The 104,922-nt window shown below is 38.0% G+C and overlaps 2 protein-coding genes and 2 long non-coding RNA genes across 20 annotated transcripts; 2 read left to right on the top strand and 2 right to left on the bottom strand.

Annotated features, from left to right (window-relative positions):
- Positions 1 to 7,400: 7,400 nt before the first annotated feature.
- On the bottom strand, positions 7,401 to 7,805 carry LOC110260186 (uncharacterized). The gene is made up of 2 exons (XR_002343011.2): positions 7,705 to 7,805; positions 7,401 to 7,616 (listed from the first exon to the last, which is right to left on the bottom strand). It is a non-coding gene; the product is annotated as an uncharacterized LOC110260186 (long non-coding RNA).
- Positions 7,806 to 7,856: 51 nt separating this feature from the next.
- RNF146 (ring finger protein 146) lies at positions 7,857 to 25,028 on the top strand. Of its 16 annotated transcripts, none has more exons than XM_084957208.1 (5): positions 7,857 to 7,915; positions 9,077 to 9,133; positions 14,663 to 14,770; positions 20,286 to 20,360; positions 23,270 to 25,028. In XM_084957208.1, the coding sequence occupies exon 5, from the start codon at positions 23,271 to 23,273 to the stop codon at positions 24,348 to 24,350; it is 1,080 nt and encodes a 359-aa protein (XP_084813334.1). In that variant the 5' UTR covers positions 7,857 to 7,915; positions 9,077 to 9,133; positions 14,663 to 14,770; positions 20,286 to 20,360; position 23,270; the 3' UTR covers positions 24,351 to 25,028. The 16 variants fall into 16 exon arrangements, with proteins under 16 accessions (XP_084813334.1, XP_084813328.1, XP_020944188.1 ...); XM_084957202.1 differs by having other exon boundaries at positions 9,077 to 9,156; positions 14,668 to 14,770; XM_021088529.2 differs by having other exon boundaries at positions 9,077 to 9,156.
- A 477-nt stretch (positions 25,029 to 25,505) lies between these two features.
- On the bottom strand, positions 25,506 to 71,471 carry ECHDC1 (ethylmalonyl-CoA decarboxylase 1). Of its 2 annotated transcripts, none has more exons than XR_014804027.1 (6): positions 71,420 to 71,471; positions 53,659 to 53,877; positions 50,903 to 51,045; positions 44,950 to 45,002; positions 40,753 to 43,044; positions 25,506 to 27,308 (listed from the first exon to the last, which is right to left on the bottom strand). XR_014804027.1 is itself a non-coding variant. In XM_003121214.7 (6 exons), exons 2-6 carry the CDS (start codon positions 53,873 to 53,875, stop codon positions 26,900 to 26,902), a joined length of 903 nt encoding a protein of 300 aa, XP_003121262.3. In that variant the 5' UTR covers positions 53,876 to 53,877; positions 71,420 to 71,471; the 3' UTR covers positions 25,506 to 26,899. The 2 variants fall into 2 exon arrangements, 1 of the variants encoding a protein (XP_003121262.3); XM_003121214.7 differs by having other exon boundaries at positions 40,753 to 40,833.
- LOC146406030 (uncharacterized) lies at positions 29,414 to 38,072 on the top strand. The gene is made up of 2 exons (XR_014804029.1): positions 29,414 to 30,674; positions 32,683 to 38,072. It is a non-coding gene; the product is annotated as an uncharacterized LOC146406030 (long non-coding RNA).
- Positions 71,472 to 104,922: the final 33,451 nt, after the last annotated feature.

Here is a 104,922-nt window from a genome sequence, read left to right as displayed (position 1 = left end):
ACTTCATTATATACGGCTGCTTTCCTTTCTTATTCTTGATAATAATGCTTATTTGCATTTTACAACTTTCCTTAATAAAATTTGCCCAAGATTTATCTATTATATTGTGAATTTGTTTTTAAAAAATAAAAACTTTTGAATTATAATTCTACTTTGATTTTTATATATAAGATTTTATCCCTCTAGTTTTATGTCCTTTCAAAAATTCTTGGAGTTCCCATCATGGCTCAGTGATTGGTCAGTCCGACTGGGAACCATGAGGTTGGGGGTTCAATCACTGGCCTCATTCAGTGGGTTATGGATCCCCAATTGCTGTGGCTGTGGTGTAGGCCGGTAGCTACAGCTCTGATTAGACCCCTAGCCTGGGAACCGCCACATGCTGCCAGTGTGGCACTAGAAGAGATAGAAAGACCCCCCAAAATTCTTTGTTTTGTTCTTTACATTTATTTATTTATTTATTTATTTATTTTCTTTTTAGGGCCACACCCACAGCCTATGGAGGTTCCCAGGCTAGTGGTCGAATCAGAGCTGTAGCTGCTGGGCTATGCCACAGCCACAGCAACACAGGATCAGAGCTGCATCTGTAACCTAACACCACAGCTCATGGCAATGACAGATCTTTAACTCACTAATCTAGCCTAGGGGTTGAATCTGTGTCCTCATGGATGCTAGTCAGACTTGTTTCGGCTGAACCACCACAGAAACTCCCTGTCCTTTACTTTTATTAATAAAAAATTTTAAGTACATGAAATTTTCTGAGTTTGGTTTTGCCCATGTTCAAAAAAAATGCTAAAACATTGTGTTCTTGTTTTAAGACTGTCTCAAATTATAATATTGATGTTACTCTTGTTTCAAGATTTAGCAATTTTACTTTGAACTTTGAAATGATACAAATTTTTCCCATTTAATACTATGTTATTAATACTGTTTAATTACATTATTATCAGGAAAATATGGTCAACAAATTTTTGATTTGAGAAATTTATTGAAATTATACTTTGTAGTCAAAGTATACCAATTTTTTTCTTCTTTTCTGTTTGGTAATTATTATATGGATATTTGGATATAAGGGATATCTTCTCTTGCCAATATAAATTTTATTGTATATCCATAGATTCAGCCTATCTTGTAATTTCTCTTTGTCATTATCTTTTTTTAATCTATGTACTCTTTGGAAGATTGAGAGACGTGTCAATTTTGCAAAAAACAGGTGTTTTTTTTTTCACATTTGCCTTATATTTCTATCAGTTTAGAAGGGCTGTGAAAGTGTGAGAGCCATACGAAAGTTTGTAGCTAGAGTATGGGACTGTATGTTGCCAAATCTAAGAGCCATAGCATGTATCGAGTTGTTTCTTGTTTCAAATACTGCAGGAAAAAATAACTCATACTTAAAATATAGGGCCTATATATGAGCTCACATAATTGAGAAGTTCAGAGAAAAGACAGGCTTTCAATGTGCTTCAGTGTGTTTCAGTGAGGTCTCTGCCATTCTCAGTCCTGTTGTCCTCCATCTATTATTTCACCATCAGGCTGGTTTTCCTCATGGTAGCAATATGGATGAGGCAGCTCAAGTGAGAGCTGCACTTGGTGCCACTGAAAGGAGCAGAGGGTCTGTATTTTAAACCTCTCCGTTAAAGTCCCAGAATTTCACGAGATAGCACTGACTTGGGTCAAATGCCTACATCTTCCTTCATACTAGCCTGAGGCTGCTATGTCTTCACTGATTTCATCTAGTTTACATGCTCCACTTATAAGAATGGAGTAGAATTCCCCAGAATCTCATGAAGTCTCTATGGATATCAAGGACAATGTGGAAGAACAAAAGAGGAAGTTCAATTCTTTCTTTTTTTCTAAGATTTTTAATTTTCTAGGAGTTCCCTTCGTGGCTCAGTGGTTAATGATCTGACTAGGATCCATGAGAATGAGGGTTTGATCCCTGGCCTCACTCAGTGGGTTAAGGACCCAGCATTGCCATGAGCTGAGGTGTAGACAGCAGATGCGGCTCAGATCCCGCATTTCTGTGGCTGTGGTGTAGGCCAGTAGTTGTAGCTCTGATTCAACCTCTAGCCTGGGAACTTCCATATGCTGCGGGTGTGGCCCTAAAAAGCCGAAAAAGAAAAAAAAAAAAAAAAAGAAAGAAAAGGAAAAGATTTTTATTTTTTTAAATTATAGTTGATTTACAATGTTGTGTTGATCTGCTCTACAACAAAGTGACCCAGTCATATATAAATATATATCTATATGCATATACATATACGTTGTTTTCTCGCATTATCCTCCATTATGTTCCATCACAAGTGACTCGATATAGTTCCCTGTGCTGTATAGCAGGTGGGAAGTGCATTTCTAGTCGGAGTAGCAGCTAATTCCTTGTCTGTTGATGTCCAGCCTATGGCATTTCTATATTCTGCTTTGTATCCAAGGCAGTTGGAAAAGTCATTTTCCAGAATCCATTGACCCTTGTTTCCTACCCAGTGGGAGGTACCTATATGAAAGTGGAAGGAGGGAGGGAGAATATGATTCTTTTCTTGTCCCTGGCTGTGGCAGTGGTGGGATAAGCTACTGCTGGTGGCCATGAGTTCTTGGATTCTGTAGCATCAGTGAGCATATGGGCTCCTGGCTTCCTACTGCAGCAGTTCATAGAGAAGGGCTCTAGCAGCCTCCAGGAGTATATGAATAGGCTCCTGGGAACATCAATAGCCCTCTGTTCCTCCAACATTAGGAGAGTTAGTGAGTTTCTGCAGTTACTGATTTCAGAGTCTCCTCATCTTCCTTTTTTAGGTCTTCAAAAGACATTTTGCAGCCAATTCACTGCATTAAATTCCATTTGTTTGAAATACTTAAGGAGGTTTCTGCTTTCCAAACAGGACTCTAACATGTTTTACACCACTGTAAAAAATATGTCAAGTTTCTAGGTTATAACAATATTAACTAATATCATTGATAGGCACATAATATCATAAATAAATAAAAATTCAAATATATGTGATTATAAAACCATTTAACATTGATTTCCTAATTCCTAACCCATTCGAGGAAATATGGCATTGCAAAACGTATTTGCTGCCTGTATAACTGTAAGTTATTTCCTTTATGTAAGAGGATACACTGTCAGTTTTTATTAAAATAATAATCTTGCTTTAAAGAATAAACAATTCTGTCAATAAATTAAATAGGCATTTCTTCTTATCTTTCAATACTACACTCAATGAGGTCATGTCTAATGAAACAAGCATGGTCTTTGGAGATAACATGGTAGCTAATATCATCAACAGAAGACATCTAAAAATCAATACGTCTATCATGTAGATATACAATCAGGGTTAGGAAAGTCATGTTTGCCTTTATAGTCAAACTATAAAATCTGACTCAGTGACTGTTTTATGTCAGACTATTTCTCAGGCACACAATTGTCATAATTCTGTTGTAGCTTCTGGGGCTGCAATAGAAAAATAAAAATTAGTCAAAGAGAGAACACTGATTATCACATTAGATAAAAGAAAAACATAAGAAAGTCTGTCTAACTAATATTTACAAATAAATTTTTTTTCTTTTTGTCTTTTTAGGACTGCGCTCCTGGCACATGGAGGTTCCCAGACTAGGGGTTGAATCAGAACTGTAGCTGCTGGCCTACACCACAGCCATAGCAACGTGAGATCTGAGCTGTGTCTGTGACCCACACCACAGCTCAGGGCAACACTGGATCCTTAACCCCCTGAGCAAGGCCAGGGATTGAACCTGCATCCTCATGGATCCTAGTCAGATTCGTTTCCTCTGAGCCATGACGGGAACTCCTATAAAGAAGTTCTACTGGAGATCTGTTTCATTGTTGACTGTTTTAGGTGAGTTCTCCTGTTGGTTTGACTGGGGGTGGGAAAAAAAAAAAAAAAAAAAAGAAGTTCTACTAGGAGTTCCCCTCGTGGCTCAGAGGAAGTGCACCCGACTAGTATCCATGAGGATGTGGGTTTGATCTCTGGCCTGGCTCAGTGGGTTAAGGATCCGGTGTTGCCATGAGCTGTGGTATTGTTTGCAGATGTAGCTCTGTTCCCGCCTTGCTCTGGCTGTAGCATAGGCTGGCAGCTGCAGCTCAGATTTGACCCCTAGCCTGGGGAACTTCCATATGCCACATGTGCATAAAAAGCAAAAAAAAAAAAAAGAAAAGAAAAAGAAATTCTACCAAAAAAGTATATATATAACTTGATTACTGTAAGTACAATATCAAATGGTAGGACAGAGACCAAGCTATGTAGCAGCTCTTGAAGCAAAATCTTCAGCTGAAAGACTGCTTTCCAAAATTTCCCCTTGGATTTATTTTTATCATCTGCTAGCTATAATCACTGGTGCATTCCTGAATCTGGTTTGTTCTGTTTCCAGAAACATTAGAAAGTTGTGTCCACAGTGATTAGATGATTGCTGGCATGTGGGAAGAAATCTAGCTTAGGGTTGGTGCATGAAACTGTCCCAGACTATTCTGGACTATTCTAGAACTATATCTCCAAACTTTTTGGTGTCAGGACCACTTTATACTCTTAAAAATTAGAAAAGGCTCAAAAGAATTGTTATTTATAGATGTTAACCCACTAATATTTACCAAACTAAAACTGAGAACTGTTTGAAATATTTAATTTGTTAAATTCATAAAATTAATACATCAATTAAAATTAATTCATAAAAATAATCACATTAATGTTAAGCACATAAATATTTTCTGAAAAATAACTATATTTTTCAAAACAAAGTTAACTTGGAAGTATTATTTTATGTTTTTTTTGGGGGGGTTTGCTTTTTAGGGATGCACCTGCGGCATATGGAGGTTCCCAGGCTAGGGGTCAAATCGGAGCTGTTGCTGCTGGCCTACATCACAGCCACAGCAACGCAGGATCTGAGCAGCATCTTCGACCTACACCACAGCTCGTGGCAATGCCGAATCCTTAACCCACTAAGCAAGGCCAGGGATGGAATCTGCGTCCTCATGGGATGCTAGTCAGATTCGTTAACCACTGAGCCACGACGGGAACTCCCAGTATTATTTTATGTTTTGCAAATCTATTTAATAGCTGGCCTAATTAATATGGCCAAATTCTAAAATCTGTCTCTACATTCAATCTCTTGGTATATCATGCATCATGTAGTCTCTGGAAAACTCCACTGTACTAAAAAGAAAGAGGGAAAAATGGCAGGGGGTGGGGGACAAAGAAGCTAAAGTCTTTGTAGGTATTATTATCCAAATCATTTTTACCTCTGGGATCTTCTAAATGGATCTCAAGGACCCGCAGGGAACACAATGAAACACTCCGAAAACAACTGCCCTAGACTTGCTACATCAATGGCTTTCAAAACATTTTCCACTGTAACACATGTTTTCTCATGCACGTTTTCATAGATGCTTTCAGATACTAACTAAACAGAAAGAATATTTGATTATTCAACTAAAAATTAACATCAAACATTTTTATATCTTGGGAGAATAGTATGGGAAGGAGGGGGTGCCTGGAGGAGATGTGTGGTATTCACAAACACATTTTATATGCTTTTAGGAAATAGGCAGTAAGTTATGATTTTTTTCCTCCTTTTTTTTTTTTTTTTTTCTTTTTGGGGCTGCCCATGTGGCCTATGGAAGTTCCTAGTCTAGGGGTCAAATCAGAGCTGCAGCTGCCAGCCTATGCCACAGCCACAGTAATGCAGGATCCAAGCCAAGTCTGTGACCTACACCATAGTTCACGGCAACACCCAACCCTTAACCCACTGACCGAGGTCAGGAATCAAACCTGAATCCTCATGGAGATTAGGTGAGTTCATCATCGAGCCACAATGGCAACACCCAGGCAGTAGGTTATGATCAAAGAGCAATTCCTAGCAGTCTGTTGTTAACTCCTGTATCTTTGAAAACAGAATGCCAATGACAGTAACATTATTACAAAGATGACTTGAATCTGTTAGGCTCCGATTTATTTCTTTAAGTAAACCATTTGGAAGTTTGGGTGTTTTAACAATTACTGGAAACCAATTGCTTTTCAGACAATTCTGTCAATATGGAGAGGTGCACTCCTCTCTCATAGAGAGAAGCTCATCCTATCTTCCAGGTGGCCGTTGCAGTGGGGTGCATAACATTCCATACACTTGATTTTCCTCTTTTTGTATAAATTGCTGACAAATAACATTTTTATTCATTTCTATATTATTTAGTAAACAAAGGTATGTGCACATATTCAATCATTCAGGATATTTACAGAGAGTCTCTCTGTGTCAGATACTATTATGGAAGTTGGAATACAAAATAGAACACAAAATCTTGACACTGAGAGATTTATATTCCAGTGTGGAGAAACACACAATAAAGTTAAATAACGTAAGTCATCCCCTACATTGTGCTAAGTATTAAAGAGAAAAAGGGGAGGAAAGTCAGAAATGTTGGGAATGTGGAAATGTCATGATTTAAAATAGAGTGTCAAAGAAAGGCCTGAGTGAAAAGATGGCATTTGAGCCCAGGGGGAGGAAGCCACTATCAGGAAGAGCGTTCCAAGCAGGAGAAACACTGCAGAGACTGAGGTTGAGAAGGTATGTAGAGTCTTCTTTGAACACGAAGCTAAGCAAACAGTTTGTGAAGTCAAGGAGGTAATGGAGGGGAGTCGCCATTGTTAAGGACTTTGTTTTTGGCTTTGTTCTGGGAAGCCACGGGAGACTTCGAACAGAGATGTAGTATGATCTGACTGTTTTTGTTTTTTGTTTTTTTTTTAAGTTTACTCTGCCCTCTGGGTTAGTAATAGAATCAAAGGAAAGCAAAGACAGAGGCAAGAAAACCAGTCCCTGGGCCATTGCAATAATCCAAACGAGAGATAATGTAGATTGTAGTCAGATGTTCAATGTGTTTTGAAGAGCCAACAGATTCTTTGCAAAGTGAATATGAGACGTAAGAGAAAGAGAGAAATTAAAGATAGGTTTGACTAAGGAAAGATGGAGCTATTCACTGAAATGACTAAGATTATGGGGTCTGGCTGAGAGTGAGAAGCCTGAAAGGGCATTTTAGTGGGATTCCTGTTAATTCCATTCTTGCACTCTGATGGAGAGATATGCAGATAGATAGGTAGACAGAAAGAATAAAAGAAAATGTACATATTTCCCCACATATTTCTACATATATAAGAATGCTGAACATTTCCCAACCTTGAATAACCAGCTAATGAGAGGTCAAAATGCAACAGCATTGCAACTAAGAAGATACTGGCAAGAAATGTCGAAATAGATATTCTTTTAAAGATAAAAGGCATGCTCTTCTACATTTTTCATTTTACGACTAAGAAAATACAATCAGTTCTTCCAGCTTCCTATGACCTAGTCTAAGAAAAAGAGGCCCCAAAGGAAAGATTGCTCAACCACTCAGACGAATAAACTTCCTAGAGGACTTTTTAAAAAAATTATTTATTTATTTTTGGAAAAAGAACAAGCAGTTTTGCCAAGAACTCATCACCCCCACATCCAGTTAGGCACCCAAGGGTTTCTTCTGGGTCTCGAAGTTGGGTTTCTCAGCAGCACCACCTGCTGGTCCAGCATGTTACTGCCTCGGCCCCAAATCTCTCCGGTGGTCCTTCGTCCTTTCAGAGTTCTTCAGCACCTAACTACAAGAAAAGCAAAATATAAAGCAGTCAAAAAGATCCAAGCAGCAAAACTGCAAGGCCCGGAAGGTAGCATAAGGGAGGAACGAACCCTGCGGAAAGCTTCAGGGCTCGCACTTGGGGAAATAAGCCGGGGCGGGGCTGGCGCGAGCTCCCCGGTGCGCGGCGCTGCTTCCGCCTCGCGCGGCCCCGCCCCCCGCGACGCGACCAGCGGTCACGTGACGGCCGCGCGCGTCCCCGGCCGCTGCGGGATCCGAGGCCGAAGAGAAAGGACTGCAAGGCGGCCGGCTGTGGCCAGAGAGGTGGGAGTCGGGACGGAAACCCTCGCGGGGGGTTAGGGTAAAAGTCAGCCACTCTGGGATCCTAACTCGGGGAGACTAGTGATAGCTCGCGGTGTCACTTCCAACCGCGACGCACTCCGGGTCTGCCCTGCGCCTCGGGCCTGAGAGGGGCGGCGGCGGGGTCAGGGGCCGGTACGTGGGTGGACGCCCTTGGGCCGGCGCGGCCGCGGCTGTTGCGCCGAGGCAGGATGGGACAGCTCATCGCTTCCCGCCGCCCCCACCTTGGCCGCTGTCACAGGCAGGAAGACAGTGACGAGCTCTGCGTTGCCCGCGGCTGCCGCAGCCCCTGCCCTGGGCGACCGCCGGTAGCTGGTCACAGCCGGGGTGCGAGAGGCGGAGCAGCGGCCATTACTGCGCAGCCTCTTCCTTGTCGCTGCCTCTGGTGGCAGCCAGGTCCCTCTCTCTCCTCAGCGGTGGTGTCAGACTCCTACCCGAGGACTTTATGGCTTTAAGATTTAGGGGCGGCCATGGTTTGAGGGGTATCCTACTTCCTGTTTCCCATGCAGAGGCCTCTACCCGGGCCTTGGGTCAGGGCGTATAGTTCCTGCATTTTGTCTTTTTCTGGAGCATGTTTGGCTTCTTTTTCTTCTCTCTTTCCCTCCTTCTCCTGCTGAGTTTCTGGGTCTTGCCTAATACGACAAGCAGTTCCTTGCCTTATCCTGGTTAAGCCCAGCGCTGTTACTAAAGCATCGGAACTGTTAAGACATCTCTCAGTACCCGTTGGGCCTCCAAAACCTTAGTACATTTTAAAAGCGGAGGCTGTTGCTTTGTTCTTCTGGTTGCTGGGTGCGGAATTCTCTCCCTACCCCCCATCCTGTCTGAAAGAGTACGAGTCTTCCATTGTTGTTCTATTTTATTTTCCTTGGGCATCTAGAGAAAGGCAGAAAAATTGTTTTGAGTTTACATACACAACTGGCAACTAGATCTTTTTTTCCTTGATATCTCTTTTAGTATATTTTTATTTCTTTTCCCTAAGTGCCATTTTAGTAAGCACTTCTCAAGTTTCCAAAGTACGAATATCTTGTTCAGTAATATTTTTGTAATATTCAAACTGTGGAATTGAGAAAAGCTATCCAGGAAATGATAGAAAAACGGTTTGTCTTTGTATGATTGACATTTCAGGTGCCCCGGTGGACCCCTTCCCCTGCGATGTGTGTACTTATAAAACAAGATGTGAAAGTATGACATTCGCATTGAAAGCAGTATGTACTTAAAGAAACTGGAAGACTTAAGACTTTTCGGGTTTTTTTAATAAGGAAATCTGTATTTAGACTTTTTAAAAGACATAGCATATAGGACAGAGGAAGACATTGACCTACACAAATAACAGGATTTATGATGTTGGCTTTGCTGTTTTGTGAGCAGCAAATGTTTGTATTGAGTGTCTGGTGCTTTAAAAGCACATGAAAATAGGTCAAGTAAATCTAATTTTAAAGGGAAAACAGAAAGAAAAACAACTCTAGGAATAGATTTCGGATGTTTGTTTTAAGTTGTACACCTTAAATTGGAGCATTTGGTTAAGCCCAGTCTTTGATTTAGAATTTATGCTTCAAATGGGCCAATGTAAGTAGTGGGCAAAATGAAAATAATAGTAAACATTCGTGGGATTTTGATATCTACTGATTAAAAACTTGGTAGAATTGTAATCATCAGGAAAACAAACTTTTTTTCTATTAGCTGATCATAAGACAAGAGGAAGAAAAGAAGAAATGGGTTGGGGGGAGTTTTTTTAGAGGACGTATGTCAACTGGTAAAGTATTTTGTTTCAGTTTTCATCAACTTGAATTAACAGAAGCAGGGGGCAGTTTTTTTTTTATTTATTTTTTATTTTTTTGAAGGATCTAAAAATTATTTCTTGACTTAATAGAAGAAAAGATAGTATTAAATCTTTTCACAATATTGGCTTGCTTAGAGAATATTGTTTTATGAGTTAGCAGTTTACTAGCATGAAACACCTGACACACTGTTGAGTATTTGAAATGCTTTTTCCCCCCAATGTTGGTAACAGCAGACACTGAACCCTTTCCATTCTCTTGCCTGGTTTCTGATTGAGCCTGAATTTATGCAACCAGCTGGATTAGAAACAGTCTTTGTGAATATAGATACCACCTTTATTTACATTCTGCTACCTGCACTTATTTATGGACTGTTTAGTGTTCATGGCTTATTACTTTCTGGGTTAATTAAAATAAAACCTGTTGTTAAATGGCTGTTAGTTAAAGTATTTAGGACTATGGAAGTGTGGAGTAGGGTGAAATAACTAAGACATGGAGTTTTGACTTGACCAAGGTTACACAGATAATTGGCAGCAGAGCCTTTCTTATTTACAAAATGGTTTCAGTCTGTGCAGCTTCTGTTTGATGTGATTAAAAGACAGCATTTGTTCACATTCACCTTTAATGTTTTGTTCAAATGCAAAGCCCACGTTTTGGTATGGAAATGTAAAGGTTTAATGCTTATGTATGAAGGTTGTGAAGCCCAGAGATTGCCATACAGTGATTTTTTTTTTTACAAGTGTTATGGAGCGATGGAAATAATTCTTTAAATTCCTTAAAGTATTGGACCCCTTTTAGTTGAAATGAGTTCTGTCTGAAGACTTTTGTTTCACAGTATGACGTATGCTTTCTGTAAGCTGAGTTTTAACAGAAGATGAGAAGGAAAACTGAAAATGCAGACTTTAAGGCATTTAGTTACATCGCTCAATTTGGGGCTCTTAAGAAATATAAAGATGAATTTGCTACATTATACGTGATCTCTCTCTCTCTCTGTCCCTTCTTTTACTGGTCCTTGCTTTTTTTTTTTTTTTTTTTTCAATTTTTTCTTTTTGGACTTTGTACACCAAAAGTTGTAAGGTTTGTAGAATTTTTCTATTCTATCACTGAGGTCTTTTATATAGAACAGTCTGTTTTATGTATTTTGAGTAAAGTAAGGACTTTTTATTAAACGTTAGCTGTTAATAATTGGAAAAATACTGAAAATCTTCAAATCTTTATAACTTGTTATTTTAACTGTTATATGCTTATCTTTTTCCTTGATTAGTTCTTTTAAAAGATAATAACTTATTTGAATCTATAATCTAAAAAAAATAATCTTGGTTTTCTGTAACTGACTTGAAAAATGGAATTGTAATTAATCCTAGATATTTTCAGAGAAAGTAACAGTAGGTAAAAATAATAGGAGTGTGAATTCATTGAGTGGCCACAAATTATAAATAATACAGTGTTACTTCATTTTCATGTATACTTATTTAATTAGTTGAGTGGGTAAATGATTTAAATTCACTGATAATCTCTAAAACCTTATATGTTTTAGAATTTAGTCTGCCATTTTTCTTTAGAATTATTAAGAGGCAGAATTATCTGGTTTGAAGTCTCTTCTCTTTTTATGTTAGCTTCCCAATAGGTTGTTTCTGTATAAACTGCCCCTTAAGAAGCAGCCTTAACCTATTAAACTTAATTGGTATTTGCATGTCAGAATATAATGTAAATTACAGTAAATTTTACTGTAATTTTATTGAGTTTGGTGTATAGTTTATAAATCATTGAGACAGGAGTTATGTATGTTTGAATTATTTATGTTTGCCAAGTTAATTCTGGCCTGTAGTTAGGATTACACTATTCTTTTATCTTTGGTTAAAAGTTAAAAGCCTCCCCCTCCTGCCATTTTAAAAAACAACCTTTTGTTTCAAATGTAGACGTTTTCTGGGGGCTTCTTAAAACATGACTGTTCTATTATGTGCCATCCCTTATGTTGTGCCCAATTGGCATTATAATTCTCAGAGGCTGTAATTGATGGACCTGTTCGGTAAAATATGGACCTAAACCATCATTTTTGATCACAGCAGAATGTGCAATTTTCTTTTTTATCTGTGCCAGCACAGATGTGAGTAAAGTAATGTAGAGTTCATTTTCTTTATTAATTCTTGTAGTAAATTTGTTGTCGTTGGAAAAAAAAAATTCTCCATATGCAAGACATGCTAAACCTGCATTGTGCCCTATGGTAGTCACCAGCCACGATGGAGCTATTGAGCAAGTTATGTGGCTAGTCTGAATTGAGTTGTGTTGTAAGTAAAATACACACTAGACTTCAAAGACTGTACACACACATATGGGAGTGTAAAATATCACATTAATAATTTATATTAAATACATGTAGAAAGGTAATGTTTTGAATATATTGGGTTAAGTAAAACTGTTCTTCAAATTAATTGTGCCTGTTTCTTTTTATTGTTGTTAATGTGACTAATAGAAAATTTGAAATTACGTATGTTAGCTTGCATCATGTTTCTATTAGATATGCTATTCTAGATCTTTTCTTTTAGATACAGCACATTGAGGAAAATTTTTTTAGAGATATACTTGAATTTGAATCCCATTTCCCAGTATTGATAGCTTTATGATTTGGGAGTTAAATCCTTGTGGGCTTGGTTTTCCTCATTTATAAAATAAATGAGTCATTTTGAGGATTTGGTGATATCATGGGTCTACTAGTGCTTCCTAAACTTTATTATACACATGAAGTACCTGGAGATCTGATTCTGTTGATAGGGAGTCGGACTTCATATACTTTGTAAGGAACTCTCAGGTAATGTTGATGTTGCTGGTTGGAGACCACAGTTGTCATAGGTAGGAACTAGATTACTACATAGGTTTTAGTTCATTTTCTTCCCCCCAACGTTACCCATTTAGAGTCAGCTTTAACATTTAGCTGTGGGATATAGGAATTGGAAAAGTCTCCTTAGCCTGCAAGATTTACTAAAATTGGTTTTATTCTTGGATTTTTATCTGCATTCTGGATAATTCATTGCCAATGAATAATAGCTGGGTAAATGATGTGCTTGTCAAAAGATATAGCATGAATTTTATATTTGTAAATGTAGTAACTCCTGTAAGATTTTAGGTTGTTTATAGACAGGATTTAGAACTTAGATATCTTTATATCTTTTATGGATGGGTGGTGCCTGTTCACAGTCAGAACTCAAATGTTGTGTTATGTGAGTAAATAAATTTAGTTTTTAATATTTTACTTCTCTCAGCAGTTATTTTAGGTTAGTTTTTTTTTCATTCGTCCAAGAAATATCAATTCATCAGCAATACTTGATTGGCAGTTTACTAGCCACTTAGAGATATAAGGAGTCCTTATCTTCAGGGGGCTTATGGTTGCAGTGCATGTGATAAATTCAGTAATAGAAAATTTATAAAAATATAGAGGAGGGAACAACTTTTTGGAGCTAGAGGAAGGTGGTATCATTCATAAGCCTTAAAAGAGAGGGAGACTGTACCAGGCAGGAGGAAGTACAGAACTACAAAGGGAAATTTGGAGAACTGAGTAATTTACTATGACTAGAGTATTAATCTGTGAGAGTGGCTGTGGGAAATAAATAAGACTAGAGAGCTATTTAGGTTTCAGGTCCTTAAGGCTTTTGGATATTGTCCTAATGAGCTCTACCTTTATAGGCTGGAAAGCTCATATAGGGCTTCAAATATGGAAGGTTCAGTTTTCTTTTTAAGAGTATCACACTCACAGACTTAGTTTATTTTCAAAGTGGATGATACTGAAGCAAGATAATCTGTCTGAACAGTAGTCCGAGAGGGAGATGATAAAAGTCTAAACTAGGGCACCAGCAATGGCAAGAGAGTGTAGGATTTGGGGATTAGTAGATGCAAACTCTTACATTTAGAATGGATAAACAGGAGGGTCCTACTCTATAGCACAGGGATCTATATCTAATCTCCTGGGATAGACAATGATGGAAAAGAATATTAAAGAATGAGTGTGTGTGTGTGTGTGTGTGTGTGTATAACGTATGTATATATATGCATACCTGAGTCACTTTGCTGTACAGCAGAAATTGGCACAACATTGTAAATCAACTAAATTTTAGTTATTTTCTTTTTACCACCACACCTGTGGCACATGGAAGTTCCTGGGCCAGGGGTGCAAGAAATGTGAATTCACCAACTTTCTTTTTCCAGATTGTTTTGACTGTTTGGGGCTATTCACAATTCCGTATGAATTTGAGAATTGGTTTCTTCATTTCTGGAAAAGAAAAAAGGCTATTTGGAATTTTGATAAGAGTTATGTTGAATCTGTAGATCACTTTGGATAGTTCTGTCATCTTCATAGTCTTAGTAGTCTTCAATGCATGCGCACCAGTTGTCTTTCTGGTTTTCTTTCAGCCATGTTTTAAAGTTTTCAATATACAAGTCTTTCACCTCCTTGTTTAAGTTGATATCTTATATTTTATTCTTTTAGATGCTATTATAAATGGAATTTTTTTCTTAATTTCCTGTTTGGATTGTTGACTGCTAAATATAGAAACAACTGACTTTTGTGCATTGAACTTAAAACTCGCAGCTTTGCTAAATTTATTAGCTTTAGTAGCTTTCTTGGGGGTTCTTTGGGATTTTCTATATAAAGAATAGAGAAAACTTTACTATCTCTGAAAATAGATTTGGCTTTACTTCTTCCTTACCAGTTTGTTTGCCTTTCATATCTTTTTCTGGTATAAAGTGAGCTGGCCAGAACTTCCAGTAAAGTGTTGAATAGCAGTGGTGAAAACAGGCTTCCTTGTTTTGTAATTTTTCCACTTTTAAGATAAAATCTGCCACTGAATTTTGTTAAATGAAAGAACCATACTAATTGACTGATTTTCGTGATCTTAATTAGTCTGTAGGAAAGCTGATTCTGAAATTTTTTCTTTTGCAGCACAGGATGATCCAGCAATGGAAGAGAAAATACTGCAAACTGACTGGTTGCTCGTGAACATGATGGTTTATTTTTGTGACAGGCATCTGTGGGATCTGTAATAGAAATGTAAGTATGGCATCATGATTTTTCCAAAGCTTCAGTAAATTGAGAAGACTGGCATAAATCAAGTATCTGTCTTGTTTAGTTCTAATTATTCAAAACGAGCATTTTGTATTGACTTTTAGATCTTTGCATTGTCAGTTTTATTCACATTAAAATATTATCAATGTAGATTTCCAAAATTCTCTTCATAGGGAAAGATTTTTATAAAAAATGAAGCTGAAGACAGAAATTTACTCATAGAAAGCTAACTTGAAAAGATCTCCAGGTCTTCTAGGTTCTACTTTCTCTTTACATAGTAATTTATTTAAGTAATCAAGTTAAGCAGACAGTACCAGCCTTTATAAATAGGAAGGACTTATGGGTTATAAAACATTAGTTATTAAAATTTTGTTTCACTAAATTGATTTTTTTTAATTTACTACATTTTTGCATTTTAATTCATATTAGATTCACTTTAGTACCCAGCTTTACTAGTTCTCTTTTCTTATCAGTTATTCTTTGTGAAATATGTTTTAAAATGTTAAGACTATCTTGATCTTGCCCATATTGAACTTCGTTTTGTTATTGAAGAAGCTTTTTTACGTGATGAACATCATACTTCCATCTTCCATGTTGATAGGAACAGTATCCAACTTGACATCATTCATGAAAAATGCAGTGAACGTTTACTTTTAGAGTCTTGGTGATTACACTGTTTAAAATACTTGACCAAAGAGTGACCCTTGTAGATACTATTTCACATGTTCTCCCAGTTTCACATGTAGCTATTGTTATCTGCTTTTCCAGTATGATGCTTTGATTATATGCTCCCATTAAAAGCATAATCATATCATTCTTAGTGTTGAGAATGAGACCAATAAGCACTTGTCTTTAAAATCCTGTCCATATGTGGGTTTTTTTGTTTCGTTTTGTTTTGTTTTTGCTTTTTAGGGCCACACCCAGGGCATATGGAGGTTCCTAGGCTAGGGGTCAAATCGGAGGTATAGCTGCTGGCTTACACCACAGCCACAGCAAACCAGGATCCTAGCCGAATCTGCAGCCTACACCGCAGCTCACTGCAACACCAGATGCTTAACCTACTGAGTGAGGCCAGGGGTCAAACATGCAACCTCATGGTTCCTAGTTGGATGTTTCCACTGTGCCACAATGTACCCTGTTCATATGTTATCTATTATATACATGTAGATCAATACACACACACACACACACACATATGTACACATGTTATAAAGATAGACAAACATATGTATATAAATATATATACTTTTAAATCCTGTAGGTCAGATAGTCTAGGTGCTGGCCATCAAGGAACTAGACTATAGATTAGAAAGACACATTTATAATAATTATAAAGGAGCAGAAATACTATATTTGAGGCATCAATAAAATGCTTTAGGATTTATTCCATTTGAAGGGTTTAGAGTGAACAGGAAACCTTTTGGTTTGGTCTTAAAGAATGAATAGAATTTTAACAATCTGAGAAAATTGGAACTTATTTTTCAAGCCAAAGGAATGGGGAAGGACACAGCTGCCTAAATATCAAGGTATCTTAGGGAAGTCAGGGAGTAATCCTGTGTATGGAGTAGGAAATAGAGACTTCAAAGTTGGTAAAGGGAATGGGTATTTCTTTAGTACCTACTATATTGCCAGGTACTTACTGGGTATTTTACTTGGATTATTGAATTTAATCACAATAGTAGTAATCTTATTTACTGATGAAGAAACATAACTAGAGGGATGAAGTCATTTTCCCTGGATTACTGTTTACCAAATTTCTCTGAGAATAATCTGATAGGACACTTGTTAAAAATAGATTGAACAAGTCTCTTAAAGACTTTAACCCAGATGTGTCCAGATTTCCAGGGGAGAGCACACCAGCTAATTCTTAGCTTCAGAGAATTTTTTTTCTTTTTTGCTTTTTAGGGCCGCTCCCGTGGCACATGGTAGTTCCCAGGCTAGGGCTCAAATCAGAGCTATAGTTGCCAGCCTACCCCACAGCCACAGCCATGTGGGATCTGAGCCAAGTCTGCGACCCACACCACAGCTCATGGCAACACTGGATCCTTAACCCACAGAGGAAGACCAGGGATCAAACCCATATCCTCATGGATACTAGTCAGATTCATTTCTACTGCGCCACAACAGAAATTCTCAGAGAATTTTTTTTTTTTTTCTTTTAAAAAATGGTCAAAGTTTTGAGGAAGATGATTTTTTTTATTTGTTTTGGTGACACCCATGGCATTTGAAAGTTCCCTGGACCAGGAATCGAACCTACACCATGGCAGTGACCCAAGCTGTTGCAGTGACAATGCTGGATCCTTAACCTGCTGTACCATGAGGGAACTCGGACTTTTTTTTTTTTTTTTTGGAAGATCTGTACTTACCAAAAGGTGTTGTGGCATTCATTTTTAATGTTTGTAATTTTTATTGTTGTCAAAAAGTTCTTTTGTACTATGTAAGCTGAAAATCTTTTTCATTTATAATAATTTTATCTTTCCTTTACTTAGATGTCTTTAAGATTAAACAAAATCTGAATACTTAGAAATTTCCACTAAATCTGCCCATATCCCTCTATGTTTTGTCTTGTTGAAGAGAAGGCTTAGCATTAGTGGACATTTATTTGTCTTTCAGAAATATTTTACATAGTTTAGAAGAAGAAAAGGATTTATGATTAAAAGTTATAATATCACATTGAGTTCAGTTAGTAAAAAAAAGTCTGAAAATGAGTGATATATTTATTATGTTCTTTAGCATAGCTGTACTAACTTTATTCCAGATTCTTATATAATAAATTATTCTTATTTATGAACAATAAGAATAATCATGAAATAAATTCCTTTTTTCAAAACAACTTCTGAGGCTTCCTAAGACATTTATTAGTTGGGGAATACCTCTCTCATTAGCATTCTCTTTATTAAATCTTTGCTCTATAAAAAGGAAAGAAAAAAAGCATTTCTTTACTCACATATTGGTATGATCCTCTGTATACATTTAGTCTCCAATCTATTTGAGGATCATTGAAATTATGCAAAACAAATTGTTTTGTAGAGTAGATTAAAATTTTAATAAAAATAACCTTGAAGTGTGTCTTATAGATAGGCAGGCTAGTGGTTTGGGTTGCTTTGCATTTATCTTGTTGTATATCTTGATGGTATCTTGTCCACTGTATTTATCTCAGAATTAAGTAAGAAGTATTTACTAAGTTTTTCTCCCCATTTCTTAGTTGGTAATAGACTAGGAGTATACTTGATGGGCTAAACAGAATCAGAATTTGAAATTTGCTATGGCAAATTGATAGTTAAACGTGCTTCAGGTGAAATATTGAAGCTTTAATTGTCTTGTGTCTGTTTTCTGATGAAGGTTATCCAACTTGTCTTCATTCTTTTTTTTTTTTTTTTTTTTTTTTGTCTTTTTGCTATTTCTTGGGCCGCTCCTGCGGCATATGGAGGTTCCCAGGCTAGGGGTCGAATCGGAGCTGTAGCTGCCGGCCTACGCCAGAGCCACAGCAACGCAGCATCCGAGCCGCATCTGTAACCTACACCACAGCTCACGGCAAAGCCGGATCGTTAACCCACTGAGCAAGGGCAGGGACCGAACCCGCAACCTCATGGTTCCTAGTCGGATTCGTTAACCACTGCGCCACGATGGGAACTCCTCTTCATTCTAATGAAGGAAAATAACCTGCCCAAAATGAATTGTTTTGCCTTTTTAAGTGTGTTGGTTTTTATAGTTCATGTCTTCCCTTGGGATGGCTATAATTGCTTTTTTTTTTAATTTAAAAAATTGTATGTTTAGGTTTATTTAAGCATGCAAGAGTAAGTCAGATAATACATTGATCATATTGAACAGGGTGGAGAGTAATTTTTTAGGTTGAAAACTTTGTAGATAACTGCATCTAATGGAAAAATTGACTTTTGGGGTCAATTTTATTTAAAACAATTACAACAGGGTTTGGGGTTAAAAGTGTGTTGTTCATCTAACTTGCCTGTTGGATATTTTATTTACATATCACCAGACTTTTTATTTTCCTTCTTTAAATTTGAAATGTATTGGCCTTTCCTTTGCCCAGAACATACTGAGGTAGTTTAGGATGTGGACTTACCGTAATGAGATGTTGCTTTTGTTTTTCCAAAGTAGTGATGAGCATTAGCCCATTTCAGCATTTTGCCTTATGATTAGAATCAGATATCTTTACTCAGTTGAATTATTACTTTACTCAGTTAAATTATTATTATTATTATTGGATGGAGGGCTTTCCTATTTCTCTTAATTGGGCCTTAAATAAATATGGAAATTTTTTAAAAAAGATTTTCAAGAATTTCATTGACAACTGATTTCTTTAACTTAATTTGAAAGAGATGACAGAATATATGTATTAATTGTTCTCCCTTCTACAGCTAATTTTAGTTCTTTATGTTACCAAAGTGTTTAAAGTTATCTCGAGATTTAAATGTAGCAATAGGACCTGACAAATTAAAAGTAGGTCCCTTACAACTGTTTTCAGAGTTGTTCTTTTCCTGAGAATGATCTGTATGTATGTAGCTTTTGCCATTAAACAGAAAAATGAGAAGCAAAATTCATTCAACAAGTGTTTCTTATGTACTCTGTGGCAAACATGTATTAGATCTCTTAGAAGAGGTAAGTGTGAGTCAAAACATGAATTTTTCTCATTTTACTGATGAGTCCCAAAAGCATGGTGTGAGAGTGATTTTTTTTTTTTCTTTTAAATATCTTAAAGATATAGTGAGCACTGCTTATAGTATTCGGCTGAATTTGAAAGTAGTATATATATAGGAGTTCCCATAGTGGCTCAATGGAAACAAATCTGACTAGCATCCATGAGGACACGGGTTCAATCCCTGGCCTTGCTCAGTGGGTTAAGGATCGGGCGATGCTGTGAGTTGTGTAGGTCGCAGACATGGCTCGGATCTGATATTGCTGTGGCTGTGGTGTAGGCCGGCAGCTACAGCTCTGATTCAGCCCCTAGCCTGGGAACATCCATATGCCACGAGTCCCGCCCTTAAAAAAAAGAAAGGAAGAAAGTAGTATACATAAACTTTTACCACAGTGTAAGATTACCTGGGGTAGACATAATTATGCTGTGTCTTTTGCTAAATGACAAGTGAAATATGTGGTATTCTTCCTCTTGCAGTTTTAGAAAGTACTAAGATTTTGTATTTAAATACCTATGAGTTTTGAGAGCCTAACAAAATTTGTTGTACCCAGCCAGTTCTTTCTAGAGGATATGAATTGACCAGTTGAGAAGTTTTAACCTAGATCTTTGAAGGCAAAGATTTATCTCAAAATACTTTGAAGCTCCTGTAATGCCTTATATCAAGAGGTCATATGGGTTGCCTTAGGACTCATCTTAGGTTATGAAAAAGTTGTATTTTACTAGGTTCTGTAACCTAAAGTTTCTGGTAAAGGAGATGATTGGAAATGAAATTAAAAGTCGAAAAAAAGAGCATTTAATAGAGATCAGTTCTTTCCATTGAGACTATGTTGCTTCCTTTTCTAGATAAGTGCAGTCTTTTCAGAAACTTATATCATTTTGAACCTTGTCTAATGAGGAACCAAGGACACAGAAAAAGCAGTAAGAGAATGGATTGTTGTTTGATTGGATGTGCTGTGATAAAAGCCTGAGAGATAAGCATAATCATTTTTACTGATTACACTTTTTTAACCATTGGACAAATTTTTGAGTGCCTGATCTTGGGGGGGTGGGGGTGGAGCAAAGATCCTTATGGTGATTAAATTCTAAATATTCCATATTTTATTTATTTATTTATTTTTTGTCTTTTTGCTATTTCTTTGGGCCGCTCCCACGGCATATGGAGGTTCCTAGGCTAGGGGGTGAATCGGAGCTGTAGCCACCAGCCTACACCAGAGCCACAGCAACGCGGGATCCGAGCCGCGTCTGCGACCTACACCACAGCTCACGGCAATGCCGGATCGTTAAACCACTGAGCAAGGGCAGGGACTGAACCCACAACCTCATGGTTCCTAGTCGGATTCGCTAACCACTGCGCCACGACAGGAACTCCTAAATATTCCATATTTTAAATGGTAGAATCAACTAGAGAGATTGACACCCATTTTAAGCAGCAGTTAATTAATGGTTTCCAGTCTCTGTGAGATCTTCACCTCCATTCTCAATCTTTCATTTATCACTGGTCTACTCCCTCTAGTGTTTTCTCTCCCTTTAAAATATCTGTGGTTTCCTATTACTGTGGAATAAAACCAAATCAGATGTTTCTTTACAAGGGCACGCACAATAAAGCTTTCAGTATTTGGCATCTGGTTGCCTTTTCAGCTTTATTTCCTGCTCTTTCTTTTCCTTATGTGACTCTGTTTTGCACATGTCTCTGACTTGAATCTCTACTCTCCAGCCTCCTGCACCCCACATTTTCCTTTTCAAACCTAGGTCCATCCTCTCATCTTTCTCATCATTTTTACTTGTAATAAGTATCATAACACATTTTGATTATTGCAGAAATCATGTCACATTATGATTATTTGTTTGCTTTTATGTTTCCTTATTTAACAGACTAGGTATGTATCTTACTCATCTTTAGATCCATCAATACTCAGCATTGTATATGGACCTTAGTAGTAGTTTAATCTGTGTTTATCTGAATCTGTATGGTGGAAGTTCCAAATTTTATGTCAGTGTTTAAATTTCCATACATTTCAGTTTAATAAATTTTGTCTTTTTTCCTCTCTCCTTCCTTTTCCGGGCACCTTCAATATTTGTGTCATTTTCTCCTCTGATCTTATATGATTATAACATTTGTTGAGCTTTAGTGATTATAGAGCTTTTTCTTTTTGGGGGGTGAGGGGAGTGAGTGGCTCTTCCCACCTAAGTTTTATGAAGTCATGGAAGCTTTCTCAAGAGAGATGTAGGATGGGTAGTAGTTTGTCCATGGGGAGTGTGAGAGGTAAGAAGTGAAGAAATGTTGCTTATAGAGAAAACCTATTGTTAAAGGGAGTTGCCAGTGTGGCCGGCAGCCTGCCTGATCAAGGGCAAGTTTGGTGTGAGGTAAGGCTGGCATGGGAGCTGGCATCCAGACCATGCAAGGCACTTAGATCCTTGTCTTTAACCTGAAATTAGCTTTTTAAGCAGGGGGTAAGGCTGGACCAATTAAAAGGCATATGCAGTAGTTTGATAAACTGTTTACTTGGTGACTAGGGAAGGGTAGAGGTGGACAGTTAGAAGGACTCATGGGATATTTAGGAGATGAAATGTAAGACTTGCTGTGTTTTTTTGTTTTGTTTTTTGTCTTTTTGCCTTTTCTAGGGCTGCTCCTGCGGCACATGGAGATTCCTAGGCTAGGGGTCTAATTGGAGCTGTAGCTGCCGGCCTACACCAGAACCACAGCAATGCCGGATCCGAGCTGTGTCTGCGACCTACACCACAGTTCACGGCAACGCAGGATCCTTAACCCACTGAGCAAGGCCAGGGATTGAACCCGCAACCTCATGGTTCCTAGTCGGATTTGTTAACCATTGATCCATGACAGGAACTTTTGCTGATGTTTTGGATGGAGAAGGGGATAGGAGAAGGACAGTTTCCATAATGGATTTTTGGCTTGAAAAAGCAGATAAATAGTGGTGTCTCGGGGAGGGCATTTAGGGAGTAAGAAGGAAGGAAAGAGATCATAAATGCCATTTGTGCCTTCAAGACATCCAAGAAGAGATCTGAAATAGGGAATTAGAAGGTATAGGTCTGGGCTAAAAGATGAGACCTGGGCTGGTGATTATCAACTTGTGAATCAGTAGCAATTGAAAAATAGGTAACAGTTGAAACCCTGAGTATAGATGAGATTATCTTGAAAGAGTATAGCAAGAAGGGTATATATATGGTTTAGAAAAAGGCAGCAACAACAACAGAAAAGGCCATTAGAGGTGTTTCACAGACAGGGAACAAGAAGACTAACCAGTGTTTTTAGATTACATAGCAGGGAAAGGGAACTTCGGGTATTTCAGCTTTAGTCTTGACTTCATATGGTCTACTTGTCAGGTACCAAAAGTACATTAATACATTTGCAGAACTGCACTTAGTAATACCCTAAAGAGCTACAAAATCTGTCACTTTGTGCAATTGTAATCTGAATTACTTTTAGTCATTTTCTGTTTCTCTAACTACTTTCTGACTGACTGTAAAAGTCTGTCTAGATGGACTACATAAAGTCTTTTCATTTAGTTCTTATAGATTCTGTGAGTGAATAGAAATGGTATATTTATTTCAAATCTATAGTTTGGTTGTATCTTTATTTTTGGCTTGAATTCTCATGCCTCATTGCTTGCATAAGTTAAAACTAACACAAATCAAAAAGATTTTTCTATTCAACTTAAGAGTTTTTTCTCTAATTTTCATATCCTCATTGTCTAGGACGTGACTTGCATACAACGGGTGCTTAATAGTGTTTTCTGAATTGTTGAATTAAGATATTAGAGAAGATGAAAGATTTTAATGTTCTGTGTATTTTTTCATTTTCTCAGGATGGCTGGCTGTGGTGAAATTGATCACTCAATAAACATGCTTCCTACCAACAGGAAAGCAAACGAGTCCTGTTCTAATACTGCACCTTCTCTAACGGTCCCTGAATGTGCCATTTGTCTGCAAACATGTGTTCACCCAGTCAGTCTACCCTGTAAGCATGTCTTCTGCTATCTGTGTGTGAAGGGAGCTTCATGGCTTGGAAAACGATGTGCCCTCTGCCGACAAGAAATTCCTGAGGATTTCCTTGATAAGCCAACCTTATTGTCACCAGAAGAACTCAAGGCAGCAAGTAGAGGAAATGGTGAATATGCATGGTATTATGAAGGAAGAAATGGGTGGTGGCAGTATGATGAGCGTACTAGTAGAGAGCTGGAAGATGCTTTTTCCAAAGGTAAAAAGAGCACTGAAATGTTAATTGCCGGGTTTCTGTATGTTGCTGATCTTGAAAATATGGTTCAATATAGGAGAAATGAACATGGACGTCGCAGGAAGATTAAGCGGGATATAATAGACATACCAAAGAAGGGAGTCGCTGGACTTAGGCTGGACTGTGATGCTAATACGGTAAACCTAGCAAGAGAGAGCTCTGCTGATGGAGCGGACAGTGTATCAGCACAGAGTGGAGCTTCTGTTCAGCCTCTAGTGTCATCTTCTGTCAGGCCCCTGACGTCAGTAGATGGTCAGTTAACAAGCCCTGCAACACCATCCCCTGATGCAAGCACTTCTCTAGAAGACTCTTTTGCTCATTTACAACTCACTGGAGACAGCACAGCTGAAAGGAGTCATAGGGGGGAAGGAGAAGAAGATCACGAATCACCATCTTCAGGCAGGGTACCAGCACCAGACACTTCCATTGAAGAAACCGAATCAGATGCCAGTAGTGATAATGAGGATGTATCTGCGCCTGTTGCACAACACGCCTTGACCCAACAGAGACTTTTGGTTCCTAATGCAAACCAGACAGTATCTGATCGATCTGATAGATCAGGAACTGATCGATCCATAGCAGGGGGTGGAACAGTGAGTGTCAGTGTCAGATCTAGAAGGCCTGATGGACAGTGCACAGTAACCGAAGTTTAAATTTTAAGTTTTCAGATCCACACTCAAGGTAAAAATGATTATCTGTAAATTTCTGCCCACGTAACATTATACTCATCCCTAGTAGTGCATTTTGGGAGTTGGGGTGGGAAGGGGTGTGGGAAGGATAGACCTGTAATTAAAATGTCTAACATGTCTCTGTTGAGAAATTTATTTAATATAAGGAACTTGGGTGTTAATAGTTGAGAGCTGTTTAGTAATAACCCAGTTTTCTTGAGGTCTGTTTATTTTTTAGTTTTTTAAAATATCTTCGTTCTTTTGGCCAGCGTGTGTATATTATCTGTGCATTAACAGTCCTCATCTGACTCGTGCATTGTGTCGTATTTTTCTGCATGGACTGACATAAGACCATTACTAAAATTTGGCACTATGAGATGTCTGATATCAGTATGAACAGGAAAGCTTAATTAATGTGAGAATAGATGTGAACTTGGGATTTTTAAAATAGATGAATAACAACTATGTAATAGTAAAGTTACTGAAATGGAAATGTAAAGAACACAGCTTATAATTTATGTTTCGGAATCTTGTCTGTAACACACTTCATGGCGTTCCCATAGGCTTTGCTGTCTAGTCCTTGTAGTTTGAGGTTTCTTTTGATCCACATTTTTTTTTGATTACAGACTTTATAATTTAATAAATACTAGAGTTTATCAAAAATAATCTGTCTCTTGCTTGAGTCTGGAAGTGGATGGAAACATTTTGACATTTGTAACTAAAAGGTACTGAAAAGGTTGGTGGTTTTAATTAGTGGTGTATTCAGCTTTAATACTCACCTTCTCAGAAATGTTTGATTTCTTCATAGAGAATATTTAAACAGTCTACAGGCAATGTTCATGGAATAAATATGTATGGAAATAAACCTAAAGCCTGTGAGACCTAAATGTCTTAAATAACTGAGTAGATGCCATATATATTTTAGATTTGCCTTGCCAGTCTTCATTAATGGCCTAACACTAATGTGAATTAAATGGTAGGCTTATTTCTAAACAGCATTAGTAGACACAAATTGTCAAAAAATGTTGTAGAATCTATGGCAAGGTAGGAAGCGTTGGGTTAACTTGGTAATCCAGAATTTGGTTCTGAAGAAAAGTAATGAGTTTGTCTTCCATATTAAGTCAAAGCAGCAGGCTCATGTTGATGAAGCATATGCAGGTTATTTTTAATATGATTTTCAAATTGTTATAACAACATATAAACTGTCACTACTTAAAAGTTATATTTTACCTCTTGTGATAGGTTAGCATTACAACTTACTTTTTTGACTTATGCTTTTTAAAGTCTGAATTATAGAGATCCATAAAAGTTTGAGTTGTACATTTTTATTTATTTATTTTTGTCTCTTTAGGGCTGCTACCACGGCATATGGAGATTCCCAGGCTAGGGGTCCAGTCGGAGCCATAGCTGCCCAGCCTACGCCAGAGCCACACCAACACCAGATCTGAGCCCTGTCTGCAACCTACACCACAGCTCATGGCAACGCCAGAACTTTAACCCACTGAGCGAGGCCAAGGATGGAACCCGCAACCTCATGGTTCCTAGTCAGATTTGTTTCCACTGCGCCACAACAGGAATTCCTGTGCATTTTTATTAAATTTACTTTTAAAAGACGGCTAGTTATAAAAGAAGGCTAGCTACTCTTCAGAAAAAAAAATAGAAATTTGGTGTAAAATGCAAATGTATGTTACAGGATGCTTCATGAATCTCTGAAGTCTTAGGCAGTTTTTATGTAAAGTTAAACTGAATTACTACATGAATTATAGTACATTACTAGTTTGGAAATTATGGAGCAAACAAATGGACTGGTTAATTTTGGAGACTTTCCACATGGAGGAAAGTTCATTGTTTAGTAGATAATTTTAAATAGAAATCTAGTAATTATTTAAAAGAAGGGCCATCCTCCATGAATTTTGTGTGTGTGTGTGTGTGTGTGTGTGGCCACAGCTGCAGCATGTGGAAGTTCTCTAGGCCAAGGATCAAACCACCACAGCAGCAGCCTAAGCTACTCCAGGGACAACACTGGGTCTTTCACTGCCATGCCACAAGAGAATCCCCCATGACTTTTCTACTCCAGCTGCTTAGAGCAGAAGATCAGATCTTTGCATACTTGCTTATCCCCTGAACCATCTCCACTTTTGTTTTCTAAGTGTCATGAAGTTATTTTTGTAAAGTATTTCCAGGTAAGACAAGACAAAGACTTTATTAAAAATAACACCAGGAATAAGTTTTGTGTAGTTTTTCCTTTTAAAAACTGGTCTTTGGTTATAGCTTAAGAACTATTACGGGAATTTGGGAATTGATCATTTTTAAGCCAAAAGTGTTTTATAGTTTAGCTAGATGTTTCACATTACTTGGTAAGTGCCCAAATATACTGAAAATTAGGCCAGTGAGCTCAGACATTAATACAGTTGTTAAAAACAAACCCAAATACTAATAGTAGCCTTCAAAGTAGTTGTGACATTCACATTTAATGTTAACTTCTATACGTATTAATCATTGGAGTTTTACTTAGAGTACATTTTTTTTTTAAACTATTTCTTAAACTTTCCTCTCCTAGCAACAGCCTCTAAATTGGCAGGTCCACCCCAAACTGTACCTAAAAGATCTCTTTCCATCTGCAATGCCTCCTCTAAACAAAGCTCTCTGCCTGAAGAAATGGATTTTTTCAGAGCTCTAATTACTTCTGGTGGCCCTTTGATAAACTGCTGTAGCCACTCTCGTGCCTCTCTGAGACACTCAGTTTCATCTGAAGATTGCAAGACCTCGTCAGCAATTCCTATGTGTAAAGCTTTTTCTGAATCAAGTCTGAGGGCCCCGCTTAACACTTTAAGAGCTTGTCTACTGCCGATTATTTCAACCAGTCGTGCAGCACCGCCCCAGCTTGGTATTATGCCCATCTCCCTGTGGACAAATCTGATTTCACTCTCGGTAGTCATTAATCTGCAAAAGAGGAAAGAAAAAAATTATATATGCTTTAGTCATAAAGTACCTATTCATAATCTGATCTGAAGTCTCCATAGATCTTTATGTTACATTAAAAACTGTTAAAAATCTGGCTAAGTATAGAAATCACTTTACTACGCAGTACTTAGGATGTCCTCTTGAAAACAAAATAGTCTTTCTGTGCTTGTTTATCTTTTACTAATATTTACCTTATATTTATTTCTAAAAACCCAAAATGTATCTTTTTTTTTTTTTTTTTTTTTTTTTTGCTTTTTGCCATTTCTTGGGCCACTGCTGTGGCATATGGAGGTTCCCAGGCAAGGGGTGGAATCGGAGCTGTAGCTGCTGGCCTATGCCAGAAGCACAGCCATGTGGGATCAGAGCCGGGTCTTCGACCTACACTGCAGCTGATGGCAATGCCAGACCCTTAACCCAGTGAGTGAGGCCAGGGGTGGAACAGGTTGATTAAGTGCTGAGCCATGACAGGAACTCCTCCAGAGTGTATCTTTCTAAAAGTGAATGGTGGCCTAATGAGAAAACCTGGATTAAAGTGAAAATGTGGGAGTAGGAAATGTTAGGGGATGTGTGTGGATGTGTGGCTGGGGGTGGGGGAGGGCGGCAGGGGAAACATAGTTAAGGTCAGTAGTCCTCGGGAAGGAGTTCCCGTTGTGGCTCTGTGGACATGAATCTGTTTAGTATCCATGAGGATGCAGGTTTGATCGCTGCCCTTGCTCAGTGGGTTAAGGGCTGTGGTATAGGTCACAACAGTGGCTCAGATCTGGCATTGCTGTGGCTGTGGTGCAGGCCTGCGGCACAGCTCTGATTCAACCCCTAGTCTGGGGACCTCCATGTGTCCTGGGTGCAGCCGTAAAAAGACAAAAGAGAAAAAAAGAAATAGTCCTCGGGGGAAAAATCTTTTTTAACTCAGGATTGATTATCCAATCTTCCAACAAATATTTACTAAGTGCTACCAATGCCAGGCAGTCAAGGTGCAGGACTATAATAGCAGTGACCAAATCCCTATGTTCAATTTATATTCCTATTAGGAGAGAAAGACACTAAACAAATATAATGTCAGTGGTGATAAATGTGATGAAAAAACGTCGAGTCAAGGGACTAGAGAATGAGGGAATGTGTGTTCAGGGCATGCTATTTTTGATGGAGACAAAGGCCTCAATATTTTAGTGGCTACCCAAGTGAGTGAGCAATGCAAAATTTTGGGAGGAAATTCCAGGAAGAGGGAATTGCACGCGCAAAGGTCGTGAAACAACTGCTCAGTATCTCTGAGGAACAGGCTAATATAGCTGAAATAGAGCCAGCAAACTAATGGGGGATGAAATCAAAGTCTTATAGGCACTTAGGTGGAGGGAAGATTTTATTTTTAAGCTATTTAGGAAGAGGTTGTCCAAAGGAGTAGTATTTATTTTGTAAAAGTTGCTCTAGCACTGTATTACAAAGACTATTTAGCATTTAATAGCATACCAACTGCTTAAGGAACTTTGGTGTTAACTAATCCTCAGAACAACCTTAGGAGGTACAGTAGTATGTTCATTTTACGGAGGGAAACAGAGGCAACAGAGATTGAATAGCTCACTCAAGGCCTTGCAGCTATAGCAAGGACAGAATTTTAAACTTAGCTTCATTGTGTGTGCTCTTTACACACAATCTTTAACTAGACTAGCGTGGAAGCAGGGATACCCTTAAGAAAGTTGATAATGGTTTGAGTTGGACTTAAGAGGAGTAATTTCCTAAAGCAGGGATTCATTTTCCCCCAATTTGGGACTTTTATGAATAGGGTGATTAGTAAGCAAGGTGGAACAAAAAAAGAAACACAGCCATCACATTTGCCAGTTAAATGTTTGTGTACTATTAATGGCCTGCATAAAGCTATGCTGTTTAGGGAATGCAGCCTATAAGCTTTATTTTGGCTGCAGGCTTCAATGCATTCACTGTTAAAACCTCCAATTTGAACCAAAGGGCAGGTGTGAATTTTAATTTTTTAAGAAAAATCATGGCTTTCAAACTACTCATTACAAAAATGAAGACCTAAAGTTAGTTCTGGTTTTCCAAAGTGTTCAGTGCTCAGCTGCAGGTGGTTTGGCTTTTCTTTTTTTTTTTTTTTTTTTTAATCACCAAAAACAGCAGACTCTGAGTCTTTGACCCTTTAATCAAGAGAAATATTCCAGTAGAGAATTCTCACAAAAGCCTATTTATTAACCCACTGGGAAAGAGAATTTTCTCTTCACAGCTGTGAATTCCTATAAGGAAAAATCTGCCTTAATTATGGACATTTGCTTTTAGATAACCATGAAATAGTATTTTTCAATAAATACTTTTTAAATGGGAGGGGAGAAAGAATGAGTGTCTTAAGAATCTGAATCTAGCCCCAAATTGTGAAAGGAGTTATAATAAACAAAAAACAAGGTCGAAAATAAGTAGAATAGAAATCACAGTAATGTCTTAATAGAGTTGGAAATATGAGTATTGTTGTACTGAACACAACCCTATAAAACTTCACACAGAATAGATGTCACAGTTCCTATTTATATCCTGGAATTGACACTGATCGCTCAGAGCTGTGCCTACAATATAGAAAAGGATTATGTCAGGATAAATTCATTTAAAGTCAACTGAATACGTTTGGTAAAGTCTTGATGGTGGGATAATGTAGATTAGCTTATGACAAAAGTTGAATATATAAGCCTTTTTATATTTGCAATTATTTTCTTCTAAAGAATGCTTATCATTTTTATGTGTTTTTTTCCTTTTGCCATATTTTACAAGGTGAGGTATGACTTTATGAATCATATTTTATAACCCTAACAAATCCTGAGGTAATCTTTGTAAAAATACCTGTTGTGATCAAACTGACATTCATTCTTTATATGTTATGCCTAGGGTGTACCTGTGTACTGATACACATAAACTAATATAACCAAAAAATGTATTAAGTGACCAAAAAACACAAGGCAGTTTAGTCTAACAATGGGAGAACTATGCACTGTTCACGTGGTAACCTTTCACAAGACTTTTTATTAATCTAAAAGTTAAAGTTTAAATGTAAAATTTTCAGTGGTGATAACGAGAATGTATGAAGAAAATGTTGTATCAAGATATATCCAAAAATAGAAACTGCTTCCTGATAGGCCTTTTAGATAATTTTTTTGTCCTTTGTCTTTTTATTTTTATTTATTTATTTATTTTTGCTTTTTAGGGCTGTACCCATGGCATATGAAAGTTCCCAGGTTAAGGGTCCAGTTGGAGCTACAGCTGCTGGCCTATGTCACAGCCACAGCAACACCAGATCTGAGTCATGTCTGTGACCTACCACACAGCTCAGGGCAACACAGGATCCTTAACCCAGTGAGCAAGGCCAGGGATCGAACCCACAACCTCATGGTTCCCAGTCGGATTCGTTTCCACTGTGCCACGACAGGAACTCCCATTTTAGAATTATACACTAATTACTGCTAGAATTTAGATGCCTTTACCTGGCACCACCTGAAATGTAGTTTATTGCAAGGGATAATCTATTAGTCTATGTAGAAAACTAGAAGACCCAAATCTTAAGACTCTGAAGCCTTATGGCAGACTCATTTATACAGCCATATTAAACTGTTATTTTGACAAGTAAAAGAATTATAAGGGTCTTATGACTATTAATAAGTGTCATTATTCGCAAGGTTGAAAATTTCCTGTGACACTTTAGGAGAGCAAAGAAAAGGAAATTAATCAAATGTGGATATACGCAGTGTTCCGTTATGGATGCATCAGTGTTATAGGAAAAACAATTCATAACTTAGGAGAGAGTATCACCTTTGTGAGATGTTGCAAAGTCAATGTTGATACCTGAAGGGATGGTTCACGATGCGACTACTAGCTAAGTCATCAGATTTAGCTATAAGTTGTAGGACTTTGAACAAATGTATTCAAGAAAAATAACTTTAAAATTATTACAAATTTTACTAAAATAGGCAACATTTTGGCAAAAGATTACAAAAAGATTTTAAAAATGTGTATCATAAAAGAAAGGATACTTTTAGTGAACTCTGGTGAAGTTAGAAACATAAATAATTACATTGGAAGAGAGTACAGCTTTGATGTGAAATGCATGGATATAAACTAGACTGTCTGGCTTGGTCACTAGACTGGCTTCATTTTACACCTTGTAAAACACACAAAAAAAGAGATACATGGTATAAAGAGGAAGAGGAAGAGTAGATGACTTAACATCTCTGGGCCTCAGTATGCTTGTTTATAAAGCAGATGTAATGATAGTACTTATGCCATAGAATTATGAGTATTAAATGAGTTAATATATGAAAGTTTTCTTAGAACATATATATACACACCACTGTTCCTTTAAATAGAATCCTAGAGGAATCGTGTTTATGTATGTTTTTAATAAAATAGTTTGAAATCTTCTACTTCAGCCACATCTATAGAACACAGTATGTATACCTTAATTTGGAATATATACATTGTATGTATTTGTAGTCTCACAGTACCTGACATATTAAACTCTTATGTGTACTAGATTTTATTATTATCAGGTTGGCTGCATTAATAGGTAACTCACTACAAACAACAGTAGTGCTTCTGCTAGAAAGACATTATAAAGTTATTTCCTGGACTAATAAGCTCACTCAGTCCCTAAAGTTTGAATGTATAAAGAGCTATATTTTCAGTGAAAGCCCAGCAAGTAATGGTATACCATCCTTCCTTAATATCTGTTAATGAAGACTACAAAATAATACACAATTTTTAATTTCCAAATAAAGGTAGGAATAATACTGTGTTCTGTTATAGTTCTGGCTGAAGCAGAAGATTCCAAGTTGATTAAAAAAACCCACATACTTCTCTAAGACTAACTCAAGGAATATAGTGCAATATAACTAAAAGCATAAATATTTTAAAATTTTAAAGCATTCCTGTTACAAAATTAAATAACATGATACGTAAATTTAAAGTCTAGAATCATTGATTTAAATAAACTTCAGGATCAGGCACTGCTGGTTCCTTTACATGGTATAAGAACAAAGCAAATGTAACAAGGCAAACTGTGGTGACATGAGGAAATATGGTACATAAAATTCTATAATAGCAACAGCATCTCTGACCACAAACAATACTTTAAAATCATGCCTTGGAGTTCCTGTCGTGGCGCAGTGGAAATGAATCCGACTAGGAACCATGACATTGTGGGTTCGATCCCTGGCCTCGATCAGTGGGTTAAGGATCTGGTGTTGCCCTGAGCTGTGGTGTAGGTTGAAGACGCGGCTCAGATCCCGCATTGCTGTGGCTGTGGAGTAGCTCCGATTCAACCCCTAGCCTGGGAACCTACATATGCCACAGGCGTGGCCCTAAAAAGCTAAATAAATAAATAAATAATAAAATCATGCCTTGAACACAGACATTTATTTGCACATGTACTTTCCTGGTACCTTCTTCCTCCAGATTTCTATCTGCCATCACATCACAAGACAAATTATAAAAAATTGCAAGAGCCAAAGTTTCTACCCATGGGTCACCTTTCTGATTTCCTATGGTAGTACAGTGAGGGAGAGTCAGACAGGAAAATCTTTTGAGAATATCAAGTCTGATTTTAATATTCAGTTAATAATCTTAGTATGCTCAGAGGTGGATTTTCTTGATAAAACAGGCTCTAAAGTAAGAATTTCCACATCACACAGTGATAACTACTAAACAAAAGCAACATGCATGGGCAATGTGAATGCTTCCTGAGGTGGATATCTCATATTCAGAGTACAGGCACTGCCACAGCAAAAATGGAATTTGTTTTTTAGTAACTCTGAGATATGTTGATTTGTGTGTGTGTGCACATGCATGTGTACATGTGTCTATGTGCAAGTGTGTATTACGTATATTTTGTATTTTATTTATTAAGTTGGTATTTTAAGAGAAGGGAAACCTATAGTAGCTCCCTTGGGACAAATATGTTTACAGCTCCCTTTCTTTGTAATACACTTTGAACGAATGGGTAGCATCTGGAAATGCTAATACCTTTGGCTGAGGGTTATTTATACTCATGAAAACAATGTTAGAGACTGAAAACAAATTAGGTAGGCAGGTTTTAAATTGCATAATTGAGAATTTTATTTCTCTAGGGAGACAGAGGAATAAAAATGTGTTTTTCATCCAGTGTATAAACAGCTAAATCCTTGATACTCCAAAGAAAAACAAAAAGGACAGACAGTTCACACATACACACGCATTCAATGAACATATAAAAACATATGCCTCTCCATACACTTCTAAACTTTTAAAAATACAAATTAAACAATTTTTGATTATTAAAATTCGAAAAGATCTTTTAAAAGAGTAAGAAAGGATGCTCTCAAAAAGATACTGATATACTGCTGGTGGTAATATAAATTGGCAGAATCTTTCCTGGAGGATAACTTGGTACCATATATCAAAAACCTTGAACATTTTCACCATCTTTGACTAAATCCTTTGACTACTTAATAAGTAGTAGGATTTATTCTAAGGAAAAAATCCAAAAAAAAACAAAGCCTTATGTAAAAAGCAGTTATCAGAGCATTAATCAGAGAAAAATTAGAAACAACCAAAGGAGGATATTTTAGTATATCCATACTGATGAAATATTTTAACTTATAAAATTCATGTTTTCCAAGTACATTTAATAATATGAAAACACTCATTAAATATAAACTATGTCACATGATCCTACTTTTTTAAAAATAGAAAATTATACGTCTTTTCTTTCTTTTTTTTTTTTCCTTTTTTTAGGGCCACATCTGTGGCACATGGAACTTCCCAGGCTAGGGGTTGAATCCAAGCTGTAGCTAGCTGCCAGCCTACACCACAGCCATAGCAACGCAGGATTCGAGTCAGATCTTGCAACCTACACCACAGCTCACGGCAACACTGGATCCTTAACCCACTGAGCGAGGCCAGGGATCGAACCTGTGTCCTCATGCATGCTAGTCAGATTTGTTAACGGCTAAGCCACCACCAGAACTCTTATGTGTCTATTTTTAAAAAGTGAAGAAAGCACACCATAATGCTAATGCTAATTACGTTTGGATGATAACAACTTTAATTTTTACTCTATACCTACCTGTATATTTTTTAATGATTAATAATAGTAAGGCATGCTTTATTTTTATAATACTTAAAATATTTTTTAAAATAAATATTTTCAAAATAATCTAGAACCTTGTTTTTCAATGTGTGGTCTGTGGACCAGCTATATAGCATCATCTCAGGCTTCACCCCAGACCTATAAAATAAGAACTGCAATTTAATAAAATCCCCAGGTGATTCATATTCACCCAAATGAGCACATATCCTCTTAAAATCAGAAATCACAATATATATTTTTAAAATAACATCACCTGTATTATTTACTATTGATGTTATAATACAAACTTAATAGCTTAAAAAACATTATCTCAGTTCTGAATGTAAAGAGCTCTGACAACTAAGTGCAATGATCCTGCGGTGGAGGAAAACACTACTATAATGGACATTATTGCCAAACTGACACAATTAAAATATGGGTAATATACAGATAAAAGAATGACATCAATGTTAAATTTCCTGCATTTGACAGCTGTGCTGTGGTTGTGTAGAGTACTCTGGTTATTAAAAAAGAATATATATATTTGTGAGTGTATTTAAAGGAATAAAAAGGTAATAAGATATATGCAACCTACTCTCGAATTTCTCAGAAAAAAATATTATTATATATTACACACACAAACAAACACACACATGACAAGCCAAAAACAAAAACAAAATAGCAAAATGTTGGCGTTCCTGCTGTGGTGCAGCAGGTTAAGGATCTGGGGTTGTCTCTGAGGCAGTGTGGGTTTGATCCCCAGCCTGTCACAGTGGGTTAAGGATCTGGCATTGCTGCAGCTGTGGCTCAGATTCAATCCGAGGCTCCGGAACGTTCATGTGCAAGTGTGGCCAACAAAGAAAAAAAAAAAAGGAAAATATTAAAAATTAGTAAATTTAAGTGAATGGTATAGGGAAATTCTCTGTCCATCCAGGATTGGTTCCAGGACCCTCCTGCAGATATCAGATCCTCAGATAATGGTGTAATATTCCTATGTAACCTACACACATCTTCCCATGTACTTTAAATTATCTTTAGATTACTTATAATACCCAATACAATGTAAATGCTATGTAAATAGTTGCTGGCATGTGACAAATTCAGGTTCTGCCTTTTGAAACTTTCTGGAATTTTTTCCCCAAGTATTTTCAATCTTTGGTTGAATCCTGGTGAATGTGGAACTCACAGATACAGAGGACTGATGGTACTTCCAAATGAAAAATGCAATTCTAGTTTCTCTCTTATACCAAATTTGGCAGCCAAAAACTATTAGACATTTAATTAAACTGTTTAAATGTTTTTGATTGCCAAAAGTTGATGCTGAAAAACCAAGCAGTCTGAGTTTGTCATTTTCTACTTTCTAGGGTAATTCTAAGATACTTTCTTTTCTCTCCCCTTTCCCCTACTCCTCCCCCTTTTTTTAAGTGATTTGACATAAGACAGAAAGTAGAAGAAAAGAATGGGTGCTCTAAGTACCTTGTAAAGCACATTCTGGAATCTCGATAATACTATAATTACGCTTAAAATAATGTTTGTATCAGTGAACATTTATAAATTTGGTGTATACAGGAACTACTATTAATGTTTTCTAAAAAGTAAACAAAAATTGCAAAAGATACCATTTACAAAAGATAACTACTATTAATGTTTTCTAAAAGAAACAAGTTTACAAAAGGTAACTTAGAATAACAAAGTTGTCAATTTTCATCAAGGATCAAATAGGAATATAAAAGTTAGTGAAAAATATGGCAACTATCTTCTCTATGTCAAGCCCACATGTGGTAGGTAGCATGGCCATTAAGATGTCCATGCCTGGAGTTCCCGTCATGGCACAGTGGAAATGAATTCGACTAGAAACCATGAAGTTGCAAGTTTGATCCCTGGCCTCACTCAGTAGGTTAAGGATCTGGTGTTGCTGTGAGCTGTGCTGTAGGTCTCAAGATCTGGCTTGAATCCTGTGTTGCTGTGGCTGTGGTGTAGGCCAACAGCTGTAGCTCTGATTGGACCCCTCGCTTGGGAACCTCCATATGCCATGGGCTGTGGCCCTAAAAAGATAGAAAGACAAAAAAAAAAAAAAAAAAAAAGTCCAGGCCTTAATCCCCGGAAGTTGTGCATATGTCACTTTTTACAGCAAGAGGGATTGTGCAGATATAATTAAGGTTATATACATCAAAATAGGGGGATTATCCCAGATTATCTGAGTGGGCCCACTTGAAGCACATGCGCTCTTAAAATCAGAAAACTTTCTCCAGTTGGAGTCAGAGAGATGCAGCAGAGGGTGAGGTAAGAAAGATTCAAAGTATGAAAGGAACTTAACCCACTGTGCTGAAGGTGGCCACATGAGGCCACACGGTAAACATGAGAAGGAATGCAGGCAAAGACTGGCCCCTGACTGACCGGCTCACAGAAAAACAGGGACCTCAGACTTAGAACTGCGTGGGACTGAGCTCTGCCAGCTGTAACCAGGATAAACCTGGAAGTAGATGCTTTCTCAGAGTCCTCCGAGCTCCATCCCGCCAGCATACCAATTTTGGCCTTTAGTTTAGAGAAGCCAGTTGAGGCCAGTCAGACTTCCAACCTACACATCTGTGAGATAAACTGATTTTGTTTTAAGCCACTAAATTTGTGGTAATTTGTTATGGCTGCACTAGAAAACTAACACTCAGATATTTTCTTAATTTATATTTTATTCTAGACATTTTAATTAATCAAGATAAATTTTAAAATTAGAAGCAAATGATTTTATGACAGTTCTAGCTTTTTATTTCCTCATCAGTTTTGTCACTAAAGGGAAACATAATGTTTGAGTGACTAGATTCTGAGCCCCATGGAATGCCAATTTTTAATTTCTAAGATAATGTTTTACATTAGAAAATGTTTTTAAAAAGCTATTTTCTCTAAGAATGTTTCACATGAATATTATGACTCAATTGAAGGCAGTTTAGTACAAGGGCCTATATGTGCCAAGTAGACCTAAGTATTTCTGACATATTAATTCATTACATGTTTTATCAGCTGGTGCTCAAACAGTTTGGGGGCAGGGAGTTGGGTGATGCTAGATAGAATGTTGCATGAGCTCATTTCTTTGGAATATTTATACAAAGAGTATTTCTCATCTTCTGAAATAGTTTTCACTGGTAATAGAAGAGAAGCAGGAATGAAAATGTCAGTTGAGTGAATTCCAGGCCATTCTCTAAGGTAAGAAATTTAAACAAGCTAAAAAGAGCCAACCTAAGATAGGAACTTATCCTTTCAACAGAATGCTATGAAAGCTTTTGGTGTTCTTTGGAACAAGAAGATATTTTCAGAATATAGTTTGTCACAGAAGCTAACTGAGGGTACCGATAAAGCTGGGGGAAAACCAGCTAGAGTAACTTGTATTAATTTATCACTACCTTGGTTGTAACTGTGGCTAGTAATATAGTTCAGTATACAATCCTATTAGCCTTTAATTTTTAATCCCTTTGCATTTAATATATAGATTTTAAAAGGGTGAATAGTCTAGGACAAAGTTTTTCGCACTTCTGTTGCAAAGTATCAGTTTCAATTTTTTAAAAATTTCTAATCAGTTGTAAACCAATAATTTCTAAAATATAATAAAACTGTAATACTAAAAAAAAAAAAAAAAAAAAAAAAAAAAAAACAAGCAAAAACCCAAGACATAGAAGTTCCTTGAATGGAATGCCTAGCACAAATAGGTAGTAAACATAGGTTTAATGAATGACTCTCCTGAATGCAATATGAGGGTCTGTAGATGCCAAATAGTTGGTCCACAAATGAATACATCTTCATTGGGAAAGTGAATGTATCTGCTATGTTACTGAATATATCTGATGAGAGCGCTACCCTCAGACATCTCCTAATCGAAAGAACTAAGTATTCTATGATGTTCTAGGACACATCATACTTCTTTCATCTAGAGAACAACACAGGAAGGTAAATTAGCAGTATTAAAAAACTAAGGAGTTCCCATTGTGGCGCAGTGGTTAACGGATCTGACTAGGAACCATGAGGTTGCGGGTTCGATCCCTGCCCTTGCTCAGTGGGTTAAGGATCCGGCGTGGCCGTGAGCTGTGGTGTAGGTCGCAAAAGCGGCTCGGATCCCGAGTTGCTGTGGCTCTGGCATAGGCCAGTGGCTACAGCTCCGATTCGACCCCTAGCTTGGGAACCTCCATATGCTGAGGGAGTAGCCCAAGAAATGGCAAAAAGGCAAAAAAAAAAAACAAAAAAAAAACACTAAATAAACTCTAATTTTTTTTTTGTGATTTTGCCTTTGTCCTATACCCTAACTACACCTAAACACAGGTCAGGAATGAATATAAAGAATGATGGAAAAGTCTACTAAATGCTTAAAGATAAAAACCAGACTCTATGTTAGAGGGGAGGGTACACTTTCTCCAGAGTACATTTATAAAGTTTTAATTTGCACTTTTATGCACAGGATTTTTAAGTGTAATAATGTACATTCACATATAGCTTAGAATTCTTTATAAATATATTTAAATATATACTATATATGTGTGTGTAAATGCGTGTATGTGTGTGTACACATATATTAATTTTTAGGGCCACACTTGTAGCATATGAAGTTTCCAGGCTAGAGGTCAAAGTGGAGCTGCAGGTGCTGGCCTATACCACATCTTGTGGCAACACTGGATCCTTAACCCATTGAGCGAGGCCAGGGATCAAACCCTTATCTTCATATTGTTGGGTTCTTAACCCATTGGGAACTCCCATATTTTATATATTATATATATAATTACATATAAATTATAAATTCCATAATTACCTGTATTTCAGGGTAACATAAGAAAAGCATTTAATCTTTTCACACAGAGAACATTTTATGTTTAGTCTCATACTGTCCATAAAGCCAATGACTACTTCCTCCTTACAAAATAAAATATAGCTTCCTAATGCAATTTGCACTGATGACAGCAGAGGGCACTATCAGTGAAATGGCCATTTTTCTTCATGTACAAGAATCTTCCTCAGTTAGTATTAATTTTCCAAAAGGCTGCAATCTTTGTAAATTGTCTTATACACCAAAATTATTTTAAAATCTTGATTTATGTGAATATAAAGTGATATATTTCAACTTATAAATTGAAACCTGAGTCAAAGAAATTTTTAAAAAGAAAAAAATAATATAAAATGTTACTACTCTGCATGAATTAGTTTACTGAATCTTTCTTCAGAGTATTTCTAATATCATATGATGTCATTCATATGAAGTTCAAAAAGAAAAAATAGAGTATATTGGCTATAGAATAGTTATCTTATAAAACTATAAATGGGAGTTCCCTTCGTGGCTCAGTGGTTAACGAATCCGACTGGGAACCATGAGGTTGCAGGTTCGATCCCTGACCCTGCTCAGTGGGTTAAGGATCCAGCGTTGCCGTGAGCTGTGGTGTAGGTCGAAGACTCAGCTCAGATCCCGTGTTGCTGTGGCTCTGGCGTAGGCCAGCAGCTGCAGCTCCAATTAGACCTGTAGCCTGGGAACCTCCATATGCCGCAGGAGTGGCCCAAGAAATGGCAAAAAGGCAAATAAATAAATAAATAAATAAATAAAACTATAAATGAAAGTGAGAAAGTAATTATAAAATTCAGAGTAATAGTTTCCTATGGATGGAAATAAAGGGACCTGTGGGGGGCTCAGGAGTGCTGATAATGTTCCAATGCGTGACCTACAGCATGGTTACATAAGTTCCCATTTTGCAGCAAGTCATTAAACTGAACATTTATGTTTTATACACATAAAACCAAAATGCAGAAAGCCTTATCAAAATTACATTATTCCTGCAAAATACTGCTATCCAATACTAAAAAGAATTCTAGGGATTGAAGGGTTAATTAGTCCTAAATAACCTTCTCTAATATTATTCCCTAATCAGCCCAAAATCTCCACAAAGTTATTACAAATCTCAGTAAAAATAGGAAGTGTATCTCAGAAAAACTTATTAGTAAAAGGACAACAATAGCAGTCTCTTTATTTTATTTCTTCGTCTTTTTCGTTGTTTACTTTTTTTCATGTAATTCTTCTGAACCTTAAAGTTTCATATATTTCCTTGGTTTCCCTCCCAGGGACTTTGCTAATATGGATTTGATTTATCCAAAATCATTTTGTATTAACTTTTTGAAATGCATAGTAATGAAGTAATGATGGAGTTATTCTAGACTAAAATTACCTACTTTAATGATTAGCAAAAAGAAAATATTCACTAATTGATTATACTGTTTAAGAATATATAAAATATTTATATTCATGCAAAAAATAAATTTGAGCATATATTAATTTTATTCATGCAAGGAGTAATAGAATTTTCATCCTACCTGAAATCACATGCTGTAGTAAATTCTGCTCCTCCACCCAGTGCCCGACCTTGAACCAGTGCAACACTTATTAAAGGAAGTCTGCATATTGAAAAAGGAAAAATGGATATTAATATTTTTAATGTACAAATGTTATTTAAAAACTTAAGAATGCAGTAGAAACAAAACTATTGAACTATGTTTGTAATAACAATCAAACTTCATTAGTAGAACCATTAGCCTGTATGTCATGAGAAGCAAAACAATGTAATAATGAAGATATAATAATTCTTCATTTAAATTTATCAGAATACCCCCCCCAAATCACTACATATTTTTAAACTATAGCCATTTTCATTTTCTTCCAAATAAATAGATGCTATTTTACAATGCAGGTGTACCTCATTTCACTGCACTTCACTTCATTGTGCTGGATTACTAGGCTTTGGCTAATAGCCAAGTTGTGAATGCAAAAAAAAGTTTGCGAATGAAATTACGTGTTACTCCAGTGACCACAAGAATGATAAGAAAGCAAAATGACCTTATGGCTAATAGGAGGAAAGTTTATTGGTCTGGATAGAAGATCAAACCAGCCATATGTCCTTAGTCCAAAGCCGAATCCACAGTGAGGTCCTAACTCTCTTCAATTCTCTAAAGGCTAAGAGAGGTGCAGAAAATGCAGAAGAAACATTTGAAGCTATTAGAGGATGGCTCACGAGGCTTCAGGAAAGAAGCCATCTCCATAATATAAAAGTGCAGGAGAAGCAGTAAGTGCTGATGTGGAAGCTGCAGCAAGTTATCTAAAAGATCTAGCTAAAATCATTCATGAAGATGGCTACACCAAACAGCAGATTTTTGAAGTAGATAAAACAGCTTTACATTGGAAAAAGATGCCACCTGGGACACTCATGGCTAGAAATAAGTTAATGCCTGGCTTCAGAGCTTCAAAGGACAGGCTGACTCTCTTGTTAGGGGGTGATGCAGCTGGTAGTTAGTTGAAGCCAATGCTCATTTACCATTCTGAAAATCCTAGAGCTCTTAAGAATTATGCTCAATCTACTTGCCTGTGCTCTATAAATGGGATAACAAAGCCTGGATGACACCACATCTGTTTACAACATGGTTTACTGAATATTTTAAGCCCACTAGTGATCTACTGCTCAGAAAAAAAAAAAAAAAAATTCCTTTCAAAATATTACTGCCCATTGACAATACCCCTGGGTCATTCAAGAGTTCTGATGGAGAAGTACAAGGAGCTTCATGTTGTTTTCAACATCCATTCTGTAGCTTGTGGATCAAATAGTAATTATGACTCTCAAGTCTTATTATTTAATAGATACATTTCAGAGTTCCACTGTGGCACAACATGGACAGCATCTTGGAAGCGCTGTGATGAGCGTTTGATCCCCAGCCCAGCACAGTGGATTCAGGATCTGGCATTGCCACAGCTGCAGCTGTGGCTTGGGTCACAAAGGTGGTTCGGATCTGATTCCTGGACTAGGAACTCCATATGCCGTTGGGCAGCCAAAAAAGAAAAACAAAACAACAACAAAAAAGAAATACATTTCATGAGACTGTAGCTGCCATGGACAGTTATTCCTCTGATGGACTGGGGCAAAGTAAATCAAAAACATCCTGGAAAGGATTCACCGTTCTAGATGCCATCAAGGACATTCATGATTTATGGGAAGAGAGCAAAAAACATCAACATTAATAGGCATTCGGAAGATGATTCCAAACTTCTTGGGTAACTTTACGGGGTTCAAGACATCAGTGGAGGAAGTAACTGCAGATGTGTTGGAAACAGCAAGAGAGCTAGAATTAGAAGTGGCACCTGAAAATGTGACTGAGTTGTAGCAATTACATGATAAACCTTAAAAGATAAGGAGTTGCTTCTTATGGATGAGCAAAGCTAGTGGTTCTTTTGAGATGGCATCTACTCCTGGTGGAGATGTTATGAAGACTCTTGAAATAACAAAAAAATATTTAAAATAGTAAATAAACTTATTCAATAGAGCAGCAGCATGGTTTGAGAAGATTGACTCCAATTTTGAAAGAAATTCTGCTATGGGTAAAATGCTATCAAACAGCAGTGTTATGTTACACAGAAATCATTCAAGAAAGAGTCATTGAGAGTTCCTGCTGTGGTGCAGTGGGTTAATGATCCAGCTTATCTCTGTGGAGGTGCCGGTTCAATCTCAGGCTCAGTGCAGTAGGTTAAAGGATCCAGTGTTGCTGCAGTTGTGGCATGGGTTGCAACTCTGGCTCAGATTCAGTCCCTGGCTCAGGAACTTCCATGTGCTATGGGTGAGGCTGGAAAAAAAAAAAGAGTCAACTGACACAGCAAACTTTACTATTCTTATTTTAAGAAATTGCCATAGCTACCCCAGCCTCCAGCAACCACCAGCCTGATCAGTCAGCAGCCATCAACAATGAGAAGAGACTTTCCACCAGCAAAAAGATTACAGTTCACGGAAGTTACAGATGATGGTTAGCATTTTTTAGCAATAAAGTATTTTTTAATTAAGGTATGTACATTGGTTTTTAGATATAATGCTATCACATACTTAATAGATTATCATATAGTGTAAACATAACTTTTATATGTGCTCGGAAACCAAAAAATTTATGTGACTAGCTCATTTCAGTATCACTTTATTGCAGTGGTCTGGAACCCAACCCACAGTATCTCCAAGGTAGGCCTATATACAGCTCCTAGAACTTCTCAGCAGCTGGCAATCAAGAAAAATTCAATGTGATATTGTCTTAGTCCATTTTTACTGGTTTCAAATTACGGATGGAAAAATTAAGGCTGTATCCAAAAGGAAGAAATGTGGTACAGAAGATTGAGCTCTAAAACTGTGTTTTCATAAAGGTGCCTATCAAAACTCTTTTCATTACTCAGTGAAATGATCCAGAGACTAAACCTATACAAAATAATGGTTCTGAAGTAAAAGTAAGTATTCACCTTTTGTGTTTGAAGACCCGCTTTGCAGATGTATGTATTAAAGGGTAAATCTAAAATGTTTTGAAAGTATAGAATTTTTTCATAGGTCTAACCAAAATGAAAAGGTACAGGTCTAAAGTAACTGAAAATTTCATAACACACAATGGCTTCCAATAAAAAGGATTGTTTAAAAAAAAATTTAAAGATTTCCTAGAGTTCCCATCATGGCTCAGTGGTTAACAAATCCCACTAAGAACCATGATTTTGTGGCCTTGCTCAGTGGGTTAAGGATCTGGTGTTGCCATGAGCTGTGGTGTAGGTTGCAGACACGGCTCAGATCCCACATTGCTGTGGCTGTGGCATAGGCCGGCGGCTACAGCTCCGATTGAACCCCTAGCCTGGGAACCTCCATATGCCGCAGGTGTGGCCCTAAAAAAAAAAAAATTAAAAAAAAATTAAAATTTAAAGATTTCCTTAAGAAAAAGTCAGATGTAGTAGGGAGAGGCAGGTGAACAGCAGCTAAGAAAACAAAAAAAATATTTTAGAATAATAATGTTGATTCCATTTTTCTTTCTAGACTCTCACATACAATGAGCACCGAAATATGGTGGTGTCCAGTTAATAAATAAATAAATAGGAAATATGAATTTCCTCAGTTGTCATAATTTTAAAATCATTTACATTTTGAAAATGAAATATGGGCTAATCAGCCCAATCATGTCATAGTTTGTAACCCCAACTGCATAATGACAGGTCAAGAAGAATTTTCTCCCTTTTCTTCCTCATCCAGGTGCTATGTAAATCCATCCTCAGAAATCCATAAAATCCTTCTCTAATAGGTAATTATTTTTCTTTCTCCTACGGATACAGACCACTTCACTATACATTCTTCTAATTTTGAATATTAGATAATCATTATGTGTCATCTCTTGGCCAGTGTTATTTTGCTCTAGTATCAGTATTTAACTTTATCATGTCTATACCTAAATACAGCTAGCTTATACTGAAATATAATATAAGTTCTTTAGGGCAAAGTGCTATGTCTCAACTTCTTTTATCTCTCATGTCTCATTTTTAAAGTAATTGTATGTACTTCACTAACATTTAACGATGAGCTGTCCTTCATGGCACAAATAAATAGTTCACCGTTAGAATAAATATAATTAGAAAATAAGTGACTATTTTTTTTTTTAACTACTGCAAAACACAGAATAATGAAGTTCTGTTTTTGGTTTTTTAGAAATTTTATCTTAAAAAGAAAGATACATTACCTCATAAATCTTGTTAAGGTGTTTTGCATGAACATGCATACAGCCATTCCATCCTTTAAATATGAATAAACACATAGATATAATGCAAATACATAAAAAATGTTAAAGAAACATTTCCACATTTTCAGGACTTAAAAAGTAATAATGCCAAAAATATAACAAACTTTAAAATTACGTTTTCATTTAAAACTTTGGATATAATAAGATTTTAAGAAATGCTTGAACAAGCTGAGAACAGTGGCAAGTAATTCATTTTTGTTGGGTTGGGGTAGTTGAGAGGGCTTCATAGAGGAGAAGGGGAGATGGCATTTGCTAGGTCTAGATAATAAGGTCACTGAGGCTAACAAAATGCCTCCCTTATCCTCAGAATGGAGTATAATGTTTTGCATATAGTATGTGCTTGTTGAAGTTAACTGAATCAGATGAATTTGAGATGGAGAACTATAAAAGCAGTCAATGAATGGTAGAAGCCAATATGCTGCAAACTTCCTAACTGAAAGCCTTTATCAGGAAGATCAGTCTACATTGTAAAATTGATGAGAAAACTAATACAAGCACAAAGAGGAGGTTTAAAACTAGACTAATTTATATTCTATTAAAAATTTGCCCTGTAAAGCCTGTTAAATTATCTCAATAAAGTTACTTTAATGGGCCTATTTTCTTTTTTCTTTCTTTTTTTTTTTTTTCTTTTGAGGGCGGCACCTGCAGCATATGGCAGTTCCCAGGCTAGGGGTCAAATTGGAGCTGCAGCCACAGGCCTATGCCACAGCCACAGCAATGTGGGATCCCAGCCGCATTTGCAACCTACACCATAGCTCATGGCAAACCCAGGAGCCGGGCCAGGGATCAAAACCGCATCCTCATGGATACTGGTTGGGCTGGTTACCACCAAGCCACAATAGGTACTCCCAATAGGCCTATTTTCTATTACTAAATTTTAGAGTACTTAAAATACTGATGGAATTATCTAGAATTACAGAAATGAAAGTGAAGCAGGTATTAACCAGTATATTATTATAATTGTCATTCAAAAGATAAAATTCACACTAAATTTGTCTAAAAGCAGTATGGAATAATGGTAAACACAAATTCTAGAGCTAAACTGCCTAGGTTTGAATCTGGGCTCCACAGCTTAACAGCTAGTTTGAATGTGGGCAAGATATTTAACCTCTCCTCTCTGTGCTTCAGCCTCCTCACCTGTAAAATGGTGCTAATAATAGTATCTATATCTCATTAGGGGAGTTAGGAAAAATTAAGTTAGAACATGGAAGAGCTTAGAACAGTGCCTGACAAACAGTAATAGAACAAGAATGTTATCTATCATAATTATCATCAATATCAGTAATAGCAATCAGATAAGTATGCCTTGGCTTTAAATGTGTCATAGAGATTAAAGCATACTAGTCAACATAATCTAGGGAGAAGAAAGAATTAATTTATTAAATTTGTTCCCTAAAGCCATGAACCACCAATGATTAAGTGCTCAGGCCCCTTCCTGGGTTACAGAAAGAAAATCTCCAGTGACAGAGAAACCCTGACTTGTGATAGAATAAACTAAGAGAAAGGAACCAATGAAAAGCTAGACCTGCTCTGATGAATGAAAGTTGGGAGCTGAGAACTTAAAAGAAGTTTTGAGAGCTGTTGCAAAAAAAAAAAAAAAAAAAGAGCTGTTGCTTCCATCCTATCTGAATGATACCATGAGACCCAACCCTCCTTCTCCAACTCCTCAGAATAAAAAAGGTGAGACACATGATGCCCAGCCTAAGTGCCAAAGGGAACTATCAACATCATAGTCACTCTAAGCCCTATTTATCCCTGGTGGAAAAATGCCCGCCTGTGAACACATATTATCCTAGAACCATAAATGAGCCTTTTCCCCAAGTGCTTGTATGCATTTATTAATTTCCTTAAACTACATGGAAGGTTTTAGAGAAAATTAATACACCTTGTCTATAAATTAATAAGGCTAAAATGGAACTGTACAGTAGTAGTAGCAAAAGCAAAGAAGTTAGACAAAAACTTTGAGGTTGATGTGGAAATTTAGGCGACGAGAAATAGGGGGGCAACAGATTGGCAGAAAAGTAACCAGGGAGGTCAGTGGACAAAGGAGGATATCATCTGCAAGCTAGATTAAGGGTATTTAGGTTCCTAAAATGCCAGACTTTTCCTTGAGGCATTCACTGCAGAGTAAGCAGGTTTTTACTTCCCCCTATCTTGAAGCTTCTAATTGGATTTTGATTATTTCCGCCTTCTGAAAAAAAGACTTCTTGTAGTTGGCAAAACATCTGTAACATCAAATTCAAATCTTATAAATGGGTTAATACCTACACTAGACTTTTTCCTATTTTATTCTTTTTTCTCTCCCATAACTTTTCAGGGCTAATGCTTGTGTTATACTAATTTATCTCCCTCCTTGAACCTTCTCAACCAAGCCTGGTAGGAACAGCTGGAGCTCTTTTCCTGCTCATTAAACAAAGGATACCAAACTGACACCAACCTTCCAAAAGACCAGGTACATAAAGAAGAAAAAAAAGTAAAGGAGTTCTTTTGAGGCACCCTGGGTTAGGATCTGGCATTGTTACTGCAGCAGCTCAAGTCACTGCTGTAGTGTGGTTTGATCCCTGGCGCAGTAACTTTTATATGCTGCAGGCACAGCCAAAACAAACAAACAAAAAGTGGAAAGATAAGCAAATATAATATTGATGGCTGTTGATAGTATTATGAGTATATGAGGGTTTCACCATATTAGTCTCTCCACTTTTGTTTGTATTTAGTAATTTTCATTAATAAAATATTTTTCAAAACTTTGAAAAAGTGGAATTCCCTCCATGATGCAATGGGTTAAGAATCCGACTGCAGTGGCTCAAGTCACTACAAGTTGTGGGTTCAATCCCCAGCATGGCATAGTGGGTTAAAGAATCCAGCATTCAAAGCCCAAATGGATAAAATAACCTCAGAGAAATATTTGATGAAAATCACAGCAGTGCAACAAATTTGTACTGCAATGAAAAACCATGAAATAAAATACGATCTTCATATGAAAAAAAAAAAAAAAAAAAAAAGAATCCAGCATTGCTGCAGCTATAGCTCAGACTCAGTCCCTGGCATAGGAACTTCCATATGCCATGGGTGCAGCCATAAAGTACAAAAAAAACAAAAGAAAAAAAAAAAAACTTTGAAGTATAATGGCAAAAACATCAACATAATTAATTATCTTTCTTTAAAAAGCCATTTTTTGTTGTTGTTGTCTTTTTAGGGTTGCACCTGTGGCATATGGAGGTTCCCAGGCTAGGGGTCCTAGCTGGCCTACACCACAGCCACAGCAACTCAGGATCCGAGCTGGGTCTGTGACCTACACCACAGCTCACAGCAACACCAGATCCTTAACCCACTGAGCAAGGCCAGGGATCAAACCTGCAACCTCGTGGCTCCTAGTCGGATTCGTTTCTACTGCACCATGACAGGAACTCCTAAAAAGCCCTTTAAGAGTCACTTTCAAATATCTTATAATTAGAAGAGACAGTAATCCAATTACTAAAATCATCTTTTCTTCAAGTTATCTCATCATCCTCAGAAAAACAAATTCACCAAATAAGTAAATGCTATGATGCATCTGCAACAATAAAGAGTAAGTTAAAGAAGAGCCTTGTAGGAGTTCCCGTCATGGCTTAGCAATAAGGAACCCAAATATTATCCATGAGGACGAGGGTTTGATCACTGACCTTGGTCAGTGGGTTAAGAATCTGGCATTGCTGTGGCTCTGGTGTAGGCCGGCAGCTACAGCTCTGATTAGACCCCTAGCCTGGGAACCTCCATATGCCACAGGTGCAGCCCTAAAAAGACAAAAAGACAAAAAAAAAAAAAAAAAAAAAAGAAATCAGTCTTACTCTATTGCAGGCATTAAGATAGCAGATTACTTGGAGAACCCAAACTGGGAAGAATAAACTTTACTAAGTGATCCCTTATCTGAAGTCTGAATAAAAATGACACATAATTTCCCACATGATTTATATTAGACCCACAATATCTATATGAAACAATTAAGCATGTTTCCACTCTTAGCTTTCACATATATAGGGAAAAAAATCCTGGCCACATGATCTAAAGAGATAGAAACAACCTTCTAACCAGAAGAAAGCAAAATAACCTTTCACATTTTTAGGAATTTTTTTTCTTTTCTTTTCTTTTTTTTCCGCTGTTTAGGGCTGTGCCTGCGGCCTATAGAGGTTCCCAGGCTAGGGGTCCAATCCTAGGTATGGCTGCTGGCCTATGCCACAGCCACAGCAACTTGGGATTCAAGCTGGTCTGCAACCTACACCACAGCTCCATGGCAACACTGGATCCTTAAACCACTGATCGAGGCCAGGGATTGAACCCACAACCTCATGGTTCCCAGTTGGATTTGTTTTCACTGCACCACAACGGGAACTCCTAGGGATATTTTCTTATCTGACTCTATGGTCAGACCACTCAGGATGGCTAGCCTCCTGCTCTCTGTACATCCCTGATCACCGGTGTCTGTTTCACCTACACCTTACTCACCTGACTGACCTTACTACAAACTTACCCCAGGCCACAGCTACTATTTGTTCTCATCTAAGGATTGGTGAGAGCTGTGCCCCTCTGCTAGTTTCCCCGTTAACTGATAAACCCTATAACTGGTAATTTCCCCTTCTCCCTGGAGAAGACTGCTGCTATGTTCTGCCCACCAGTCCAGGACCTTGCTTCAGACATTAAGTTCCCCTCATCCAATAAACCGCTGGTGTCTCTCACTGACTCCGGGCTCTTTCTTAGGTCTTGAAGCTGGGTCAATACAGGCCTTGCAGGCCTGCAGGGTACAGCCCAACACTAACTTATACAGACCTACCATAATTTATTATCCCATTCTATCTTTATAGTGCCTTCCGTGAACAAAGTAAGGTGCCTTGCAATATAATCATTCTAGAGATTGATTACATAGAAAATTACAATCAAATGACTTGCAGGTCATGTAGCTAATTGTTAGTAAAGCTTGGGCAGGAATCCATATATAAAGACATGCAAGTTCTCTAGCCGTTCAGATGTATTACAGATTTAAGTCTAGTGGTGCTACAAATTATGGATCATCATGGGTGATGTTTGTTAATATCAAGATCTTTAAAGTAAAAATAATAGCTACCTTTTTTCAGACAGTATGCTAATAGGCACTTTATATACATTGTCTTGAATCCTCACAATAGCTCTGAGAAATACACAGTTCTTATTTATAGATTAGGAAAATAAGACTTAGAATAAATGATTTGCCCAATCACATGGCCAGAAACCAAGCATTCAAATACAAATCTATCAAAATTACCAAAAAAGTGCTCTTTCCTCACATATGCAAACAGACATCATATGCTACATAGAGAGGTATGAGAGTTATATACTAACATTAAAACAGTATTACCTATATAAAGCAATAAATACTTTTTTTCCCCTTTTTCATCTCTCTCTTTTTTTTTGGGGGGTGGGAAAGTCTAGAGGATGTTAGTAGAGAAAGAAAGACAGATTCCTTGGAGGAATTATGACGAAAGATGATCAGGATTTCTTTTTGATCATAGTAATTCAAAGTTAAGTTTTTAAATTGTTACCATTTATTAAAGCCTACTATGTGCCAAAGCTATGCTAGGTACTTTATGTATATATATTTCATGTAAAATTCCTTCTCATGAGATGCTTTGTGACTTCCACTCAAAAAATTCACATTCTTGCTAGTTTTAATAATGGACTTTTTATTGATAATCCTTCTATCCTTCTTACGCCCCACCATGGACTTCACACTATTACAACCTAATCTTTAAGAAGAAAACAAAAACCAGTTTTTGGGAAGCTATTAAAGAATATCTGTCATCATAATAACCATATAAGTAGAATATAAATATCTCAGCCATTGATGCCTGACAAACATGGAGAATGCATAATCCATACTTGCCTCTGGAGTTCCTAGTGCTTTCACAGCATTCAGATCAGATCCTGAGGAGAAAGTATTTTTTGCCCCACAGACAATGACACCTTTCCCCTCTGTCCAATTTTCCAACTCAATCACTTTTTCCAGAAGCTGCAGCATCATAACACCTGTCAGAGAGGGGAGGGGTGATCACAAGCACATAAAATATTGGAAAAATAGAAATAATTTAGGAAACATAAATATCAAACAAGGCTCTTAGGTCACAAATTTTACAACTATTCACTGAATGTCCATCAAATACCTATCATGTGAGTACTAAGAAGTATATGCAGAAGAGGAATGCATGACAATCTCTACTTTAAAAGTTTATAATTCGTGGAGTTCCCGTCTTGGCGCAGTGGTTAATGAATCCGGCTAGGAACCATGAGGTTGCGGGTTTGATCCCTGGCCTTGCTCAGTGGGTTAAGGATCTGGCCATTGCTGTGAGCTGTGGTGTTGGCTGCAGATGCGGCTCGGATCTCACATTGTTGTGGCTGTAGCGTAGGCCAGCGGCTACAGCTCTGATTGGACCCCTAGCCTGGGGACCTCCATATGCCGCAGGAGCAGCCCAAGAAATGGCAAAAAGACAAAAAAATTAAAAAAAATAAAAGAAAATAAAAGTTTATAATTCGTTAGTGAACTTAACTCTCTCTCCCTCTCCCTCTGCCCCTCTCCCTCTCTCTCCTTCTCCTTCTCTCTCTTCCTCCATCCTTCCCTCCCTTAATTAAGAAGTTATATAAATATGTGGTTAGGTAGAATTATGTATGAGAAATCTATACCAGTAGTTAAACTAATCTTTTTGACTTTGTAAACACATGCTGTACAGTAGGGGAAAATATATATATATATAAATATATACATAAATGATAAAAAAAAAAGTTGAAATGGACCTTAAAGAGTATCTCAGGTGATCTTCAAACAAGAACCTTGAGAGTTGTGTGGTGTGGGACTCATTCATCATGACCCAACCCAACCCAACCCCATTACTCCAATCAAAGCAGCTCTGTTTATATTAGTATTAAACATAAGGCATCAAATTAACACTTGCTTTCATTTGAAAAAAAAAAGTCTTACTAATATAAATTATGAATTGTAGCTACTCAGTAGTAAGTTAAAACTAATATTAATCTAGCCTAAATCACGAGAGCAATCTCACCTTTCTAATTTTATTTTTCTTAGGCTAATATAAAAACTTGATTTTATTCTCTGAACCAATTGAAGGTATGGAGCTGCACTGTCCAATAAAGAAGCCATCACCCACATGCAGCTATTGAGCACTTGAAACCCAGTTACTCTAAACTGAGATGTGCAATAGTGTAAAATATACATCAGATTTCAAAGACTTGGTATGGAAAAAAAAGAAAATAGCTAATTAATAATTTTTTATATAAGTCACATGTTAAAATATCTTGAATATACTGAGTAAAATAAAATATACTATTAAAATTAGTTTTACCTTTCTTTTTCCTTTTTTAAAAATATGGCTACGAGATATTAAATTATATATGTGGATGACGTGTGTCTTGCATATTTCTACTAAAATATGCATTAATAGATTAAATATACATTAATAGAGACATCTCTGAATTCTGCGGAATGTAAAGTTCTCCTGTGTTTAAAGATACACCATGGATCATTTACAAAGTTATGAAATTTTGTTGAGATATTTTTAAACCTCGTATTTCAAATGCTACTACAGGAGTTTCCATCGTGGCTCAGTGGAAACAAATCTGACCAGCATCCATGAGGACGCAGGTTCGATCCCTGGCCTTGCTCAGTGGGTTAAGGATCCAGCGTTGCCATGAGCTGTGGTGTAGGTCACAGATACAGCTTGGATCTGGTGTTGCTGTGCCACGTCATAGGCTGGCAGCTACAGCCCGGATTGGATCCCATGACTGGGAACTTCCATATGTTGCAGGTGCAGCCCTAAAAAAAAAAGAAAAAAGAAAAAAAAAATTGAAAAAAAAAAACAAATGCTACTACAAAATATAATTGCCCCCTGTGAAGTAACTGATAAATTACTTGGCCAAAATCATTTGAAAACACGAGTGCTGGGGTAGTCAGCAAGGTTACTCATTAGCTCTTGTATAATATCATGGTAGCATAATTCAAATTTGAGCTTTGGCAAAAAATTATCAATGATCATATGTCCTGGATATTGAGGTCTCTTATATATAAAATTTTTATATGCCCAGAGAGCTGCCGAGTGAATAGAAGGTATTTACCTGTATTTCAGAGTTAGAAAGGGGACAACGAACAGGCAAGAGCAATATTTGCATTGATTATTGGAATTACATGGTTAAAATGACAGTCTTATTTCATATTTAGAAAAAAAATTAAGTAACTTTTTTTTTCATTTCAGGCTTTTCTCTTTCATTTTTAAAACCTTAGAAACACCTTTCCCTTTGTCTCCCAGTAATATTAGCTGAGCACAAACAAATGAAGTTATTAGGCAGTTAAAATTTCAATGGAAAAAATAAGCAAGATTAACTGGATGATTTCCCTTTTATCAACATCTGTATTCATGAATTTTTAAAAAGCATTAAAATATTCACAATTAGTTAAAAAAAAATTCCTGGTTCATATGATAGTTTGTTTTGTCTTGTTTTGTTTTTCAAGTTCCCACAAAGAGTACCATGACTTTCAAGAATTCTGTCAACAGAATAAGGAAAAAAAAAATCACAGGATAGAAGATTAGATTTAGTATCATTTTTTAACTAACAAAAGAAAGATCGCTTTACCTGAGAAGGCATTCATTTTACTTGGATTGTTCAGAGTAAGAATGCCAAGGCCATTTTCTTCTTTCTGGAGGTCAACAGATCCACCAGGAAACTGCTGAAGTTTTTTTTTCACTTCTTCCTCATGGAAGCCATGAGAGGTATTATAAAGTGACAATCCTATTTGATGTAGAAATTTTGTCCTTATAGGAACAGGTGAAGTCGTTAAAAGACTTGCCATTTCTGGAAAAGAGAGAAATGTATGCAGTAGTCCAGATAAACAGACACTTTCCTAATATTATACCTGAACAAGCTTTAGTGAGAGAACTTTCTGTTTGGGAGGACTTCCCTACTTCTAAAAGAACTCCTTGAGAAGTGTATGGAATTGCTTCCTTCCCCTCTTCCCAGACAAAATAATTCACACTGTATATCATTTCATTATATGGAAGATGATAACATAGTTATAGTGCCTTTACTGAGATCCAACACACTAAGAGGATTTAGAAAAATGTTGCTGTTCTGTAATTAGCACCATCTTCTGCCTCTGGTAGTCCTCCTCATGACAGTAGTTCTTCTGTCCTAACTACATCTAGTAAATTCAGTCCAAATGTCCCCTTGGAAACAGTCTTTATGCAGAGAGGCTACAAGACAGCCCCGCTCTCTAATAGAAGAGTTATTCTTAGTATTATCCTTATCTTAATGCAATGCTTTTATAGAAATAGCTGGAAGGAGTCCTGAGGAAAACGGGGAGAGAAACAGGAATTGATGTGTGTGATTTCTGTGTTCCCCAAAGTTCTGTCATTCTTCTCACTTTATATATCTCATCTCTGGGTAATTTCCTATCTGCCATATGCTTTTTTTGCTCTATGTAAGTATTTTTGTTGACATGAAACATACATTCTGAAAGTTATACAAATTATAAGTTACAGTTCACAGAATTTTTCCAAAGTAAATACATTTAAGTAAATAGCACCCAGATCAAGAAAGAGAACATAAGCCTTAAAAGATCCACCTTTCATTGTAGCACTTTTTGGTCGTGACTCCAAATAAGGATAACAGCTATCTTGACTTGAAATACACAAGATTAGCTTGCTTGCTGTTGAACTTTATAAAAATTGAAAAATATCATATATATTATTTTGTGTTTGGTTTCATCTATGTTTGTGACACCCAATACCATTATTATGTGTAATTAGATTCTAAAGAGTCCATTCTTTTCATTGTTGTATTTTATTATATGAACATAGCACAATTCATCTATTCTAATGTAAATAGACATTTGGTATTTTCTGGGTTTTAGCATTATAAGTAGAGTTGCTGTGAACTTTTTAGTATGTGTCTTTCATGTCACTATGTATGCTGTTGACTAAATCTAGAAATGGAATTACTGGGTTGGCAGTAGTTGGCTAATACTGATTGTTAAACACTGAAGATCTTTGCAAGTTGTTTTTTTAAACCATTGATAGCTTGAAATTAACCATGGTGAGATTACTAGGAAACTCTCCATATCAATCTCTCTCTCTCCTCTCTCTCTCTCTCTCTCTCTCACACACACACACACACACACACACACACACACACACACACACAAACACACACACACTACTGAGTACACTGGGCATAATGATAGCACCTGTTCATTCGTTCTACTTAAAAGAATACTACCTAAGCATTTTCTAAAATGGTTGTACCAATATAAATTAGTACTTCCACAGCTAGTGAACATTCCAGTTGCTCCACAACCTTGTTATCACTTGCTAATGTCTCTTTCCTCCTTTCTTTTCATTTTAGGCATTCTAGAGAATGGTCTGTCATTGTGGTATCACTTAGCATTTCCATGATGTTGAATGAAGTCAAGCTCCATTTTTATGTGCTTATCTGGCATTTGCATACCATCTTTTATAAAGTGACCAAGTTTTTCACCGATTTTTTTCTATTTATTTGCCTTTTTATTACTAATTTGTTGACTTTCTTTTATTCCTTTGCCTATAGTTTTTATTAAAACCTGTAAGACATGAATTCCCATCATGGCAGAGTGGTTAATGAATCCAACTAGGAACCGTGAGGTTGTGGGTTCGATCCCTGGCCTTGCTTAGGGTTAAGGATCCGGCGTTGCCGTGAGCTGTGGTGTGGGGCGCAGATGTGGCTGGGATTCCACGTTGCTGTGGCTCTGGCATAGGCTGGTGGCTACAGCTCTGATTCGACCCCTAGCCTGAGAACCTCCATATGCCGCAGGAGCGGCCCAAGAAAAGGCAAACAGACAAAAAAAAAAAAAACAAAAAAAAAACAAAAAAAAAACCTGTAAGACAGCAAATCCTACATTTCTATCTCCAGTTGAGACCTTATGCCTGTGTACTCCTAACTCAAACAAAAGTCTATTTTGTTAGTCCTCACCTCTAGATGTACCGCGGGCTTCTCAAAAATCACTGTCTAAACCTTAACTCATACTTCGAAAACCTGTTAACTCCTTCTTTACTCCTTCCCTTAACTATCCATAGTATCATCACCCCAATAAGCCACAGCAGAAAACCCAATTTCCTTCCCCTCCTTCATTTTTCATACGTGACCTACATGTAAAACATTTTCTTCTTTTTTATTGTTCCCATCCTTTATTTCTTCTACTACTAATATAGTTCAAACCTCATCATGTAACATCTGGACAAATACAGTGGTCACCAGTTAGTTTCACACTAGTCCTTGAAATCAGAGCTATCTTTTTAATCCAGTCAGGTTATTCCAAATTTAAGGTTTCTCAATAGCTTTCTATCAAAAGGATAAAATCCAAAGCTCACTCTGATTTGGCCTCTGCCTATGCCTTGAATCCCCTCTCTCATGACTTTTCTACCCACAGTCTACATTGGACACCAAACAACAAATTTACCTTATTATTTTACATTGTTACCTCCTCCTATGTCTTTCCTGCCTTGTTGACCTAGTAAATACCAAATCATCTTTAAAAACTAAATTCCTAAGTTTCCTCTTAAAAGTGATTTCCTGGAGTTCCCATCGTGGCTCAGTGGTTAACGAATTCAACCAGGAACCATGAAGTTGCGGGTTCGATCCCTGGCCTTGCTCAGTGGGTTAAGGATCCGGCATTTCCATGAGCTGTGGTGTGAGTTGCAGAAGCAGCTCGGATCCCCCAGTGGCTACAGCTCTGATTCGACCCCTAGCCTGGGAACCTCCATGTGCCATGGGAGCGGCCCAAGAAATGGCAAAAAAAACGAAAAAAAAAAAAAAAAAGATTTCCTAAGCAGAGATAATCATTCTCTTTATCCTAACCTAGTATTTATTCCATTTTTTTACATTTTGCACATTAATTTTAATTTTATTTTTAATTTGTCTTTCTTACTAGGTGGGAAGCTCCTTGAGAGCAGTTCTCTGAGGTACATACCCTCTGTCACTAGGGCCTTGTACAGTGCTCAACACATAAAAAGTACTTAATAAATACTTGGTGAAGAAAACACAGGAAAGTGAAAAAATAAGTCATCAGGTTGCCAAAGAGAATGCCGTAATATTGTTTTATAGTTTCAGAAAATATCTCTAATATGTGAGTTACAAAATGGTATGAGGAACAGATGGAGAACAGGGCATCATAAAGAAGCTTGCAATATAATCTCTCTTTTTTCCTACTTTAAATTGCTTCACCTTCAAATAATACCTTTGTCAAAGTGTCTCAGCAGGATACCTGGATAAGTATCTAAAAATATGCAGTAGAATGCAATCCTTTAAACTGTAAGACCTTGGGAATAGTATTTCAAATTTCATCACTAGGAGTTCCCACTGTGATGCAGTATGTTAAGAATCTGACCACAACCGCTCTGGTTACTGCAGAGGTGCAGGTTTGATCCCTGGCCTGGTGCAGTATGTTAAAGGATCCAGCATTAGCAGCTGCGGTATAGGTCACAACTGCAGCTTGGATTCACTCCCTGGCTCGGGAACTTCCATATTCCATGGGTGCAGTTATAAAAAAAAAAAAAAAAAAAAAAAAAAATTTCTCCCCACTAAGGTGATTTATAAAAATAATATTGAGGAAACCAAGATGTTTCTTAAACCTTATCAAGAAGGCTAAATAAAATGTAATTCATTTACATAAAAAGTGACCCACTGACAAAAAAGATAGCAGGTAAGGTGCCTGTTGTCTTAGAAAACAGTATCCGAGGAGAGAGGACAAGATGGCGGAGGAGTAGGGAACACGCTCGCCCTCTCCCACAAACAACAAAAAAAGCACATCTACAGAATAAATGACTCGCACAGAACAGCAACCAATCGCTGGCAGAGGAACCTAAACTCCAATAACGGCAAGAAGTTCGTGACATTACTGGGCAGAACGGAAGAAAAGAGGAGAGTGAGAGGTGAATCCGAGCGGGACGGGCGCTCCCGAAAGGGAACTGAGGAGGAGAAAGGGATCCCGCACCCTGGAAAGTCACCTACTCGGGGGAAAGATCAAGGAAGAACTAGAACTGAAGAAACCACAATCAGAGAGCAGTCATTCAAATAAGCCAGCATATAGACTTAATCATGAACATGCTTCAAACAAAATAAAATTAAAAAGAAAAAAATAAAAAAGAGTCATCAAAACCATAAAATGTGGGCAAGGGATGTTAGGAAATAAATAACCCTTTTTGTTTGTTTGTTTGTATGTTTCTCTTCTTAATTTTAATATAGTAATGAAGTGTTTGAACTTACAGGACCATCAGGCTAAAACACACAATTATGGGAAGGGTTTAGCATACTTAAAAAACAGGGCAACCACAAGCCAAAACCAAATATTGCATTTGAAAAAAATGAAAAAAAAAATACACTCAAGCAGATAATAACAGGAGACCATCCAACCAAAAAAAAAAAAAGGAAGAATGGAGAACCATAGAATCAACTGGAACACGAGGTTCAAAATGGCAATAAACATCTATCAATTATCACCTTAAATGTCAATGGACTGAATGCCCCAATCAAAAGACATAGAGTGGCTGAGTGGATAAAAAGGCAAAAACCTTCAATATGCTGCCTTCAAGAAACTCACCTTAGGTCAAAAGATACATATAGATTGAAAGTGAAAGGGTGGGGAAAAATATTTCACGCCAATAAACATGACAGAAAAGCAGGAGTCGCAACGCTCATATCAGACAAAATAGACTTTAAAACAAAAGACATAAAGAAAGACAAAGAAGGACACTACTTAATGATTAAGGGATCCATCCAAGGAGAGGATGTTACTATCGTCAACATATATGCCCCAAATACAGGAGCACCCAGATACATACAACAAATATTAACAGACATAAAGGGAGATATTGATGAGAATACAATCATAGTAGGAGACCTTAATACCCCCCTCACATCAATGGACAGATCCTCTAGACAGAAAACCAATAAAGCAACAGAGATCCTAAAGGAAACAATAGAAAAGTTAGACTTCATTGATATCTTCAGGACACTACATCCAAAAAAAGCAGAATACACATTCTTCTCAAATGCTCATGGAACATCCTCAAGAATCGACCACATATTGGGACACAAAGCTAATCTCAGTAAATTTAGGAGCATAGAAATTATCTCACGTATCTTCTCTGATCACAATGCCATGAAATTAGAAATCAACCATGGGAAAAGGAAAGAGAAAAAACCTACTCCATGGAGACTAAACAACATGCTACTAAAAAACCAATGGGTCAATGAGGAAATCAAGAAGGAAATTAAAAACTACCTCGAAACAAATGATAATGAAGACACAACCTCTCAAAATCTATGGGATGCTGCGAAAGCAGTGCTCAGAGGGAAATTTATAGCAATATAGGCCTTTCTCAAAAAAGAAGAAAGATCCCAAATTGACAACTTAACCCTCCACCTAAATGAATTAGAAAAAGAAGAACAAAGAAGTCCTAAAGTCAGCAGAAGGAAGGAAATGATAAAGATCAAAGAAGAAATCAATAAAATAGAGACTCAAAAAACAATAGAGAAAATTAATAAAACCAAGAGCTGGTTCTTTGAAAAGTTAAACAAAATTGACAAACCCCTGGCCAGACTCACTAAAAAGAGGAGAGAAAGAACCCAAATAACCAAAATTATAAACGAAAAAGGAGAAATCACAACGGATACAGCAGAAATACAAAAAACCATAAGAGAATACTATGAACAACTATACGGCCACAAGTTTGACAATCTGGAAGAAATGGACAATTTTCTAGAATCTTACAGCCTGCCAAAACTGAATCAAGTAGAAACAGACCAACTGAACAGACCGATCGCTAGAAATGAAATTGAAGAGGTCATAAAATCACTCCCTACAAATAAAAGTCCAGATGGCTTCACAGGTGAATTCTATCAAACATATAAAGAGTAATTGGTGCCCATCCTCCTTAAACTCTTTCAAAAGGTTGAAGAAGAAGGAATACTCCCAAAGACATTCTATGAGGCCACCATCACCCTCATTCTAAAACCAGACAGAGATACCACCAAAAAAGAAAACTATCGCCCAATATCATTGATGAATATAGATGCAAAAATTCTCAACAAAATCTTAGCCAACCGAATCCAACAACATACCAAAAAAATTATACACCATGACCAGGGTGGGTTCATCCCAGGTTCACAAGGATGGTTCAACATACGCAAATCAATCAGCATCATACACCACATTAACAAAAAAAAAGTAAAAAACCACATGATCATCTCAATAGACGCAGAAAAAGCATTTGACAAAGTTCAACATCCATTCATGATCAAGACCCTCGCCAAAGTGGGTATAGAGGGAACATTCCTGAATATAATCAAGCCATTTATGATAAACCCACAGCAAATATCATGCTCAATGGGGAAAAACTGAAAGCCTTCTCCCTCAAATCTGGAACAAGACAGGGATGCCCACTCTCACCACTGCTATTCAACAGAGTTTTGGAAGTCCTAGCCACAGCAATTAGACAAACCAAAGAAATCAAAGGCATCCATATAGGAAGAGAAGAGATCAAACTGTCACTGTATGCAGATGACAGGATACTATACATAGAAAACCCTAAGGACTCAACCCCAAAACTCCTTGAACTGATTAATACATTCAGCAAAGTAGCAGGATATAAGATTAACATTCAGAAGTCAGCTGCATTTCTGTATACCAGCAATGAAATATTAGAAAAGGAATACAAAAATACGATACCTTTTAAAATTGTACCTCACAAAATCAAATACCTCGGAATACACCTGACCAAGGAGGTAAAGGACCTATATGCCGAGAACTATAAAACTTTAATCAAAGAAATCAAAGAAGATGTAAAGAAATGGAAAGATATTCCATGTTCCTGGATTGGAAAAATCAATATTGTAAAAATGCCCATACTACCCAAAGCAATCTACAGATTCAATGCAATCCCTATCAAATTACCCACGACATTTTTCACAGAACTAGAACAAACAATCCAAACATTTCTATGGAACCACAAAAGACCCAGAATCGCCAAAGCAATCCTGAGAAACAAAAACCAAGCAGGAGGCATCACTCTCCCAGACTTCAAGAAATACTACAAAGCCACAGTCATCAAAACAGTGTGGTACTGGTACCAAAACAGACAGACAGACCAATGGAACAGAACAGAGAACCCGGAAATAAACCCTGACACCTATGGTCAATTAATCTTTGACAAGGGAGGCAAGAACATCAAATGGGAAAAAGAAAGTCTATTCAGCAAGCATTGCTGGGAAACCTGGACAGCTGCATGCAAAGCAATGAGACTAGAACACTCCCTCACACCATGCACAAAAATAAGCTCCAAATGGCTGACTTAAATATACGACAGGACACCATCAAACTCCTAGAAGAAAACATAGGCAAAACACTCTCTGACATCAACATCATGAATATTTTCTCAGGGCAGTCTCCCAAAGCAATAGGAATTAGAGCAAAAATAAACCCATGGGACCTCATCAAACTGAAAAGCTTTTGCACAGCAAAGGAAACCCAAAAGAAAACAAAAAGACAACTTACAGAATGGGAGAAAATAGTTTCAAATGATGCAACTGACAAGGGCTTAATCTCTAGAATATATAAACAACTTATACAACCCAACAGCAAAAAAGCCAATCAATCAATGGAAAAATGGGCAAAAGACCTGAACAGACATTTCTCCAAAGAAGATATACAGATGGCCAGCAAACACATGAAAAAATGCTCAACATCGCTGATTATAAGAGAAATGCAAATCAAAACTACCATGAGATACCACCTCACACCAGTCAGAATGGCCATCATTAATAAGTCCACAAATAACAAGTGCTGGAGGGGCTGTGGAGAAAAGGAAACCCTCCTGCACTGTTGGTGGGAATGTAAACTGGTACAGCCACTATGGAGAACAGTTTGGAGATACCTTAGAAATCTATACATAGAACTTCCATATGACCCCACAATCCCACTCTTGGGCATCTATCCGGACAAAACTCTCCTTAAAAGAGACACGTGCACCCGCATGTTCATTGCAGCACTATTCACAATAGCCAGGACATGGAAACAACCCAAATGTCCATCGACAGATGATTGGATTCGGAAGAGGTGGTATATATACACAATGGAATACTACTCAGCCATAAAAAAGAATGACATAATGCCATTTGCAGCAACATGGATGGAACTAGAGAATCTCATCCTGAGTGAAATGAGCCAGAAAGACAAAGACAAATACCATATGACATCACTTATAACTGGAATCTAATATCCAGCACAAATGAACATCTCAGAAAAGAAAATCATGGACTTGGAGAAGAGACTTGTGGCTGCCTGATGGGAGGGGGAGGGAGTGGGAGGGATCAGGAGCTTGGGCTTATCAGACACAACTTAGAATAGATATACAAGGAGATCCTGCTGAATAGCATTGAGAACTTTGTCTAGATACTCATGTTGCAACAGAACAAAGGGTGGGGGAAAAATGTAATTGTAATGTATACATGTAAGGATAACCTGACCCCCTTGCTGTACAGTGGGAAAATAAAAAAATTATATATAAAAAAAACAAGAAAACAGCATCCAAGAATAACATCTTGATGCTATTTTTCCAAGGGAAAAAAAAGTATCCTAACACGCTATGGTAAATGATGTGATGGGACCTGCTTCCAAAACTACCATAACTTTACTCTATCATTTGCTACCAAACTCCATAATTAACCCTCCTTCTTTCCTACTGGAAAGAGCTCTAATTAGTAAATATAAAGGTGACAAACTGGTATTTCTTCCGCATTTTATGAGCTTAGTTTGGTTATCAGAAAACAGTCCACAGTATTTAGTCATTCATGGATGAAGAAATAACTTTTTAAAGTTTTAATTCTAAAATATTCCAAAATTATTTCTTAAAATAGAGAAAACAATAAAACAGATACCTGTCCCTCATTTATAACAGATGTTAGCATTGTCTCATATGTCCTTCAGCTCATTCTTTTCAAAAAACCTTTTTTGGAGTTCCTGTTATGGTTCAGCAGTTAATGAACCTGACTAGTATACATGAGGATGCGGGTTCAACACTGGCCTCGCTCAGTGGTCTTGCCGTGAGCTGTGGTATAGGTCACGGACACAGCTCAGATCCTGAGTTGCTGTGGCTGTGTTGTAGGCCAGCAGCTGTAGCTCTGATTCAACCCCTAGCCTGGGAAATTCCATTTGCTGCAGGTGTGGCCCTAAAAAGCAAATAAATAAATAAAAATTACAAATAAAAAATTTTTCATTTCCGAAATTTTCCAATGTTCACAAAAGTAGAAAGAACAGCATGGAGAACTTTCTTCTTCTGATTGTGACAATTATGAACAATTTTGTAATCTTGTTTCATTAACCACTATCTCACAACACATGCAACGTATTTCTGCCTCTCCTGAGTACTTAAAAGAAAATTTACAGAATAACTTTTTTTTTTTTGTCTTTATGTCTTTTTGCCTTTTTGCCATTTCTTGGGCCTCTCCCGAGGCATATGGAGGCTCCCAGGCTAGGGGTCCAATAGGAGCTGTAGCCGCCAGCCTACGCCAGAGCCACAGCAACGCAGGATCCGAGCCGCGTCTGCGACCTACACCACAGCTCATGGCAATGCCAGATCCTTGACTCACTGAGCAAGGCCGGGATCGAACCCACAATCTCATGGTTCCTAGTCGGATTCATTAACCACTGAGCAGGATGGGAACTCCAGTATAACTTTTAAGTGTCTAAACACACAAGGCTGAGATCTAGGACCAGTGGCAAGCTAGGTAAAAAGCCCTCTGAAGCCCTGCCTAAAGACTTCTTACTTAGGCACCTTAACTATAACAAATTCTTTGAATACAGATGTGACTTAACCCAAAGGTGGAGCTTAGCACTCGAATTTAGTAGCGAGTAAGATCTGTTCTTAGAACCCCTCAGTATTCAACTTGGAAATACATCGGTAAGTACATTTTCTTAGAATTATTCCTAACAACTACTGGGGTTATTCCTAATGAGGTTAAGAGTTAAAGGACCAGAGTTCCCATTGTGGCTCAGCAGAAATGAATCTGACTAGCATCCATGAGAATGCAGGTTCAATTCCTGGCCTTGCTCTGTGGGTTAAGGTTTCAGCATTGCCGTCAGCTGTGGTGTAGATTGCAGAAGAGGTTCAGATCTGGCGTTGCTGTGGCTGGTGCTATAGGCCATCGGCGACAGCTCTAATTCGACCTCTAGCCTGGGAACTTCTGTATGCCATGGGTGTGGCCCTAAAAAGACAAAAATAAATAAATAAATAAATACATAAAATAAGAGTTAAAGGATACTATCCAGAAGCAAATTCTTTTAGGCTCATATCAATTCATTCCTAAAACTTACAAAGAAAGAAGCTCTATTTATTGCAGCTTAAGTTGAGTAGATCTAGGCAATGTCTCCCCATTCTGGAATAAAAATGACTAAAAATTAAAAAGAAAATATACGGTCAAAATGGAAAGCATGCCAAGCTCTCAGGTGCATAGGGGTAAGCAAACAAGTGTTTGTTTATAACAGAACATGTCCACTATTCTCTCTCTCTTCTTTCCCTCTAAAAGAGTCACCACCAGTTGCCTATAGGCATGGTTATCCAAATTATCTACCAGTAAGGAATAATAAAAGCACTGGGGACATACTTATGGACTATAAGTAATACTGTGATAAACAAAACTAATAAGCAACCAAGGAAATTCATCAAATGTTACAAGTTGCAAAATAAAATAGCCAAGTGGTCTGTTACCTTTAATATCTTCATCCAATGCCAACCCGAAAACCCTTTTCTAAAACTCATGGAGTATCTTTACTTGTACACCATTTTCCCATCCACTGCCAGTCCTAGCTGTCAGATTAGAAAATGATGCAATAAAGATGATAAGTTCTATGGTGTTAACTTCTTTTAAGGTATCAAAAGCCTCTTGAAGACCTAGCAAAGCTAGAAAGAATGATTATCAAACAATAATTCTGCAACATTCCAGGACATTTTCAGTTAACTCAAGAGATACTGAAGGATTTTGTAAATAACTTTCAAAATGAATAAAAGAATCTAATTAAAACAGAGAAATAAATAATGACACAGTAAAGGCAGAATAAATCTATGTTACAGGTGTTCACACTCCTTAAATTAATGCAATGAAAGGTACTTTATTGGTACTACATGAAATTATTGGGCAGATGGGAGAATTACAGGATACTGTGAAACTAAAGAATAAGAGTAATCTCTAAAAGTCAATAATTATTATCATACACTTAAATAATAAATTATTTAATTTTAAACAAATGACTCATTTGAAATATTTTTTCTGCTATGTTACTGCATATTATTCCTCATATTTACCTTACTTCTTTTCTTTGCATAGCTCCAGTTCTCAAAATATAAGCCTAGTTGGAAGATATATTTCCCCGCTTTCCCAGAGGAGGGTAAAATTTCTGTCTATGAAAAGGAAGCACTTCTGAACTTATGATCATAAGGCATCTAGCATCACTAGAAAATAAGCTATTCTGGTCAAACTATCTCTTTACCTGAAAGCAAAACTGTCCTAGGCAAGGATAAATCCACTTGTTGAAAGCTTTTTTGCTCTCAAGTACACAGAACTGTAAAGTTAAATATTTCAATTAACTTTAAGTTATTTCAGTTAACTTTTAGACATTGCTAACCATATATCTAAATATACACCCCTAGAAGTATAAATCTACATGTACATTTTCACTGAAATTGAAAATATTTTTAAAAAGGTAGCTTCTCAGGACTTGAGCATGAACCTAAAAAATGAACTTGAAGGGGAAATAAAGTGATGAAGGTGGAAAATTTAGGTCTATGTGAAATGGAAGGGGTGAAAAAAACTTCAAAATTAAAATGTTTTTACTAATTAAGAGGTATGAAATGTTTATGAAAAAAACAAGGATTTTGGAGGCTTCCTAAATTATCAACCAAATGTAAATATTTCTTAAGATTTCTTAGCTAGTGGAGAAAATCTACACTAAAAATTTCAGGAGTTATTAAGAAATAACAAGCAACGAGGCTAGCTTAGCACTAAATGAAATAAATCAGCATATAAAACTGATATTCTCATGACAAGATGTATGAGAGATGTGCAAGCTACAGCTATTTGCATAAAAAACCCTCCCATCCCCAACAACTGTTCTTTCTTTTTCATCTCCCCTTTCACTATCCTTAGACCCAAGTTCAGTGATCAAAGTCTGTGGGAAAAATAAGGAAATATATCATTCAAAATGAGTCTGGAAGCCTTCTCTCTCTCTCTCTCTCTCTCTCTCTCTCTCTCTCTCTCTCTCTCTTTTTTTTTTTTTTTTTTTTTTTAGGGCTACACCTGAGGCGTACAGAGATTCCCAGGCTAGGGGTAAATTTTATCATGAAGTCTAAGAATTTTCTATAGGCAGAAATGGATTCAAAGATATTAAATCCGTGCCTAGGATTATGATACTTTATTTCTCTTCATTCTTTCCCAATTTTAACATTCTAAGCAGAAGTAGAACAAAAATCAAGCAATGTTCTAGTTCTACTGGAGAGTAACCAAAGGAAAAGGTAAACTTAAACTGGCTTTTTTTTTTTTTTTTTTTTCAGGGCCACACCCATGGCATATGGAAGTTCCCAGGCTATGGGTCAAATTGGAGCTACAGCTGCTGGCCTAAGTCACAGCCACAGCAATGCAGGATCTGAGCCATATCTGTGACCTACCCCATAGCTCATGGCATGCTGGTTCCCCAACCCACAGAGCAAGGCCAGGGATCGAACCCGCAGCCTCATGGATACTAGTCAGATTCTTTTCCTCTGTGCCACAATGGGAATTCCAGATCTGCTTTTCTTTGCAGTCAGTGTCTTGTGACCAAAATACTTACTATTTGTGGGGGTTTTAAATGATTTTTATTTTTTCCATTATAGTTGGTCTGCAGTGTTCTGTCAATCTCTGTTCTCTCTCTCTCTCTCTCTCTCTCACACACACACACACACACACATATACATTCTTTTTCTCACATTATCCTATATCTTGCTCCATCACAAGTGACTAGATATAGTTCCCTGTGCTATACAGCAGGAGCTCACTGCCAATCCACTCCAAATGCAATAGCTTGCATCTACTAACCCCAGCTCACAAAACCGAGGGGGCTATAGAGAGTCAGAACACAGTACGTCCAAGTGTGCTTTTGCCCAGAGTATGTTCTAGGCATGTTTTGCCCCAAGGGATAAGTCATACATAGAAGAGATCACTCAGTGGAAAATTCAGTTGAGGCAGAGGTCTTTTCCACATTGACCATAACTTCAGTATGAAAGAAATGTGCCAAAGAAACTTAATGAGAACTGAGATGGCTATTTAAAATAAATAAATTTGCCTATATCTTCCATAGTATTCTGTTTAGAGAAAAGAAGAGTTAATATCAAAAAAATAATAATAAGGGGGGTAACGCTTATAAACCATTAGCATTTTTAAATACTATGGAGAGATAATAGAATCAATGAACACATCTTCTCTCATTGTAGAGTTATGTCTCTTCTGTCTTCATACATTGCCCCTCTCTCCAATATCCAAAACAAGGTCAATTAGTTTAGACATCATCAGTTCTGAATCTCCTCACATTTTTTTTTTTCCAAGCAAGCAAAGTCTTTACTACAAGAAAGCAAATACCTCCCAGGACAGCTGGGGGTGGGAGGGAAGAGTCCCCCTCTTTATTGTCTTAAAAGGGTTTTTATCCCTTAAAGATGAGAAGGTACCCACGTGGAGTCCAGAAAGATGTGGTTTTCTCCCATTGGCCTTGCCCAATTATCTATATCAGTCCTCGTCCAATAGGAGTCCAAGGGGTGGAAACGTCCGTAAGTCTTTCCCCTTTTCTTCCGGTAAACTGAGTCACAGGGGGCTAGGGATTAATGTCCATCTGGGTGTAGGTACACTCTCTATAGTAAACAAGGCCTGTGGGGATGTCACTCCCTGGAGCCCTTAAGCTATAAATGTTAATCAATAAGCCATATCAAAGAACCAATTGAGGCCCATGCTCCTACACTGACTACCTGAGTTATTCTGCCTCAATTCCCCCTTCTAGAGTTGGAGACTGCAGAGGGAAAAGGGGCAACCGCTCTGACTGATTCCTGCTGAAAAGGGGCGTCATTAGGGGAAAGCAGTTAGGTCCCCACTCGTGGGACTGTCGAGTGGGCTTCAATGCCTTACATTGGGTCCTTCTATCACCATTTGAAGGTTGATAGCTTTTAACTGGGATGTAATGAATCAAAAAACACAATTAATTATAAGGATCCAAATGAAAGGATCAATGATGACTATGGTGAGCAAATATTTCCACCAGGAGGAAGAAGTCAACCAGTTCCAGAGGGCAGCTTGAAAACCTGGAGCTGGATCGGACATCTTATGAATCTGCTGCCAGAGATCTTGCAGGGAATCAAGACATATTCTGTGAATAATCAGGAATATAGACACAATATTCAGATTTTGTAATAGCACAGCTACCTCCTTGAGCTACAGTGAGTATATCTAAGACCGTTCGGTTTTGTAGCACTACTTTTCTTGTTGTTGTTCCATATTTAGGGTAGAAATAGCTTCTGCAGTATCATTAAGAGCTTGTCAAGGGAGTTCCCGTCGTGGCTCAGTGCTTTAGAATCCGACTAGGAACCATGAGGTTGCAGGTTCGAGCCCTGGCCTTGCTCAGTGGGTTAAGGAAGGATCTGGCGTTGCCATGAGCTGTGGTGTAGGTTGCAGACGCAGCTTGGATCCCACATTGCTGTGGCTCTGATGTAGGCCCGGCGGCTATAGCTCCGATTCAACCCCTAGCCTGGGAGCCTCCATATGCCACGGGAGCGGACCAAGAAATGGCAAAAAAAAAAAAGAGAAAAAGACAAAGAGCTTGTCGAGTAAAATTAGTTAAGGCTTCCACCCTCAGCATTATGTTGGTGGTTCCTAATGAAGGCACAAATGTCGCTGCTAAGTAATCGTACCAGTGGAACACTGATCTGGTCCATCTAGCATGTGAATAGGGAAGGTTGGCTGGTGCTCTGCTCAGAGTTTTCATAATGTTGCCATGAGCAAAAGCCAATCCCATAGTGCAGCGCCCTACCCATCCTGGGGGCAGCCAAGGCCACAGATTAGTTCCACATATCCAATAAATCGCACTCAAGGATTAGATCCCCAATCTGCTCCAGGCTATACAGGAGTCTTACCTGGATTGCAGTGACCTGGATGATTTGTAAACAATATCTTCTCCTACTTAAATCATTATAAATTTAAATATTTATGTAACTAGTATTTTTGCCTCATTGGCCTTTTTTTTTTTTTTTTTTTTTTAATTTTACTTTTAAGGGACACACTTGGGGCATATAGAAGTTCCCAGGCTAGGGGTCGAATCGGAGCTGTAGCTGCCAGCCTACACCACAGCCACAGCAACAAGGGGCCCAAGCCATATCTGTAATCTACACCACAGCTCACTGGCAATGCCAGATCCTTAACCCACTGAGAGGGGGCCATGGGTCCAACTCACATCTTCATGGATACTAAGCCACAATGGGAAATCCTCATTGGTCATCTCTGATACAGTGATTTTTTTTTCCACAGAAACTTTATAATAAAAACCTCATGTATTCTCTTCTCTATGAATTCCACTTTTTTTTTTTCTTTTCCTTCTCCCTCCTGTCCCCCTTCTACTACTAACTCTCCCTTTTCCTCTCCTCTCCTCATATGCCTTTGTCTCTGCCACTGAATAATGCCTGAAAAACTCGAGAGCATTGCATAAGCCTATTAAGTTTGCTGACCTCAAGTTTAGGAATCCAATTCTTAAAATGTTTTAATAGCCTGTTATGTGTACTTTCATCCCAATTCTAAATTCAGAGACTAAATTAGACAATACTCCAGTGCTTAGAGTCAAGGTGTAAACCACCATTAAACTACAATGTTATCTCAAAGTACAAGTGAACAAACAAGGGTTAAGATTCAAGTTTTTTAATAAGCATGCAGTTAAGCAATCAACATTTTATATTTGTTCCAGAATCTTAGGCAACACAAAGGTTGTAAGGCACTTACCATTTAATAAAATTTCTGTAGGATAAAACAAACATTTATAAGTTGTCCCAGGAGTTCCCACTGTGGCTCAGTGATTAACAAATCCGACTAGGAACCATGAGGTTGTGGGTTTGATCCCTGGCCTTGCTCAGTGGGTTAAGGATCTGGCGTTGCCGTGAGCTGTGGTGTAGGTTGCAGACGTGGCTGGGATCCCACGTTACTGTGGCTCTGGTGTAGGCCAGTGGCTACAGCTCCGATTAGACCCCTAGCCTGGGAACCTCCATATGCCATGGGAGCAGCCCAAGAAATGGCAAATAGACAAAAAATAAAATAAAATAAAATAAAATAAAATAAAATAAAGTTGTCCTGTAGGATACTTTGCTGTCTCACCATAAGCAGATTTAGCCCAGCTGAACAAGCTTGCACCACACCACGTGAAAAAATAAAATAAAATAAAATAAAGTTGTCCTGTAGGATACTTTGCTGTCTCACCATAAGCAGATTTAGCCCAGCTGAACAAGCTTGCACCACACCACGTGAAAAAAGAAAGAGAACCCTGTACACATCTGAGATCACAGTTTTCACTTTCTCCTTTTTTTTTTTTAAGTTCTTCAAAAGTGATCAGATAGTTCCCCTCCTGCACAAGGACTAAGCTAGCTGTTCTCTTAGAAGCCATATACCATTTTACCAGGTGTTGGGATTGTTACATCCAGAAAATTAATACAAACAAATACTTAATAAGAAAATAATTAGCTCAACATGGGAAATGAACAACAAAAAAATTAGAACTATTCTATTTTGCACAGTCAGAATATGACTTGTTTGTCACATTTTAATTTGGTTTTAGGCTGTCATTAATACATCCTTCTAGTTTCATTCAATGCCACACATCACCCCTCCGCCTCCCAGCCAAAATGAACTTCTTTCAGTTTTTCATTTCCTTCAGGTTTTCTCTTCATTCCAAGCCTCTGACTATGTGATCCCCCACCCGTTACACCTTCCTCTTCCTAATTCCAAGCTTCCTCTTTAATACTCTAGACTATACAAAATACTTTTACTGTATGCTCTCACATTTCTATGCTTCCTTAATCCTCACTCACATGTTCCTGTAATTCTTTAACCAAATCTTCCCACTAGATTTAGCTGCAAGAGAGCATCTGCAGTGCCTACTACAGTACTTGACAAATAATATTTGCCAATAATAAATTGGCACACAAGGCTTAAGGATTTGGCCACAAACCAACTCGTATTATTACTACCTTATTATTACCTTACTTACTTAACTTATTATTATCTTACTACCCTGCTTATTATTCCCACCACTCACTCTGTCTCAATTCCTTTCGTCTTTGCCAGCTGGTCGTTCTTCTTGGAATGGTGATAGCTGCCTGTGCTCCAACCCATTTATATCTGCTCAGCTTTCAGGTCAGACCAATAAAGTATCAAGAAAGGATTGGCTGTTTTATCACCAGGCTCCTGCGTCAACATATTTCACAATTACATCTTTCCCTCACATTTTACTTCTCTCAAGAGAGTGCTGGGTCTTCACAGAAGGAGTCTTCTGCTTTCTCCACCCATACCCCCTTTATCTCTATACTTGCAGCACCTGCAGCAACAGCTGGTAAACAGTGGACCCCTCAGATGTGGAAATAAAGAAAGAAGGAGTGTGAGGGGGGTGGGGAGGGGTAGATTGATATAGTTTTTTTCTTGTTGGAGAAGGAAAATTTTTTTCTCTACCCGTCTATGTTCTTCTGGTTGGTCTAAGAATTAAATTATTATGAGACAGATTAACAGGAGAAAATAAGTTTAATTACATATATATTTATCTATATCCATATATATACAGAAATAGATATAAATATAGATATGAGGACCCCCACAAGGAAAATGAGACCGAAGGAAAATTAGGCAATTGGAGTTTGAATGCCATCTGAGAAGGAGAAGGGGGGGATAAGGATTAGAGACTTCAAAAGGGGAGGAAGTCAATTTACTTCCAGGTGGAAAAACAAAACATTTGTTAAACAAATGTTCACCTTGCCATGCAGGACACAGAGAGGACTCTGGTCTCCAGGTCCTGCTGAGATCGCCCTCCCACACTCAGTCCACTGGGTGTCGCTGATAATAATTCTCTCCTGGACCAGGCCCTTCATCTAAATTCTCTCAGACAGTTAAGGGGGGAAGGGTAAGGATAAAGTCTTCCTGAGTCTTCTGTTTCTTACAAATAATCAGCCTAAAATAATCCTCATGCCAGAGAGACACATTTTGGGGTAGCGAATTTTGCTCCCCTACACTCTTCCAAAGTCCTTACAGTCTTTTCAACATGAAAGTAATTTAAGTACTCTGTGATTTTAGTCCCCAACATTTATGATCCTAACATGTGCATGAAGCAATAAAAGGATTATCGAGGATCAAAAGAATTCTAGAATGAAAGAACATTCACCAACAATGACTTAGTGATTTTTGTTGTTGTTGAAAAGCTGGCTGCATGAAACAAATGACACAAATTTTATTTAAGCAGAATACTTTAATATAGGTAGTAAGAAAGACAATTATGGAGATCTCAGGGATTGGTAACTACTGTTGAAATAAATCTCTAGGCCCAAAATGGAGTTGCTCCTGCCAGGGGTGCCACATACACAAATAGAAACTTAGACAACTTGCATTGGATAATTGCCTGTGAAGTCTTTGTACTTTCTGTGAATACTCACTTAGCATTTGGCCCAACTCCTTTGGAATCGGCTGTGCTAGTATTTGACGTGCAGAATGTTTAGGAATTTTTCTTTTGCTCTAGGGAAAAAACCTAAGAAATGGGATTCTAGTAATCTAAATGTTGGGACCCCCCCCCCCCACTTTCCTCAGGCACCCTGGACAGAGTTATATTTTAAAATTGTAATCCCTTCCCATCACACTTCAAATAAAAAAAGACAACACGTCTTCCGAGGCCTCTCTTTCCCCTCTTCCATTTTCCTTGTCTCAGGCCCTGCCGCCAGGGCCAGTTTCCTCCTTCCCTTCTCCAAGAGAGGCACTAAAATGGTTCAAATAGTGGAAATCTCTACAACAGGTTCCTGCCTCTGGTCCTATGCCCCTTTTTTAGGCCCTTTGAAAGATACCCACCCTTCTCTCTTTAGTTTCCTCTGCCCCTATTCATTTATTAGGCCAAGACTTTTTAGAAATGTATCATGCTGGGATTTCTTTCTCCCCACAAAAGGAAATAATTAATAATTCTAGCATTTGACAGTAGATATATTACAGGCTTCAAGTCCCCTTCAAGGAAATTAAACCCAAAAGCCTCTGGCCATGTCCTTTTTTTTTTTTTTTTTTGGTCTTTTTGCCATTTCTTGGGCCGCTACTGGGGCATATGGAGGTTTCTAGGCTAGGGGTCCAATCGGAGCAGTAGCTGCCGGCCTATGCCAGAGCCACAGCAAGGCGGGATCTGAGCTGCATCTGCAACCTACACCACAGCTCACGGCAACGGCCAGATCCTTAACCCACTGAGCAAGGCCAGGGATCGAACCTGCAACCTCACGGTTCCTAGTTGGATTCGTTAACCACTGAGCCACGACAGGAACTCCCTGGTCATGTCTCCTTGTAATGCCCCTTCCCCCACCTTGGCCAGCCTGGGCTGCTCACTCCCTGCTAGAGAAGGAATGCTGCCCACTTCTCACCCTGCCTCTATATAACCTGTTCCCCATGCAAATGAGGTGGCCTGCCCAAGACCAATCAGATCAAATTGGGTCTCCACTCAGGTCCACATTGTGGGGTGTGGACTCACTATGGCAGAGTGAGTCAGGCCCTCTTTTTAACCTGCACGCATGAGAGTCCTCACTCTCCTTTTCTGAAAATGTACTTTCACTTTAATAAATTTGTTAAACCTCCGCAATTCAAAGCTTTGCTACAGCGAGACAGGGACCTAGGAAACTGACTATTTTTGGTGCTGTGATTCAGATCATCTTCCGCCTCCCATGAAGACCCACTTAAGGTAGGGATCTTCGCTTTCCAGAAAGCTCAAGGATCAACCATGTTCTGATTCCCCTCTATGACTCTATGATTTTCATCTATGCATGGGGCATGGGAAGGGGAGCGTATGGGACCTCTACTGAACTTTTACTGACCGGGCTGAGATATTTTTTTTTCCTGCCACCATCTCTGCTTCGTCTGCCTAGCCTGCCAGGCCACGGGGTCTCCGCCAGCTAAGCTGCAGGGCTCCCTTCGCTCCTGTGGAACCCGGCCAGGCCTGTTCCCGGGAATTGACCCGCACCTGGCCCACACCGGTGCTGCATGAGGAAGTGGGCCAGCCTGTTGGCATCGGCTCAGCAAGGGCAAGGGGCGTGTCACATCTAGAGCTGCAGATTGCCTGCCTCGGACTATAAAAGTACTGGCTTGTTTGGCATAGCCTGTGAGGTCTGGTGGATGAAACAAATCCAAGTTCCTGCGCAGGGGGAACTCAGGCTGCAGTTCAAGTGTTGTTGTTTTTTCCTTTTTTTTTTTTTTCTGGGCAGGAATGGCAGGGGGTGTCTAGTACCAGTCAATTATCTCAATTCCCTCTGCCCTCCTACTCCCCCCAGCAGAGGGAAGCTCAGCAGGAGTCTCTGGGCAACTTAAAAGCAACTTAGCCTGTCTACAACTGTAGTTTGCACCTTCTTTTCCCCTTTTCTTCCTTTATCTCCCCCTACTCCTCTGTCTAGAACCCTCTGTGGAAGCAAATGACGAAGTCGGGTCAGGGCTACACTCTGATGTATTCCGAAGGCCCCCATAGCTCACTACCTTAGGAACTGTTGACTCTTTCCTGCAGCTTTCTCTTTGTGTTACTGTCACTTTGCCTTAAACTCACCGTTCCTGGGCTGTTTTATTTTTTCATTATTTTATCTTTTGACATATGAAATGAGCAATTTAAACCATTACACTCTGTTGAACAAGATATTCACACAAGGAGTTCCAGCATGGCTCAGCGGTAACAAACCCAACTAGTATCCAGAGAATGTGGGTTTGATCCCTGGCCTTGCTCAGTGGCTTAGGGATTCGGCATTTCCTTGAGCTATGGTGTAGGTCACAGATGCAGCTCAGATCCTGTGGCTGTGGCATAGGCTGGCAGCTGTAGCTCCAGTTTGACCCCTAGCCTAGGAACTTCCATATGCCACAGGTGCAGCCCCAAAAAGACAAAGGAAAAAAAAAAAAAAAAAAAAAAAAGAAGGAGGAGGAGGAGAAGAAGAAAGTCACATGATTAAATGGTGATTTGGGAGCATAAACCAGTTTACAGAATGAGTGGGAGTAACTGGATGTTTTATCATAAATTTGAATATGGGTATGTGATATTGCACTAATTCTGAATAGGGATATATGATATTGCAGCCTTCCAAAGTTGGCAGCTGCAGCAGCTTGTATAGATCCCTTTCTTAAAGTAAGCCATTCGGGCATGAGTTTATCACACGCCTTATATTGTCTCCAAGTATTTAGTTACTTGCTAGTTCTCAAAGAATTTAGCAATAAACTGAAGAGAAATTTGTGTTGTTTTATACACATATAGTATAAAATTACATACATAACCAAAAGAGGTCCAGGGAGTTGCCGTTGTGGCTCAGTGGTAACAAACCCCACTAGTATCCATGAGGATTCGGAGTCAATCCCTGGCCTTGCTCAGTGAGTTAAGGATCCAATGTTGCCATGAGCTGTGGTGTAGGCCAGGGGCTGAAGCTCCAATTTGAGCCCTAGCCTGGGAACTTCCATATGCTACAGGTGTAGCAAAAAAAAAAAAAAAAAAAAAAAAAAAGTCCAAAACACTTCGGAATTTGGAGGAAGGGTGGGCAACTAGTGAAGATACATGGAAGATAGCGCAGAAGGTGACATTTATGCATTTCGGTGCCGTGACTAATATGTTGACATAAAACAACATTTCTTTTCTGCAGTCGCACTCCACCCACAGAAATGGCTATGGGCATGTAATAGGAGCTGAGACTCTGCAATGACATGTTCAGTGGCGTTAGGCAGTGGGCTTAAATAAGCAATTCTATTAATATTTATTTGAATTTCATATTGAAATTCCGTCACATACACCCCCCCCACACACACGTGTGTACATTTTCAATTATCCTTGGTAAATTGGAATTTACTCTGAGGCTAAACCATAGAAATACTTTATTTAAGTCTCCTGAGAGGACAGGAAGGAGGAAGCTGGGAGGGCTGAGACTAGGGTATGTGACACTTGGTTCTCACATTCTGTAGAAAGGGAAAAAGTTTTCCAAGACCTGGTCTTTCTCATCTTTTTCTTACCCAGTTGTGTTGTGGTTGCTCATTCGTATGTATAGTGTTTCAATGTATGTTTACATACACCTTAGTGTAAAAATACCTTTTATGATGATAACCATTGTGCCAGAGCACAACCCGAAAAGTTAATACGCTGTAATAGTAGCATGTCAGTGCCTAGTCCACTTTTTCACTGCTGGCTAAGTCTACAAATATCAGATTGTCATTACTTTAGTCATTGGATTTTTCATGAACTATACATATCCAGGAAGTTCCCACAGTGGCTCAGTGGTAATGAGCCTGACTATTGTCCATGAGGATTAGGGTTTGACCCCTGGCCTCACTCAGTGGGTTAAGGATTGGGTGTTGCCATGAGCTGTGGGATAGGTCACACATGAACCTCGGATCCCGTGTTGCTGTGGCTGGGCTGTAGGCTGGCAGCTGTAGCTCCAATTCAACCCCTAGCCTGGGAACTTCCATGTGCTATGGGGTGGCCCTAAAAAGCAAAAAAAGAGAAAAGAAATACATATCCAGTTATTCTTCTCCTCCTTCACTTGACTCACTCTTAATTAAACTCCTTTTCTTCCTTTTCTTCCATATTGTGTTTTGCAGTCAAGACTTTTCAGTATGACTCTTCTGAGATTGGCTCAAAATAGCTTTCAATCTTGAAGCACATAAAATTGTCTTAATTACTTAATTATTTTTTTTTTGCATTTGTATAAACATTCCAAAAGACTTTTTGAACCTTAAAAAGTATTTTGATCCAACTTGATTTCTGGATAAGTCACCAGTCATCCCTCTAAAGAGTTTGAATGTCCAAGAAAAAAACAATTGAGAGATATTCTCTCTTCCATGTGCTTCCCTTCTCCCTCTCTCTTTCTGACACTTCCTCCATGCCTAGGTAGTAAAAGAGATTCCCTGGTATCCTCCTATCTATTTTTATCTTTTTTAATTTCTTTCTTTATTTATTGTCTTTCTCCCTTTTCTAGGGCCGCACCCGTGGCATGTGGAAGTTCCCAGGCTAGGGGTCTAATCGGAGCTGTAGCCGCCAGCCTACGCCAGAGCCACAGCAATTCAGGATCCGAGCCGTTTCTTCAACCTACACCACAGCTCACGGCAATGCCATATCCTTAACCCACTGAGCATGGCCAGGGATCGAACCTGCAACCTCATAGTTCCTAGTCAGATTCGTTAACCACTGTGCAGTGGTAACTCCCTCCTATCTATTTTTAAAAGATAGTGTAATCCCCTGTTGGCATTAGTAAAAATAATAATAATATTTTTTTTTCTGTTTAGGAATATAATGTTACTACTGAGCATGTGTGAAAAATTAAAAAAAAAAAAGCCTTCCATAGTCCCATCACAGAGATAACTGCTAATATTAAAGCATATTCTAAAAATATAAGTTGATATATTCTATCTGTAGTAACATCTATATCTGATGGCCACATGTAGAGATATATATAATGGAATATTATTCAGCCATAAGAAAGAAAGAAATCCTTCCATTTACTACAATATGGATGGACCAAGAGGGTAATATGCTAAGTGAAATAAGTCAGAAAAGGAGAAATACTGTATGATACCACTTATTTGTGAAATCTAAAAGAGCCAAACTCGCAGAAACCTAGACAAAAAGGTGGTTACCAGGAGCTGAGACATGTGGAAAATGGGGAGATATTAGTCACAAGTTACAGAATTTAAATTATGTAATTTGAATAAACCCTAGACATCTAATATATGGCAGGATGACTAGTTAGTAAAACTGTATTATAGACTTCAAATTTGCTAAGAGGGTAGATCTTAAGTGTTCTTGCCACACACGCACAGACATAAACTGTGAATGGATGGATGTGTTAATTAGCTTGAATGCGGTAATCATATCACAATGTATGTTTCTATCAAAGCATCACATTGTATACCTTAAATACATGCACTTTTATTTGTCAATTTTACTTCCATGAACCTGAGGGGGGGGAAAGGAAGTAGGATAACGACACCTTCAACTATTACTGTTGAATTTCTCTTTCTCTAAGTCTATTTCTCCTTTCATTTTTGTTCAAATATTCTTCCTGTATTTTGTGGCTCTGATTTTAGGTAAATACAGTGTTATGAATGTTTTATCTTCTTAAGGGTGACACTGTTATCATTTTTAAAGTCCCTCTTTGTCTCTTTGTAGTATTTTTAAAAGTCCACTTTGCCCTATATTAGCATAGGCATTCTAGCTTTCTTATTGTTACTGTTTATATATGTTTCCATCTTTTTACCTTTGACCTATATATATGCATATATACTTATAATTTAAAGTTTGTCTACTCTATAAAACATATCCTTGGTTCTTATTTTTTATATCCAATATGACAATCTCTGCCATTTTATTGGATTGATTAATTCATTCATATTTAATGTTATTATTGACATAGATGATTTACATCTGCCATTTTACCTTTTGTTTTCTGTCTCATGTCTTTTTTCCTTCATTTCTTAGTTTTATATTAATATATGTTTTCTCCTGTTACATTTTTTCCTCTTACAGTTCTTTTCCATTATTTGAGGGTTATTTTCTTAATGGTTGTTCTAGAGTTTGTCACATACATCTTACCTTGTTAGAGTCTATTTCAGACTTATAATAACTTAATTCTAGTAACACAGAAATATTACACCCATATATTTCTTTTTTCTGCCTTTTGTTTCCATTGTTACTACATGTATTGCATTCATAAATGTTAACCAACCCCACAACACATTGCTGTACATGTTAATTTAACTTGTTGCGTATCTTTTAAAGAAGCTGAGAGAAGAGAAAATATATAATTGTGGAATTTATTAACCTTCTTGTTTATCATTTATGGTTTTCTTCATTTATCTGTAGATTTGAGTTGCCATCTAACGTTATAGTCTTACTCCAATATAGCTTTGATCTCACAAATCTCCTGTGCTATTATTGGCAAACATTACATTTCTATGTGTTATAGGCCTACCAATACACTTATATATCTATTGTTTTATATAATTGCTTTTTAAATCAACTAAGAAAGGGGAAGTAATATGCTTTTAATGTTTCATAATTACATAATTATCTTTATCAGTATCTTTTTTCTTTTCTTTTTTTCATATGGTTTCCAGCTACTGTCTGAAAGTCCCTTGCTTCCACCCTGAAGAAGATCTCTTAGTATTTCTTGTTAGTCGAGTTTTTCTTACAATGATTTTTTTTTTTCAGTTTTTGTTTATCTGACATTGTGTTTACTACAACTTCATTGTGCTGCTTTCAAATTTTTATTTTTAGACAAAGATATCTTTGGACAGAAATGTCTTTGAGCATTTGACTGTCATGTTTCTGGGTAGCTCTCTTTGTATTTTTCCTACTTGTCCTTTGTTGAGCCTTTTGGATGTACACATTAATTTTTTTTATCAAATGTGAGAACTTTTCAATTATTTCTTTGAATAAGATGTTGTGCTTTTATTTGTTTACTTGCTTCTTTCTCTCCTTTCTCTGCTTTGGTAATCAATTATGTGTATGTTTGTGAACTTAAAGATGTTATGCATTTTTCTGAGTCTCTGTTCATTTTTTTCTTCATTCTTTTATATCTCACTGTTATTTTTGATTATATAATTATCAGTCTTTCTTTATGTTTATTGATTCTTTCTTCTGGCAGTTCAACTCTATAGTTGAGCCCTGTAGTAGTTTTTCTTTTTTTTGATTATTTGTATTTTCAATTTGAGAATTTCTGTTTATTTCTTTTTTATAATTTCTTCCTCTTTTTCTTTTTTCTTTTTTTCTTTTCTTTTTTTCTTTTTTTTTTTTTTTTGCTGCACCTGAGGCATATGGAAGTTCCCAGGCTATGAGTCAAATCAGAGTTGCAGCTACAAGCCTATACCACAGCCAGAGCAATACCAGATCTAAGCCACATCCGTGACCTATACCACAATTTGTGGCAATGCCAGATCCTTAACCTACTGAGTGAGGCCAGGGATCAAACCCATATCCTCATGGATGCTATGTTGGGTTCTTACCTGCTGATCCACAAGGAGAACTCCTCTTTCTCCTTTTTGAGATTCTCTCTTTGATGAGACGTTTCATTAAGCCTTCCTTTAAGCTTGATTTCCTTTGATTCTTTGAAGATATTTGTGATAGCTGCCTTAGAAACCTTTGCTATGGTCAACTTCTGGATCCCCTCAAAGTTTCTGTTGCCTTCTTTTTTTTTTTTTTTTTTTTTTAAATTGTGTGTATATCACACTTTCTAATTTCTTTGCATGTCTATCTTTTTTTTTTTTTTTTTTTTTTTTTTTTTTTTTTTTTTTTTTTTGTCTTTCTGTCTTTTCTAGGGCCACACCAGCAGCATATGGAGGTTCCCAGGCTAGGGGTCCAATCAGAGCCGTAGCCACCAGCCTACACCAGAGCCACAGCAATGCCAGATCCGAGCCGAGTTGGCAGCCTACACCACAGCTCATGGCAATGCTGGATCCCCAACCCACTGAGCGAGGCAAGGGATTGAACCCGAAACCCCATGGTTCCTTGTTGGATTCGTTAACCACTGAGCCCCGACAGGAACTCCTATCTTATTATTATTTTTTTTTTTTTTACTTTACATTTTAGATAATATATTGCAGCAACTCTGGCCATGATTCTCCCTCACTCATTTGGTTCTTATCATTGTTTATTTGTTCAGCCACTGGTGCTGCTTTTTCAGTTTGAAGGCTTTGATGTTGCCCCTGAGAGGGTACATTCTTTTGCAAAGTTACCTGGGATGACAGTTGTTTTAGCAGAGCTCTCTTTGACTGTCTCTTTCCCAAATCTCTCCCAGATGTTAGACTCCTTTAATTGCTGGCTGATCTGCTGTATTGTTTTATAGTGATTGTGAACATAAATTTCCAGTTTAATATAATTATATTTGGGCCTCATTCTTGGGGTAATTTCTTTTCTTTCTTTTTTTTTTTTTTTTGCCATTTCTAGGGCTGCTCCCGCAGCATGTGGAGGTTCCCAGGCTAGGGGTCTAATAGGAGCTGAAGCTGCCGACCTAAGCCAGAGCCACAGCAACTTGGGATCCAAGCCGCATCTGCAACCCACACCACAGCTCACGGCAATGCTGGACCCTTAACCCACTGAGCAAGGCTAGGGATCAAACCCACAACCTCATGGTTCCTAGTCTAATTCGTTAACCACTGAGCCACGACAGGAACTCGTCTTAGGGTAATTTCTGAAGCCAGTGTATGACGATTTCTCTGACCCAGGAGTGATTTTTGTAGGAGTGATTTTTCTTTTTCCCTGTTTCTGGCAAACTTGCTGGCCAACGTTTTTTAGCTTGTCACTCTCACTCCCAATAAACAGCTCCATTGTTTCTAAGAGCACCCTTAGGTTTTGCCTTTCCCACACTCTGTTTCATATAAAGGTAGTTCATGTGGTAGACCTCTCTGTTAGTTCATTTGGTAGAACTCTCTGTTCTAAAGGCTTACCTCTCTCCCTAAGAAAAAAAAAATCTCTGAGCCATGGAACTGGGAGTAGGGACTTCTTTATGAATGGTATCCTTCCTTTAGAAGGAGGGTGCTGGAGTTCCTGTCGTGGCGCAGTGGTTAACGAATCCGACTAGGAACCATGAGGTTGCGGGTTCGGTCCCTGCCCTTGCTCAGTGGGTTAACGATCTGGCGTTGCCGTGAGCTGTGGTGTAGGCCGCGTTGCTGTGGCTCTGGTGTAGGCTGGCGGCTACAGCTCTGATTCGACCCCTAGCCTGGGAACCTCCATATGCCGCGAGAGCAGCCCAAAGAAATAGCAAAAAAAAAAAAAAAAAAAGACCAAAAAAAAAAAAAAGAAGGAGGGTGCTAGGTGAAAGCAGGAGTCCCTAGTCCTCTTGGCTTGCCTCTCCCATAGTGGACCTTCCACCTCCAAATGAGCTGTGTGAGATAAATCAAAGCCCTAGTCTTCTCAGACTATCATACTTGTGTGAGAGCCCCTGGCCTATGAATAGAGGCTAGATGAAAGAAGAGAGCCTTTGACTTCCCTAGTAGTCAGCTGCAATTTAGCCTCTGCAAAATATAGCTGCAGTATTTGATAAAAACTGGCATCCTGTCCCTTGCATAGCACTTCAGAGGAGACAGAGCCCTGTGTTCTTGTTTACACTTGTCTGGAATGAAGTTTCTTTCATGCTGACCTGGAACAAGGGAGGGAGCACCTACTATATATCTAAGTGATTAACATGCATTAACTGTAATTGATGGCAGTACCAAAGCAGGCAGTTGCTATTTTCTGTGCAAGCATAAGTTTAAGCCTTTACTCTCCCACCCCTAACTAGCTTGCCACCCCTAAGCTTGATATCTGGAAATCCTTGCAGCACACCTCAAGATAGGTATTATTAATTTCATTTTATAGATGAGGAAACTGAGGTCAAGTTTAGCAAATAAACTGCCAAAGATCTTATGGCTTGTAATGACAAAAGATAAAAGTTGAACCCAAATATTATGGAGGGTTTTCTTTATAGTGCTTCATAATTGCTACATTTCTCCTTTCTATTTATACTGAGCTATGTATATTAACAAAAAATTCCTCCTCCATTTGGTTTCTTGTACCATTTTTAGAGCTTCTTCTACCTCATTTTTCTCCTTTATTCAGATTTACATCTGAGCAAAAGGAAGGAAGAGTATTTTAAGACTGGCATTTCTGCCAAACATTTGCATTTAAGCCAAACATTTTTGACTGTGTGGCTACATAGCCAGGCTGATGTAGAGGTAGGAAGTGAGTAGAGGTTCAAAGCTGCTATCCCCAACATTAGGTTAGATATTTCTAATTCTCTATATTCTCTGTGCAGGTCCTGGGCCAATTTGTCCTCATATATCCTTCTTGGTCTGCTCTATTTAGCAAAAGGCTGAACTCCCGTGCCAGTTGGTTTAGTTCCAATGGTAATTACTGTAGAGAAAATGAAGGGTGGAAGATGGCAGCCATGACTTTTTCCCATACCCTTGCCAGTGGTGTCATAATCCGTGATGTTTCATAATGTGACTCCAGCTCCTACCAGGTGACCCTGGCCCCTGTGCTTTCATTATGCTGCTCTGTTTTTTGTTCCTTCAGACTGCAGTGAGGAGATAAACAGTTGCTATTGTTGCTTGCTTCTGGATAGCCTCACTGTCCTCTATTGGGCTTCTCTATCTTTCTATCACCTGTGTAATCACTCCTTTGCAATAAATTCCTGCTGTTTTAAACACTCAGGTGGGTTTTGTTTTCCTGATTTGTGAATATATATATATGGGTTTTTGTTTTTTTTTTCTTTTCTTTTCTTTTTCAGGGCTGCCACTGTGGCATATGGGAGTTCCCAGGCCAGAGGCTGAATTGGAGCTGCAGCTGCCAGCCTACACAAAAGCCACATCAAGGCGGGATCTGAGCCACCTCTGCGACCTACACCACAGCTCTCGGCAATGCTGGATCCTTAACCCACCAAACAAGGCAAGGGATCAAAGCTTCATCCTCATGGATACTAGTTGGGTTAATTATCACATTGGTGGGAACTCCCTTTCTTTTCTTTCTTTATAAGGGCAGCATGGGGGCATCATCACTGGGGGAGGAAGGGAGTTGTCAGTCTTTTGTTTGCCATGATTTTGAGAAAGTAACCTAGTTCCCAAAGAAATTAAGTGGGAGAAAATGAAGCAATACTCAAAGTAAGCAAAAATCACTTAGCATCAAAAAACAATGAGCTGAAAATGATCTCTGTGTAAAAAAAATCGCACAACATTTCTATTAAACATGTTGAACTATTAAAAAAGAAAGAAAGATATTACAAAACGTTAAATATTCTTCTGGAATCCAGATTCTCTTATGTCAGTAATATATATGAAATGCTACTCTGGGGTGTTCTTAAGCTCAACTTAGATAAGGGAAAGAGAACTTCCAGCTGTTGTCTAAATTTAAAATATAGGCATGTCTTATTTTATTACCCTTCAGTTTTGTTGTACTTTGAAAATACTGTGTTTTTTCAGAGTTCCCTTTGTGGCTCATGGTTAACGAACCCGACTAGGATCCATGAGGATGCAAGCTCCATCCCTGGCCTCGATCAGTGAGTTAGGGATCCTACGTTGCTGTGGCTGTGGTGTAGGCTGGCAGCTGTACTTCCAATTCTACCCCTGGCCTGGAAACTTCCAGAAGCTGCTGGTGGGCTGTAAAAAACAAAAACAAAGAAAGGAACTACTGTGTTTTTTACAAAATAGAGCAAGTCTATTGCATCTCTGTATTGAGCAAGTCTATTGGCACCATTTTTTTCCAACAGCAATTTTTCATTTGTTGTCTCTATCACGTTTTGGTAATTCTCACAATATTTTGAACTTTTTTATTATCATATTTGTTATGGTGGTCTGTGGAAAGGAATCTTTGATATTACTATTGCCAAAAGATTACAATTCACTAAAGACCCAGATGATAGAATTTTTTAGCAGTAAAGTATTTTTTAATTAAGGTATGACCTTTTTTATGAGACTGCTGCACTACCTACTGCATTAACAAGACATCTTGGTATGTCCCTTTTTAGACATAATGCTTTTGCACACTTAATAGACTATACAGTGTAGTATAAACAGAACTTTTATATGTTCCGGGAAACCAAAAATTTATGTGACCCACTTTATTGCGATATTTGCTTTATTGTGGTGGTCTGGAACCAAACCTGCCATATTTCCAGCATATGCCTATATCCACACAAATTAAAATAGGTGAGCTACATAGAGCCCAGAGAATAGCACACCTACAGCACAGAACATACAAACAGCCCCAGTGTATAGCTATGGTGGTTTCATTTAGAACAGGAGAAACAAGAGAGTTGAGGGCTGTCGAAAATAGATTATTTAGTTGTATATTTTGTTGTTTAAGTTGCAATTTTTAAAGAGTGTCCACTACATATTTACCACAATTTAACTCAGCCAGACAAACATGAACAGATTTAAAGAAAGTTTCTAAGTAATGTAATAACTACTGGCTCTGCTTTTAACTTCCAACACAATCAACAATTTTTTGAATATCCAGATCATAGTACTTGATGGCAATTGGGGTGCTTTTTAGCTTGAGTGTGTGTGTGTGTGCGTGTGCGTGCATGTATGTGTGTGTATCACAGAAGAGAGATTTAAAAGGTGAGTCTCTTGGAGTTCCCTGGTGGTTCAGTGGGTTAAGGATCGAGTGTTGTCACTGCAATTGTGCAGGTTCAATCCCTGGCCCAGGAATTTTCAGGTGCGGCCAAAAAAAAAAAAAAAAAAGGCATCTTGCAGATAAAGGCAAGGGGTAAGTTATAGGATAAATTCTCACTGGTGTGTGTTTGTTAAGCTAAATGACAGCACAATCAAAGACATTGGGACTTTGTGATCCTTTTAACCTTTAGGAGTTCCTCACAGAGTGGTTGTGGGCATCAAGTGAGATAGTGTCCATTGAAATGCCTTGTGAACTGGAGTTTCTTTCCAGGTGTTATGAGGCCTGAGAGGTGAGGGGAGGCCAGGAAAGAAACTAGTCTCCAGAAAGGATGCCCTTTATGCTCCAGGATTTGGACTTGTTTGAACAGTGTAACCTCTATGTTCCTGAAACTGAGTAAGCACAGCGTATATCTGTTACTTGGGCTCTGACAAGCTCTGGAAAGAGAGGAGGGGCTGCATGATATGTGTGGATAAGTTGTGGCAGAGTGAATAAGAGGAAGCAGAACAAGATTTTATTCTGAAATGGTGACTTAGCATTTCTCCTCGACCTACGAGGCAGTAGGACAATCCCTCCTCTGGGTTCATCCAGCATTTAGTCCATCCCCCTCCTCAATCACATATAGTATTCTGAAGTCTGTTTCTCCCATCCCATCTAGGTATCTTGAGGGCTTGATAAATACTTGTCAGAAGAATAGAAAGACTATTTAAAATACAGTAGTTTCGGAGAGAAAGACTATTTAAAATACAGTAGTTTCGGAGTTCCAGTCGTGGCACAGTGGTTAATGAATCTGACTGGGAGCCATGGGGTTGCGGGTTCGATCCTTGGCCTTGTTCAGTGGGTTGGGGATCCGGTGTTGCTGTGAGCTGCGGTGTGGTTTGCAGACGCGGCTTGGATCCCACGTTTCTGTGGCTCTGGCATAGGCCGATGGCTGCAGCTCCGATTCAACCCCTAGCCTGGGAACCTCCATGTGCCGCAGGAGCGGCCCAAGAAAAGGCAAAAAGACAAAAATAAATAAAAAATAAATAAATAAATAAAATACAGTATTTTCATGACTACTAAAACTATAAATTTGGTAGCTAGGATCAACATTAATAGCAGAATATAATGCATATTTAATTATTTCAAAAACTGTGATTAAACATTTTCTTTTTTTTTTATAGTCGCTATGCTAGAGATAAGCAACATGACTTACCTGTACAGTCTTTGGTCTTAAGGAACTACAAATGTAGTAATAAAGGCAATTGATTGATAGTAATAAATGATACCAAGGTAGGAAATCATTGAGAACTTTGGGGGTGTCATGTGAACTGAGTCTTGAAAGATTAGAGTGTTTTACTAGGCTGGGTGGAGAGAAGAACTTTTCTGGTAGGGAACAGCATGTACAAAATACAGAAGTATGCAATATTGTGATTCGTACAGAGAACTGGCAATAAAGCTCTATAGCTAAAGAAGGAAGGATGTATATATCTGTATAACTGGGTCACTTTGCCATACAGCAGAAATTGACAGAGCATTGTGAATCAACTATAATAAAAAATAAAGAAGGGAGAATAACGGACACCTCAATGTCTACTAGGCTGCCTGCATGTCTCTACTTTTCTTAATTACAGTTGTTGAGGAATTTAGAGTGTGGTAGACTGAATTATTAACCCTATTCCTTGTCTCTCCTTGTACACACCCTTTCGCCATTCCCTCTCTAAAGCAGATTATCTTTCCCAGCTCCATTACTTTGGCCAATGGGATGTGTGGGAAGAGTCTCTCTTGATTAGCTGCTGCCACTTTTGCCGGGACTCCAACATGAGGATGCATGGAACAGAGTCACACCATTTGACCAGTGGATCCACAAGTGAAATAAATGCTCATTGCCTCCACCACTGACATTCCGTAATTCCCTTTCCTGCAGTGTTATTACTATGGTTAGCTGACACGTGGGAGATCAACCCTTAAGATCTCTCATTGCAGGCTAACTTCAGAATCAATGGAGAAAGAGATGGAGGAAATTAGGCAGATAGACCTACTTTGAAGGATGAGGCTTGGGTGTATTTGAACCCTGGCTTCATAATATCGACCCCTGGATCACACAGTGTTCCTGATCCAGCTAAGGTACATGTGGTGCACAGAGGCTACTTTTTCCTTGCAACTCTGCCAGGAGGAGAGGAGAATGGCTGAATTTGGAGGCAGATCTCCAAAGCAGAAGGTTAGTGTTTAAGATTTGGCCCTTTCACTGCTGCAGCCCAGGTTAAATCCCTGGTCTGGGAACTGAGATCCACACCAAGCTGCCATATACTGTGGCCAAAAATAAACAAATAAATAAGTAAATAAATAAACAAACCTTACTCTTTTTATGGCCATGCTGTGACATGCAGAAATTCCTGAACAAGGGACAGAACCTGTGCCACAGCAGTCACCCAAGTCACAGCAATGACAATGCCAGATACTTTTTTGTGGGAACTCCCAAAAGCCTTACTTAAAAAAAAGGCAGACGGCTAGGAATGAGATAGGCAAGTCTAGCTCCCACTCTCAGGTTTACCCATAAGATAGTTTCCATCTAAAAAATGACCAATTAATGTCTACTTTTCATAATTCTATTAAAGTTAAATTAAAATAATAAAAAAGGATCAATACAATGCATGATATAGACTGTGCTCAATAAACATCCTTGCCCTCTTTCCCTACCCTATCCTGCCTGTTTTGGATCTTTATTATTCTCTCCTTTTCTCCTCTTCCTTTGCACTATTTTCATGTCCCTCCATCTTTCTAACTCCACTCTAAATTAATGATAATATATCAACTCTATGCTACTTTTCTTAATTTACAAAGCCAATGTATGGAATATTGATTTCTTTCTAGAAACATAAGTCAAACTAAGTTAAATTTCCTTTAAAAACTGGTCTGTATATCAATTGATTTTCACTTGTTGGGTCATTGGCTCTTAACTGTTAAACCCTCTAGCCCTTCAGTATGTTAGTCAAAAATTTTATGGGTTTTCTATTTCCACTTGCAATTTTCTATAGAGGACAATTTGTTTTTGAGCTTATCATATTTTTGGTTTCAAATCTTTGCAGATATTTATATATCAGAGCAATATGTAGGTCACTCAATAATAGTGTTTTTACTGTTTTAGGAGTTCCCTTTGTGGCTCAGCAGGTAACAAACCCAACTAGGATCCATGAGGATATGGATTCGATCCCTGGCCCTGCTTTGTGGGTTAAGGATCCAGCATTACCATGAGCTGTGGTGTAGGTCCCAGACACAGCTGGAATCCTGTGTTGCTATGGCTGTGGTGTAGGCTGGCAGCTGCAGCTCCGACTCAACCCTTAGCCTGGGAACTTCTACATGCTGCAGGTGTGGCCCTAAAAAGCAAAATAAATAAATAAATAATAAACAAACAAACAAAGCTGTTTTGTCCCCATTTTCAAAGCTTATCTTTTTTGGTGAAATTTAAAAATCAAAATTTTGTCATTTAGGAAATGAAAAAAGAGAAGAAGTATGCAAAAGGTCAGCACAAGGTCTAGGTGAAGTAATTAGTGGCTGGATAGAACGAAGGAAGGAGAAGAGGGAGAGAGGGAGGGATAGAGGAAGAAAAAAAGGAATAAATCCAAGGGCTGTTACTTGTCAGGGTGATGCAAGGAATGAAAAAAGCCTATCTGTTATGAAAAAACAAAGAGGCGACCAGTCCCATTTGCCTTAGAGCCCTGTGAAACCTGAGCAGAGCCACGGGCAGCCTGCAATGTGATGGGGATGGAAGCACAAAGAACACTGGATCCAACAGCTATGCAGAGAGTCTGTGGGAAGATGATAAATATAAAACTTCTTGGCATTCCCCGGTGGCTCAGTGGGTTAAAGATCCGGTGTTCGCACTGCTGTGGTTCATGTCACTGCTGTGGCACAGGTTCGATCCCTAGCCTGGAAACTTCCGCATGCCCTAGGTGCAGCCAAAAAAATAAAATAAAATAAATAAATATAAAATATCCGACTCCATCTACACTTGTTTCCAGCTTATTTATGGCTTTTGGCCATGAGAGACAATGAGGTATGGAAAAACCTAAATAATTTTAAAACTTTATATACCAAAATGATTTAGGAAGACAAAATAATTTTTATAGTTGAACAGTATGAAAATTTCAGCCTACCATCAACACTTACTCTGAAGGCTCTTTATTGGGGTGAAATAATTTTTAAGATTTGGGGAAAGTACATTTTTGTTCTGTTAATGGTTTTTTGAGCATACAGTGGACCTTGGTCCTTCTCTCTTTTATCTTTCCTTTTGCACAAACTCCTGTATTGGAGGCCTGCAGTGTTCTACACATTAGTAAAGAGAAAGGCAGAACCATTCGTTCATCCCTCAACAGTAATAACATTTGCTTCTTTTAAGGACCTGCTTCTCTGATCTTCCCATATTTAGTAAAGCAAAGAATAACAGAGGGGGATACATTAATAACACTGGCAGGTTTATGCAGCAAAGCCTGAATGTGCAAAAGGAAGAAAAAGTGTGGATACGGTTTTGCACTTTAAAGGATATTTTGGAAACTTTTTATCTGAAATATTGTGACAGTTTTTTGGAAACATACTCCTGACAATAGTAAATATTAATTTCCATTGTATGGGTCTTTTGACTTGATCTCTGGTCTGTGTGGTAGGCTTGGGTTTATTCTGGTATCATCAACTGGCCTAGGATTATGGGGTAAACATTTTTCTTGCCCCTCTCTTGGCCATAGTAGATGGAGGGGGTTGTGGTCTGCTTTATTTCAGTGAAGTACAAGCCTTCCCTTTCCTCTTGTCTAAGTAGGAAAACTTGCAGCCATCATGCTGAATATCCATCCAGGTGGTACTCAGAAGTGTTCTCAGATGAATTTACTTACTCTACAGCCAGAGCCAACTCACTCAAAAATGCCACTGTAGTCAATACCTGAGCATTTAAACTTTTATCCAGCTTTTCCAGTTGTTCTTTGTTAAGAGAGATAGTCTACAGGAGTTCCCGTCGTGGCTCAGTGGTTAAGGAGTCCAACTAGGAACCATGAGGTTGCGGGTTCGATCCCCGGCCTTGCTCAGTGGGTTAGGGATCCGGCGTTGCCATGAGCTGTGGTGTAGGTTGCAGATGCGGATCGGATCCCAAGTTGCTGTGGCGCTGGCGTAGGCTGGCAGTTGCAATTCAACCCCTAGCCTGGGAACCTCCATATGCCGTGGGAGCAGCCCTGGAAAAGGCAAAAAGACCAAAAAAAAAAAAAAGAGAGAGAGAGAGAAATGGTCTACAGTAAAGAACTTTGTTAATGTCAGAAGTGGGAACACCACATAGATATTAACACATGGAAAAAAATATCTTTTTATTTTATTCTTTCAGGATAAATAGATGTTGGATTTTATTGAATTTTGTTTTGGCTTCTAATGAGATAAAATTTTGGCTTTAATTTATTGATTGAATTAATTATATAAATAAATTTTCTACTTTTAAATCATTCTAGTATTTCTTAATTAGAGTTTATAACTTTTAGCATATTACAATTCACTGCTTAATTTTTATTTAGGATAAGAATGTATATTTATAAGGAAATTGCTGCTATAATTTTTAAGTAAAATTAGAGTTTAAATAAAATGCATATTTTATTTCTTGGATGAAACTGTAGTGAAACCTCTGAGTTTTAAATTTTCAAGTGATTGGTTTTTTTGTCGTTTATGCTTGTACTATTTCATCGGTTTTATTGCATTGTATTTGGAGAGTGTGTCCTATGCCATTTATGTGTTTTGTAATTTGAGATTTCCTTTGCGGCCTGATAAATACTCAATTTTTGTAAATTTTCCATGGTTATTAAAAAATAAGTTCTATCATTTGTAAGGTAGAAGTTTGGAAAGATTAATACATTTTATTAATTGCATTATCAAATTACCTTCATTATAATTTCTACCTACTTTATAAAGGACTGAAATCTGTTTATATTTCTATTACTATTATGTTTTGGGAAACATTTTCCCTTTCAATTAAAATAGTTTTGATATCATGTATTTTGAAGTAATTTGTTTAGTATATATAGATTTCTTCATAAACACACATACAAACACACACACGATTCATTGTGAATATGTATATATATATTTATTGTCTTTTTGGGGGGCCGCACCAGCAGCATATGGGAGGTTCCCAGGCTAGGAGTCAAATAGGAGTTGCAGCTACTGGCCTATACCACAGCCACAGCAACACCAGATCTCGGCCGTGTCTCAAACTACACCACAGCTCACAGCAACGCCAGATCCTTAACCCACTGATCAAGGCCAGGGATTGAACCCACATTCTCATGGATACTAGTCGGGTTGGGTTCATTACCACTGAGCCACGACAGAACTCTTCATTGTGAATATTTATCAATGTAAAATGACTGTCTTAATTCCATTAAGTGAAATTTCCTTCAATTATTTTCTTTCTGCCAATTGTAATATCACTTCTGTTTTAAAAATTATATCTATCTGATATGTTGTTTCTGAAAAACACGTCTGTTGGGGTGTTTATAAACTTAAACTGATAGCATATTTTGTGCTGGGGAAAGGCTTTATGTATTGACACTGTTATTCCTAAGATTTTGATTTTACTTAGAATATCTTGTTTCATACTTTCTTATCAGGCTTATTTTCTTTGTTTTCTTTCTTTTAGTTTGTACTCATTCCTTTTTTTTTTTTCATAGAATGTATTTTCTAAAAAGATCCATTCTGTCATAGGACATTATAAATATTGCTGTGGGAGTTCCCCTCATGGAATCTGACACGGAGCCATGAGGTTGCAGGTTCAATCCCTGGCCTTGCTCAGTGGGTTAAGGATCCAGTGTTACCGAGGGCTGTGGTGTAGATTGCAGATTTGGTTGGGATTCCCCCATTGCTGTGGCTCTGGCGTAAGCTGGCAGCTATAACTCCAATTGGACCCCTAGCCTGGGAACCTCCATATGCCCTGGGTGTAGCCCTAAAAAGCAAAAAAAAAAAAAAAAAAAAAAAATTGCTGTGAAGGAATCAAAATTTCATGTAGTTGAATAACTCTTTCTGCCATAATCATCCACACAGTGTAAAGAATTTAGAATTTGAAAATAACATCATTCACAAACTAGTAGAGGAATCTTTAAATGACCATATCAACCTTTACCTGGCACTTTAAGCTGAAGTTTTATCAATATCTCATTTTCTATAACACTGAGGCAAATAAAAGCTGATTAGAATAGCCCTGCTTTTACTGTTTCCAAATATCATGCCCATGTTTCATTAACCAAAATAAGTAGGGAATATTTAAATATAATTAAACAGTATTATTTTAAAATATGTCAAAATATTTCAATATATTTAAATATAATAAATATTTACATGTAAACTGTTTTTAACATTCTCTATATTCTTAAGTATAAAAATAGTGTTAGGACTCTTAAAAACTTTCTCAGATGTAAGAAATGTTTATATATGAAATCATACATACAAATTTATTTTGAAATATGAGAGAGAGCTAAATGACTGAGCATGTGGGGTGCTATGAAACAGCAGTGGGAGAATTCAACTTTGCTGTTTATCTTGGATTCAAACTTCTGGGTAACCTCTATTTCAAAATAATTGAAATAATGTTATCTGAGAATATATCTTGGTTATTCCAGTAAGTCTAGGGACTGGAGACCATATTCTAGAAGAGAAATATTTTGCCCCAAGTATGTATGACATATTTTCTCTTGTTCTTTTCTACCAGAATCAGATTTTTTTCTTCTTTTTTTTTACTTTTTTTTTTTTTTTTTTTTTTTTTTTTTGCTATTTCTTGGGCCACTCCTGTGGCATATGGAGATTCCCAGGCTAGGGGTCTAATCGGAGCTGTAGCCACTAACCTACGCCAGAGCCACAGCAACACAGGATCCGAGCAGCGTCTGCAACCTACACCACAGCTCACAGCAACGCCGGATCATTAACCCACTGAGCAAGGGCAGGGACCGAACCCGCAACCTCATGGTTCCTAGTTGGATTCGTTAACCACTGTGCCACGACGGGAACTCCTACTTTTTTTTTTTATGGCCAGACCCATGGCATATGAAATTTCCAGGCCAGGGATTGAAATCAAGCTGCAGCTACAGGCAATGCAAGATCCTATAATCCATTGTCTTGGGCTAGAGATAAAACCCCCACCTCTGCAGTGACCCAAGCTGCTGTAGTCAGATTCTTTTTTTTTTTTTTTTTTGTCTTTTTGCCATTTCTTGGGTGGCTCCTGTGGCCTATGGAGGTTCCCAGGCTAGGGGCCGAATCAGAGCCATAGCTTCCGGCCTACGCCAGAGCCACAGCAATGCGGGATCCAAGCCATGACTTCAACCTACACCACAGCTCATGGCAATACCGGATCCCTAACCCACTGAGCAAGGCCAGGGATCGATTCTGTAACCTCATGGTTCCTAGTCGGAATTCGTTAACCAATGTGCCATGACGGGAATTCCTACAGTCAGATTCTTAACCTACTGCACCACAGTGGGAATTCCTAAAAAATTTTAGTGGAAAGAATTCTCACTACGTTTACTACCCCTTTTTAATCCTTAACATTGGTCTAATATGTCTCCACTAGTCTCTGAAACAACCACTTCTCCCTTAAGAGAGGTACCTGGAAACATAGCACAAAATCTTATAAAAGTTGTCCCCTTGGTTTAGTAGAAGGAAATTCCTTGTCAGGGAGGCAGGTGGTCTTGGCCTGGATAATTATGGCTTTACCACTAACTGGCAGACAAGCTGTAGTTTCTCATTCTATATAATGCAAAGAAGAGCTTGTATTTGTAGTTTACAATTTTTGTTTTAGAAATGGATACTTTTCCAAGTTAAATCCTGTGTGTTTAGGAGTTCCTGTCATGGCTCAGTGGAAATGAATCCAGCTAGCATCTATGACGACATATGTTCCATCCCTGGCCTCACTCAGTGTGTTAAGGATCCGCCGTGGCCAGTGAGCTGTGGTGTAGGTCGCAGATGTGGCTCAGATCTAGCGGATCTGATGTTGCTCTGGCTGTGGCATAGGCCTGCAGCCACAGCTCTTACTGGATCCCAGGTCAGGAACCTCCATATGCCGTGGGTATGGCCCTAAAATTAAAAAAAAAAAAAGACAAAAAAAATCTTATGTGTTTAATTATGTGCCCGTGTGTATGTATGTAAATATACACATGAAATCCAAACAGAACTCTGTTTCACTTCCTCTCTCCCTTAGGCCTTAAAGCAAAAGCAAGGACTCTAAAAGCCTTTTGAAAAAACTATGAATACGGGTTCTTTGTAGTTCTAACTTCCTTCAATTCAACAGCAATTAAAATATCTTTTATTAGATTTGCAATGCTCATTCCTACACTTTGAAAAGGAGAACACTGTAAAATTAGGTGATGATATATTGAAGAAGTTTGGAATCCTTATCTCAGAAATTACCTCTTTACAATGAATTAAGTATAAGCTAATGGTGACGCTGCGCACTTAGGTTGAGTATAGGATGATCTTTATTGAAAGATAAGGAGATCTGAGGGGTGATTTTAAAGCTACTTTAACATTACAAAAAAATATAAAAAGTCTCTGGGTTACTTCTTAGATTTAAGCCAAACTGAAATGATACAATTAATCTGGTTTTGTAGCAAACTGAATTGATGATTGGGAATAACTAAAGTGGACAGAAAAAAGAAAGAAACAAACAAGAAATGGTGAGATTTCGTAGCAGCATTAGCCTCACATTTATGCTGTTTCTTCTTGGTTAATTATGAATCATTCCTTCAAGTTTCTGGGAGCGCACTGTTTAAAATGGTCACGCTGTTGGTGGTACTTAACTCCTTTTTACAAGTTAGGATTCTTGCTCACCAAAATGATAGTCCTATTTGCACTCTTACCACCAGCATGTTGGAGTTCCTACTCATTCACATCCTTGCCAATTTGTTATATTATCGAACTGTTACTTTTGTTAAGCTCATTAATATGAAAAGTTTAAGCATCTTTGGGGTGTTTATGGCCCTTTCTTTCTCTTTCTTTCCTTCTCTCTTTCCTTCCCTCCCTCCCTCCTCCCTCCCTCTCTCTCTCTCTCTTTCTTTCTTTCTTTCTCTCTGTCTCTGTCTCTCTCTCTCTCCTTCCTTCCTTCCTTTCTTCCTTCTCCCTTTTAGGGCTGTACCTGCAGCATATGGAATTTCCCAGACTAGGGGTTGAGTCAGAGCTGCAGATGCTGGCCTATGCCACAGCCACAGCAACACCGGATCTGAACCTCATCTGCAACCTACACCACAGCTCACAGCAATGCTGGATCCTTAACCCAATGAGCAAGGCCACAGATCGAACCTGCATCCTCATGTATACTACTTGTGTTCATTACTGCTGAGCCACAGTGGGAACTCCCCCTTCTTCCTCTTTCTGTGAACTATCTGTCCATGTTCTTTTTCCATTTTCTGTTCTTTTCTTTCACCGTTTTGCAGGAAAACATTTTCTATTTTGAGTATCAACCATTTATCAGTTATGCATTGTTAGATTAGCTGAGCTGGGAGAGAGGGTGAACTGAGTTATCAGCTGTCAGAGTAGTCACTTAAAAAAGCCAAATGAAAGTCAGGCATTTCTTTCTTTCTTTTCCTTTTTTTTTTTTTTTTTTTGCCTTTTCTAGGGTTGCTCTCACAGCATATGGAGGTTCCCAGGCTAGAGGTCTAATCGGAGCTGTAGCCACCAGCCTACGCCAGAGCCACAGCGGGATCCAAGCCACATCTGCGACTCACACCGGCAAAGCTGGATCCTTAACCCACTGAGCAAGGCCAGGGATCGAACCCACAACCTCATGGTTCCTAGTCGGATTCATTAACCACTGCACCACGAAGGGAACTCCAGGCATTTCCTGGTTTACTGTTATCATGTAAGCCAGAGGCTACAACTGGAGAAAGTGCCACCTCCCCGATTCCCTTTGATCTTTTCTAGTGGAAAATCATACCTGGTGATGTTCAGGTAGATCTTCCTAGACATGGGGATGGTTTGACTGTTGAGGGAGCCCCCAGCAAAATGCTCTGGCAGTTTTATGACCCTCAGGATGAGGAGAGTACAAGGAAGTAGGGCCAGGAGTGGAAGTGGACAGAGTACCAACACTTCAGGCTGGGGAATTGTTGTCAGGCTCCTCTGCTCTGCACTATCTCTCCCTCAGTCATTGCCTGCACACAACCAGAATTTGGATGTGCAGCCCAAGGAGTATGGTAGTGTAGCCTGGATAGAGCCAGCAGCTTTGTCACGCAAGAATGGAGGCAGGCAGTCTGGAGGGAGGTTGTTCTGGCTGGGAGGTGCTGCAGCAGCTCCAGGATAGACCCAATGGTCTTGCTGCACAAGGATGGAGGCAGGCGGTCTCTCCAGGCCAGAGCCATCTGCTCAGGACAGGAGTGGTTCTGGGTCAAAGGGAATTTCCCCTCCAACCAATACCTTGGTGTAACTGCTCTGACCTGGGCTCTTTAACAAGGCATTCGGGTCCATCGACCCAAGAGAAAAATGCCCTGCAAGTTGCTTTGGAGGTTGCAATCAAGAGTCAGGTAGCAGTGTACAGCAAGTTTTATTTAAGCCCCCAGGCCACCGTGGGTAGGGACTAGTGCTGGCTGCAACTGGGTCTTTCCTTACATCCCTGTATTATGGACCTGTATGGGGACCCCTGTTCTTTTGACCCATGCCCACTAATTTCCTGTCCCAACCCCCCTGCACCCAAGGGGCACATAAGGGCTGGGTGTTGTTTTGACCTCTGTATGGGTGGGGGGTTGTTTTGATTCTCTGATTGGTTCCGGGCAAGGATGCCTTATTTGCATGGGAAGAAAAGGTTATAGAGAGGCACTCCGAGGAGCCTTCCTCTGGTATCTGCATGTTCTTCATTGTCTGATCATAGGCCTCCTGGTTTTGGTAACAATAAATGGCCTATTTTGAATCACCAGGGTCCAAGTCCCTATTCTCTTCTCCCTAACCGTGTCTTGATTCCCCCTCCTCTCTCTGGTAAAGAGGGTCCAGCAGAGGTGCCTGAAGAAGTCCTCCACCCAAAGCCTCAGATAAAGAGGCTTAGGATAAAGGCAAATATGTAGGGAGCATCACCCACCAAGGTGGGGGGTGGGGGAGAGCTGAGCCTTTGACCGAAACTCCCTTCAGAAGCTGCACAGAATCTGCTGTGGGGATGGAAGTTATCTCTGTGAGGCTTGTCAGGTAGAGCCTTTGTAGTGGCCTGAAAAATCACACATAGTGTTGTAACCGGAGCCAGACTTCTCTTACACGGCGAATGTCTTCCTCCTGTATTAGGTTTATTTTCTGTTTTTTAATTCCTTAAGTTAAACTTCTTTATTCTTGTCTGTCCCGAAGTCATGAAGTACTCTCTTATCATTCAAGTCGTATGCTTTGGCTTATCGTATTTTAAACTTTAACTTGATATTGATTTTTATGTATGGTGTGACATATGTCTATAGTTTATTTTTCCATGTTTATAACCAATTCTCTCTCTCTTTTTTTTTGTATTTTTTAAAGGCCCCACCCACAGCATATGGAGGTCCCCAAGCTGGGGGTGCAAGCAAAGTCGTAGCTGCCAGCCTACAACATAGCCACAGCAACACATGGTCCAAGCTGCATCTGTGACCTACATCATAGCTCACAGCAATGCTGGACCCTTAACTCACTGAGCAAGCCCCGGGATCAAACCTATGTCCTCATGGATACTAATTGGGTTCATTAACCACTGAGCCATGACGGGAACTTCTATAACCAATTCTTTAGCACCGTTTCTTAAACTGTCCATATTTTCACTGTTGATTAGCAATGCCCTTTGCCATATCTGAAGTTTGTTTACGTGTGGTTCAGTGTCTATTTTGTTCCTTTGGTCTTATTTGTTTCTGAGCCAACATAATATTGTCTCAATTATTACTGCTTTATAATAATCATTGGTATTTAACTGGGCAAATCCTTCTACAATGTTCTTCTTTTTCAAAATTATCTTGGCTGTTGAAAGCTATTAGTTGATACATGTGCGTTTTCAAACTAGTTTGTCAAATTGCATAACAAACTTGGGTGGGAATTTGAAAGGAGTTCACATTAAATTTATAGGTTAACATATGGTAATAAATATCTTTACTATATAGGAGTCTTTCCTGTAGGTTCTTGATTTACCTCTTTAATATCTTCCAGCAAAGCGTTCATATTTTCTTCACTAAAGTTATACATTCATTTTATTAGGTTTATTCCTCCTTGCTATTTTTTATGTTTTGTTGCTATTTTGAATGCTATCTTTAAAATTATCTTTTCTAATTGGCTTTTTTTGAAACATATATAAAGTTTATACATTCTTATATCCAGTTACCATTTTTTAATTTGATTGAATCAGATATTTTTCTATCCTTTTTTTCTACACACTTTTTCTTGGCCACGCCCACAGCATGGGCAGGTTCCCAGGCCAGGAATCAAACTTGTGCCACAACATTAACTAGCACCATGTCAGTGACAACCCTGGATCCCCAACCCATTGAGCCACCAGGGAAGTCCTCTACAACCACATTTTAGGATAATGACTATTTGGTTAGTTTATCTTTATTTCTTTTCCCTGTCTAACTGTACTGCCACAGCTTTCTTTATGATTCAGTATATTGATGATAGTGAGCCTTGTTGTCTCAATTTTAATGTGCGTTAACCTGACATTTCATCATCAGATATAGTAAGTTTCTGTCAGTTTATAATAGGTCCTGCTTATCAGGAAAGAAGTTTTCTTCTATTCCTAATTTCCTATTAATTGTGATAGGAATTCTGAATTTTACTGATGCTTTTTCTCTATTTAATGAGATAATCAGATAATGCTTTCTCTTCAATATATTAATGTGGTGAACTCTATTAATAAACTTTCAGATGCTAAAGTATCCTTGCACTCTTGCCTGGGATTAATTTAATTTGATCATGAGGTATTATTTTTAAAGATACTGTTAATTCTGTTTCCTGCTGCTACTACTGAAGCAGGAGGGAAAGGCACAGGACAAACAAACACTAGATAATGAACTTCTGGATAACCCATATCAGTAAATTCTCTGAAGACTACTTTAACTCAGCATTGCAAAGCACACAAAATATTAACCAGCAAATAGAAAGCACTTTGTAGCAGGACAGTGGCCTTGGAAGTTGGAATCTGCTAAGGAGTGTGTTAATAACTCACCTGCCAAATCAACTAGCCCTGAAAATGGATGGTGCTGGAGCATCTGGCCCATACTCAGATACTGCCAGCAGTGAAGGCCTGAGAGGGAAGATGACAGCAGGACATGTTGTCTTCTGGGAATGTGGTCAGGGGCATGACGGGGGGTGGGGGGGCATCTGTTAAAATAAAAATAAATTTTTTAAAAAAGAAAGCACTTTGTATATAAATACACGTAAATAAATGAACAGAAAATATCACATAGGAAATTATTGACAGGATCAGTAATGTTTAACTTGGAGAAGTTGCAACATTTTGCTAGGATTGGAAATGAGAGACAGATCATCTGATAGCTCTCTCTATCCAGTTTCAAATATTTGAAAGATGAAAAAGTTAAAACCGTTTTGCCATATGTGACTTAAATGAGCAAGATTAAGACTGATCCATCAATTACTATTACAGCCATTGTTGCCTGGCAGTGGAAAATTTAAAGAACTGAAATTTTGTGATTCAATTTCTTTTTTATATGCTGTGATGGTTGCATATGTAAAATTTTACTCCTATGGCAAAAAAGTTAACATGAGATCATAAAACTTTAAAAATAATATGAAAATTTCAAAACATGATTACAATCTCCACACTATGTAATAGTGTGGAAATGGCAGGATTTATTTAACCATTCCCTTGTTGTACAGTTAATTTTTGCTTTTAAGAAGAGTACTGTGCAAAACATCCATATTCTCTTTTTAAAAGATCACTCACAAATTCCATAGATAGATTGCCATAAGTGCTAAAAAAGTGATGATTAAGCTTTAAAGGTATTTTATATTTGGTTCCAATTTGTTTTCTAGAAAGATGAGACCAGTTTACTCTTCCACTGGCAGCACATGGTCATGTTTATCTAACATCTACGGTTTCTTTTCTGAGTGTGTTTACTTCATTTTTAAAAACAGAAACCCATGTTTGCCATCTGTAATATTTAGACTAGAGGTGTTGCTCTTAAAATATACACTAGATGTGTCCTGTAATGATAAATACTTAGGTAGTTGCCAAATTGATGGACATGCACAGGTTATTGTTTTAGTAATTTGTCATGTCCTCCTTCTGCTTTTCCTTTTGGATTGTCCCCTCATTTCTTTTGCCTAGAGGAGGCTATTTAAGTTCCAGATGGGATCTGTTTGAAAGCTATCTGGTTTTAGATGCCAACTGTAACTGTCTTTTACAACAGTAGACATAGAATCTAAAAGTAAATTCGTTTTAGGTTCTCATACGACATTTTCTCTCGGTAAAATAGCATGAAGTCCATGATACCCAAGAAATGGTATTTATTAAAGATCAGAGACTATATTCTTTAGAATTGGACATTGTTTATTTATTTTTTTAACTCTGAAGGCACTGAGTTGCAATTTAAATTTTTACTCAAAATGCAAATTATGTTGTTATGGGTGGTAGGAAAAACTGAACCTGCATTTGTTAACGTATTTTAAAAATTATTTAGATAAGTAAATTGGTGATCCAGAGTATTTACTGTTCCATGCTGGGATATATGATGCAAACTTCCCAGTACAGAGAAAGCTGTGATATGTAGTCATATTATCTCATTAGATCAAAAGTGAGTATTCATGAGACTGGCATGAGTGAATCAACCTCATTCATCTATATCTTCAGGTAAATTTAAACCAATTCGTTATGTTGCACAGAGTATCTTCACTTAAAAGTCCTCTTTTCAGAGAGAATGTAAGGGCATCAGAAGTCAATCTATAGCCAGGGGAGCTGTTTTGAGTGACAGTCACATTTCCTGTTATCCCTGAAGGAAGACTGCATGGACAACCACTGACACTTCAGCCAAGTAAGGCTGGTTTTGATGTCATGGCCTCTTGACCTCATGGCTAAATCATATTTGGACTCATAAGCCATATCCAGCTAGAACTCATCTGCTTTTACAGTTGAGATCAGTAATCAGTATGCCTTTTTTTCTCTACTGCATTCATCATTTATACTTTAGAAATGCTTCCTTTGAGATCTTTACAAATTGAACTTCAGGAAAGAAAATATCATAACTGGAAGAAAGCCATACTTGTAGGGGAAAATGTCTGTGCCATCTGTCTTTAACTGATCACCAACTGTCTTTGTCTAGGGGAATGTAGCAACTTATATTTTAAAAGACGGCAGGACACAGAAAATATAACTACCACCCACTTTGAAAATTAAGTGAAATATTATCCGTTATGATCTTTCAGAAGTGGCAGCCTGAAGTTTAAGGTCCTCTGTTTGTCAGCTTCCAAGACTTTATCTGAAGTTACATGGCTGTAGAACTGGGGCTCCTACTAACTCTGCTGTGGTGCTGTCCCCTCTTCCTCCCCATTACCTGGTTGACAATGGCTCATGATAGCTTGTTCCCTGATACACTTCTCAGAGAGACAACCCCTCCTTCTCTCTCCCCTTCACATTCTCTATTCATCCTGTTCTTCCACCCAGAGAAGCCTCCCATCATTATCAATTGAAATACTGTTTAATTATTGCCAGGTTACACACTTGCTTAATATGTGTCAGAAACACAACTCTATACCTTGCGTATATCACATAACTTCACATTCAGAATTATATTCGGGTTTTTTTTTGGGGGGGTATACTTTTCATCTTTATTGTTTTGAACTTATGTATTAACTGCTTTATTAAATTTCATAATATCTGGTACAAATCTGGATGTAATAGGCCCTTCCCAAATACTTGTTATTTAGACATACATAATTTGGAGTTCCTGTCGTGGCTCAGTGGTTAATCTATCTGACTAGGAACCATGAGGTTGCGGGTTTGATCCCTGGCCTTGCTCAGTGGGTTAATGATCCGGCGTTGCCGTGAGCTGTGGTGTAGGTTGCAGACACGGCTCGGATCCTGCATTGCTGTGGCTCTGGCATAGGCCGGGGGCTACAGCTCCGATTCAACCCCTAGCATGAGAACCTCCATATGCTGCAGGAGTGGCCCAAGAAATGGCAAAAAGACAAAATAATAATAATAATAATAAAGTAAAAAAATAAAAAATAAAAATAAAAATAAATTAAAAAAGTAAAATAGTTAAAGCAGTGCAAAAAACACTTGACAAAAGCAAATCCATGTTTATTATTAGGCGTTGGACTATTGTTAATTATGGCAGGTAGATATCCTATTCAACTTTTGAGTTTTCTGACAGGTAAGACAGAGAAAATTATGAGATGTTATACTTCTCATGATCTTATAGCAGAAGGTATATAATTTGGGTTATAGTGGCAATCTTTTTCTCACACTCAGTTCTTGTGTAGGGGAAATTAGGTCTATTTTGGTAAATATTTTTATGTATTATTCAAATGCTTTTTGGAATGTGGAATTGAAAAATCCTAAACTTGAATCCTGGGTCCTGTTAGTTGTATAACTGTAACATACATTCTTTGAGTTTTCTCATATGTAAAATGAGAACACCAGCACCTATCTTGTAAAATTGTTTTGAATCAATATATGAGAAGTGGAAATTTGTCAATAATGATAAAAATATGACACTGTTATTGTTTCCCCGAGGGTTAATTTATGACATGGGGCAGAGTAGAGAGATTAGAGGATTTGGAAAATGAACATGTTCACTGCAGTCACTTTGCAATTTCAGATATCCCAAATAATCTTGTGATAAGTGTCAAATCACAGTCAACTTGGGCCGATCTTTTTATTTCAAGTGTTGGTATTTCACATTTCTGATCATAAATACAGCTAACCATGAAAAACCACACTGATACCTTGTTGCAAATTGTTAAGATCATAGCTTATTCTCATACAAAATAAACAAGCAATAAGAATCTATCCAGAATAAGCAATAGTTGGAAAACAGAGACAAGTGAAAATTGCAGATATAAAAAAATCTGTTAAAATCAAAATAGGTAGTTAAACAGCTAATTAGAAGAGAATTAAATGGAATTTATATCTGAAAAAAATTTCAGACTACACGATGCAGGGAAAAGAAATATATTAGTGTTTCCCTTCATGGCTCAGAGGTTAACAAAACCAACTAGGAGCCATAAGGATGCGGGTTTGATCCCTGGCCTCACTCAGTGGGTTAAGAATCTAGCCATGAGCTGTGGTGTAGGTTGCAGACACAGCTCAGATCCCAAGTTGCTGTGGCTGTGGCTGTGGCTGGCAGCTACAGCTCTGATTTGACCCCTAGCCTGGGAAACTTCATACGCTGCACGTGCAGTCCTAAAAAGCAAATATATTACAGAGTTCTTAAAAAGAAATGCAGGGTACAATGAAAATGTCCAACATTTAATCAAAGAGCTAGAAAAGGTAGACTTGAGAGACTGGAGGAATAATAATGTTCAAGGAGATAATGACTGAAAACATTCCGGAACTATTTTTTTTTTTTTGTCTTTTTGTCTTTTTTTTTTGGTTGTTGTTGTTGTTGTTGCCTTTTTTTTTTTTGTCTTTTTGTCTTTTTTGTTGTTGTTGTTGTTGTTGTTGCCGGAACTATTTTTTAATTGAATTTTATACTGGAGTATAGTTGATTTAAAATACTGCGTTAGTTCCAGGTGTACACAAGTGATTGAGTTAGATATATAGGTTGAGCTATATATATTAGGGTGCTTCCACGTCTTGGCTATTATATGGAAGCATCCTATTGCTCAATAAATTCTTGCTTTGCTTTTCTTACCCGTGTCTAGTCTCTGAATTCTTTCTGCAACAAGACAAGAAACTACTCTGGTATCACAACCCACCCAGGCTGACCAAAAGGTCACTAATTTCTCCCAGTAGAGATGAGTATATCTATTTGAACAAATAATACACGCTTTATAGTCTATCTTCCTTAGGTTGAGTTGGGTATGAGGGCAAACCTGTATAAAGAAGACACTGTATGCAAGGCTGAAAGCACAGCTTTTGAAAGTCTCAGTTAGGTGATTAGGTAATAAGAAACTGGCTTTGCAGAGCTCTTGGCCAGAAATGATAACTTTTTACGGAAATCCTGAGAACTTTTTCAGTAGGGAGATTGTAATTCATTCGCATTCTTCTTATTGTACAACTGAACATCAGGACTGTCCAAGAACTCCTAGCTTCATTTTTGTCTGTGAACTGGTACATAGCCAGTTCCCCATAATCACCCAATTAGGCACCACTGCTTGGCACCTACTCCAAACCAATTTCCTTTGTGAAGCACTTTGGAACCAAATACACTAATGGGTACAGCCTGGAAACAGTTAATTTCTACTGGATGTAAAAGTTAAAAGGGATGGAGAGATTTTTTTTTTTTTAAACAAAATCTAAGGTTGCTAAGGAGGAGGGTAGAGTAGATGGGGAACTAACA

The sequence above is a fragment of the Sus scrofa genome, chromosome 1 (assembly GCF_054392235.1).
Source record: "Sus scrofa isolate SSC_HxYL_T2T_F1_AM1 chromosome 1, Sscrofa_HxYL_maternal_Yorkshire_Landrace_v2.0, whole genome shotgun sequence".
NCBI classification, from domain to species: Eukaryota; Metazoa; Chordata; class Mammalia; order Artiodactyla; family Suidae; genus Sus; species Sus scrofa.
This window is presented reverse-complemented; position numbering and strand designations above follow the sequence as displayed.

Excerpts from the sequence above, each read along its gene's own strand:
- ECHDC1 (XM_003121214.7), bottom strand. The coding sequence starts at position 53,875 with ATGGCAAGTCTTTTAACGACTTCACCTGTTCCTATAAGGACAAAATTT. Across the intron at positions 51,046-53,658 it reads TAAAATGAATGCCTTCTCAG|GTGTTATGATGCTGCAGCTT; the intron begins GTAAAGCGATCT and ends CCTCTCTGACAG. Across the intron at positions 27,309-40,752 it reads ACTACAGCATGTGATTTCAG|ATTAATGACTACCGAGAGTG; the intron begins GTAGGATGAAAA and ends CCTCTTTTGCAG.